The sequence below is a fragment of the Triticum urartu genome, chromosome 5A (genome assembly GCF_056163025.1).
Source record: "Triticum urartu cultivar PI428250 chromosome 5A, HENAU_Tu73, whole genome shotgun sequence".
In the NCBI taxonomy this organism is placed as follows: domain Eukaryota; kingdom Viridiplantae; phylum Streptophyta; class Magnoliopsida; order Poales; family Poaceae; genus Triticum; species Triticum urartu.
Genome location: NC_141877.1, coordinates 329,515,916 through 329,660,094, shown reverse-complemented (window position 1 = coordinate 329,660,094; position 144,179 = coordinate 329,515,916).

Sequence of the window (144,179 nt, the reverse complement as noted above, 5' to 3'; positions counted from 1 at the left end):
GTGTATATCCATTAGAGGAAGGAAAATGTCCCATATAGTCAAAGCCCCAAACATCAAATGGTTCAATAACAAGTGAATAGTTCATAGGCATTTCTTGACGTCTACTAATATTACCAATTCTTTGACATTCATCACAAGATAAGACAAACTTACGGGCATCCTTGAAGAGAGTAGGCCAATAAAAACCAGATTGCAATACCTTATGTGCAGTTCTATCTCCAGCATGGTGTCCTCCATAAGCTTCGGAGTGACACTTGCGTAGGATCTGTTCCTGTTCATGCTCAAGTACACAATGTCTAATAACACCATCTACTCATTCTTTATAAAGATGTGGGTCATCCCAAAAGTAATGCCTCAAATCATAGAAGAACTTTTTCTTTTGCTGGTATGTGAAACTAGGTGGTATAAACTTAGCAACAATGTAATTAGCATAATCAGCATACCATGGAGCAGTATGAGAAGCGTTTATGACATTTAATTGCTCATCAGGGAAGCTATCATCAATAGGAAGTGGGTCATCAAGCACATTTTCTAACCTAGACAAGTTGTCTGCAACAGGGTTCTCAGCTCCCTTTCTATCAACAATATGTAAGTCAAATTCTTGTAGCAGGAGAACCCATCTAATAAGTCTAGGTTTAGCATCTTTCTTTTCCATGAGATATTTAATAGCAGCATGATCAATGTGAATAGTTACTTTAGAATCAACAATATAAGGTTTGAACTTATCACAAGCAAATACAACTGCTAAGAATTCTTTTTCAGTGGTAGCATAATTTCTTTGAGCATTGTCTAGGGTTTTGCTAGCATATTGAATAACATTTAATTTCTTATCAACTCTTTGCCCTAGAACAACACCTACAGCATAATCACTAGCATCACACATAATTTCAAAGGGTAAATTCCAATCAGGTGGCTGAACAATAGGTGCAGAGATCAATGCTTTCTTAAGAATTTCAAACGCTTCTACACAATCATAATTAAAAACAAATGGTATATATTTTTGTAATAAATTAGTCAGAGGCCGAGAAATTTTTGAGAAGTCCTTAATGAACCTCCTATAAAATCCGGCATGGCCAAGGAAACTTCTTATACCTTTGATGTCCTTGGGACATGGCATCTTCTCAATAGCATCAACTTTGGCTTTATCAACCTCAATACCTCTTTCAGAAACTTTGTGACCCAAGACAATACCTTCATTAACCATAAAGTGGCACTTTTCCCAATTCAAGACAATTTTAGTTTCTTCACATCTCTGCAAAACTCGATCAAGGTTGCTCAAGCAATCATCAAAATAAGATCCATAGATGGAGAAATCGTCCATGAAAACCTCACAAATCTTTTCACAAAAGTCAGAGAATATAGCCATCATGCATCTTTGAAAGGTAGCAGGTGCATTACATAGACCAAAAGGCATACGTCTATAAGCAAAAGTACCAAAAGGGCAAGTAAAAGTAGTCTTTGATTGATCTTTGGCTGACACATGTATTTGAGAGAAACCAGAATAACCATCTAGAAAGCAAAAATGTGTATGCTTGGATAATGTTTCTAGCATTTGATCGATAAAAGGTAAGGGGTAATGATCCTTTTAGTTGCCTTATTTAATTTGCGGAAATCAATTACCATCCTATAACCTGTAATAATTCTTTGAGGAATCAATTCATCTTTATCATTAGGAACGACAGTAATACCTCCCTTCTTAGGGACACAATGGATAGGACTTACCCACTGACTATCAGCAACGGGATAAATTATACCTGCCTCAAGGAGCTTTAGTATTTCCTTTCTTACCACTTCTTTCATTTTAGGATTCAACCTTCGTTGATGATCACGAACTGGTTTAGCATCTTCTTCCAAATTAATTTTATGTTGACATAGAGTGAGACTAATGCCCTTAAGATCATCAAGAGTATACCCAATAGCAGCATGGTGCTTCTTCAGAGTTTTCGATAATCTCTCCTCCTCATGCTCTGAAAGGTTAGCACTAATAATAATAGGATATATCTTTTTCTCATCAAGATAAGCATATTTAAGAGTGTCAAGTAGCGGTTTAAGCTCAAACACGGGATCACCCTTGGGTGGAGGAGGATCCCCTAAGATTTTAATAGGTAATTTGTGTTCCAGAATAGGTTCCTGTTTAAAGAATACTTCATCTATTTCCCTTCTTTCATTCATAAACATGTCATTTTCATGGTCTAGCAAATATTGTTATAAAGGATCACTAGGAGGTACAACAATAGAAGCAAGACCAATAATTTCATACTTACTAGGTAATTCTTCTTCACGGTGTTGTCTACTAAATTTGGAGAAATTAAATTCATGAGTCATATCATCTAAACCGATAGTAACAACATCCCTTTTGCAATCTATGGTAGCATTAACAGTGTTTAAGAAGGGTCTACCAAATATAATGGGACAAAAGCTATCTTGTGGGGAACCAAGAATAAGAAAATCAGTAGGATATTTAGTTTTCCCACACAAGACTTCAACATCTCTAACAATTCCCATTGGTGAAATAGTATCTCTATTGGCAAGTTTAATCGCTACATCAATATCTTCTAACTCAACAAGTGCAATATCATGCATAATTTCTCTATAAATGCTAATAGGTATTGCACTAGCACTGGCACCCATATCACATAAACCATGATAACAATGATCTCCTATTTTAACAGAAATAACAGGCATGCCTACCATAGGTCTAGGTTTATCTTTAGTACAAGGTTTAGCAATTCTAGCAGTTTCATCACAGAAATAAATAACATGCCCATCAATATTATCAGACAAGCGATCTTTAACAATAGCAATATCAGGTTCAACTTTAATTTGCTCATGAGGTGTATAAGTTTTAATATTGCTTTTACGAACAACAGTTGAAGCTTTAGCATGATCCTTTATCCTAACAGGAAAAGGTGGTTTCTCAACATAAGAAGTAGGAATAATAGGATCATTATAGGTGACAATATTTTCTTCAACTTTAATAGGTGTAGCTAATTTTGCTTCTATGGGAGGATGATATTTAAACCACTTCTCCTTGGGGAGATCAACATAAGTAGCAAAAGATTCACAGAAAGAAGCTACTATCTCAGAGTCAAGTCCATATTTAGTGCTAAATTTACGAAAAACATCGGTATCCATAAAAGATTTAACACAATCAAAACTAGGTGTCATACCTGACTCCTTACCTTTGTCGAGGTCCCAATCTTCAGAGTTGCGTTTAATTCTTTCCAATAAATCCCATTTGAATTCAATAGTCTTCATCATAAAAGAGCCAGCACAAGAAGTATCAAGCATGGTGCGATTGCTATTAGAAAGCCGAGCATAAAAAATTTGAATAATCATTTCTCTTGAGAGATCATGATTGGGGCATGAATATAACATTGATTTAAGCCTCCCCCAAGCTTGAGTGATGATTTCTCCTTCACGAGGCCAAAAATTGTATATATAATTGCGATCACGATGAACAAGATGCATAGGATAAAACTTCTGATGAAATTTCAATTTCAATCATTTGTAATTCCAAGACCCCATATCATCACATAGCCTATATCATGTCGATGCATCTCCCTTCAAAGATAAAGGGAAGACCTTCTTCTTAACAACATCTCCGGGTACACCTGCAAGCTTAAATAATCCACAAACTTCATCCACATATATTAGATGCTCATCAGGATGTTTTGTTCCATCTCCTAAAAAGGGATTAGCTAGCAGTTTTTCTATCATACCCGAAGGAATTTCCAAGCAGACATTTTCATTTTCAGTAGGTTCAGTAGGTTGAGGAGCAACTCTTTGCTCTACTAGTCGGGGTGAAGATACCCCGAACAAGCCCCTTAGAGGATTACTTTCCATAGTAACAAGTGACAGTAAATTTCAGCACACTATATAAATTTTTCCTTACCAAATTCCACCTACCAAAGGCGCTTCACTCTCCGGCAACGGCACCAGAAAAGAGTCTTGATGACCCACAAGTATAGGGGATCTATCGTAGTCCTTTCGATAAGTAAGAGTGTCGAACCCAACGAGGAGCAGAAGGAAATGATAAGCGGTTTCCAGCAAGGTATTCTCTGCAAGTACTGAAACAAGTGGTAACAGATAGTTTTGTGATAGGATAATTTGTAACGAGCAACAAGTAACAAAAGTAAATAAAGTGCAGCAAGGTGGCCCAATACTTTTTGTAGCAAAGGACAAGCCTGGAAAAACTCTTATACAGAGAAAAGCGCTCCCGAGGACACATGGGAATATCATCAAGCTAGTTTTCATCACGCTCATATGATTCGCGTTCGGTACTTTGATAATTTGGTATGTTGGTGGACCGGTGCTTGGGTACTGTCCTTACTTGGACAAGCATCCCACTTATGATTAACCTCTATTGAAAGCATCTGCAACTACAACAAAAGTATTAAGGTAAACCTAACCATAGCATGAAACATATGGATCCAAATCAGCCCCTTACGAAGCAACGCATAAACTAGGGTTTAAGCTTCTGTCACTCTAGCAACCCATCATCTACTTATTACTTCCCAATGCCTTCCTCTAGGCCCAAATAATGGTGAAGTGTCATGTAGTCGACGTTCACATAACACCACTAGAGGAGAGACAACATACATCTCATCAAAATATCGAATGAATACCAAATTCACATGACTACTAATAGCAAGACTTCTCCCATGTCCTCAGGAACAAACGTAACTACTGACAAAGCATAAACATGTTCATAATTAGAGGGGTATTAATATGCATATAGGATCTGAACATATGATCTTCCACCAAATAAACCAACTAGCATCAACTACAAGGAGTAATTAACACTACTAGCGACCTACTAGCACCAATCCCAGACTTGGAGACAAGAATTGGATACAAGAGATGAACTAGGGTTTTGAGAGGAGATGGTGCTGATGAAGATGTTGATGGAGATTGCCCTCTCCCAATGAGAGGAGCATTGGTGATGACGATGGCAATGATTTCCCCCTCCCGGAGGGAAGTTTCCCCGGCAGAACAGCTCTGCCAGAGCCCTAGATTGGTTCCGCCTCGTGGCGGCGGAGTTTCGTCCAAGAAGATTGCTTCTTATTTTTGTCCCATCGAAAGACTTCATATAGCAGAAGATGGCCACCAGAGGGCCACCAGGGGGCCCACGAGGTAGGGGGGCGCGCCCAGGGGGTAGGGCGTGCCCCCACCCTCGTGGGCAGGGTGTGCCCACCCTGGTGAATCTCTTCTGCTGAGTATTTTTTATATATTCTGAAAACGTCTTCCGTGAAGTTTCAGGACTTTTGGAGCTGTGCAGAATAGGTCTATAATATTTTCTCCTTTTCCAGCCCAGAATCCCAGCTGCCGGCATTCTCCCTCTTTATGTAAACCTTGTAAAATAAGAGAGAATAGGCATAAGTATTGTGACATAATGTGTAATAACAGCCCATAATGCAATAAATATCAATATAAAAGCATGATTGAAAATGGACGTATCAGTGTGCTATCAAATAGAAAAACACTCCAGCCGAGCAGATATTTTTGAGATTGCGAGGGATGGAGGCGGGAGTAAAATGCCAGGGTTACTGAAAATTTGTATCTAGTAATTGAAGTAGAGCGGGAGTAACAGACATCACACATGGTCCAGACATACTAACTGTGTGCTATCAAACAGAATAACCATCTACGCGGGTAGATATTTTCGAGAGTGCGAGGGAGTAGATATTTTCGAGAAGGGTAGGGAAGCCTCGTACGTGGAGCCCAATCTACTGTGATCATGTGGGTGACAGGGGCAGGGGCGCGGCACATGGGTAGTCCTAGGGAATTGTGTCTATTTCGTACCCGATCGCAAACTGTTGCTGCGTCTGAGTCATTTGTTGTTTATAAATTTGGCCAAAAAATGTGGGAAAGGGTTAGAACACGAACACACTTGCATGTGGACCAAATATATGTATGAAAAGGGTGGTTTGATGTTCAAATACCCAATGCACAACTTTGATGTGGCACCTGTCACACAAAACGCACGTTATTATTGCTAGCCCCCCTCCCCAACACACACACACACACACACACTTCGTGTTGCAGGGAGGGGAATCCTAGCTATGAATGCATGCCCCCAAATAGCTAGGTCTGACATCTTACAATACCGTAACACAAAACCGAAAGGAGTACATCAACCTCCCTCCCCCCTTTGCTTCTGATCAAATGTGGACCGTGTGCGGGCCCACATATGTGTTCTTCTAGCATTACCAAATCACAAATTTGATGTGGCACATGTGCATCGCAAATTAAGCGGGCATCCCCGACCCCATGGAGGTTCATCTAGTACGAAGTAAGTACTGTGCCCCCACACATTTTGAGTCGGTGGGAGGGGGCATCTCTCACCAAGGCGTATTATATTGTAAGACTGACCAAGAAGAATCACCACCTTGATCATATAACCTCTCTTGTTTGTTGGGTCAAAGTCATGCATTGGCATTCCACACGCGGCTCCACAAAATAGGCTAGCTCTTCGCCAATAACCACACGAGGGAGTGCCTGAAGACAACCACTCATAAACTCAGAGTTTATCAGATCCCAACAAACACACCACAAAAAGAGTTACATCATATGGATCTCCAAGAGATCATTGTATTGAGAATCAAGAGAGAGAGAGAGATGAAGCCATCTAGCTACTAACAACGGACTCGAAGGTCTACAAAGAACTACTCACGCATCATCGGAGAGGCACCAATGGAGGTGGTGAACCCCATCCGAGATGGTGTCTAGATTGGATCTGGTGGTTCTGGACTCTGCGGCAGCTGGATGAATATTTCGTCGACTCCCCTAGGGTTTTGGGAATATTTGGGTATTTATAGAGCAAAGAGGCAGTCTGGGGGCACCTGAGGTGGGTACAACCCACCAGGGCGCGCCCTGGTGTGTTGTGCCCCCCTCGGGGCAACCGCCAGGCGCAGCCAGGGCCCGTTGTGTTCCTTCTAGCCCATCAAAAATCTCCATAAAGTTTCGTGGCATTTGGACTCCGTCTGATATTGATTTTCTGCGATGTAAAAACACGGGAAAACCGGAACTGGCACTTGGAACCATGTCAATACGTTAGTACCAAAAAATGATATAAAATGATTATAAAACATCCAGGATTGATAATATAACAACATGGAACCATAAAAAATTATAGATACGTTGGAGACGTATCAGCATCCCCAAGCTTAACTCCTACTCGTCCTCGAGTAGGTAAGTGATAAAAACAGAATTTTTGATGTGGAGTGATGTTTAACATGTCATATCATATTCTTTTCTTTTATACCATGGACAATTGGACTTTTTATGTGATTCAAAGCAATAGTCTAGTGTTGACATAATAATTTAGATACTCAAGAAAATCAACAAGCAACCATGTCTTTCAAAATATCAATGCTAAAATAAGTTATCCCTACAAAATCATATAGTCTTGCCATGCTCCGTTTTCTTAACACAAAGTATTTATCATGCACAACCCCGATGACAAGCCGAGCAATTGGTTCGTACTTTTTAACGTGCTTTAGCATTTTCAACTCTTACACAATACATGAGCGCAAGCCATGGATATAACACTATGGGTGGAATAGAGTATGATGATAGGGGTAAATATAGAGAAGACGAAAAAGTAAGAAAGTCTCACATCGATGCGGCTAACCAACGGGCTATGGAGATGCCCATCAATCGATATCAACATGAGGAGTAGGGATTGCCATGCAACGAATGCACTAAGAGCTATAAGTGTATGAAATCTCAATATGAAAACTAAGTGGGTGTGCATCCTATAATGAAAAATTCCCACTAGTATATGAAAGTGACAACATAGGAGACTCTCCATATGAAAAACATGGTGCTACTTTGAAGCACAAGTTTGGTAAAGGATACTAGCAATGCCCCTTCTCTTTTTTTCTTCTCTTTTTTCTTTTATCCCATTGTCCGGAGTCTCATCTCGACTTGTGGGGGAATCATAGTCTCCATCATCCTTTCCTCACTGGGGCACTGCTCTAAAAATGAATAATGATGATCATCACACTTCTTTTTTACTTATAACTCAGAAGAAATAAGAATTACAACTCGATACCTATGACAAAATATTACTCTATATAAATGCTTCTGGCATGTACCAGGATGTGCAATGATCTAGCGTAACATGCATGAAAAATGATGAATGGTGGCTGATCCACAAACACTATGTTAGCTATATGATCATGCAAAGCAATATGACAATAAATGCTCAAGTCATCAAACGGAAGTGGTGGAAGTTGCACGGCAATATTTCTCGGAATGGCCATGGAAAAGCCATAATAGGTAGGTATGGTGGCTGTTTTGAGGAAGATATAATGAGGCTTATGTGTGATAGAGTGTATCATATCACGTGGTTTGGATGCACCTGCGAAGTTTGCACCACGTCTCAATGTGAGAAAGGGCAATGCACGATACTGTAGAGGGTAGCAAATTGCAAAAAGGTAAGAGTGTGAATAATCCATGGACTCACATTAGTCATAAAGAACTCATATACTTATTGCAAAAGTTTATTAGCCCTTGAAGCAAAGTACTACTATGCATGCCCCTAGGGGGATAGATTGGTAGGAAAAGACCATCGCTCGTCCCCGACCGCCACTCATAAGGAAGACAATCAAAATAAATCATGCTCCAACATCATAGCATAACGAGAGACTATACGTGCATGCTTCGGGAATCACAAACCTTAACACCAATATTCCTACTAGAGCATAATTACTCATCAACATAACTCACATATCACATAATCATATCTCAAAACTATTACTAAGAATCAAGTTTATTTTGTCCAGTGATCTTCATGACATTTTTATTTTCTTTATCCTTCTTGGATATCTATCACTTTGGGACTAATTTTCATGTATTGCTTTTCATAAGCTCAAACAAATATAAGTGAAGATCATGAGCATAATATTTCTTTCTCTCAAAATAATTTAAGTGAAGCAAGAGAGAATTTCTTCAAATTTTTACTAACTCTCAAATAAATCTAAGTGAAGCAATAGAGAATTTCTTTAAAAATACTAAGCACACCGTGCTCAAAAAGATATAAGTGAAGCACTAGAGCAAGTCCTAGCTCATAAAAGATTTAAGTGAAGCATAGAGAGCAATTCTAACAAGTCATGACATAATTTTGGCTTTCTCAAATAGGTGTGTCCAGCAAGTATTGATGACTTAAAACACAAAATAAAACAAGCAAATACTCATATCATACAAGATGCTCCAAGCGAAACACATATCATGTGACGAATTAAAATATAGTCTCTAGTAAAATACCAATAGTTGTTGGAAGAAAGCGGGGATGCCACTCGGGGGCATCCCCAAGCTTAGTTGGTTTCTCATTTTTGGATAATATCTTGGGATGCCGGGGCATCCCCAAGCTTATGCTCTTCCATCCTTCCTTCATCCATCGCAAGATAACCCAAAACTTGAAAATTTCAATCACACAAAACTCAACAGAACCTTCGTGAGATCCGTTAGTATAAGAATAATAAACCACTACTATAAGTGATGTATCAAACCAACTCATATTTTGTTTTTGTATTATATATACTATATTCCAACTTTTCCATGGCAAGAACTCATCAAAGAAAACCATAGAGCCATCAGAATAAGCACACAACACAAAGAAAGCAGAATCTGTCAAAACAGAACAGTTTGTAGCAATCTGACTATTTCGAATACTTCTATAACACCAAAAATTCTGAAAAATTAGGACGACCTGAGAAATTCGTATATTGATCTACTTCAAGTGGAATGGGTATTTTATTTATCTCTGGTAAAAAATGAAAATTAATTCCGTGAGCGTAAAAGTTTCTGTGCAAGATCAAACAACTATCACCCAAGAAGATCCTAAAGGCTTTACTTGGCACAAACACTAACTAAAACATAAAAAACACAATCATAACAGTAGCATAATTGTGCTAACACACAATAACAGGAAGGAAAAAGCAAACATAAATTTATTCATTGAGTTGCCTCCCAACAAGCGCTTTAGTTTTACGCCCGTAGCAAGGAATAAAGCAAGGATCTAAGTTTTGTCATCTTTGGTTCGAGATCCATAAGATGCCCTCATGATTGATCCATAAGGTGGCTTAATTCTAGTTCTAGGAAAGTGTTCCATACCCTTCCTCAAGGGAAATTTGAACTTAATATTGCCTTCTTTCATATCAATCACGACACCGATAGTGCGTAAAAACGGTCTAGCAAGAATATTGGACAAGACGGATTGCAATCAATATGAAGAACAATAAATCTACGGGCACATAATTCCTATTTGCAAGAATTATAACATCATTAATCTTCCCATAGGCTTTTTAATAGTAGAATCCGCCAAGTGCAAATTTAAAGAGCATGATTCAAGATCGGTAAGACCAAGCACATCACATAAAGATTTCAGAATTGTAGCAACACTAGCAACCAAGTCACACAAAGCAAAACACTCATAATTTTTAATCTTGACTTTGATAGTAGGTTCCCATTGATCATGCAATTTTCTAGGAATTGAACTTCTAATTCCAATTTTTCTTCAAGACCTTTCATCATAGCATCAACAATATGTTTAGCAAAAGCTTTATTTTGTTCATAGGCATGGGGTGAATTTACCATGGATTGCATCAAAGAAATACAATCAATTAGAGAGCAACTATTATAATTAAAGTCTTTGTAATCCAAAAGAGTGGGCACATAACTAGCTAAAGTTTTAACCTCTTCAAACCCACTTTCATCAATTTTTTCAACAAGATTTTCACCCTTTGAAATATTGGGACGGCTTCTACCTAAAGTTGACTCTTCTCCAGTCCCTTTTTCATCAATATTAACTTTACTAAACAAGGAATCAATAGAAGAAACACCAATCATTTTAAGATCTTCATCACTTTTGCGAAAGAAATCACTAGTAAACACTTTTTCTAAGAATTCTCTTTTAGCTCTAAGCATAGCGGTTCTTTTCTTACTTTAATCCATAGAAACATAAAGAGCTTTAATTGATTCATCTACTTTAGGCACAAAAAATTTCATCTTGAGATTTTCCACATCATGAGCAATTCTATCAACACTTCTAGACAAATCATCAATTGTATTCAACTTTTCTTCTATGGAAGTGTTGAAAACTTTTTGCGTGTTGATAAATTATTTAATATTATTCTCAAGATCAGAGGTGTTCCTATTATTATTATAAGATTTATTTCGATAGGAATTATCATAATTTTTAGAGGTATTACTAGGAAAAGGCCTAGGATTAAAATTACCTCTATAAGCGTTGTTGTTGAAATTATTTCGAGAAATAAAATTCACATCTATGGCATCACTATTTTGCTCAATCAAAGTAGGCAAAGGCATATCATTAAGATCAATAGGAGCACTTCTACTAGCAACCAATTTCACAAGAGCATCACCTTTTCACTCAAATGAGAATTTTCTTCAACCGAATTAATTTTTTTACTAGTAGGAGCCCTTTCGGTATGCCATTGCGAATAATTTTCCATGATATTGTCAAGCAATTTGGTGGCCTCGCCCAAAGTAATTTCCATAAAAGTATCACCCGCAGCGGAATCTAAAAGATTACAAGAAACGAAATTCAACCCCGCATAAAATTTTTGTATGATCATCCAAAGATTTAACCCATGAGTTGGGCAATTCTTTAGCATCATTTCCATCCTTTCCCAAGTTTTTGCAACATGCTCATGTTCAAGTTGCTTGAAATTCATGATCTGGGTTCTAAAGAAAATAATTTTTGCGGGCAGAAAATACTTAGTGATAAAAGCATCTTTGCACTTATTCTAAGAATCGATACTATTGCGAGGCAAAGAAGAGAACCAATTTTTTGCAGAATCACGCAAAGAATACGGAAATAATTTCATCTTGACCACATCATTGTCCACATCTTTTTTCTTTTGCATATCGCATAATTCCATGAAGGTATTAAGATGGGACGCGGCATCCTCATTAGGAGTACCGGAAAATTGGTCTTTCATAACAAGATTCAGCAAAGCAGTATTAATATCACAAGTCTCTGCACTAGTGGCGGGAGGAGCAAGCGGAGTGCCAATAAAATCATTGTTGTGGGTATTTGAGAAATCACATAACTTGGTGTTCTCTTGAGTCATGATTACCACACAACAAGATTGCACTCAAAAACAGATCCGACAAGAACACGACGAACGAGAAAGAGAGGCGAATAAAACGACATTTTTTGTGTAGTGGGGGAGAGGAAAATGAGAGGCAAATGGCAAATAATGTAAATTGCGAGGAGATGAGATTTGTGATTAGGAACCTGGTTATGAAGAAGATCCTCCCCGGCAACGGCGCCAGAAATTCCTTTTGATTGCTCTTTGACTATAGCGCCAGAAAAGCTCCTGTCTGCTAGGACTACGTCAGTATGTCCCCAAAGAGGAAGGGATGATGTAGCACATCGACGGTAGGTATTTCCCTAAGTGAAGAAACCAAGGTTATCGAACCAGTAGGAGAACCAAGCAACACAACGTAAACAACACCCGCATACAAATAACAACACACCGCAACCTGACGTGTTAAAGGGGTTGTCAATCCATTTCGGGTAACGACGCTAGAAATTTGTACTAGATTGAAATAATAGATCACAAATAAAATAAAGTGCAACAAGGTATTTTTGTATTTTTGGCTTAATAGATCTGAATAAAAATGCAAAGGAAAATTAGATCGCGAGCAAATATATGAGAAAGAAGACCCGGGGGCCGTAGGTTTCACTAGTGGCTTCTCTCGAGAAAGATAGCAAACGGTGGGTGAACAAATTACTGTTGGGTAATTGACAGAACCTCAAATAATTATGACGATATCCAGGCAATGATCATTACATAGGCATCATGTCCAAGATTAGTAGACCGACTCCTGCCTGCATCTACTACTATTACTCCACACATCGACCGCTATCCAGCATGCATCTAGTGTATTAAGTTCATGGAAAAAGGAGTAATGCAGTAAGAACGATGACATGATGTAGACAAGATCCGTTTATCTATTGCATAGATATAGATCCCGTCTTTTTATCCTTAGTAGCAACGATACATACGTGTCGGTTCCCTTTCTGTCACTAGGATTGAGCACTGTAAGATCGAACCCACTACCGGGCACCTCTTCCCATTGAAAGATAAATAGATCAAGTTGGCCAAACAAAACCCAAATATCGGAGAATAAATACGAGTCTATAAGAGATCATGCATATAAGAGATCAAAGAAATTCAAATAACTTTCATGGATATAAAAAGATATGAATGATCATGAATTCAGAGTTCATCAGATCCCAACAAACACATCACAAAAGGAGTTACATCATATGGATCTCCAAGAGACCCTTGTATTGAGAATCAAGAGAGAGAGAGAGAGATGAAGCCATCTAGCTACTAACTATGGACCCGAAGGTCTACAAAGAACTACTCACGCATCATCGGAGAGGCACCAATGGAGGTGGTGAACCCCAACCGAGATGGTGTCTAGATTGGATCTGGTGGTTCTGGACTCTACGGCCGCTGGATGAATATTTTGTCGACTCCCCTAGGGTTTTGGGAATATTTTGGTATTTATAGAGCAAAGAGGCGGTCTGGGGGCACCTGAGGTGGGTACAACCCACCAGGGCGTCCCTGGGCCTCCTGGCACGCCCTGGTGGGTTGTGCCCCCCCTCGGGGCACCCCCTAAGCGCAGCCTGGGCCCGTTGTGTTCCTTCTGGCCCATAAAAAATCTCTGTAAAGTTTCATGGCATTTGTACTCCGTCTGATATTGATTTTCTGCGATGTAAAAAACATGGAAAAAATAGGAACTGGCACATGGCACTATGTCAATAGGTCAGTACCAAAAAATGATATGAAATGACTATAAAATGATTATAAAACATCCAAGATTGATAATATATCAACATGGAATAATAAAAAATTATAGATACGCTGGAGACTTATCAGTTCCCCAAACATATGTATGGACATGCGTGATGCATGCATATATGTTTGAATACCAAAAGCACAACATTTTGATGTGGTGCATGCATGCGTTGAAAAACGCACAGTCCCCACACAAATCTGGTTCATGATGTGTCGCGTGCTCCCTGCCCCACCACCACTTCGACCTGGTGGGAGGGATTCATGCGTACACATGTGTGCGAAGTATAGTTGCATGTACCAAATCGTATAAGACGAACCAAAATTTAATCCCCTCCTAATTATAAGTCAAATTAACCTCTATCGTTGTCGGTTGAAGTGATTGACCAAGCGGGCACACATAGATGGACGAAGCATCTCGCCGATAACCCTGTGAGTGAGTGCTAGAGGACAACCGCCATCGCTTGCTTGTGGGCAAAACACATGTATGGAGATGTGTGGTTGTGATGTTTGAATACCTAATATATATGCTGAACTTTGATGTGGCACCTGCCTCACAAACCTTTAAGTCGTCCCCCCACATGAACCAAGGTTCATGACACGTAGTATATATATGTTCCCCCTCCCCTCTTCGACGCATAATATATACTCCTATGTACGTACCGTAACACAAACCGAAAATAATCCTCCTTGTTCGTCAAATTACCTTTCTCGTATTGTCATATATTAGATGGATGACAACCTCACTGGCCCATGGAGGGAAGAGTCGCAGGCGAATGAGTGACAACCATCATCTACACATGGCCCAATGCGTTGGTGATGTTTTTAATACTCAATATGCACAACTTATTCGCGGCATCTGTGTCGGTGTCAAAACAGGCGGATCTGGGGTAGGGGCTCCCGAACTGTGCGTCTAAGGCGGATTGTAACAGGAGGCAGGGGACACGATGTTTTACCCAGGTTCGTGCCCTCTTGATGGAGGTAAAACCCTATGTCCTGCTTGATTATTCTTGATAATATGAGTTGTACAAGAGTTGATCTACCACGAGATCGGAGAGGCTAAACCCTAGAAGCTAGTCTATGGTATGATAGTATGTTGTCCCACGGACTAAAATCCTCCAATTTATATAGACACCGGAGGGTGCTAGGGTTACACAAGGTCGGTTACAAAGGAGGAGATATACATATCCGTATTGCCTAGCTTGCCTTCCACGCCAAGTAGAGTCCCATCCGGACACGGGACGAAGTCTTCAATCTTGTATCTTCATAGTCCAACAGTCCGGCCAAAGGATATAGTCCGGCTGTCCGGAGACCCCCTAATCCAGGACTCCCTCAGTAGCCCCTGAACCAGGCTTCAATGACGATGAGTCCGGCGCGCAGTATTGTCTTCGGCATTGCAAGGCGGGTTCCTCCTCCGAATACACCACATAAGAGATTGAATACAAGGATAGTGTCCGACCCTGCAAAATAAGTTCCACATACCACCGTAGAGAGAATAATATTCCCACAAATCTAATCTGCTGACACGCTTTGGCAGCATGACATCACGCCACGGCCCGGTAATTATTTGAATCGTTTTTCTTTAACCAGCCCCACACATAACGCGAGGCGGTTTCTTGACACGTCTTGCCAAAGCAGAGATCGTGTTCCCCTTATTACGGGATTCTCATCAATACAGACGTGGGTAACCCAACCGCGTCATCAATTACGGCGCTTGGTGGACAAGCGAGTTTTACTAGGCTAGTGGAGGCGCATAGTTTAGTCTGCCCTTATAAAGGGATAAGATTTCACCTTTTTCTACCCACGCCTTCTTCCTCCTTGCTCATCCATTCTCACGCACTCAAGCTCCAGCGCCCAAGTTCGCATCCTCCTCCTCAACTCTCTCCAAACATGTCCGGAGCAGGAGGCAAGTGGATGGCCTCCTCTGTCATGGAGGGGCACATCAAAAAGTTACGCGGAGCCGGATACTTAGCAGCGGATATCGCGCACCGGCTGCCAGCCGCGGGGCAGGTCATCCCTACCCCAGAACCCCACGAGATGGCGGTCTTCCTCCACCACTTCGTCCGCGGACTGGGGTTTCCCCTCCATCCATTTGTCCGCGGCCTCATGTTCTACTATGGGCTGGACTTTCATGATCTGGCCCCGAACTTCATCCTCAACATCTCGGCGTTCATCATCGTGTGCGAGGCCTTCCTCCGCATCCGTCCCCACTTCGGCCTGTGGCTGAAGACCTTCAATATCAAGCCGAAGGTGGTGGGTGGCCAACAGGCGGAATGCGGCGGAGCCATGGTGGGCAAGATGCCCAACGTTACATGGCTCGAGGGCTCCTTCATGGCGACCATAAAGGGGTGGCAGTTGGGGTGGTTCTACATCACCGAGCCACGCGACACCAACTGGGCGGTGGCCCCCGAGTTTCGATCTGGAATCCCCACGCGGCTCACTTCCTGGAAGGAGAAGGGCCTGTCCTGGGGTTCATCGCTGGAGCTGGACGGACTCCAGAAATGTATGCGGAACATGACAAGCAAGAAACTTAAGCTTGTCAACATAGTCCAAGTCATGCTCTTCCGCCGGATCCTCCCGTGTCAGCAACGGGATTTCAACTTATGGGAGTTCGACCCTGTCAGGACCCCGATTCCAAGTCACATCGATCTAGCCGGTAACACCTCATATCACTTTGCGGCCTCAGGCACGGTATTCCCACATGTGTCGCCTTACCATGGCCCGGGACCGTTTGCGCCTTTTGGCTCACGTATATGATAGTGTCGCTAGCATCCATAAGACAGAGAACCCGGGCCGACATGACTAGTCGTGAACCCAAAGTGGCACTAACTTACGGGGACAGGCATACATGAATCAACATCGAGCATGTCGGTCAGCAGCATGCGAATTCGGGCTGTAGCACTGGGCTAACAGGACTCCGGGAACCCGGGCTGTAGCAGGCTAGGCAGGACTCCGGATGTCACCGCATGACATTTCCCCGAAGGGACAGACACAGGAACGAAGTGAAACACATGCCGGCCAGTCAAGTGTTCCGGAGCAGTAGTGCGGGGCTAGCAGGACTCCGGTGAACCGGGCTGTAGTGGTCTACTATGGCTCATGGAAGCACAAGACTACATTTCCCCATAAGAGGGGCTACCAAGGATAAACAACTAGGTTGCCGGATCCCACACATACCAAGCATTTCAATCATACACACAATATGCTCGATATGTGTAAATACAACATGGCATCACAACAAAACTCTACGACTCAAAGTAAGCGAGATATTACAAACATGGGTCTCATGACCCAACATACAGAGCATACAAGCAACAAGCACATGCGGAAGCTTAACTTGTCTGAGTACAGATAACTACAAATGAAGAAGGCTCACAAGCCTGACTATCTACAAGACCCTCCCAAGGGTACAAGATTGTACCTGAGGTAACAAGCTAAACGTCGAAGACCAAGCGGAACTACTAGCGAGACTGAAGTCTCTCTGCAAAACATAAAATAAGCAAATGTGAGTACAAATGTACCCAGCAAGACTTACATCAGAACTATCTACATATGCATCGGTATCAACAAAGGGGTGGTGGAGTTAACTGCAGCAAGCTAGCTTTGACTCGGTGGCTAACCTGAACTACGACTGCAAGTAACTCTTTTGAGGTGGCGCACATGAGTCCACAAATTCACCATACCAATACACCACTATGGATCCGCTCCCGTCTCCCCGCGAGAACGCCATCCATAGCACTCACACTTATCTTGCGCATTTTAGAGTATCCACTTTCACTTGTCTATGAACTATGCAAGGGGTCCAAGTTTCCATATCCGAGGAATCCGGCTATTCGAATAGATAATGATAACCATGCAGGGGTGTACTTCTTCACACACGCTCTTGCCACTTACCACCACGTACACATCGTGTATCTCGGCAACCTTCAAGAGGAAGCCTGGCCAGGGAGTCGGCCATGACCTGACTAACCAACAAGTCTCTAGTCCAGGTTTATCGCCTATTCGTGTTCCATCCACAAGGAGATCCGGCCGGGGTGTCGCTCACGGCCCCAAACGATGCGAGCAGGGTTCCCAAGCCCACAATCCGAGTGCCACTTGGTACACCGTGCCACTGTGCCTAGTCTGTCCCAAGCCCACCTGTACCGGGTGCCACTTGGTAGACTACTAACACTACCTACAAACACCAGAAACTAGTTGCAACTCCTGGACAGAGATCGAGTTGATTAATAAGTCGAGAGAGCTTGGAGCGCCTGGAGCCCAATGTGTGGTAGTAACTGTTCATGGATCACAAACACAGAACTCAGTTTCTAAGGACGGCTGCAATGAGACAACCCACCATGTACTCCTACAAGGCCTCTCACCACTACCTTTACCAAATCGTGTTCACACGCTTAGCTCTCAACAGTAGGACATGTTCACCACATCCCAATTCATCGCCGATGAATCGGACCTGACTCAACTCCAAGCAGTAGCAGGCATGACAAACAAGCATGAATGAGTAGGCACATCAGGGCTCAAACAACTCCTACTCATGCTAGTGGGTTTCATCTATTTACTGTGGCAATGACAGGTCATGCAGAGGAAAGGGGTTCAACTATCGCAGCATGTAACAGTTGAATCGGTGTTGTCCTAATGCAGTAAAAGAGAGCAGGAGAGAGAGAGTGGGATTGTATCAGAATGAACAAGGGGTTTTTGCTTGCCTGGCACTTCTGAAGATAGTATATCTCTTCATCGGTGTCATCGATCACGTCGTCGGAAACATCGTCTACCAAGAGGGAACAACCACTGGCAACAGAGAGGAAACACAATCAATGCACTGCACAATATGATGCATGATCATGACATGACAATATGCTGTGATTTGGGCTAATGCAACAGGAAGTCATTTTGGTTGAAGTGGAATTCAAAGCTAGATCAAATTCCAACTCCAAATCTATTATCAAATTTGTCCTAATCATGTTTCATCCTAAACAGTGATGATAACTTACTCAAACATGCATGAAAATAGTACAGATGGATAGATTGGATTTTTCTAATCATTTTTCATATATAATTTATTTCATTTGGAGCTATAGATTAATTTCTATGATTTTTCAAAGTTTTGGATATTTTCTGGAATTTACTGATTATTAATAAATCTAGAAAATGTATTACTGCGTCAGCATTGGGTCATGCTGACGTCAGCAGGTCAACAGGAGCCGTCCAGGTCAAACCTGACTAGTGGGGCCCACTGGTCAGTGACTAACTAAGTAACCTAAGTTAATTAGAGCCTGGGCCCGCATGTGAGTGTCTAATCTACTTAACTAAGTTAATTAGTGCTAACTAAATCTAACACTAATTAAAAAAGGGCCTGGCCCACACGTCAGTCAGCCAGGGGAGGTCAAACCCCTGGTCAGCGGGTTCAAACCCGCCAGACTTGGTCCACGGCTCGACGCCGGCGACGACAGACGCGGCAGAGGGCGTCGGGTTTTGTCGTCCGGTGACCAAACAAGCGGCGGAAAGGCTCTACGCGTAGCCGGCGTTCTTCCGCATCCAATGGGGCTGAAGTCAGCGGCTGGGGTGGCCGAAAACAGCGGCGGCGACCTCAACGGCGGCGGCCGGAGCTTGGGCAACGACAGCTGTGGCGCTACGATGCACGGCAAGCCATCTAGTGGCCGCGTTCGTCTCCTGGGAGCAACCCGAGCACGATGACGAGCTCAGGTGCAAGCCACAGTGTCCCTAGCCACGACGGCGATGAATCATAGCGCCGGCGAGCTTCGGAGCTCATGGGGGCGACGTCTACGGCGAGGGATAGACCACGGGGTCAGGGGGAAATGGTGGCAGAGCTCACCACGGTTCATACGAGCAGACCGGCGAGGTCGGGGAAGCACGGACGGCGGCGAATCGACGATGAAGTTGTCGGCGGCTGAAGATTGAGGATGAGCTCGGGGACGATGCTACAGGGCTCCCGCGGTCGAGTGGGTTGGTGTAGACGACGCAGAAGGCGATGGTGCTTCCTCTAGACGCGTCGGCAAGGCGAGGGGGAGGCAGTGGATGCGGTGATGCTTGTCGGCGGCGACGGCGGCGCTCGGACCATGCGAGAGAGAGAACAGAGGAGGTGGTGAGCTCGAGGGAGTGAGAGAGAGGGACCAGGGGGCTGCGCGGCGCCTCCAGGCGCTCGGTCGAGGGCGGGGGGAGGAAGCAGGAGGTGGCGTCCGGTGCGCGCGCGGGAGACACGCCTCTGCCTTCTGGCAGAGGTGGGAGACGACTGGCAATTGCCAGTGGGCTGGGCCGGCTGGAGGAGCTGGGCCAGGTACTAACTCTCTCTCTCTCTTTTCCATTTCCGTTTCAGTTTTTCTATTACTTTTATTCTATTTTTAATTAGTAAAAATACCAATTCATTTTGAAAAAATCTTGAAAATGATTGTGGCATATGTTTGGATTATTTCTAACAACCTTAAAATACTTTCAAGATTATCTGGACATTTAAAATTATTTATAGGATTTAAATGTCCAAATGCAAATACTTATGATTTAATTCAAAAATCCATAAATGACCTAGAAAGGTGTGCACCATTTTTGTCAGAGGTTCTAGACCAATTCAAAAATGATGAACTTTTCTAAAGAGCATTCTGGGTTCTTGAAAATGTTTTTAAGTTGAACCTATTTGACTTAATTTTGGTGCTAGGGTTTGTCATCCCCATTTCAACTTTAATTGAAAAATAAACATGATGCATGGATGCTTTAAGGCAACTAATGGCAAGCAAAATCTAGGGCTGTGACAGACCCGGCCCGTGATACGTCTCCAACATATCTATAATTTTTGATTGCTCCATGCTATATTATCTACTGTTTTGGACTATATTGGGCTTTATTTTCCACTTTTATATTATTTTTGGGACTAACCTATTAACCGGAGGCCCAACCCAGAATTGCTGTTTTTTTTGCCTATTTCAGTGTTTCGAAGAAACGGAATATCAAACGGAATAAAATCCTCAGGAACGTGATTTTCTCACCGAACGTGATCCAGGAGACTTGGACTCTGCTCCAAGGAACAAAAGAGGCGGTCACGAGGGTGGGGGGCGCGCCCCCCTAGGGCGCGCCCCCTTGTCTCGTGGGCCCCTTGTTGCTCCTCCGGCGTACTTCTTCCTCCTATATATACACACGTACCCCCAAACGATCAGAACAGGAGCCAAAAACCTAATTTCACCGCCGCAACTTCTGTATCCATGAGATCCCATCTTGGGGCCTATTCCAGAGCTCCGCCAGAAGAGGGCCATCATCACGGAGGGCTTCTACATCATCCTAGCCCCTCCGATGAAGTGTGAGTAGTTTACCTCAGACCTTTGGGTCCATAGTTAGTAGCTAGATGGCTTCTTCTCTCTCTTTGAATCTCAATACAAAGTTCTCCCCCTCTCTTGTGGAGATCTATTCGATGTAATCTTCTTTTTGCGGTGTGTTTGTTGAGACCGATGAATTGTGGGTTTATGATCAAGTCTATCTATGAAAAATATTTGAATCTTCTCTGAATTATTTTATGTATGATTGGTTATCTTTGCAAGTCTCTTCGAATTATCCGTTTGGTTTGGCCTACTAGATTGGTAGTTCATGCCATGGGAGAAGTGCTTAGCTTTGGGTTCGATCTTGCGGTGTCCTTACCCAGTGACAGAAGGGGCAGCAAGGCACGTATTGCATCGTTGCCATCGAGGATAACAAGATGGGGTTTATTACATATTGCATGAATTTATCTCTCTACATCATGTCATCTTGCTTAAGGAGTTACTCTGTTTTTAACTTAATACTCTAGATGCATGCTGGATAGTGGTCGATGAGTGGAGTAATAGTAGTAGATGCAGAATCGTTTCGATCTACTTGTCACGGACATGATGCCTATATACATGATCATGCCTAGATATTGTCATAACTATGCTCAATTCTGTCAATTGCTCAACAGTAATTTGTTCACCCACCATAGAATACTTATGCTCTTGAGAGAAGCCACTAGTGAAACCTATGGCCCCCAGGTCTATTCTCATCATATCAATCTCCATCACTTTAATCTTGCTTTCCTTTTTTACTTTGCTTTTACTTTTTACTTTGCATCTTTATACCAAAAATACCAAAAATATTATATCTATCAGATCTCACTCTCGTAAGTGACCGTGAAGGGATTGACAACCCCTAATCGCGTTGGTTGCGAGTAGCTATCGCTTTGTGCAGGTTCGAGGGACTTGAGCATGGCCTCCTACTGGATTGATACCTTGGTTCTCAAAAACTGAGGGAAATACTTATGCTACTCTGCTACATCATCCCTTCCTCTTCGGGGAAAACCAACGCAAGCTCAAGACGTAGCAAGAAGGATTTCTGGCGCCGTTGCCGGGGAGTCTACGCAAAAAGTCAACATACCAAGTACCCATCACAATCCCTATCTCTCGCATTACATTATTTGCCATTTGCCTCTCGTTTTCCTCTCCCCCAATTCACCCTTGCCATTTTATTCGCCCTCCCTCTCTCTCCCAATCCTCCCTCTCTATTTGCCTCTTTTTGCCCGCTTGCCTTTTTGTTTGCTCATGTGTTAGATTGCTTGTTTGTCGCGATGGCTCAAGATACTACCAAATTGTGTGACTTCACCAATACCAATAATAATGATTTCCTTAGCACTCCTATTGCTCCTCTTACCGATGCTGAATCTTGTGAAATTAATACTGCTTTGTTGAATCTTGTTATGAAAGATCAATTCGCCGGCCTTCCTAGTGAAGATGCCGCTACTCATCTGAATAGCTTCATTGATTTATGTGATATGCAAAAGAAAAAAAGATGTCAATAATGATGTCGTTAAATTGAAGCTATTTCCTTTTTCGCCTAGAGATCGTGCTAAAGCTTAGTTTCTGTCTTTGCCTAAGAATAGTATTGATTCATGGAACAAGTGCAAAGATGCTTTTATCTCTAAGTATTTTCCTCCCGCTAAGATCATCTCTCTTAGAAACGATATTATGAACTTTAAACAACTTGATCATGAACATGTTGCACAAGCTTGGGAGAGAATGAAATTAATGATACCTAATTTCCCTACTCATGGTTTGAATTTGTGGATGATTATACAAAAAATTTATGCCGGATTGAATTTTGCTTCTAGAAATCTCTTAGATTCGGCCGCGGGAGGCACTTTTATGGAAATCACTTTAGGAGATGCAACTAAAATACTAGATAATATTATGGTTAATTATTCTCAATGGCATACTGAAAGATCTTCTAATAAAAAGGTGCATGCGATAGAAGAAATTAATGTGTTGAGTGGAAAGATGGATGAACTTATGAAATTATTTGCTACTAAGAGTGTTTCTTCTGATGCTAATGATATGCCTTTGTCTACTTTGATTGAGAATAACAATGAATCTATGGATGTGAATTTTGTTGGTAGGAATAATTTTGGTAACAACGCTTATAGAGGGAATTTTAATCCTAGGCCATATCCTAGTAATCCTTCTAATAATTATGGGAATTCCTACAACAAATCTTATGGAAATTATAATAAGATGCCCTCTGAATTTGAGAATAGTGCTAAAGAGTTTATGAATTCACAAAAGAATTTTAATGCTTTGCTTGAGGAGAAATTGCTTAAAGTTGATGATTTGTCTAGAAACGTTGATAGAATTTCTCTTGAGGTTGATTCTTTAAAGCTTGGATATATTCCTCCTAAGCATGATATCAATGAGTCTCTCAAAGCCATGAGAATTTCCATTGATGAGTGCAAGGAAAGAACCGCTAGGATGCGTGCTTCCAAAGATGCCTTTATTAAAGCATGTTGTACCAATACCTATGAAAATCAAGATGAAGATCTAAAAGTTATTGATGTGTCCCCTATTAAATCTTTATTTTGCAATATGAATCTTGATGAAACTAAATATGATCTTCCTTTACCTAGAAGGCGTTCTAAAAATTCGGAGTATTTAGATCTTAATGATGAAATTGATGAAAGTGGGATTGAAAGAAATAAAAATCTAGATGTTGCTAAACCCACTATATTGGATTTCAAGGAATTTAATTATGAAAGTTGCTCTTTAATTGATTTTATTTCCTTGTTGCAATCCGTGCTAAATTCTCCACATGCTTATAGTCAAAATAAAGCCTTCACCGAACATAGTGTTGATGCTGATGCAATCTTATGAAGAAAAACTTGAGTTGAAAGTTTCTATCCCTAGAAAACTCTATGATGAGTGGGAACCAACTATTAAAATTAAAATTAAAGATTATGAGTTTTATGCTTTGTGTGATTTGGGTGCTAGTGTCTCTACTATTCCCAAGACTTTGTGTGATTTGCTAGATTTCCGTAATTTTGATGATTGCTCTCTAAACTTGCATCTTGTGGATTCCACTATTAAGAAACCTATGGGAAGGATTAATGATGTTCTTATTGTTTCAAATAGGAATTATGTGCCCGTAGATTTCATTGTTCTTGATATAGATTGCAATCCTTCTTGCCCTATTATTCGTGGTAGACCTTTCCTTAGAACGGTTGGTGCGATTATTGATATGAAGGAAGGGAATATTAGATTTCAATTTCCATTAAAAAGGTCATGGAACACTTTCCAAGAAATAAAATAAAATTACCATATGAAACTATCATGAGAGCCACTTATGGATTGCCTACCAAAGATGGCAATACCTAGATCTATCCACGCTTTTATGCCTAGCTAGGGGCGTTAAACGATAGCGCTTGTTGGGGGGCAACCCAATTTTATTTTTATTACTTGCTTTTTTTCTCCTGCTTAGTAATAAATAAATTATTTAGCCTATGTTTTGGTTTTGTTTTTGTGTTTAATTAGTGTTTGTGCCAAGTAGAACCGTTGGGAAGACTTGGGGAAAGTCTTGTTGAACTTGCTGTAAAAAACAGAAACTTTAGCGCTCACGAGAACTGCTGTCATTTTTATTTGAAGAGTGATATTTAGTTAATTATTTTTGCAGATGATTAATAGATAAATTACTCACTTCCAGCAATTTATTTTAGAATATTTGGGGTTCCATATCTTGCGCTAGCTACAGATTACTACAGACTGTTCTGTTTTTGACAGATTCTGTTTTTCGTGTGTTGTTTGCTTATTTTGATGAATCTATGGCTAGTAAAATAGTTTATAATCCATAGAGAAGTTGTAATACAGTAAGTTTAACACCAATATAAATAAATAATGAGTTCATTACATTACCTTGAAGTGGTCTTTTGTTTTCTTTCGCTAACGGAGCTCACGAGTTTTCTATGTTGAGTTTTGTGTTGTGAAGTTTTCAAGTTTTGGGTGAATTCTTTTGATGGATCATGGAACAAGGAGTGGCAAGATCCTAAGCTTGGGGATTCCTATGGCACCCCCAAGATAATCCAAGTACACCAAAAAGTCAAAGCTTGGGGATGCCCCGGAAGGCATCCCCTCTTTCGTCCACTTCCATCGGTAATTTACTTGGAGCTATATTTTTATTCACCAACATGATATGTGTTTTGCTTGGAGCATCTTGTATTTTTGTGTCTTTGTGTCTTAGTATGCCACAATCATCCTTGTTATACACACCTTTTGAGAGAGACATACATGAATTAAAATTTGATAGAATACTCTATGTGCTTCACTTGTATCTTTTGAGCTATGTAGTTTTGCTCTATGTGCTTCACTTATATCTTTTGAGCTATGTAGTTTTGCTCTATGTGCTTCACTTATATCTTTTGAGCTAGATAATTTTGCTCTATGTGCTTCACTTATATCTTTTGAGCTAGATAATTTTTCTCTATGTGCTTCACTTATATCTTTTGAGCGTTATAATTTTGCTCTATGTGCTTCACTTAGATCTTTTAGAGCACAGTGGTGGATTTGTTTTAAAGAAACTATTGATCTCTCATGCTTCATTTAAATTATTTTTAGAGTCTCTTAATAGCATGGTAATTTGCTTAATAATAATATGCTTGGTATTCAAGATTTGTGAAACTTTCTTTTGAGTGTGTTGAATACTAAGAAAAGATTGAAGCATGATAATTGTTTTGAGATATGGAGGTGATAGTATTAAAGTCATGCTAGTTGAGTAGTTGTGAATTTAAAGAATACTTGTGCTAAAGTTTGTGATTCCCGTAGCATGTACGTATGGTGAACCGTTATGTGACGAAGTCGGAGCATGATTTATTTATTGATTGTCTTCCTTATGAGTGGCGGTCGGGGACGAGCGATGGTCTTTTCCTACCAATCTATCCCCCTAGGAGCATGCGCGTAATACTTTGCTTTGATAACCTCTAGATTTTTGCAATAAGTATATGAGTTCTTTATGACTAATGTTGAGTCCATGGATTATACGCACTCTCACCCTTCCACCTTTGCTAGCCTCTCTAATACCGCGCACCTTTCGCCGGTATCATACACCTACCATATACCTTCCTCAAAACAGCCACCATACCTACCTATTATGGCATTTCCATAGCCATTCCGAGATATATTGCCATGCAACTTTCCACCATCTAGTTTATCATGACACATTCATCATTGTCATATTGCTTAGCATGATCATGTAGTTGACATAGTATTTGTGGCAAAGCCACCGTTCATAATTTCTTCATACTTGTCACTCTTGATTCATTGCATATCCCGGTACACCGCCGAAGGCATCCATATAGAGTCATACTTTGTTTTAGAATCGAGTTGTAATCATCGAGTTGTAAATAAATAAAAGTGTGATGATCATCATTCAATAGAGCATTGTCCCAATAAAAAAAGAGAAAGGCCAAAGAAAAAAAAGAAGGCCCAAAAAAAAGAAAATAAGTAAAAAGGGGCAATGCTACTATCCTTTTTTTCCACACTTGTGCTTCAATGTAGCACCATGATATAGCGAGTCTCATATATTGTGCTTCAAAGTAGCACCATGTTCTTCATATAGAGAGTCTCATATGTTGTCACTTTCATATACTAGTGGGAATTTTACATTATAGAACTTGGCTTGTATATTCCAATGATGGGCTTCCTCAAATTTCCCTAGGTCTTCGTGAGCAAGGAAGTTGGATGCACACCCACTAGTTTCTTTTGTTGAGCTTTCATACATTTATAGCTCTAGTGCATCTGTTGCATGGCAATCCCTACTCACTCACATTGATATCTATTGATGGGCATCTCCATAGCCCGTTGATACGCCTAGTTGATGTGAGACTATCTTCCCCTCCTTTTTGTCTTCTCCACAACCACCCTTCTATTCCACCTATAGTGCTATATCCATGGCTCACGCTCATGTATTGCGTGAAGATTGAAAAAGTTAGAGTATGAAATAATTGCTTGGCTTGTCATCGGGGTTGTGCATGATTTAAATACTTTGTGTGGTGAAGATGGAGCATAGCCAGACTATATGATTTTGTAGGCATAACTTTCTTTGGCCATGTTATTTTGAGAAGACATAATTGCTTTGTTAGTTTGCTTGAAGTATTATTATTTTTATGTCAATATAAACTTTTGTCTTGAATCTTTCTAATCTGAATATTCATACCACAATTAAGAAGATTTGCATTGAAATTATGCCAAGTAGCACTCCGCATCAAAACTTCTTTTTTATTATTTACCTACTCGAGGACAAGCAGGAATTAAGCTTGGGGATGCCTGATACGTCTCCAACGTATTTATAATTTTTGATTGCTCCATGCTATATTATCTACTGTTTTGGACTATATTGGGCTTTATTTTCCACTTTTATATTATTTTTGGGACTAACCTATTAACCGGAGGCCCAGCCCAGAATTGATGTTTTTTTGCCTATTTCAGTGTTTCGAAGAGGAATATCAAACGGAGTCCAAACGGAATAAAATCTTCGGGAACGTGATTTTCTCACCGAACGTGATCCAGGAGACTTGGACCCTGCTGCAAGGAACAAAAGAGGCGGTCACGAGGGTGGGGGGCGCCCCCCCCCTAGGGCGCGCCCCCTGCCTCGTGGGCCCCTCGTTGCTCCTTTGGCGTACTTCTTCCTCCTATATATACACACGTACCCCCAAACGATCAGAACTGGAGCCAAAAACCTAATTTCACCACCGCAACTTTCTGTATCCACAAGATCCCATCTTGGGGCCTGTTCCGGAGCTCCGCCGGAAGAGGGCCGTCATCACGGAGGGCTTCTACATCATCCTAGCCCCTCCGATGAAGTGTGAGTAGTTTACCTCAGACCTTCGGGTCCATAGTTAGTAGCTAGATGGCTTCTTCTCTCTCTTTGAATCTCAATACAAAGTTCTCCCCCTCTCTTGTGGAGATCTATTCGATGTAATCTTCTTTTGCGGTGTGTTTGTTGAGACCGATGAATTGTGGGTTTATGATCAAGTCTATCTATGAATAATATTTGAATCTTCTCTGAATTCTTTTATGTATGATTGGTTATCTTTGCAAGTCTCTTCGAATTATCCGTTTGGTTTGGCCAACTAGATTGGTAGTTCTTGCCATGGGAGAAGTGCTTAGCTTTGGGTTCGATCTTGTGGTGTCCTTACCCAGCGACAGAAGGGGCAGCAAGGCACGTATTGCATCGTTGCCATCGAGGATAACAAGATGGGGTTTATTTCATATTGCATGAATTTATCTCTCTACATCATGTCATCTTGCTTAAGGCGTTACTCTGTTTTTAACTTAATACTCTAGATGCATGCTGGATAGTGGTCGATGAGTGGAGTAATAGTAGTAGATGCAGAATTGTTTCGATCTACTTGTCACGGGCGTGATGCCTATATACATGACCATGCCTAGATATTCTCATAACTATGCTCAATTTTGTCAATTGCTCAACAGTAATTTGTTCACCCACAGTAGAATACTTATGCTCTTGAGAGAAGCCACTAGTGAAACCTATGGCCCCCGGGTCTATTCTCATCATATTAATCTCCATCACTTTAATCTTGCTTTGCTTTTTTACTTTGCATCTTTATACCAAAAATATTATATCTATCAGATCTCACTCTCGTAAGTGACCGTGAAGGGATTGACAACCCCTAATCACGTTGGTTGCGAGTAGCTATCGCTATGTGCAGGTACGAGGGACTTGAGCATGGCCTCCTACTGGATTGATACGTTTGTTCTCAAAAACTGAGGGAAATACTTATGCTACTCTGCTGCATCATCCCTTCCTCTTCGGGGAAAACCAACGCAAGCTCAAGACATAGCAGCCCGGCACCAGAATCTAAGCAAGCTCTTCGACACGACGCACAAAGACGTCTAGAGGGTGCTGTTCAAGGGCGCCGAGGTCCCTCCCTCTCTCACCGAGGACCGCGGGCTAAGCACGAAGCGCCCTGCGAATCTGGTAAGTTTTGTACATTTGGCAGGATATTTATTTCCCATAGCTTAACCCTGTGCGGGGTCTGAGCTCTCATGCCTTTAACAGGACTGGGTGGAGGCATCGGAGCAGATCGATTGTCCAGCCCCTCTGCCCGAAGACACTGTGGGCGCTCTCCTGACGGAGATGCTGACTCCGGCTCCTTATAAGGTGCCGGAGAAGACCAAGAAGAAGGCCAAGGGAACCCGAAAGAGTTCCCGGCGCTAGGTGGTATCGGACTCATCGTCCGATAACTCCGCGGCGCACTCCTCCCATGAAGATGAGGAGGACGAAGATGAAGATGCTCCCCCTCCAGCCGGGGGAGACAAGAAAAGGAAGGCCGCCCCAACCGGGGAGGCCGAAGGGTCCAAGAAAGGAAGGACTCTCCTTCCGGACTGCTCCACCACCGCCGCCGAAGGCGAAGATGAGTGGTTGCTCAGGGCCAAGCCCCTGGCGAAGTCGTAAGTATTCGGATACCAGAGTAACTCATAGCATTCCTTTGTCGCACTGCCTCTTCTAACGCCGAATATGATTATGCAGACCGCTCCAAGCCCGTATCAACGTATCCTCGTCGGACGGCTCCTTGGATTCGTCGGATATGGATAGCGATCCACTTCTGACCGCCTCCTCCCCTTGCCCTACAGACAATGCCGAGGTGTTGTCTCAAGGGGCACCGAGCCGGGGGGAGACAGTCCCGGAGGCGCCTCAGGGCGACCTTCCGGATTCCAGGAGCAAAGGGAGCAAGGCTCCCGGGGGCTCCAAGCTCGGCTCTCAGCCGAACACCGCGCCGGAACCTCGAGTGGTTCCGGACTCGGGTAGGCGGCCCCCTTACAGAAGGGGTAAGACGCCCGTGCCGATGAACTCTGTCCATCCAGAGGCATCGGACAACCTGCTGGGGGCGCTTCGCGGCACTTCCATCGACGAAGAGCACCTCACTATTGTGAGTGCGGTGATCAAGAAGGTTCAGTCCGCCAAGAGCGGACTGACTGAAGCCTGTGCCAGCCTTCTAACAGGCTTTGAGGTAAGTATTTGAAATATAGGAAAACTATTACCGCATAGACAGTAGCCCCTGATGCTCTGTTTGGTGTTCACAAAGAAAAGCCGAATAGAGGATCAAATAATATCTGTAGGAGTCTAACATAAGTATGTCTATATGCGTATGCAGGCTTCGCTACTGACCTCTGCCGCACTCACTGTGGAGGTCGCCGCACTGAAGCAGGACCTCAAGGGGTCCGAGAAAGAGCTCGACCTTGCTAAGAGGCAGCTCGAGGAGAACAAAGGTAAGTAATACCTAGTCCTCTTCTGTACTCCTGGGAGTATGTACTCTCATCCTCAATATACCTCATATACGCATTAATTATACCACTTTATTATTCTCAATATACTTCATTAAATATTCTAAGATACCCCAATACGAGTTTTGTTGAAAAAATAGCATTTGCGACGTATTTTTTGTAATATACCTTTTTCACGTACAAACACATCAGTATATACGTAAACATTTAAAAATATATAGACTCACTTGAATTTTTTCATGAAACTCATTTTGGGGTATCTAATAATTACTAATGAAGTATGTTAAAAATAATAAAAAGATATAAAAGATTCATCTATGTGGTATATGAGGAGCGGGAGTACGTACTCCCAGGAGTACACAACCATTTTCCTATATATATATGCGATTGCAAAATGACAAGATCATCATGAATTTGCCAAGGGCCACGACCGAAGTGGCGACCCTGAAGCAAGCGCTATCCGAGGCCGAAAACAAAGCGTCCCAGGAGCGCACCGAGTGGGAAAAGCAAGAGGCATGGTGGGCGAGGTGCAGCAAGAGCTCCAAGCTCTCGTGACGAAGCACGAGGCATTGGAGCTTGACTCGAAGACGCGAGAGTCTGAGCTTGCCGCGGCCCTTGAGAGCGCAAAGAATGCCAAGGCTGAAGCCCACAAGGCCCTTCAGGAGATTGAGGCGGTGAGGAAGATAGCGGCGGGTAAGGCATTCAATATGCAAAGCAAGCATGTGAAAGTAAATTACTTGTTACTTACCCGAGTCCGGAGCTCTCCAGGAGCATTCGCAGATTTGCCCCGCAGCGTGTCGGATGCCGCAAAGTACTACCGGGCCGAGGAGGGAAGCTTGATGGAGAAGTTGTTCTAGTCTCAGTATACTGGACCGAACACCCGATGCCTATGAGCGACCAGCTGAAGCAACTGGTCCAGCTGCACAAGGCGGCCGAACAGGCCATGAAGGGCTTTATATTCCGGATGTGGTCTAGCGACTCCCTTCCCAATAGCTACTTTGGCCTGGTGAGGCGGCTTGTGGATGCCTGCCCACAGCTGGAAGTCATAAAGCGGTCCGTCTACATCGAAGGTGCACGCCGGGCTTTTGCCCATGCGAAGGTGCAGTGGGCCAAGATGGACGTCGAGAAGCTAGTGAAGGAGGGGCCGCCGCAGGGCAAGGAGCATCGCCACCCCGAAATGTGTTATGTGGGTGTCCTGAAGGGTGCCCGTCTTGTGGCGGACGAGTGTGCGAAGGATGTAATTTTTGAATGAACTTGCTCGTGTGATCCTGTATTATGAAAACTTGGTTCATATGCACTATGCAACGCTTGTTTGAATTTAAAATATTACCTTGTGTGCGGCTGTTTATTAAATCTGAGAGATGGCCAGTCGTCGACTTCTGCCCCCATGCCACGAGTGCTGGGGTGTTCGGGATAAATCTGAGCACTCTTTTTCCCATTGTTGGGTCCTTCGAGGGAGGTGCTCAGCACAACGAACAAGGCAATCGGACTATAATGCTTTATCACTCTCACTTAGCCATAGAAGTCTACAATTTTAAATTTTGGCGAAGCCCCTAGTATTCGGAAGGCCGAATTCGGGGCGCTACACACGCCTTATGCCGGACAAAGCCGACTCCTCGCTCCAAGCGGCATAAGTCTTTAGGGACTCGAGACCTCTCGAACAGCGACCAGCTCTCGCCTTATCATGACAGTCAGTTTTAGCTTTCTCTACTGAGGTGCTTGCCCAGATGAACCGGGGCACAATCGCAGTAGTTCTCCTAGTGCTACCTTAGCCGATATAGCGGAACGTAAGGTACCAAAACATGGGAGCCGGGCAAACCCAACTATTAACCCAAGACATGATTCAGAGCTGATGCATATAATGCTATAAGTTCGGGGTGCCGCACTGTCGAAAGTGTTCAGACTTCTCACGCTGTATTATTGGGTACGCTTAAGCCCCTGGCGTATTGGCCGTACCAGAGTGTACGGGTGCTGGATGTCATGAATGAACATATATATATATGTATATATATATATAAAGAAGAATGCAATAATAGTCTTAGTGCTATGCATTGTTTATTCAAAAAGGTGCGTTAAAGCTGAATGATACAAGTAGTGTGATAAGCAAAAAGTAGGACTATTTAACATGTCTCTTCCAAGGTCAAGCTGAGGAATGGTATTAAAGCAAGTATTTCACTCATTATCGTAATCCACCTGGGAGTTCCGCGGTGCGACGTAGCTTTCTGCCTCCTTGGTTGCTGCATCATGTGTCCGACAATCATACTGCTGGACAGGATTTCCAGAGATTAAAGTCCTGAAAGAGAAAAATAACAGAGCGGGAAGCCCCTAGTGCGGTTGAGCCGGGTCTTGGGGCATGCCATAGTCGTGCCCCCCTCCCACCTGTGCCCATGGTATTTTTAATGCATAATTATGTACGTATGGCACGGATTTCGCCATTTGGCTGGGACCGGGGTGGGGGCCGCATTGCTATGCAAGCTCGGAACGTGCCAGGCGGTCTTGTTGCCGATTACTCTGGGCGCCCTTGAAGGTGTCCAGGTCCTTAATCGCCAAACTAGTGGATTGCCTTAAGAGGCTGATTTGCGCTTCTACTGCGAGGGCCGCAGTGTGCTCCTCCGTGCGGAGGGAGCGCTATGTGTTTCCATTAACTGTGATGACCCCCCGAGGTCCTGGCATCTTGAGCTTGAGGTATGCATAATGTGGTACCGCATTGAATCTCGCGAATGCGGTTCGCCTGAGCAGTGCATGCTAGCCACTGCGGAACGGGACTATATCGAAGATTAACTCTTTGCTTCGGAAGTTATCCGGGGATCCGAAGACCACTTCCAGTGTGACTGAGCCTGTGCAATGGGCCTCTACACCTGGTATGACGCCTTTGAAGGTCGTCTTTGTGGGTTTGATCCTTGAGGGGTCTATACCCATTTTGCGCACTGTGTCCTGGTAAAGCAGGTTCAGGCTGCTGCCGCCGTCCATAAGGACTCGAGTGAGGTGAAATCCATCAATGATTGGGTCTAGAACCAGTGCGGCGAATCAGCCATGACGGATACTAGTGGGGTGGTCCCTGCGATCGAAGGTGATCGGGCAAGAGGACCATGGGTTGAACTTTGGGGCGACTGGCTCCAAAGCATATACGTCCCTTAGCGCACGCTTTCGCTCCCTCTTGGGGATGTGGGTTGCGTATATCATGTTTACCGTCCGCACTTGTGGGGGGAACCTCTTTTGTCCTCCGGTGTTTGGCTGCAGGGGCTCCTCCTCCTCATCGCTATGCAACCCCTTATCTTTATTTTCGGCATTTAAGTTGTCGGCCTGCTTGAACACCCAACAATCCCTGTTGGTGTGGTTGGCTGGCTTGTCGGGGGTGCCGTGTATTTGACACGAGCGATCGAGTATACGGTCCAGACTGGACGGGCCCGAAGTGCTTCTTTTAGATGGATTTTTCTACTGACCGGGTTTAGAGCCTTTGAATCTGGCATTGACTGCCGTGTCCTCGGTATTGTCGCTGTTAATGCGGCGCTTGTGTTTGTTGCGATGTGACCTGCCATTGCCATCCTTGGTATCCGAAGTACCATGGTTCTTTGATATGTTATTGCTACGAGCCAGCCAGCTGTCTTCTCCCGCATAAAAGCGGGTCATGAGTGTCGTGAGGGATGCCATAGATTTCGGCTTTTCCTGGCCAAGGTGCCGGGCGAGCCACTCGTCGCGGATGTTATGCTTAAAAGCTGCTAGGGCCTCTGCATCCAGTCAGTCGACGATTTGATTCTTCTTTGTTAGGAACCGTGTCCAGAATTTCCTGACCGATTCCTCTGGCTGCTGAATTATGTGGCTCAAGTCATCGGCATCTGGCGGTCGCACATAAGTGCCCTAGAAGTTGTCGAGGAATGCGGCTTCCAGATCTTTCCAACAGCCAATGGACTCTCCTGGCAAGCTGTTGAGCCAATGCCGAGCTGGTCCTTTGAGCTTGAGTGGGAGGTATTTGATGGCGTGTAGGTCATCACCGCGGGCCATGTGGATGTGCAGGAGTAAATCGTCGATCCATACCGCAGGATCTATTGTGCCGTCATAGGATTCGATATTTACGGGTTTGAAACCCTCTGGGATTGGGTGATCCATTACTTCGTCTGTGAAGCATAGGGGGTGTGCGGCGCCTCTGTACTGGGCTATATCGCGACGCAGCTCAAATGAGTCCTGCCCGCTGTGTTCGGCCTGGCTGGATTTACTGTATCCGGCATGACGGTTATCGTCTCGCGTAGTGGCACTCCCTCGTGATCCGTAGATCGATCTTGCATGTTTTGCCTTGTCCTCCAATACGTCTCGCAAGTCAAGCATGTTTCCCCGTGCTTTGTCATTTTTATTTGAGTGGCAGCGAGGTGCGGGCTGAGCTTTTGGCTGAAATGCCTCTCTATCGCGGCCACGAGGTGGCCAGTCAGCCGCATCATATGCTGGAGATGTAGGTTTGAGTGCTTCCTCCTCCAATTGGGGTAGCAACCTACGCTTTGGGTAACTCTTGGAGGGGCGTTCGAGTTTATATTCCTCGGCCACAAGGACTTCAGTCCATCTGTCAGCTAGCAAATCTTGATCAGCTTGAAGCTGCTGTTGCTTTTTCTTAAGGCTATTTGCCGTGGCTATAAGCCGGCGCTTGAAGCGCTCTTGTTCGACGGGATCCTCAGGCACGACGAATTCGTCATCGTCGAGGCTTGCCTCGTCTTCGGAGGGAGGCATGTAATTATCATCCTCCGCCTCTCTGTCTGCCGCTCTCTCTGGAGGGCTGGCTTCTCCATCCTCCTGCCCTAGATCTTTGCTGGAGGGGATTGTTGTCGTCTTCGGCACTGTCCAGAGTGCTATTATCTCCTGTGCCCGGGTCACCGCTTTTGCTTTCGCGAGACTTAGAGCGGCGCCGCTGACGCCGGCGCTTGGGTTGCTTATTGGAGGGGTCATCCTCCGCTGTCTCATTGCCATTGCTTTCTTTGGGTGTGTCCACCATGTATATATCATATGATGAGGTGGCTGTCCAGTGCCCGGTGGGTAGTGGTTCCTCTTCGCCTCCCGCATCGTCGTCCATGCCGTCGATGTCTTCGGAGTCGAAGTCGAGCATGTCGGTTAAGTCGTCGACAATGGCTACTAAGTGGGTGGTGGGTGGGCGGTGAATTTCTTCGTCATCCGCATCCCAATCCTGCTGAACATAGTTCGGCCAGGACTCTCCTCACAAGGAGAGAGACCTTAATGAGTTCAGTATGTCGCCGAAGGGCGAGTGCTGAAAGATATTCGCGGAGGTAAACTCCATGATCGGCGCCCAACCAGATTCGATAGGCACGGGCGCAGGCGGTTCGGAGTCCGTGGCCGGGGAAGGATCCGGCATAGTGGTATCACGGCTCTCGTGAAGGGTAAGGTCGATATTCAGCTCGATCACCGATGAGAGTGCAGCCTCCGTGACGGGGTCTATCCACCCGCTCATGGAAGGCGCAACTGGCTCCGAATTGAGGGTCGGAGCGGTTGCCGGCGCGATCTCCTGGACACCGTCCGATGGCAGAGCTAAATCATGCTCATCATGGCCGTGTGGCGCATTAGGCAGGGGCTCGAATCCGTCGAAGATCAAGTCTCCGCGGATATCGGCTGTGTAGTTTAAGCTTCCAAACCTGACCTGATGGCCAGGGGCGTAACTCTCGATCTGCTCCATATGGCCAAGCGAGTTGGCCTGCAGTGCGAAGCCGCCGAATACAAAGATCTGTCCGGGGAGAAAAGTCTCACCCTGGACTACATCGCTACCGATGATCGAAGGAGCCATCAAGCCTAACGGCGACGACACAGAGGAACTCTCAATGAAAGCACCAATGCCGGTGTCAAAACCGACGGATCTCGGGTAGGGGGTCCTGAACTGTGCGTCTAAGGTGGATGGTAACAGGAGGCAGGGGACACGATGTTTTACCCAGGTTCGGGCCCTCTTGATGGAGGTAAAACCCTACACCCTGCTTGATTATTCTTGATAATATGAGTAGTACAAGAGTTAATCTACCACGAGATCGGAGAGGCTAAACCCTAGAAGCTAGCCTATGGTATGATTGTAGGTTGTCCTACGGACTAAAACCCTTCAGTTTATATAGACACCGGAGGGGGCTAGGGTTACACAAGGTCGGTTACAAAGGAGGAGATATACATAGCCGTATTGCCTAGCTTGCCTTCCATGCCAAGTAGAGTCCCATCCGGACACGGGACGAAGTCTTTAATCTTGTATCTTCATAGTCCAACAGTCCGGCCAAAGGATATAGTACGGCTGTCTGGAGACCCCCTAATCCAGGACTCCCTCAATCTGCCTCGGAAAAGTCCCCACACGGAGCGAGATCAATAAATGACGTGTGTGTAGTATATATCTGCTGCCCCGGCCCCTCCTCCCCTCTTCGACGCGTACTATATACTACTATCACAACACAACCCAAAAAGAAACCTCCTTGCTAGGTCAAAGTGATGGAGGACAACCTCCCGGGACCACGGATGGAAGCATCGCATGGGAGTGAGTGTCCTATATGACACGTAGTATTGCCCCTGGCCACTGTCTTCAACGCGTACTATATATATACTCCTATCGTACATATAAGAAAAACAAAAAAAGACCATGCTTGTTGGTCAAATTAACCTCCCTCATCGCATGTCATAGTGCTAGATGGCGACCTCGCGAGCCCGTGCGAGTGAGTACGATAGTGCACGAAATTTGAGCTACATGAGACCCATGATAGTGCACGAAAATGGATTGCAAAATCATATGTGTATGTGTCCATGGGTGCATGTTTAGTCCCCATGCAAGAAATTTCTAACATCTAGAATCTTGATTTTAAAATCCAATAAATCCAAAACTAAGTTGAAGTTCATGAAACTTATCATGGTGTCATATGGACACCAATAGACTATGATTTTTTTTCAAATTTGAGTCAAGTTTTGATATAATCTTCTTACATACAGGAAATTATAAATAATTATAAACCAATATCGCGAACAACCTCTTTATTCAAACCGTGTGCGTTAGACCAACAATGTAAGTGTCGTGCTTCGGTTAAGCAATAAAGCGGCCGAATTAACCATCAAAAAGGAAAAATAAATATAATATGTGCCGCGCACGCGTCACATGTGCCGTACGAGCATGCGTGAGTTGACGAGACACATGCTAGCAGGCAGACCGTGAGGCCGAGGTGAAGGAAATATGCCCTAGAGGCAATAATAAAGTTGTTATTTATATTTCCTTATATCATGATAACTGTCTATTATTCTTGCTAGAATTGTATTAACTGGAAACTTAGTACATGTGTGAATATATAGCCAAACAGAGTGTCCCTAGTATGCCTCTACTTGACTAGCTCGTTAATCAAAGATGGTTATGTTTCCTGGCAATAGACATGTATTGTCATTTGATGAACAAGATCACATGATGTGATGGACAAGACCCATCCATTAGCTTAGCATAATGATCGTTCAGTTTTATTGCTATTGCTTTCTTCATGACTTATACATGTTCCTCTGACTATGAGATTATGCAACTCCCGAATACAGGAGGAACACCTTGTGTGCTATCAAACTTCACAACATAACTGGGTGATTATAAAGATGCTCTACAGGTGTCTCCATGGTGTTTGTTGAGTTGGCATAGATCGAGATTAGGATTTGTCACTCTATGTATCGGAGAGGTATCTCTGGGCCCTCTCGGTAATGCACATCACTATGAGCCTTGCAAGCAATGTGTCTAATGAGTTAGCCATGGGATGATGCATTACAGAACGAGTAAAGAGACTTAACGAGATTGCACTAGGTATGATGATACCGACGATCGAATTTCGGGCAAGTAACATATCGATGACAAAGGGAACAACGTATGTTGTTATGTGATTTTGACCGATAAAGATCTTCGTAGAATATGTAGGAGCCAATATGAGTATCCAGGTTCCCTATTGGTTACTGACCGGCGATGTGTCTCGTTCATGTCAATATAGTTCTCGAACCCGTAGGGTCTGCACGCTTAACGTTCGATGACAATTTGTAGTATGAGTTATGTGATTTGATGACCGAAGTTTGTTCAGAGTCCCAGATGAGATCACGGACATGACAAGGAGTCTTGAAATGGTCGAGAGGTAAAGATTCATATATTGGAAGGTTACATTCGGACACCGGAATTGTTCGGGTCGTTTCGGATAAGTTTCGGACTACCGAGGGTAACCGGAACCCCCCTGGGAAGTTCATGGGCCTTAGTGGAAAGGCGAGAAGGGCCACAAGGGAGGACCCCCATGGACAATCCGAATTGGACTAGGGAGGGGGGCGGCACCCCCTGTTTCTTTGTCCCCTCTTGTTGGGGATATTATTACTAGACATAAACCGGCCTGGAGTGGCCGGGTTAACTTTATGATGATTATTATTTGAAGCCCAGGAAGACAAAGGATGGTGGCGCTTCATGAAGGCCCAAGGACCAAAGGCGGGTTAAGGCCTGTAGACATAAACCGGCATTATCATGTAACTTGTATTGTAAGATAGAAGGAATAGAGACCGAGTTGGACACGTTGATGATCCGACCTTGGGACTCTGTAAGCCGGCGGGCGTCGACCTATGTATATAAAGGGGCGACCCGACAGTGGTTTAAGGACAACACACAACAACTCGAGAGCCAGGCAAAGCGGATTCGCTCCCTGGTTATCGAAACCCTAGCAATTCCATCACAACTGGAGTAGGCTTTTACCTTCATCGTAAGGGGCTGAACCAGTATAAACTCTTGCGTCCTTTGTCCGCTTTAACCCCTTTAAGCTAACCCGTAGCGATGGCTCCACGACTAAGTCCTTTCACGCAGACATCTGCCGTGACAAAACCACGATAGTTGGCGCCCACCGTGGGGCCATCGCACGATGGTTTCGAGTTCTTGAAGGGCAGCTTCGAAGGACTCAAGGGATACGCTGTGGGCCGGATGACTAAAAGTCATCGCGGCAAGCTCTACATCGACGATGCAGGATGGAGTCCCGAGGCCGGCTCAATTGAGTACAGGTACCGGATCCCCTTTGGTGGAATTCACATCTTCATCGGCAAGATCGGCGAACCGGGCCCTGAGCCGGACATCTGCACCAACATCATCGAGACGGCTCAGCGTGCAAGCTCTGCCCAAGTTCAGCCCGCCGTAAAGCATGTCTTCGTGGGTGTTATCCATGGAGCGGAATATGAGGATAGATCGGCATCTGGTGGTGAAACCGTTGTCTGCTCCGATGACGAGTCTTCAACCGGAGAGACCGAGTCACTGTATCAGTTGCAGGATGGCCGGATTAGTGGTGGTTCTGATGGCGACAGTATTCCGGACCCCTTTGATCTGCCGAGTCGGGTCGCGGTCTTTATGGCCGGTACACAAGAAGTGCAGCACTCTTCCACCGCCGCGGCAATGATCTCCGGTTCAGCAACAACAACACCAGCAGGAGCAGGGGGCCCTGCACCACCGCCGGCTCAGGTTTTGTCTGACTTGTTCGACGCTTTGGCAACGTTGCTGGCAGCAGAGGTAGACGCGGCAAACCAGGATCAGGACAATGCAGAGATTGCAAAGGTAAAGGATTAGATAACTCAAGCTAAAGCGGACCTGGCAGCAGAGAACACTAGGTTAGCTATGGAGCGGGCCGAGTTAAAGGCTCAGGCTTACCGGCTTAGGATGGATCAGAGTGCGTCAGATGATGTCATGAGGAGAAGATAACGGTCGCACCTTCCGCCGGTCTTTGAGGCAAGGAATCTCTTTAACACGCCGGGAGAAGGTACCAGCAACCAGCCAGTAGTAAACCGGGCAGAGGCACCTAGGACCGGGGCGCCGGTTCAGCCACGTGGGATAGATCGGCCGCTTCAGCCTCGTCAGAACAATGTCCCGTCACGACACGTCTCAACACCTTCGGGTCATTACTCTAACCCGTTGGACAACGTCGTTGCCGCCGCTTCACGATTAGCAGCTCTCCCGATTGATGGCGAGTCCCCAGTGGCAGTTGAAACACGACGTGCTAGGGAGCTCCTTCAGACGGCTTTGACTCAGCAGCAGGCTTATTCATATAGCCGCGAAAGGGTTCATTCTACTCCCCGCCCGAGTCGGAGCTACAGTAGGCATATCGATGAACCGGCCGTATCAAGCAGTGTGCGGAATCATAATCCGCCCCGTGGCAATAACCCGACGGGGGGCGGTGGCAATGCTCAGGATGAAGTGGATCATGCTAGGGCATGTCGAGAAGATGAGTTAGCGGCACATCACGAAGCTCTAGTTCGTCAACTCACTCCGGTTCGTCAGTTCACTCTGGTTCATCCGACAGCGTCGGTAGAGCCAGGGGTTACCTCTAGTTCTTTAGGAGTGCCATGTCTTGTCCCCGCATTACGCAATGTATGGCTGCCCAAGGATTTCAAAGGCCCGCGGAAAGTGCCAAATTACACCGCCGATTTATCCCCCGAGTCATGGGTGGAAAGCTATCAGATGGCAATGGAGATGCTGGATGTGGACGAAGCGGCGTGTGCCAAATACTTTACCATGATGTTGGAGGGAACAACTCGCACATGGTTGAAAAATCTACCAACCAACTCTGTTGGATCATGGGCCGAGTTAAGGGCCCGGTTTATCCAGAATTTTAAGGATACATGCAAGCAGCCCATGTCAATCGTAGATTTAGCCGCCTGTGTCCAGGAGGAAGGAGAATCAACAACCCACTGGGTGCACCGGGTTTCGGAGATTTTGCATTCATCAGACCGCATCAACGCTGACACAGCCATTTTAACATTGGAAGGCAATTGCCGGTTTGCACCTTTGAAGCTGAAATTGGGACGGCTCAAATGCCATTGTAATGACATGGGAACACTTATGGCGGCTCTGGTGAAATATGCCAACTCTGATAGTACCAAGGACCCCGAGTCTGACGATGACAAGACGGGGAAGGGAAAGAAGAACGGCAACACCAAGGGGCAGCAGCATAACCCGGCGGGTCATGGGAACAATGGTAAACACAAGGCAGATAATAGCTTGGACTTTGTGGCTAACACCAACACCCAGGATAACAGTCACCGGCGTAAGGGTAAACCGCCCCAGCAGGGTGGAGGTTCATGCCCCAATCTGGAGCACCTGCTAAACTAGCCTTGCCCAAAGCACGAGTTAAAGGAGAGGCCAGCTATGCATCTTTGGAAGGATTGTTTCATCATGCGGGAGTTCAAAAATTCAAATCTTTTTCAATATGACAATGGACCGCCAGGCGGTTCAGGAGGCGGTTTCCATGGGCCGGGTTATGGTGGTGGTAGCTCCGGTTCAGGATTCTAGGGCAACGAAACCGGACATGGCAATCAGAGCAGCCAGAGCAACCAGGGAGGTTACAACCATTAGGGGAATCAACAACAGCATCAATCGGGTTATTGGAGCAATCCAAAGCAGTTGAATAGTGGGCAGTATCATGTCTTCACCACTAGTTTATGTAAGCGCGATTAGAAGCTTCACAAAAGAGCCGTGAACTTTGTTGAACCGGCGGTACCTCGTTATCTGTGCTGGTCTGAACAGCCCATCCTGTGGAATCGAGAGGATCATGCACCCCGGGTTGACAATCCGGGTCATCTGGCTTTTGTGGTGGCACCTCAGGTTGGGGGGTATAAATTTACCGAGGTGCTTATGGATGGAGGAAGCAGTATCAATATCCTTTACTATGAAACCTTTCATCACATGGGGTTAACAGATAAGAATCTTAAACCGTCGAACACTGTGTTTCATGGGGTAGTGCCTGGTAAATCGGCATACCCAGTTGACAAGATAGCTCTGGAAGTTGCTTTTGGAGATGATCATGATTCAAGATCAGAGGGTTGACTTTTGAAGTGGTGAAAATCAAGAGTCCATATCATGCCCTGTTGGACGGCTGTCTTATGCTAAGTTCATGGCAAGGCCCTGTTATGTTTATCTGCAGCTTAAGATGTCGGGTCATAAGGGGACCATCATGGTGCATGGGAGCCAGAAGATTGCCTTGGAATGTGAAGAAGGTGATGCGGCTTATGCTGAGTCGGTTTGCGCCACAAAGGAGTTGAAATTTTATAAGGACAATGTTGATCCAGCAGATATGACTTCTCAGAAAAATCCAACTACTGAGCATGATCCGGCGCTGAAATTTAAATCGGCTGAGGAGACTAAGCTGGTTGACTTTGTTCCTGGCAATTCATCCAAGCAGTTCAGCATCAGCGCTAACCTGGATCCAAAATAGGAAAGCGAGCTCATCGAGTTCATCTGTGAGAACCGGGACATCTTTGCATGGAAGCCTTATGACATGCCAGGTGTACCGAGGGAACTCGCTGAGCACACTCTTAATATAGATCCTAAGTTTAAACCGGTCAGACAGTTTCTCCGCCGCTTCAATGAAGAGAGGCGTAAAGCTATTGGTGAGGAGGTAGCCCGGCTTTTGGCAGCAGGGTTTATTGTGGAGGTCTTTCAACCTGAGTGGCTAGCTAATCCGGTGCTAGTACTTAAGAAAAACGGCACTTGGCGTATGTGTGTAGATTACACAGACTTAAACAAAGCCTGTCCAGCCGACCCCTTTGCTCTCCCTCGTATCGATCAAATTATTGATGCTACAGCAGGATGTGACCGTTTGAGTTTTCTGGATGCTTATTCTAGTTATCATCAGATCAAAATGGCAGTTAAGGACCAGGAGAAGACATCCTTCATAACTCCCTTTGGAGCCTTCTGCCATGTATCTATGCCTTTTGGGCTCAAGAGTGCACAGGCAACTTATCAGCGCTGCGTCCAGAATTGCCTGGACAAACAGATTGGGCGCAATGTTCATGCATATGTGGATGATATTGTGGTGAAGTCCCGAAAGGAGGAAACATTGATAGGGGACTTGAAGGAAACTTTTGATGATCTCCGGGTTTATAAGATGATGCTTAATACGGTCAAATGTGTCTTTGGTGTACCGTTAGGCAAGCTCTTGGGGTTTCTGGTGTCTAACAGGGGCATTGAAGCTAATCCGGAGAAGATCACATCTATCACATCCCTGGCTAAACCGGCGTGTATCAACGATGTGTAGCGTTTGGCAGGTCGGATTGCATCCCTCAGCAGGTTTATCAGTCGCCTTGGGGAGAAGGCTATCCCTTTTTATCAAATGCTAAAAAAGACAGATGACTTCATTTGGAGCGATGCTGCTGATAAAGCATTTGAGGATTTAAAGAGACAGTTAGCCAGACCACCTGTACTTGCGGCTTCGGTCGATAAAGAGCCCTTACTACTGTATGTGGCTGCTAATGCCCGGGCTGTTAGTGTGGCTATCGTTGTGGAGCGCAAGGAGGCTGGAAAAGAGTATCCGGTTCAACGGCCGGTTTATTATATCAGCGAGGTGCTTATTGAGTCCAAACAGAGATACCCAGATTGGCAGAAACTGGTGTATGGGGTTTTTATGGCAAGGCGGAAGCTCAAGCATTATTTTCAGGGTCATCCTATTACAGTAGTCATTTCAGCCCCCTTGGGAGATATCATCCAAAACAGAGAAGCAACTGGCCGGATTGCTAAATGGGCTATTGAGCTTGGACCTCACGGGTTAAAATATACGCCCCGCACAACAATCCAATCCCAAGCACTTGTGGACTTCATTATTGATTGGACAGAGTTGCAAGCACCGAAGGAAAAGCCAGACAAGACTTATTGGACTATTCATTTTGATGGGTGCAAGCAATTGGAGGGCTCGAGGGCTGGAGTCATATTAACTTCCCCACGAGGTGATAAGTTTTGTTATGTTCTCCGCTTATTGTTCCCTTGTACTAACAATGCAGCTGAGTATGAGGCCTTGCTCCATGGCCTTCGGATGGCTAAGGAAATGAATTTGAGCCGGGTTAAGTGCTTTGGTGACTCGGACCTGGTGGCTCAACAGATGTCTGGCACTTGGGATTCCAAGGATCCACTCATGGCGGCATATAGACGGGAGGTGGATGTAGTGGCTGGTCATTTCAAGGGTTATCAGGTTGACCATATAGACCGGCGCAAGAATGAAGCGGCAGACGCTTTAAGTCGCTTAGGCTCTCAACGTAAACCGGTGCCACCCAATACCTTTCTAGACGTGTTGCACAATCTGTCAGTCAAGATACCTATGGAGGAGGATTTGGCTATCCCTGACCCCGAGGGTCAATTGGTGGCAGCTCTTCATGTTATTCCAGATTGGACGGTCCCATACCTGGTGTACATGAACCGGGGTGAGTTACCAGACAATGAAACCTTGGCCCGGCAGATAATCCGGCGGTCCAAGTCTATGACCATTGTCAATGGGGAGCTACATTATTGCAGCGTCACAGGAGCATTTCAGCGTTGTGTCTCTCCTCAAGAAGGTTGTGAGATTTTGCATGAGATCGACGAAGGAGATTGTGGTCACCACACCGGTTCAAAATCCTTGGTGGCTAAAGCCTTTCGTCACGGCTTCTATTGGTTGACGGCTCATGCTGATGCTGAGGATTTGGTAAAGAGGTGTGACGGTTGTCAGAAGTTTGCACAACGCGCTCATGTTCCGGCTCAAGAATTAACAATGATTCCAATCACTTGGCCGTTTGCAACTTGGGGGCTTGATATGGTTGGACCTTTTAAGAGGTCCAAGGACAAGAAGACCCACATGCTGGTGGCGGTTGATAAGTTTACCAAGTGGGTAGAGGCGGAGCCAGTCAGTAAGTGTGACGCGGCCACGACGGTTAAATTCATCAAAAAGGTGATATTCTGGTTTGGTTTTCCACACAGCATTATCACTGATAATGGTACTAATCTGTCCAAGGGTGCTATGGAAGAATTTTGTCAACGTGAGCACATCCGGCTTGACGTGTCATCAGTGGCTCACTCCCAATCTAATGGTCAAGCAGAAAGGGCCAATCAAGAAATTTTGAGAGGTATCAAACCCCGGCTTATGGTTCCTTTAAAGCGGACGCCGGGTTGTTGGGTGGAGGAGTTACCTTCTGTGTTATGGAGTATCAACACCACACCAAACAGATCTACGGGTTACATGCCTTTCTTCATGATTTACGGAGCAGAGGCAGTTCTCCCTAGTGACATACGTCATGATTTAGCCCGAGTGACGGCTTATGTTGAAGCTAATAATGAAAAAGCACGCCAGGACTCATTGGACCTGTTAGATGAGGAGCGTGATCTTGCGGCAGCACGTTCGGCGATTTATCAGCAAGATCTACGACGTTATCACAGCCGCCGGGTTAAAACCAGAACTTTTCAAGAAGGCGATCTGGTGCTCCGGCTCATCCAGGATCAGAGTGATATGCACAAGTTATCCCCACCTTGGGAAGGGCCTTTTGTGGTCAACAAAAATTTGCACAATGGATCATACTACCTTATCGATGTTTGAGAGCACAAAGACTCACATAAATCGGAGGAGGAAACCAAGCGGTCATGGAATATAGCTCATGTTCGGCTTTACTATACTTAAGCCATAGGCTCTTTTTTATGTACATAATAATGACAATGTATATATTATGATCAATATAATAAACCGGAGCCTCGACTAAAGCGGGGTCTCTGTTGTCTTTACACCAAGTATGTTTACATAAGGGCTCCTGTTCATAAAGCGGAGTTCTGCTGATCCGGCTTATACAGTCACACATATAAAATCACTAGGGGGCTTGGTCGTATCCGAACCTTAGCTACACCTCTTGACCGGCTTAAGGCCAAAGGGAAATCAGTAGGGGCTTGGTTGTATTCACACCATAGCTACACCTCTTGATAGGCTTCAGGCCAAAAGGAAATTATGTGGAGCCAAAGAGAGTGTTGCGCTAACACAACTCAAACATAGGCACCCACTGAGCACAACTCAAATGTTGCTTGGGGGCTCTTTGCTTCTAAAAAGAACAAAGAGTCTGCACCCTTGCAATAGGCTATCAAGCCATGCTTGGAAGCCAGGTGTATTCACCTAAAACCCCGGGTTATCCTACCTCTTTCAGTAAGCCACTCCGTCCAGGTAAACCTGGTATGACCCGTCGAACATTTGACAAGTCAATCTCATAGACCCCGAACTTGTCAAAGTTAAAACGATGATTGGTTAAAGATTGAGGTCCATCTTAAAAGGCTTTGAAAAATGGTTTAACTCAGTGGCCTGGCAGCCCATGAAAAGCCTCGATTTAGGGCCTAGCAGCCCATGAAAAGCCTTGCATATTCTTCTTGTATTTTTTGCAAAGTTTTTTCTCTTTTTATTCATAAGTATTTTCTGATAAACCGGCGTTTAATACAACTCGGCGTGGCTTACAATGCTCATTTGTTCGTACACGATCAGTTATAATCCGGCTTTTATTGTTACGGTCTGGTTTTGACCACAAGTCACCAGTATTATATGGATAAAACTGGTGTTTATCATAACCCGATACGGTTTTATCGTAAAACAGGCAACCGGGAAGGAGTCATCTATACTCCAGCTTGGTATTGCCACCCTTTTATAATAAGCCATGGGTCTAACAACGAGGTAACATGTATTCTTTATTTTATATCTGGTTGTTTTTAAACAGCTTTGGCTTTACACCTAGGCTATATATTTGGGCATCGTGACCCGTCCAGCGGTAAACCGTTAGGACCCCTTCAATCTCTTGTATGCAGGAACGAGTTAAAATACAGCCACTATGGATTATGCATATAATAAAGATCGCAAAAGCATGGCGAGTTATCAGTATCAAGCAAAGTAAGTATGCTCGATGGCATAACAAAAAAGTGTTTGAACTAGCCTATTACAAGGCGTTTTAATTCCCACACTGGATAATTGTTTCAGTAAGAATGGTAGGCTGCGACAGACTAAACCGGCCTCCGGTTCAGGATTCATCACCAGGACAGCTTGAAGATTGAGGGTCATATTGAGTCGGTGCATCCTCCTCCTCTCTACCCAGTGGCTGGAAATCAATCGTTGTCCAATCAATTCCAGTTAAAGCTTGGAACACAGCTTCTTCACTTATAAGGGTGGAAGGATCAATGTCAGGGGCATAAGTGTGCTTAGGAATTGGTGGAACAAGATCATCTACATCATGTATTGGCGCAGGATATATTTTCTGATCAGCATCATAAACCGGCTGGTAATGAGACAGATCTCATCCGCCAATTTGCTCGCTATGGGTCGCAGTTCCCTTGTGATCCTTCAAAGATCATGATTGTTGAATTCTGAACCGTCTTCCTTTACGCCAGGATAGCCTTGGCCAATATCTGCCGGTTCAAGATCTGGAATCCATGCCTTTGCCCGGATTAGCGCGGTCAGTGCGCCTGACCTTGCAGCTGATCTTTTAAGTTCATCCAACCGGGCAGGCAACATTGACAGCTTCTTGATGGTTTCTTTTATCAGCGTTGGTGGAGGCATGTCATAAGCAGCAGCGCAAATAACCCGTTGGGATCCGGAATACAGCTGCTCTATCAAAGTATAGGCAGCCTTCAGTTTCATCCGCATATCGGAGCCCAGATGGGTAATGCGGGTCCCTGTGACATTGCAAGCATCAGTAAATCAGTAACTGATAAGGTAAAGGTGACTTGAAAAACATCAGATGAGGACACTTACCAAATACAACAGAGGTCATGGCGTTTATTTGCCGCTTTAAACCGGTTAGTTCCTGAACCACCGGTTTAAGGGCTGCTTCTGCGTCTTCGGCCTTCTCTGTGTCCCAATCTGCACGTTCCTTCTTAAAGGTTTCCTTCAGCTTCTCCATGGCTGCTAAGACATTAGTCAGTTCTTTCTTGGCTTTAGAAGCCTCCGCTTGCTGAGATTTAATGTTCTCCTGAAGATCAGCGGTTTGGGCGTCCTTTTTACTCAGCTCAGCCTATCAAGAAAAGACATATCATCAATGGGCTGTATATATTTGAAGTACCAAGCGTATATCAAGTTATGCACTTTGCACTTGGGGGCTAATGCCTACTCGCTTTGTTCTAGAAAATTATTTCAAAGTCCCAAGTGTAATGCAAGCATTATTCTTGGCACCTGGGGGCTAATGTACATCTGCTCAATATAACAATGGTTAAAGTCCCGGTTCACCTTGGAAAGATAAACCGACCCTTGGGGACTACACAGGTGAAAGTTACAAGATCACAATACTAAAGTACCGGTTCACTTTTAAAGGATCAACCGACCCGTAAAGGATAAGTAAGCAGAGGTGCCGTATTATGAAGTCCCAGTTTTTGATTACTATTGTAAATCGGCCCTTAGGAGCTACTGGAATTAATACTTAAGAGGGAAAAGGATTTGTAATTACCTCATAACGTTCCTTCATCAAGTTCACTAAACCGGCCTCGTAGTCCCGGTTTGTGTAGAGGCGGTTAAAAAACCCAGAATGGAGCTCCTGGGCGTTAAAGTGGGCATAGCTCGATAAAATCGGTACTCCATTTGCCTTTCTCCATGACAGCACATTCTTCTTTGGCGTTGTGTTTCGCTAATGCAACAGGATGGCTGAGGAGGTGTGGCCAACACCAGTAATGATAACATCAGCTTCCTTGTCACGAGCAGCCTTTACTAGAGTTGGTGGAATATCAGTAGCTTTAGCCGGACTAGAAGGTGCATCATCAGTACGGATTGGACTTGCCGGTTTATCAGCTTGCACAATGGTATAAACTTCTGCTTGTTCAATAAAGACATGATCTGGGGGTGGCAGGTCATCAAGCGTGGCGTCGGCATTTGCTCTTTCCGGTTCTGATATTGTCTCCGGTTCAACTGTCACATGGTCCTCGGACGGTTTATCTACACGACCCTTCTTACTGGGTCTGGCCTTGGCTCTGAAAGAGAAAGATATACATATCAATATAGCATATAAGTATAAAGCGGCAAAAAGAGAAAGTTTAAAGCATTTACCCAGGGACGGTCTTGAGGGGTGGAAGCTGTGTGGCAGTTGACTCATCGGATGATGAAGGTGGCGTTCCCTGATAATTCGAATCGGACGGATTAAAAGGATGTCGGAAATAACCCGCCTTGGGGTAAGAAGTATTGGAAGTATTTGAGACCTCAGATTAGCACTTCCGAACCGGGGTGTTTGGCAGACCGGTTGAGGTGATTACTTGGCCGCTATGTCGGGTTGTACGGCGAGCTTCGTGTTGCTGCGTCTTCAAAAGAAAGTTTGGATCCAAGTGAGCTAGGGGGTGAGAAAATCTTACTTTCCGGACTGCTTGACGGATTTTTTGTGTTGGCAGAGAGTCTGAACCGGAGGAAAGGATAATTACCTCTGCATCGTCAGCTTGGCTCCCCTCAGCGTCCTCCTGATAAATATCATTGTCAATGAGGTGCATGAAAAGTGAACCAAGAGAATCAAGTTCTACCTCTACTTCCGGTTCATCAGCGTCGTCATCAAGAACTAAACCGATGGGTTCAGTTGCCTTCGTCTTGGCAGGTCTTTTGACAACCTTCGTCTTAGGACGAGGAGCCTTCGCCATTTTCTCCCGCGGTTTCCTTTTCCAGAACGCGTCATCACCCTGTTTAAAAGATGGGTAGAGGGTATTAAGGGTTGCACAGTTCAAGAATATCAGATATAAAGCGGAAGCAAAGCAATTCTTACAGCGGGTGGTTTGTTCCGTATGTAAAAGGGACTTAACCCGGTTTTACTACAGACAGCTTCCGGTTCATTCAGCATTTTCTTAACATACTGAGTGACTTCATCATCTGTTAGCTGAATGTTAATATGACGCTGAGAGTCCTTTAAGTCACCAGTATACTCGCACATTAAACCGGAGCGGCGACCTAACAGCAAGATACTCCAGGTTAGCTAGCAACGAACAAAGTCCACGCCTGTCAAACCGTTTGCCATGAAAGCTCTAAGCTTGGCGAGTTGTGGTGCATACGAGGCCCGTTCCCTGGCAGTTAGCCGTTGTGGAAGTGGATGTGTGTTGGTAAGCTGGTGAGCACGGTAACCCGGCAGAGGGTTGTCATCTTCAGGAGAAGTATCTTTACAATAGAACCACGTCTGATTCCAATCCTTTGGGTGACTGTGATGTTTGGCGTGAGGAAAGCTAACATCCTTCCTTTTCTGAATAGAGACGCCACCAAGTTTAGTGTTGGGTCCGTCTATGAATTCAGTGCGGCGGTTTAAGTGGAAGAAATCCTGGAACAACTCGACAGTTGGTTCTTCTTGTAGATAGGCTTCACAAAACACCTGAAAGTTGCAGATATTGGATACAGAGTTGGGTCCAATATCTTGAGGGTGGATCTGAAAGCTGGCAAGTACATCACGGAAAAACTTGGATCCAGGCGGTTTAAAACCACGGCCCATGTGATCAGCAAACACTACTACTTCGCCGTCTTTGGGGGTAGGAGGGCATTCAGGGCCAGGAATTCGCCAATGGATTTCATCCTTCTTCAGCAAGGTGCCAATTTTGACACATCCATCCAGTTGCTCCTCAGTAACCCGGGAAGGGACCCAGTTACAGGAATATAATTGTTTGGCCATTGCAAGTGAAGAATTGGAAAGGAATAATGCCGGTTTGTGATTCATGAATGACAAATGCATAAGGCGCAACCGGTTAAGAAAAAAGGAATTCAAGCATATAATATTGTTAAACCGGACGTTGATGCAGTTATAAATGGTAAAGCGACGAGTAGTTTACAAGGGGACTAATGGCATATGACAGGTTATTTTCTACAAAGATAAACTGCCTACGCAGATAAAGAAGGTACGGATCTGAAGCAAAAAATGGCTAAGTGAAGAAAATAGGTTTCACAAGATCATATTCGCATTTTGGATCTACTGAAAGTCAGGAAAGGAAAAAGATTTCGACCTAAAACAGTTTGGTATTGAGGCAATTCGCAAAAGGTCCAGATCAAGTTCTTATCTGTATAAAGCTTCGTTTAATGGTTGAGGTAAGGACTACCATAGCTACTGCACGAAACGCATCAAGTTTAGGTCTGCTGTCTATGGACTGGCGAAGAACAGGAAGAGAGCGCCATGAAATCGTATGAACCCTAAGTGGATCTACAGAGAAAAGGGGGAAGACTTACAACAGCTATTGGAGTAGCGGAGGTGCGCCGCGTCTCTGTGGTATGATCAGGTCGATGCAACGGCCGACGATGAGGCAGAGGCGAAGCTCGACGACGGCGGCAGTGCTCAGGTGCAGGGGTGTCGCAAGGAGGAAGAAGAGAGAAAAGGGCAACGGAAAGAAAAGGAAGGGGTCCTCCGCCCTATTTATAAGGACAAAGAGATAAGCGACAGGCGCGGGAATTGAGGAGCCCAAAAAATGGATAGATAATGAGATTGTTACCTCGATTGTTGGATGCTCATTAATAAAAGTTATCTACGGATTTAATGAACAGATGACGTCACAACGATTTATTATAAATCTGAAGGATGATGTCACGACGGTTTACAAGATCCATGCGAAGGTGCAAGGAGAGGAATTTTTCTAAGTGTTGAAGATTGACATGAACAAGTTCAAATCAATCTAGGGCCTAATGTTGGGGATATTATTACTGGACATAAACCGGCCTGGAGTGGCCGGGTTAACTTTATGATGATTATTATTTGAAGCCCAGGAAGACAAAGGATGGTGGCGCTTCATGAAGGCCCAAGGCCCAAAGGCGGGTTAAGGTTGTAGACATAAACCGTCATTATCATGTAACTTGTATTGTAAGATAGAAGGAATAGAGACCGAGTTGGACACGTTGATGATCCGACCTCGGGACTCTGTAAGCCGGTGGGCGTCGACCTATGTATATAAAGGGGCGACCCGGTGGTGGTTTAAGGACAACACACAAAAACTCGAGAGCCAGGCAAAGCGGATTCACTCCCTTGTTATCGAAACCCTGGCAATTCCATCACAACTGGAGTAGGCTTTTACCTTCATCGCAAGGGACCGAACCAGTATAAACTCTTGTGTCCTTTGCCCTCTTCAACCCCTTTAAGCTAACTTGTAGCGATGGCTCCACGACTAAGTCCTTTCACGAGGACATCTGCCGTGATGAAACCACAACACCTCTCCTCCTTCCCCCCTCCCCCCTCTCTTGGAAAGGAAGGGGACTCCAACTAGATTGGGAATCCTACTTGGACTCCCCATGGCGCGCGCCCCCTTGGGCCGGCCACCTCTCCTCCCCCCTTTATATACATGGGAGGGGGGCACCCCAAAGGCACACCAAGTCTTCTCTTAGCCGTGTGCGGTTCCCCCCTCCATAGTTACACACCTCGGTCATATCTTCATAGTGCTTGGGCGAAGCCCTACGCCGGTAACTTCATCATCACTGTTGCTACGCCGTCGTGCTGACGGAACTCCCCCTCGTCCTCAACTAGATCAAGAGATCGAGGGATGTCATCGAGCTGAATGTGTGCTAAACGCGGATGTAGCGACCCGACCTCAGACGGTCAAGTCTCTGTGCTTAAGTGTCATCGCTGGATCGGTATTGCTGACACACACAGTACTTGAGGTTTTATAACAGAGTTCAATCACACACTTATTACATCGAATGTCTCAAAAGAGAACTTATTACAATAATATGGCTAAAGGCCATCTAAATAAGATAACAATGGAAGCTTCGAAGGTAGAAGAGTCCATCCAACTCCATGGAAAAAGTGAGTGCACGACAACGACCTATCGCACCTTACTCTTCGTCTAAATTTTTTGCAACATAATACGTTGTAGCCTATGTAGGTTAGCACATGGAATATGCTGGCAAGATAGCACTATAGAGCAATGAACAGAATAACAACTATCACTACATGCATATATCACTACTACAGGATGCTGCTAACGCGACACTATGATCAGAGACCCTTTGAGAAACTGTGTGCGATGCAATAATCGCAAATGGTGCTGTTTGAAAACCGTCAGAAATGTATAAAACGTTTGCGATGATGGATGCATCAAACATAGTTCAGGTTTTATTTGCGTGTGTGATGAAGGGCATACGGTTCTGTTCAATGAACTGTTTGCAATGAGGAGGAACAAAAGAAATGGACAGCCAGATGAAGGCGTGTGCGATACACATCATACGCTTCACTCAGATGAACTCTTTGTGATTAGGCAACACAAAAGAAACGGTCAGCCAGATCAAAGGTGTGTGTGATATACAACATGTGGTTCACTTGGATGAACTGTTTGCTTTGAGATATGAGAACAGAAATGGTTCAAATGAATAAGATGTGTGTGATACGAGGCAAACAGGTCTGTAATCGGAGACGTGTGCGAAGACCGATAACAACACATACGATTACTGCTAACAAGCCGTGTGTGTTGTGAGCAAACAATTGCTGGTATACAATTGTGAGTGATTGATGAAAACATCACCGACGGGTTCCATTGTTTAGTCCATGTGCAATGTGATTTTCTTTGTCCGCACAACATCTACACTCTGTCTACAACATCCACATATATACTTAAAAAGACAGCATTGCATAACCAAATTAAGCATACAATTACACAAGTGACTACACACATAACATTTCCACACACCAAAGAAAGCAATTACATGGATACTAAAGTTGGAGAAACGAGGATCTAATCATCTACTTATTGTTGCGACGACGCTTGCCATTACTCTGCTTCCGGCTGGATCCCTGGCTGTTTTGGGGAAGGAGGGACTTCCTCATGTCAATGATCCGCCTGTACATGTCGTAGCTCGTGTATGCCTCCTTGGCCGCGTACATGACGTGAGCTTTGTCGAGTTTCTCCATCCAGGCCGAGTGCCAGGCACGCGTGTCCTTGTTGCATGAATCCTTCATGTCTCTGTAGTAGGGTTCGATGATGGCCTCGACGAGGTGAACCAGTGAGTCCTTCTCATGCTCCTTGCTGGCCCTGATCTTGTATTGGCCCTGGATGTCGACAAGATTCTGGCAGGCGATGCCCGAATTATCGAGCACCTTTACATCGTTGGTGATGTCCACCATAGCGAACATGTAGTGGGGGCTGTTGACAAACCTGGCGAAACGCTCACAAGGCCTTGTGGCCAGGCAGTAGTGGTAGACGAGGATGGGGTGGCGCACGCACATCTGGGCGACGGCGACCTTGGGACGAGACCCGGCACGAGCGCGGGTGTACTCCAAGTCGAACCAGACCACCTTGTACTTCTCCTCGGCAAGCAACAACTCCATGATGTGGATGGAGTGCTCCGCCCAGACCGGGTCGTTGGTGTACACCATTGAGAGGTCCATGAACCTTCTGTGGGTGTCCACCATGGCACGCATGGTGAACTGCTGCTCGTCGTCGGTAGCCGCTCGGAGCGCCATTGGAGCCACGCAGGATACCCTCTAAGAATTTCTCATGGTGGGTGTGCTTCTTGCAATGGTGGGGCGCGATCGAAAGGTTGAAGAGACACAAGGGTAGGTTATGTCAGATTTCGGGTTCCGGCAGACCCTTGAGGTTCGAACACTGGGGTGCGCACGGAGATTTTGCTTCCTACCTACCTGCACCCCTCCGTCTCGCTAAGATCTAAGCTATGGAAAGAACAACATGAGAGACACAGGGTTTATACTGGTTCGGGCCACCGTTGTGGTGTAATACCCTACTCCAGTGTGTGGCGTGGTGGATTGCCTCTTGGGCTGATGATGATGATGATGATGAACAATACAAGGAAGAAAAGCCTCGCGAGGGTCTGTTCTTGGCTGGGGGGATGAACTGCTGGGAGGAGTTCAGTCACCCTTCTCTCTCTTTCTCTCTCTGATTGTTGATGCCCTGATTCTACCTCTTTATCCTCTGATCCTACGATTCTCTGATCCTCATTCCCCCTTCTCCCTCCTGTGGGGGGCTGGTCCTATTTATAGAGGCCCTGGTCCTCTTCCCAAATATCGAGCAGGAAGGGAGCCAACATTGGCGGGCTAATTTGAAGGGGGACAGTTAGTACCAGCTATGCTGACAAAAGTAGTCTTCGCCTGCACAAAGCTCTGGTGGTGACGCCGTCTTGGGCTCCACGATGACCTCCGTCTTGCAGTCCTCCTGGTCCTGGTCTTGTTGCACCGAAATGGCAACCTTTGCCTGATGCCTCGGTACTCCGCGGCTGCGCTTGCTCCCTTTGCACCAAAGAGGAAAGGAGGACACTGCGTGGGCTGGCGCCCGCCTGGCGCCCTTGGTCGTCATGGCTTGCGTCACGGGCACCTCATGAGGTACCCCACCTTGATCTCTCCGCCTCCTTGCGAGCCAGCCTGGTGAGGCCGTGCCTGAGGAAGCTCTGCGTCGTCCGCCCCGCGAGGCTTGGCCCCTCGCGAGGGTCTTGGGTCTGTGTTGGTGAAGATGGGCCGTACTGGCCCCCCCCCTTTGAGCCACGCCGCAAGCCGCAGGCAGGCAAGTCTGGGGACCCTCGTTCCCAGAACGCCGACAGTAGCCCTCGGGCCCAAGGCGCGCCCGGACTTGGCCGTGCAGGAAGGTGGAAGGGCAAGAGCGAAGCGCCGCGGGCCCTAACAGCCTGTGGCCTTGGGCGCCGCATGGTGGTTGATTGGACGTGGGCGTCTCCACTTCCCCATGGTGCCTCGGCAACTGCACGGATTGGACAAGTCCCTGCATGCAAAGTGGGTCATGATTACCTGCGATCGTGGAGATCGGCGGTTGGCGTTCGCCGGCTATAAGTACGGAACGGTTCGCGCCCTTCTAGTCCGTCCCTTCTTGCTTCTCCTTCTTCCCGATCCTTGCTCCATCTTGCTGCGATGGCTCCGATCCGCCGGTTCTCGACGGCAGAGAAGGGAAAGGCTCCCTGAGAGGAACCAGACTCGCTCCCGCCGAAGAAACGGCTCGTCCTCCATGGCCCGGACGAGGGGGCCCATCAGGTGGTGTCGAGGCCTTGGTGCGAGCGGGCACCGCCGGGGTTCCCGCTTCCCTTGTACGCCCACAACGAGGGCCCTGAAGGAGCTGATGCTGATCACCACGGGCGGCGCCGCCGTCGGCGCCAACGGGTCACGAAGGTGTGGGTCGTCCCCCCTGGGGTCCACACCGAGGGCTCCTCCCGAGAGTTCGTGTTCCACGCCGCCATGCCTCCCCAGTCTTGGATTCGCCTTCCTCCCTTCTTCGCCTCCATCATCCTGCAGGGAGAGCCCCTGGAGCTTTGGCTGCAGCACGCCGGCTGCAGCACCCTTGCGACCGAGGCAGAGGTCGCGGTTGTTGCCCCGGGCGAGGTCTTCATGACTCGAGGCTGGAGCAAAATCGCTCGGGTTTGCAGGACAGGAGGCGCCTTCGCGATCCACTTGGAGTACGACGGTGCTTCGGTGATGTTCTTCAAGGTCTTCGATGCGAACGGGCGCCGGCTGGAGTGCTACCCCGGGAGAGGTGGCCGGGCCCTGCTGCGGCGAGGACTGGGCCCGCCGACCGCTCCCTTGGCGGCTCCTCAGGCGGTGGAGGCGTCGGAGGTTCCAGCGACTCCGGCGTGCTCTTCGCGACTCCGGAGACGAGCGACGACAGCTACGAGCCCCCGAGCCGGCGCCGCTCCTGGAGTAGGGCGGGCTCGTCAGGCCGCCGCCGACTCTGATCTGGATGGGGTTGGCGCCGATGCTTGACGGCCCACTGTTGATGATGGCGTCTTCTGCAGGGGCACGCATAGTTAGTGTCCCTTTAGGATCTGTTCCCTACGAGGAATCAAAGACGCGTCCCGTGGGGGCTTGTGAGGTGCCTGTGATCCTGTTTTGTTAATATAACCCTTGTCGTAGAATTGTGCGAGTTGCTTATTTCGTCTTAACTCAGTTCTCCCTTTCGAACCTCACGAGGGCTTGGTGCTCTGCGCCGACAGGTCCCAGTCCCAAGGCGGCTTCAGTCGTCGCTGGTATGCCAGGTCGCGATGCCGTGGCCAAGTCCAGGAGGGGAGCGACCCGGAGTCCGGTAAGAGCCCCTGAGTCGCGATGCTTAGGAGGTCCCCTTTGGCGCTCAAGCAGCCGTTGTTCGGTGAGAAAGGAGAGCGGCGTCGCTAACACGGGATTGCATTAGGTGCGGGGGTGGTGCCACGGTAGCTGGCGCTTCCGGGTGGTGACTTATCTCAAGAATCAGGGGCCGCTCTCTGGTGTATCGCCGGGTCCGTGCATCGGCAGGAGTGAGGTTGCTCGGCGAGGTCCTCGCGTGTCCCTCCCCTCTCGCCTTTGCTCCCCTTTCTGCTCTACGTCCTCGGGTCCCGGCCCTCGAGCGAGTCTCAGCCGTCGCTGGTATGCCAGGTCGTGATGCCGTGGACAAGGCCAGAGGGTGAGGGCTGGAGAGCCAGTAGGAGCCCTGAGTCGCGATGCTCAGGCACCCCCTTTAACGTGCAAGCGGTTCACGCGGATGAGAGTGAAGGAGACACTGCAAGGGCCTCTCCTGATGCAGCTCCTTTAAGAGATCCTGTAGACCCATCAGAGAAAGAACGAGGGGTTGCCACGACAATTGACAGTCAGCCGTTGGTTGCTTCCGAGGGGTAATGTGGCACTGAAGGCTTGACGAGGTGGCGCCATGCGGGGTTGCCGCGGCCAGAGCTCAGCCATCCAGGTTTGTCGGCGTTGCAGGGACGGACCCATGCGCAAGCGTCGTGCCGTTTGGGAGCAGTTCCGTCAGTTGGCATCAGTTGAGCGGGCAGCTAGGTCAAACACATTAGCCGCGAAGGAGTGGATTTATCCAAATAGATGCTGGGAAGGCGGACATCACTGGGTCAGGCCCGAGCGACTTGGTTATGATGCAGCCCAAGGGGCGCCCCCAACAAGGTAAGCTAACAACATGAAATAAAAGGGATACATGCCGCAGGGACGGACCCATGCGGCCTGGGAATAATGCAACCCTGGGGGGCGCTCCCAGCTGGATGTGAAACTTGAAAGATGTCACCTGATGACGTTGAGGACGAAGGGGTGTTGGTGTAGCAGACTCGGTGGGCTGTGGAAGCCGATCCTCACGAGCCCCCAGGCCCGGGGGCCTCGGGAGGCTCCGGAGGTGCTGGCGGCTCCCCGCGGACCATCTCCATCTCCGCCAGGGCTGCGGAACGCCTGGCCTCTTGTGCCTCCATGATGCCCCTCATGAGGCGCTGGTACGTGGCAGCCGCGTTCGGCAAGCCGTAAGGCATGTGAACGTAGCTGTGGGGTGGACCTTCGCAGTGCCCCACTCGCGAGGGCCAGAGGCGCTCCAGAGAGGCGACTCAGTTGAGCCCTGGTATGTCGATGCAGACGCGCTGCCACCATCGTTGCCTGGATGGGGTGCCACTGCTGGTAGACGGCGGCCGCCTTTCATGACCCTTGACTCCTGTAGCTCCTGAATGGCCTTGCTGACGAACTCCTGAGGGTCTGGCTCTCCTTGCCTTACTCCTTCTTGAGGGAAACGTGCTTCGAAACACGCCTCCATGTGGTGCCCAAGCGCCTCCCTCGTGACCCTAGCCAGATCGGTGGCCCTCCAGGGGAGAGCCCCCGAGCCCTGCCTGAGGAGGGCGCCGGGCGCGCTTTCCTATGCGATGGAAGGATGTTCCCCCTGGGTAGGCACGGGCCCAGAGGGGCCTGCCTCCTGAGGGGCCGGGCCGGACAATGTCTTCTTCTTCTTGGGGGCGGCCTCGGGAAGCCTCCTGCTTCCGCGATCCGGGTCTTCCAGTGATGCGGCCTGAAAAGCTCGTTCCAGGGAACACACCGCATCCTTCTCTTCACAGGGCACCGTGATGACTCCGCCACTTCCTGGCATCTTGAGGACGTTGTAGCCGTGGTGAGTTACGGCCATGAACTTGGCCAGCGCTGGGTACCCAAGGATGGCGTTGTACGACAGGCGAATGTGAGCGACGTCGAAGTCGATGAGCTCAGTGCGGTAGTTTTCACGTGCCCCGAAGGTGACAGGGAGGCGGACCTGCCCAATCGGGACCGTGGAGCCGTCGGTGATTCCGGAGAAAGGCTTGGTTGGCTGAAGCTGGCTGTAGGGCACTTGGAGATTGTTGAATGTTTCCGCGGACAGGACGTTGAGCCCTGCCCCGCAATCGATGAGGGTCCTGGTTACCACCACGTTGCTGATGATTGGGGAACAAAGCATTGGGAGGACTCCGGCTGTAGCCGCACAGTTGTGCTGATCTGCTGAGTTGAACGTGATGGCGCACGCCGACCACCTGAGAGGGCGCGTGGCTTCAAGCCTGGGGAGGACTGCATTCACTTCACGGGCGAACTGCTTGAAGATGCGTTGAGAGGCAGGGGCCTGAGCCCCGCCCAGGATGCAGGCGATCACGCGCAGCTCCTGGAAGCCCCTAGCCCCCTCGTCTTGGTGGCGGTCCTCGTTTCTCCTTGGCTGCGGCGGCAGCGGAGGGAGGCCTGCGTTGCCTTGCGGGCGATCCTCGCGAGGCTGATCCCTCTAGTCTCCCTCGCAAGGCGGGCCTTGCTAGCGATCCTCGTGAGGTTGATTGCGCCACCCTTGGCGCGGGCCACGGTCTTCCCAGCGTCCTGTGTTCCTTCCTCCTCCTCGACCGTAGCCCCGGTCACCACGGTTGGGGCGACGGCCGATCCTTCCTTCCCGCACGGCTCGGAGCTCTTGACATTCGTTGGTGTTGTGGGTGTGGAGGTCGTGGTACACACAGTACCGGCTGCCCTTGGAAGGTTCGGGTTGATCTCTGCCCCGCTTGGTGTCTGGTTCTGCCGCGAGCACGGCAGCCCCCTTGCACTTCACATCTTTGGCCTTGGGCTTCTTCTCTTCTGGGTCTGTGGCAGGCAGCTCGAGGAGGGAGAGACGCCCTTCCTCAGCCCTGGCGCACTTGGTTGCCAACTTGAACAGCTCCAAGGAAGTGCACAGGTCTTCATGCATCGCCAGCTCCTCCTTCATCTTGACATCGTGCACGCCGTCGGAGAAGGCTGAGATGATGGCCTCCTCAGTCACCTTGGGAATCTTGAGGCGTGCGTTGTTGAAGCGCTGGATGTACTTCTGCAGGGTCTCCCCGGGTTGTTGCTTGATGCGGCGCATGTCGCTCACGGCGGGTGGCCGGTCGCGAGTACCTTGGAAGTTGGCGATGAAGCGGGTGCGCATCTCGTCCCACGAGGAGATCATGCCTGGAGCCAGGTTAAGGAGCCAGGTGCGGGCCCCGTCCTTGAGTGCCATGGGAAACTAGTTCGCCATGACCTTCTCGTCTCTGTTGGCAGCTTCAATGCCCAGCTCGTAGAGCTGGAGGAACTCCGCAGGGTCAGCCATGCCGTCGTAACAAGGAGGCAGGTCTCGCTTGAACTTGCCGGGCCACGCGATGCTGCGTAGCTCGGTGGTGAAGGCACGGCAGCCTGCTGTGGCCACGGGAGGCCTTGGGCGACGGAGAGCTTGGTCTTGCATGTCCCCACGCGCTACAGCTGGGTCTTGACGTGCGGGAGCAGGAGCATGGTCGCGACGTGCTGGAGCAGGGAGTGCCCGAACAGCTTCTTGCGGGCGAGGGACTTCCTGGCAGCTCTGCTCTTGCTGCGCTGGCACCTGAGGGAGCGGGTTCCGCCCAGGGGCCACGCGCCTTGGAGTCATGGCGCCTTCTTGAGGAGGAGGTGGCCGGGGTGCCGCCGGAGCTTCGTCGCCCGCGCGGGGTGGGGTGCGGTGCAGGGGAACAGACGGCGCAGGAGAGCCCCCTGCGACGCGGACGAGCTTGGCGACACGGTCGAGCCATTCTTCATAGACGTCGTCGACGGTACGGTAGCGCAGGAGCTCGTTTGCCGCGATGAGCGCAGCTCGAGCCTCCATGGGTACGCGGAGCACGCGGGACGAAGAACCAGCTGGGGTGAGCGAGGGAGTAGCAGTGCGGCCATCTTGCGGCACGGACGGATGCTGAGACGCTGCTTGCTGCTCGTCCCCCGCCGGGCTGGTGGCGGCATTGACGGCAGGTGTTGGGGAACGGCGAGGACGCCCGCCGACAGGAGCTGTCTGGGCGACGCGGGAAGCGAGAGCGGCCCGGCGCTCGGCGCGGGCCCGACGAGCGTCAGACATGGGCGCGATGGTCGGAGGAGAACGGGGCGGTGGAAGATGAATTCCGGCGCACCCCTACCCGGCGCTCCAAATGTCAGATTTCGGGTTCCGGCAGACCCTTGAAGTTCGAACACTTGGGTGCGCGCGGAGATTTCGCTTCCTGCCTACCTTCACCCCTCCGCCTCGCTAAGATCTAAGCTATGGAAAGAACAACACGAGAGACACAGGGTTTATACTGGTTCGGGCCACCGTTGTGGTGTAATACCCTACTCCAGTGTGTGGCGTGGTGGATTGCCTCTTGGGCTGATGATGATGAACAATACAAGGAAGAACAGCCTCGCGAGGGTCTGTTCTTGGCTGGGGGGATGAACTGCTGGGAGGAGTTCAGTCACCCTTCTCTCTCTCTCCGATTGTTGATGCCCTGATTCTACCTCTTTATCCTCTGATCCTACGATTCTCTGATCCTCATTCCCCCTTCTCCCTCCTGTGGGGGGCTGGTCCTATTTATAGAGGCCCTGGTCCTCTTCCCAAATATCGAGCGGGAAGGGAGCCAACATTGGCAGGCTAATTTGAAGGGGGACAGCTAGTACCAGCTATCCTGACAAAGTAGTCTTCGCCTGCACAAAGCTCTGGTGGTGACGCCGTCTTGGGCTCCACGATGACCTCCGTCTTGCAGTCCTCCTGGTCCTGGTATTGTTGCACCGAAATGGAAACCTTTGCCTGATGCCTCGGTACTCCACGGCTGCGCTTGCTCCCTTTGCACCAAAGAGGAAAGGAGGACACTACGCGGGCTGGCGCCCGCCTGGCGCCCTTGGTCATCATGGCTTGCGTCACGGGCACCTCATGAGGTACCCCGCCTTGATCTCTCCGCCTCCTCGTGAGCCAGCCTGGTGAGGCCGTGCCTGAGGAAGCTCTGCGTCGTCCGCCCCGCAAGGCTTGGCCCCTCGCGAGGGTCTTGGGTCTGTGTTGGTGAAGATGGGCCATACTGGCCCCCCCTTGGAGCCACGCCGCAGGCCGTAGGCAGGCAAGTCTGAGGACCCCCGTTCCCAGAACGCCGACAGGTTAAATGGCCGCTGTAATAAATGGGGGCCGGCCGGCCTGTAATCGTCACGTCTTGCCATGACATTCATAGCGGAGGATTCCAGAATCCAGTGCACGCTTGACAACACCGCACCCCAGGCGTGGGCTTGAAGAGCCTGTTCCCGCGCTACCGTGCTGTTTACCGCGCAAGCTTCCCGCCCGGCTAGTTTGGCCACGCGTAGGCTAGAAGAGGGACAGATCGTGGGCGTTTATTGGCAAAAAGCTTTGTAAAAATGAAGTGTGTGGAATGAATTCAGTCATAAGTTTACCCTTGGGTGATGAGGTGAAAGTTACACAGAAGGGTGATGATGGACACTCGAGTGCGATAATTAATTATGCGCTCTACAGTGCACACGGTGGAAGAAACCAATTGTGTGCAATATTGTAGAAGATCGCAGTCGTGTTAGCTATACAGATCGTGTGCTGTGAGATCGACAAGGTAAACTGATTCGAGAATGGTTAATAAAATCTAAGACCATTGCATATTAAGGTCAAAATAGTGCTAGCAATATACGAGTCTCATACGATGCCATTTCAACGATTGTACCACAAAAGCTCGAAATGTTACAAGGTTCAAATTCCAGAGTTATATGGCTCAAATTCGAAGATTACAAGGTTCAAACTGATATTAGAAATGAAATTCAGCTCATCAGCTATAAACGCTCGAGCTGATGCACTGAACATGGATATCAGAGAGGTTAAACTAATATCACCGCTTCTAAGTCTGGCTTCGAAACCTCACAATTTTTTCAAAGGGGTCAGCCACTGAGATGTCATTTATGGGGTTGACCCGATGACTTCCGATTACTCTGTCATCTGAAGTTCCAAAATGAAATTCAACATTTTTGGAGCCTACTCCATTCTACCGCAGGCGCCGGCGCTGATCAACATACCATTCATTTTTGCGAAATAAATGTAGGGAAAACCTCATTTCCTTCAGCACCCTTGCTCTGAGAACAAAGAACCTGGCGAATATAATCTCCAGTAAGGTCCCTTGGTAGGAGTTCAAAGTAATTTTTGAGAGATGCAGATCTAGGCATTCGACATGATTGTTATATTGCATCACATTATCCACCACTGGGCCTAATCTTGTCTGCAAAAGAAGAAAATGTGTTAGTGCCTACATGCAGTTTTGAACATTACTACAGGACTAGCTATTTGGTTTGCAGGATTTGTAAAATGCACTAACATGCCATCTACGATCTGACATGATTAACATGGGCATTTGATTACATTCTAGAAAAATGTAGCCTTCTTCGCAAGAGGTTGGAGTGGATGAAAAGTTCCCTAAGAAAACTAGTACAGATGAATCCAAAGGAGAAATGCTTATTGAATGTAACCATATGGATAAAGCAACCAATATGGGGGGGGGGCATATATGTACTGAAATACTCCAAAAGAACTTTGAGAAATTGTAGTACATTGTCATTGCAAACTTGGAAAAAAGGTTTCACAAATTGAACTCCCTTATGGTTAACATTTAACAGGAAAGGAACATCACCTCGATATATAGCTTCTCTAGGCATGGAAAGCATCTCAGGAAACTGACAACTTGCTCCAGGTCGGGCCCGATAGATTCTAGTGCCAAGACCTTCATTGTGCGCAGTTTCGGGGTCAAGCTTGCCGGAATCATTTTCTAAATGACAGACGAACATACATCTTCAAAATTAGAAATAATTTTAATTTGTAGAAGGAGAGGAAGAAGGCGGCTGTTGTACCTGAACAGGTGTGGATCCAATAACAAGTTCGGAGTATTTGTCAGATGAGTAGCCCACCAATGTCAATTTCGGCGCAGAAATGACATTGATTCTTGTTGGACCTTCTTGATCAACTACAAGTAATCTCTCAAGTGCAGGTGTGTCCTGGATGACCATACCATGGTCCACCTTTTGTGATGTCTTCCTGCCGCACCAGCAACACACATAAATATTTCGGAGAGTCATGGAGGTGACGTGGAAGGTACTCAACCCATTGATCGCCTGAAGACGAAGGTACTCGAGTGCAGTACAGCCACGAAGCAGGCGCTCCATGTCACCCTTTGAGAGGCAGATGACGACGAGCTCGAGGTGCTTTAGTCCTGGTAGAATAAGAGCGGGCACGTCATTAAGGGGCGGGAAATGGCAGTTCCTGAACTTGGAGACGCGCAGCGTGGGAACGAGGCAGAGTGCAGACGTTGGCAACGACCGCATATGCCCATCATCAAAAGTGAGCTCCTCGAGCTGATCTAGGACGGGGGATCGGAACCAGTCGTCAAGCTTGGCTTGGTCCTTACCGTTGTAATGGAACTTGCCCAATCTAAGGCCTTTGGTTGGGCCAAGGTGACTGCCAAGGATCTTGGAGAACGCATCCAAGCTTTTGCCATAGCCATGGCAGAGCTCGTGGGTGTCGTTGAGGTCGAGAGGACTGTAGTTCCATAGGGGGCGCCACCGCTGGGAAAGGAGGGTTGTCCGTGCCCATATTTGATTGGGAGGAGGGTGATGATGAATCTCAACATATCATCGGGGAGGCTGCTGATTAAGTCTAGGACTGCTGGAGTCGCTTGCGGTTCTAGCTCGCCCCGCCCCCGCTTGTTGGCAACCCCGTTCTCCACCTCCGGAGTCTCCTTGTCAGCGGCACCTTTGATAAAAATGGGAGTACATGGAATATTTAGTTAAAACAGGGCAATAGAAAAGTGTATTGGTAACTAGAAGTTATTAGGTAGGGATATAGCAAGAAAAGGGAATAACAATTGGTTGCTTAAATACTACACAATTCATTTGACATTGCTGGGTAAGTCAACATATGCAGATAGTTGAAAAGAAAACTTACTTCGAACAAAGTCTAGATGGATGATTTTGTCTGGGAAGTTAGCATATATCTCATGACCAGGCCCTTCTATGTGCAGTGCAATTTTAGTGCCAGCTTTCAGTACATAAAACTTTGCAATTTCATTCCAAAAGCCAGTGCCAAAATAGGAGTCACCAGGTTCATCAAGTCTTACAATAGCAAGGATTGTAAATCCATGGGTTGTGTGCAGTATGACATTCGTGGAGCCTTGATGTATGTAAAGGAAAAAAATGTGCACTACATAATCTGTTGCATAGCGAGGGATGTCCTTCAGAAAATGGTAGGATTGTTAAAGAAAATATGGTAACATGCAAATATGGGCCCAAATTTAAAGAACTGTACAACAGTTGAAATCAAAGGACAAAAGTCTATAATTAAACAGATAGGGTAAACATGATGTCATGGAAATATGAGAGTAATCGAAAGAACAATACACCATTAATTTGCCTAATATAGAAAGAAGAGGGGGAAAATCCCCTTTGACATATATGGTGCATGTGGCACCCTTTATCCAAATGTAGCAATATTTAGAATATGTTCAGGAAAGTAGGCCATGCCAACCGATTTAGGGTGAGATTGACCATACCACGCGCGAGCTCAAGTTATCTGGTATGACGAGATGGAATCTCTGGCAGCGGTCGCCAAGTCCTGAAGTGTTGGCGCACTTTACATTCTATGAATGAAAGAAAACCCTCAAATCAGCTCGAATAAAAATGAATTCACGGTGATTTCTGCCGGGTGATTAAAGGAGGCAGATGAACTGGGATAAGAGACGAGATAATATCTCGTTAAATTAGTTACCTTGTCGTCCATGAGAAAGAACCCTCAGTACGGAAGATTCCCCAACCGAGTGGAGCTGGGTCGACCGCGAGCAGCATCGAGAAAGTAGATGGCGATAGGCGGCGGCAAGTGGAAGTGGCGAAATGCGGTGGGCTTTGCCAGCAGCCTGGCGGCGGCATGCATCGAGCTAAGTGTTTACCACCGCGATAGGTGGTGCCATGGCATAGACACGGAGGAGCTTGTGCAGGTGTGAATGGGGAACATACCAGAGGGAGCGAGGGGGTGGCGGGCGGGGTGAGGGTTTTTGTGACGTGGGGATGGTGAGGGTTTTCTTTTTTCTTTTTTGAATTGGGTGGTGAGGGTTTTCTGTCCCACAAAGAATTTTTGGGGGCGACGGTTTGCTAGAGCGAACCGTGTGTGATTGACGTAGCAGGCAAAATGAAAGTCATTGCACACGGTTCCAATTTTGGGAACCATGTGTGATTGACGTGCTACCTCCGTCCTTGTTTATTGGTCCCCCATTGTAATTTTTACCAAACTTTGGTAAAATATTTAACATACTCAAACATAGATAATAAGAGTACACGTACATAAGCATAGTTCCACCATAAGCACATAGTTCAACCGTCATTAAGCATACTCAAGCGTACATAGTTCGATCCATCCCACATCTCATCTCACATGTGGGCGGTACGATCCTGAAGCTTCTCCAGGTACTTGGTGTACGCGCCGTGCGCCACCCTGCGAGAATACTTCTGCTTGAAGGAGCCAACGGCCCGTCCTCTTGCATGCGCCAGAACACTTAGATACGCGTCATGAATCTTGTGGTGGCAAAATGGGCATCCATAGCCGTCGTTCCAGGTCCTAATACGCCTGTTATGCATTCCCGCATAAAGCCCCCTCAGGATTCGCCTCTTGTACCTCCTCTGGGCATCTTCATCCTCGCTGTCCACATCGTTAGTCAACACCTATACAAATAGTAAAACAAATTTGGCATCAAATCACTGATTACATGCCGTGAAGTAGGATTTGGAATTTATGGCTATTTATTTATTTATACATATCTAGAGATTATGGTTCGATTTTTAAGCACAGTCGTCTATGTACAGACCAATCTTGAAGAAAATAATGGCACAAACATAGGTATGTCATTCAAAATCAATTGTCAAGTCCTTGCTAGGAATTATTAGCACAAACACTAACCCTAGTCGGATTACTAGCAGAAATCATTTGCACAGATGAAGCAACTAATCACTTATCACCTGTACCATTCAAACAATCAATACACTACACGGATCTAACAAAACTTACTCAGATTTCATGGATTGGGAGAACATAACCACATGATTTCTATTCCAAAAATGGGGAGGCAGGAGTAACCAGAGAAACCCTATGATCTATTTGACACATAAATGGGTATAGATGACTAACCAGCTATCCGTCGTCATCGAAGTTGTCGCCGGAGTGGTCGTCGGAGTCGGTGTGGAACTCTGCCTCCGGCTGTGAAAGGTTGACGATGTCAGGGTGCAGCAATAACTCGCCGGCGGTGACGGCAACCTCTGTCTCCATCTCCAAGCCGTGCTCCGATGCTTTAGCAGCCCCGATGTCGCCACTCCCTCCGATGGGGCGCTTCGGCGGCATCCTCATACACTAACGGCTTTGAGGACTGGGAGCGGCGTCGAGGATGCAAGCGGAGAGAGATGATTGTGTGTGCGTAGCGAGGATGGGGGGAATGCGCACCATTAATATGGAGTACTGGGAGTTGTGGGAGAGAGGCGGGCGACGGTCAAACTGATGGCTCGCCTCCCGGTGAGCCTGCACCCCAGACTGCTGGCATGCTTACCAAAGTTTCACACAGCTACTCGCACACCTTTCGATGACACTGCGTAGCGAGCATGCCTCCGTCAATTCACACACATGCACGCACGCCTCCCCGTCTGCCTGCGCGGCGGACTGCTCGCATGCGTCCCGTCAACTCACGCCTGCTCGCACGCCACACGGGTCATGCGGCGGCACGTATATTGTTTTTCTATTTGGATGATTAATGCTGCCGCTTTATTGCTTAACCGAAGCATGGCACGTAACCATTGTTGGTCTAACGCTCACGGTTCGAATAAATAATCCGTTTCGGATATTGGTTCTGAATTATTAATAATCACCCGTCAGTAATTAGACAAAGATTACATCAAAACTGGTCTCAAATTTGACAAAAAAGTACAATGCCACTTTGTATTGGTGTCCATATGACAACACGATAAGTTTCATGAACTTCAAATAAGTTTTGGATGTACTAGAATTAAAAAAAATCAAGATTCTCAATGTTTGAAATTTTTTGCACGGGGAGTAAAGATGCACCCAGTGAGACACGTGTGCTTTTGTAATCCATTTAGGTGCACTGTCACGTGTGCATGTAGCTCAAATTTGATTTTTGCACATTATACCCATAGAAAATCAATCAATCAATGTACAAAAACGTCTTAATGATCTCTGTGATTTTTCTAAAATTAAAACGTCCCTCCTTTGGTAACATGTATGTTCACCGCGGGATACTTAATTTAACATGCATCGCAGTTGCGGTGGATTCGCGGTGTGTGTGTGTGTGTGGGGGGGGGGTGCGTCTGGGGGTGGCGTGTGGCTCGTAGTACACTATGAGTTGTGAGCCACTGTGTGGGTTGGTCGTTTTGTTAGGCAGTCTGGTGCCACATCAGAGTTGTGAAATCGTTATTTAAAACATTACACAACCCTTTCATAAATAAATGTTTTGCCACATGCAGTCGATGGTTGTCCTACACGACACTCGATACTCGTGTGTGACGCTTGCTGTGGGCCCGCGAGGTCGTCATCCATCACTTTGACGAACAGCCGGCAGTGAGGTTAATTTGGCCAGCAAGGTAGAATCTTTTTTGTTTGTGTTATGGTGGTATATAGTACGCGTCAAAGAGGTGGGAGGGGACTAGCATATATACTATACGTATGCGTCCGTGAACAAGTACACCTCACTCAGTGTCGGGACTTTTTGGTTACCGAGGCACGTGCCACATCAAAATTGTGAAATTGGTTATTCAAACATCACACAACACCTTTTTGGGCCACATGCATATATATCCTAGCTAGGACACTCACGTGTGACGCTTCCATCTGTGGGCCCACGAGGCCATCGTTGATCCATGCATGCATGCATCACTTTGACCTCCATCGGGAGAGGTTAATTAATTTCACCATCGATGAGTATTCTTTTGGGTTGTACATATATTACGGCAGGAGCATATAATATGCGGTGAAGAGGGGGGAAGGGTACCATCATATGCAGTACGCTTGATATGAACCTCGCTCTGTGTGGGTGCATGGTTTACGGTTTTTGAGGCATGTGGCACATCAAAGTTGTGCATTTTGGGTATTCAACATATATATGTTTGGCCCACATGTAAAGCGGTGGTGGTTGTCCTCTCGCACCCACTTATGCGGTTATCAGCGATATCGATGCTTTCCATCTGTGGGCCTGCTTGGTCCATCACTTCTTTTTGCCTGACAACAAGAGAGGTTAATCTGACTTAGGAGGGGATTATTATTTTTGCTCTAGGATGACATGCATGATACACTTTGAGAACACACACATGCATGTGTACACATGAATCCTCCCATCGAGTCAAAGTGGCTAGTACAACGACACCATCATGAACCAATCTCGCTCTGTGTGGGAAGCTAGTGTACGATTTTGACACACACGCCAGATTAATGTTGTGTATTCAAACATGCATGCACGCATGACCTCCATACATATGCATGTAGTGGTTGCCTTCGAAAGATACACTCCCTCGCGTGGTTATCGACGACAAGCCTATATATTCGTGGGCCCGCATGGACATCCATGATCACCTTGACCAACAACAAGATAGGTTACCATGGCAGATTCTTCATTTGGTTCATGTTATCATAGTATAGGTCACGGTGAGATTCAGACCTAATTAAGTTTGAGCGCATATACTATGCACGCATGCATGCATATATGAATCCCCGTCGTTGGCTTGAAGTGTGGTGTAACATACATATGCATCGTCAACCTAACCCTCACTCAGTGTGGGGATTTCTAGTTTGAAATCACGGTGCCACATCAAAGTTATTCCATTGTTACTCAAAAACACACCTCTCCATACATATGTTTGGGCCACACGCATGCAGTAGTTGTCTTCGGGGACTAGCTACTTGCGTGATTATTGGCGAGCTAGCCCATCTCTGTGGTCGCATGGACGGCCATCACTTTGACCAACAACAAGAGAGAGGTTGTACGACCAAGGTCGGTTATTCTTGGTCCGTTTTATGATCCATCTTGGTGAGATATATGCCTCTCTGTCCCGCCAACTGAAAGTGTGTGTGTGTGTGGGGGGGTGCTACATCGCACTTTGCTAGGTGAACCTCGGTTGGGGGGGCATGCATTCATAGCTTAATTAGGATTCCCTTCGTGGCGACACGAGGGGGGGTGGGGGGCTGCTAGCTACTTCACACTTTGCTAGGTGAACCTTGGTTGGGGGGAGGGGGGCATGCTCATAGCTTAGGATTCCCTTCGTGCTGACACGAGGGGGTGGGGGGGGGGCTGCTAGCTACTTCGCACTTTGCTAGGTGAACCTCGGTTGGGGGGCATGCATTCATAGCTTAGGAATCCCTACGTGCCGACACGAGGGAGGGGGGCTGCTAGCTCTACTTCAGACTTTGCTAGGTTTACCTCCGTTGGGGGGCATGCATTCATAGCTTAGGATTCCCTTCATGCCGACATGAGGGAGGGAGGCTGCTAGCTACTTCGCACTTCGCTATGGTGAACCTCGGTTGGGGGGGGGCATGCATTCATAGCTTAGGATTCCCATCGTGCCGACACGAGGGAGGAGGGGGGCTGCTAGCTACTTCGCACTTTGATAGTTGAACCTCGGTTGAGGGGGAGGGGGCATGCATTCATAGCTTAGGATTCCCTTCGTGCCGACATGAGGGGGGGGGAGGTGGGAACAAGAAATACCGTGCGCTTTGCGAGAGAGGTGCCACATCGAAGTTGCATTTGGTATTGGAAAATCAAACCACCCTTTTGATACATAAATTTGGTCCACATGCAAGTGTGTTCATGTTCTGACCCTCTCCCGCGTCATTTTTCGCCAAATTTATGAACGTTAGACAAGTCGGATGACACAACAGACACGGTTCACTCAAACTAACCATGTGCCACGCCGGTGCACTTGTCACGCACACATCCGCACAGTACATTGGGCTCCACGAGGCCCTCCTCTAGAAAATATTTGCCCGCCTCGAGGGGTTTTCTATTTCATAACACACGGTTGTTATCTCCGGACCGTGTGCGATGTTTCTTGTTCCCAATGCCGCCTGCATCCCTAGAAAATATCTGCCCGCCTAGAGTGTTTTTCTATTTCATAACATACGGTTGTTATCTCCGGACCATGTGCGATGCACTATCATCAAAATTTTCAATAGCCCGGCATTTCACTCGCGCCTTTGACTCCCGCGTAGTAAAATTTTCAGTACCTGCGTCATTTCCTCAAACACCCTGCGCCCCCCTCCACACACACACATACACACACACACACACCAAAACCTCCTCAGGCATGCACACGCACACACACCCACCCCCTCCCTCCCTCAAAACCCTAGCAAAGTCCCCGCCGCCGCTGCCGCCGCTGCCGTAAGGCCTCCATTGTCAACTTCTGCCGGTTTGCCCGTGCAGCTTACCCACCGATCTCAATACCCAGGCCACTCTGAATTTCTTAGATGACGCCTGCCACACGCCCCCTTTCCCACAGATCCCCATCCCCCACTCCAGAGCGTCACAGCCTAAGCCCATCTACGCTTCCCGTGGAGCTTGAGGAGTGACTGGCCCAAAAGAGGTGTATAGCCGTCTCTTCGCCCGACGTCACCGAGGAAGCTGACGACCATTACTGGCGGTAGGCACTCAAGCAGCAGGCTAGAGTATGCGGGCATGTCTTGTCCGCCGGCTACGACATCGAGGTCATTGACAGTGACGCCTTGAGGCTGGCTGTGTCACAGGTTAAGTGGCCCACCCCCAACCCCTCGGGTTCAACCGCCGTCGATCTCATCCAGGGCCCCGCCGCTGATCTCCTCTAGCTCGCTGTCAACAATTTTCCATTCTACATCACCATCGAGCCCCTTTTGTCATTTCTGAAGGACACGTTCTGTGATGCTGGCTTGGGATCCACAGCTTCCAAGTCAGACCTCATCAACGGCGACCATGAGGAGGGAACCCTCTCCGGCTCTTCCAAGGGGAAAGAGCCCATCTACTCTTCCAAGGGGAAAGCGCCCGTCTGCAACTTCAGGGAGGGCACCCTACAGCCGTGCTGTTCCAAGGGGAAGGAGCCCATCTGCGACAACATGGAGCGCATCCAGGGTCCATGCTCTTCCCACGGGAACGAGCCCATCCGTGACAAGTGAGGAAACCCGTGATTTGTTTTGCCGTGCCTCTTCACAGGGGGAAACCCATGATTTGTTTTGTCGAGTCCCTTTTGTAGTGTAGTGAGAATATGTCCAGTTTTAATTGCTATATCTGGTTGTTTGCAGTATGTCTTGTTTATTTCAGTTGTTCATAATGTGATGCTCTATATGTGCAATTATTTACTGTGCAGTACATTTCATCAATCTAGTTTTAAACATACCGATAGGAATGCATATATTTGCTTGCTGTTAAGCCTGTTATAGCTAGCATATGCCTCTTTTAAAGTTTTTTGATTGTTCGGTTGTTTGTAGTTAGCATATGTTCAGTTTCAAATGCTATCTTTGGTTGTTCGTAATATGCCTTGTTTATTCCAGTTATTCACAACGTGATGTTCTATATGTGCAAGTATGAACTGTGCAGTTCAATTTCATCAGTACCAGTTTCAACAATACCACTATGAATGACTACATTTGGTTGCTGCATCTTGTAGTTAACACGCCTTTCCATTTTTATTTAACCATAACCAGTGTACTTAGACCGGCACAATACCAGTTTGAATGACCATGTTTTCTTGTTGTTAAATGTTAGGCCTGTTGTAGTTAGCACACCTTTCCACTTGTTTTGCTTTACTAGCGTGCTTAAACCTGCACACTGAAGCTATCTTTTGGAGATTATTTTGTCTACCATGTGTAATTTTGGTTGATTTTTAGCCTGTTGTGCTTAACATGCTTCTTGATGTACCTACATAGGACAATTTTGGGAACGACTGCTATTTTCCATTGAGGTTAGTTTCATCCCATGGCTCTGCTCACTGTTCAGGATATCGGTAGCTGGTACCATATAGGCCGGAGGCTGATAAGGGACTAATCGGTGAATCGGACTTTTAACTGAATATATCTGCAACCCATTTTTCCTTAGGTTAACTAGGGCCATATGTAATATATCTGAGGCTACATAGCAACATGCACTGTACTTAATGTCTAAATATGCAATCCTAGGCTACATAGTGACAAGGAAGAGTGTTACATTAATGTTCTAATGATGTCTAGATATATGTAGAAGAGCAGCAGCAGGAACAACAACAACACAACCCTGTTTGGATACTCAACTTAGCTAGAGGTTAGTTAGTTTCTAGCTCATTACTAACCCTGAACTAACTCCATCCAAAGAGTTGTTTGGATGACAGGGTTAGATTGACAATAAATGCACCAGGAGAACTAGCTCCAATTAGCACCTCTTGGGTTGGATACTAGTTTTTTTGGTGGGTTATAGATGCAACTAGCTCAAACTAGCCCTCTTGTTTAGATGTACTTTAGGGCTATTTGAGCCCAAACTAGCTCAAACTAACTCACTACAGGAATCAGCTACTTTGCCGTCTGCCACGGCGGACGGCAAAGGCATGAACGGCGGACGGCAAAGGCCTTTGCCGTCAGCCGCGGACGGCAAAAGGCTCCGGCAAAGTAGGCTTCGGTAAACAGCTACTTTGCCGTCTGCTACTGATGGCAAAGTCTTTGCCGTCCGCCGCAGACGGCAAAGAGAGCGCGGCAGACGGCAAGGAAGGCGGATGGCACTAATTGCGCTGTCAGTCCGTTAAGTGGCTAACGGCAGGCCTTTGCCGTCCGCCGCTAGCGGCAAACTTTCTAGTGTCTTTGCCGTCCGCCGTATGATGTCATCTACACGTCACTACATGGCAGCTTCTTTGCCGTCTGCCACTGATGGCAAAGTCTTTGCCGTCTGCCACTGTAGGCAAACTGACCAAATGGGTCAGCTCCCAGGAAGCACAGCTGGATGCCACATGTCTTCTTTGCCGTCCGCGGCAGATGGCAAAGAGCCCGTTGCCGTCGGTGGCAGACGGCAAAGAGCCTGCATATTGGCTCTTTTATCTATTTTTTATTAAATCCAACAATTTTCATCACAAATATAGATGACATATATAGATATATTTCAAAAGGCCATTACAGAGCAAACATATAAGATATCCAACACATAACTTCATCATCCAACCATATATATTACATGCATAATTCCATCATACATAACAAGTTCAACATAGAGGCATCCAACCATATATATTACAATAGTTTCATCCAACGATACATGCATAGTTCAACGATACAAAAGAAACAGAGAAAGGGATAAGGAGCACTCCATCTATGCAAGCTTTCGTCAAGTGAATGAACTCTGCAAAATGAAAAATAAGAAAGTTAGAACAAGAAGAGTAGAACAAGAAGAAGAGTAGAACAAGAAGAAGACTAGAACAAGAAGAGTATGTCATTTATGAGCTAACTTACGTGAAATGGATCATATATGAGCTAACTAAGTTGAAATGGGTCGTTTATGAGCTAACTAAGTTGAAATGGGTCGTTTATGAGCTAGCTAAGGTGAAATGGATCATTTATGAGCTAACTTAGTTGAAATGGGTCGTTTATGAGCTAACTAAGGTCAAATGGATCGTTTTTCAGGTAAGTAAGGTGAAATGGATCTTTTTTACCTAACTTAGATGAAATGGATCATTTATGAGCTAACTTAGTTGAAATGGATCGTTTTTTAGCTAACTTAGGTGAAATGGATCATTTATGAGCTAATCTAGTTGAAATGGATCTTTTTGAGCTAACTTAGGTGAAATGGATCATATATGAGCTAACTAAGTTGAAATGGGTCGTTTATGAGCTAGCTAAGGTCAAATGGATCATTTATGAGCTAACTTAGTTGAAATGGGTCGTTTATGAGCTAACTAAGGTCAAATGGATCGTTTTTCAGGTAACTCAGGTGAAATGGATCTTTTTTAGCTAACTTAGATGAAATGGATCATTTATGAGCTAACTTAGTTGAAATGGATCGTTTTTGAGCTAACTTAGGTGAAATGGATCATTTATGAGCTAATCTAGTTGAAATGGATCTTTTTGAGCTAACTTAGGTAAAATGGATCATTTATAAGCTAATTTAGGTGAAATGGATCGGTTTTTAGGTAACCTAGGTGAAATGGATCGTTTATGAGCTGAATTAGTTGAAATGGATCGTTTATGAGATAACCTAGGTAAGATTGGTCATTTTGGAGTTAACCTAGGTGAAATGGGTCATTTTAAAGCTAACGTAGGTAAAATGGATCATTTAGGAGCTAATCTAGGTAAAATGGGTCATTTTTGAGCTAACTTGGATGAACTGGATCATTTATAAGCTAACCTAGGTAAAATGGGTCATTTTAGAGCTAACTTAGGTAAAATGGATCGTCTATAAGCTAACTAAGCTAGTTATGCAATTTTTGACGTAAGTAAGCTAAGTACAGATCATTTTAGAGCTAACTTAGGTAAAATGGATGGTTTTGGAGGTCAGTAAGCTTATTAAGTCATTTTGGAGGTGAAGAAGCTAAGTCTAGGTCATTATGGTAAGCATTGGAGGAAATAAAGCTAAGTCTAGGTCTTTATGCATGTGTTAAGCAAAACACTAGATAAACTTACCAAGATGTAGGAGGTGTAGGAGCGGGGTGGCTCGTGTCGGTAGCTGGAGAAGGATCGTGCGATGCTTGTCTGGAGTTACGCTGCACCAAAGATCATTTCCAATGTCTTGTTAGCATGATGACACTCAAATGTTAAGACTAGCAAGTAATGTCCATTCAATAAAACTCACCGTGGTCCCAGGAGCAATCACTGGCATCGGCGGAGCGGTCTGACCTGTCTTCTCGCACACAGACTGCACATTTGGTTTTGACGACTCAGTCATACTAGTTAGTAATGAGACAAACACTACATGAATGTTTTGGCTAATCTGCAGAAGAAACTTACCACAAGGAGCTCGTACATGGCCCTTGCCTGCATGTCATTCCGTGCCCTCTCCTCCTCCATCATCTTTGTCGTCCTCTCCTCCAACTCCCGCTGCCTCTCCGCCGCCTCCGCCAGAAGTTTCTCCGTTCTATCTCTCTCACTCTGTATAGCAGCCTGCAACACCACTCACATGACCATTTGTAATCATTGATGGAAGCGCACACAATGTAATGGAGAAAGATAACTGAGTACGTATCACTAACCTTGATGGCGAGTTGCACTGGCCGTTCACGAGGCCTTATCTCAGGAGCGGAGCTCGACTGGCGCGCCTTGATCTCCGGGAGAGTGCTAGGACAACGGATAAGTCCATCTCCAATGGCTATGGAGCCATGGGACCTCCCGCCACCAGATATCATCAACAACTCTGGATCAATGGGACCCTGGCTCGGGTTAAAGTCCTCCCCTTTCCTCGCCTTCCCCTCATCTCTATATCTCACGAGCTTGTTGTGGGAGGAGATGTTGGTGAAGTTGTTTGCATCATCGAGGTCAGACTGAGAGAAAGCCTTGACTTTCTTGAAAGAGGCAGTGTGGGCCATGGCATACAGGTCGTACACCTCTGGCACCTTATCCGCCTTATTGTAGCGTGCCTGAAAGAGAGAAACAATGAAAATTAGTAATTAAAGGGCTCAAGCTAGCATGATGAATGAATTGCATGAATCATGAAGCAAACCACATACCCAGTTGCGCCCGAACTGATATAAGTTGGAGCTGCCTTGATGGTGTGGCACACCTTCCATTTGGGCACGTTTGTCCTTGGCCTCGTTGTGGAGGGCTAGCCATCGTTGTGAGCACCACTCATCGACCAACACCTCCCAACAATCCATCCGATCCGCACACCATCTCGGAGGCGCCTAAGTTAGCAAATAGAAACTTGAGCGCTACGGCTAAGAATTACTAAATGAAGGAACTTAAGTCGAGAAGGCCTTAAGAATTACCTTCATGTACTGCTCCTTACTCAGGAACTTATCGCAGCACGCCGGCTTGGTCTTCTTGATACCACGCAAGGCGTAGTAGTCTCGAACAGCCTGCACCCGAGCCTCGTGCCGTAAGTTCTGGAGTAGGCGCTTGCAGACGTTCTCGATAACATGTGCCACGTCCTCCTCGTATCCCTCCTCACACCTGTAGAATGTCTGCAATCAAATGAGACAATATTGATTAGTACAATTAATAACTAGCTAGTTGAAGATTTTTAAATGTGTAAAGGAGAAATTACCCAGAACTTTCTGATCACCATGTCTGCCCTCGTGTTGCACACGACACCGTCGATAATCTCATCCGGCGGGGCCGGGGCAGCCATGTAGTGCTCCCAGCTCAATCCAAGCTCTGGAAGCTGACCCTCACCAGGCAACATGACAAACCCCGGGAAGTTTTGCCGGCAAAGAACTCCAAGGACGGAGTTGGGCCGGCGGACACTATGATGGTGGTCCCAACCCCTGCAGCATGACAAGGCCAACGCATTAGTTATTTGAAAAAACGTGAATGCACAAGGTACAAAAATATTAAATGCACTTATGTACCTCTCCCCATCAGGGAAAATCAACCACCTCTGCTCGCGGGTCACCGGCACGGACGGGAGCCGTGTAGCACCACGCTGGTAGACGGTGCCCCCTCCTCCTCAAGATCAGTCGGCTCCCCACCATCATCAGCATGGCCACTCGGCTCCTCGGGCTGATCCGGCCAGGTACCCCATCCGGACGTGTGCTCCTCCGGGGTCACGTGGGCCGAACTCTCGTGGGCCGAAGGCCAGTCGACCCGAGGCTCGTGGGCCCAAGACCCGTGGACCGGAGGCTCGTGGACCGGAGTCCGTGTAGCCTCCTCCTCGGACGAGTCCACCCTAGCAGTCACGTGCTCGGGTGAAACGGCTGGGGGTGGCAGCGAGGAAGGCGCCGTAGCAGTCACCCTACCTCCTCTCCCACGACCACGTGCCCCACCTCCTCTCTTCCTACCTCGTCCCCTGCTGGGCACCGTAGTTCCGTTTGCTAAAGGCGTCGTATGTCTTGAACCCATTATCCCAGGCTTCTTGCAATTCGTCCTTAAGCGGCTGCATGTACACATTCATATTTTTGCCCGGATAGTTGGGTCCTGGAATTATCAACGTCAGGAAAATGTTCTTTCTTTGCATAATCTGTCCGGGGGGGGAGATTGAGTGGAAAGACAAATACGGGCCAACAACTGTATTGGGCTGCCGTCATACCAAACACACTGAACCCATCCGTGTTGATGCCGACTCGAGGATGCCTCGGATCTGCCGCTTTGTCAGCATGTAATTCATCAAACCTTTTCCACGCAACACCATCCGATGTGTGTACCATCATCAGATTCCCATCTGCATCTAGTTCGGTTCTTTTGCCTGTTTTGTGCCATGTCATCTGTCTGGCCGTCTCTTCGACCATGAAAAGACGTTGAAGTCTTGGTACGATTGGCATATACCGAAGAACACTAACGGGGATTTTGGTCTGTGTCTTCTCACCCATACCGTTGTCTACCACAATATACCTGGAAGACTTGCAAATGGGACAATAGTTCAAGTCCGCATAGTCAAGCCTAAATAAGGCACATCCTTTCTCACACGCATGTATCTTCTCATAGGGCATCTTCAGTGCACGGAGGATTTTGTCCGACTGGTACAGGTTTGCAGGCATTACATGGCCTTTGGGTAGAAAGCGTCCAAATACTGTCATAATTGCGTCATAGCATTCTCTGCCCAAGTTGAACTGAGCCTTCAGAGCCATTACTTGTGAGATGGCATCCAACTGACAAAGCTCAGTGTGCTCGTGGAGCGGACGTTTCGAAGACTCCAACATTTCATTGAAGGCCTTTGCAGATTCCTCCATCTCCTCGTCCGAATCCCGAGCATCATCATAGCCTTGCACCATGTTTTCCATCCCGGTACCATGCTCGTCGGTGCAACGACGATCCACCTCAGCTCGGTCACGTTGGGCAGACTCACCATGAAATGTCCACACCGTATAATCGGGCGTAAAACCACTCTTCTGCAGGTGTTTGCCCATTTCAGCCTCTGTCTTCTTTTCCCAATTGCCGCACCGGAAACAGGGGCACCAGGTTTTCTTTTGGCCATTTGCAAATGCGGCTTGCACAAACCCCTTAGTTTTTGTGAACCATTCAGCGCTCCATTTGTTCTCACCAGTGTGACCGGTATACATCCAAGCACGGTCACTCATCTTGACTTTCAGAGCTACTGGACACACAACAATTATATATGTAATTCACCATGTATATATTCATCAGTTGATCTACTTTGTCAATTTTATTACGTCCATGCAACCTACACTCTAATAGGTAATGATAGGTCCTAATCCCACCCGTGTATGTGTAGATTGGGTTTATTTTCCCATGCTATGCTCCAGATCCGACGCAAAATTTCGGCAGCACCTCCCCGTTGTTCTCCTGATACACGTCTCTGCAATAAACAGAGAGGATGTGTACCCGGAGAACAACAGGGGAGGCACTGACGAAATATATGCGTCGGATCCGGAGCAAAGCATATGGAAAAACGAACCCAATCTACACATACTCGGGCTGTCCATGGATAGCGTTGGACAATTCGAAAGAATCAAGGTTATAAATATGCAAATGCATGCATATTTATAACTATGACGCTTTCGAACGGGAGACACATATTGGTTACGCATACTGATGATTCAAGACACATATATAGCTAGCTATCAAGTTTCATCGGAATAGATCAAATAATTAATGGGGGAGGAGGACTTGTCATTTGTGTTCACCCACGAACGAAGGGGCAGAGCTCGTCAAACGCACGGCGAGGTCATCGAACACCAAACCTCGCAGCGATGAAACAACTGCACATTTAAAACTACACGATCAACACAATTATATATGATGTTTTTCATAACAAAATCGAAAAATATATGACCTAACTAATAATTCACAAATATATGACCCCGTCGGCCTCTGGAAGGCCAAAGAACACCTTTTCGGGAGGTGTCGGTGGTCGGGGTGTCCTGTCGGTGTCGGGGTGCCGTGTCAGGGTCTCGGGGTCGGGGTGTCGGGTCGGGGTCGGGGTGCCGTGTCGGTGTCGGGGTCGGGGTGTCGGGTCCGGCTCGGGGTCGGGGTGTCGGGGTCGGGGTCGGGGTCTCGGGGTCGGGGTGCCGTGTCAGTGTCGGGGTCGGGGTGTCGGGTCAGGCCCGGGGTCGGGGTCTCGGGGTCGGGGTGTCGGGTTGGGTGCCGGGTCGGGGTCTCGGGGTCGGGGTGTCGGGTCAGGCTTGGGGTCGGGGTCTCAGGGTCGGGGTGTCTGGTCGGGGTGCCGGGTCGGGGTCGGGGTGCCGTGTCGGTGTCGGGGTAAGGGTGGGTGTGGTGTCAGGGTGTCGGTGTCGGGGTGTCGTGTCGGTGTCGGGGTCGGGGTCTCGGGGTCGGGGTGTCAGGTCGGGGTGCCGGGTCGGGGTCGGGGTGCCGTGTCGGTGTCGGGGTCGGGGTGTCGGGTCAGGCTCGGGGTCGGGGTGTCGGGGTCGGGGTCGGGGTCGGGGTGTCGGGGTCGGGGTCTAGGGGTCGGGGTGTCGTGTCGGGGTGCCGGGTCGGGGTCGGGGTGCCGTGTCGGGTCGGGGTTTTTTCCTCTTTTTTCCTTTTCTTCTTCTTCCTATTCTTCCTTTTCTTCCTTTTCTTCCTTCTTCTTCTTCTTCTTCTTCTTCTTCTTCTTCTTTCCTTTTTCCTTTTCTTCTTCTCCTCCTCTCCTCTTTTTTCTTCTTCTTCTTCCTCTTCTTCTTTTTTCTTCTCCTCCTCCTCCTCCTCTTCTTCTTCCTTTCCTTTTTCCTCTTCTTCTTCTCCTCCTCTCCTCTTTTTCTCTTCTTCTTCTTCTTTCCTCAAACTAAACTAAACCTAAAACTAAAACTAAAACTAAATCTAAACTAAACATAAACCTAAAACTAATAAAACAGAAAAAAAGGAAAAAACTAAATCTAAACCTAAAACTAAACTAAAACTAAACCTAAAACTAAATCTAAACTAAAACTAAAAAAGAAAAAAACAGAAAAAAAACAGAAAAAGGAGGGGGGCTCACCTGGGGCAGGGCCGGTGGAGGAGGGGGGCGGGGCGGTGGAGGAGCTGGCCGGGGCACCGGGGCGGCCTGGGGCGGCGGGGGGCCGGGCCCGGGGCGGTGGAGGAGCTGGCCGGGGCGGCCTGGGGCGGCGGGGGGCCGGGCCCGGGGCGGTAGGGCGCGGGGCGGCGGGGGGCCGGGGCGGCGCGGGGCCGGGGCAGGGGGGGGGGGGCGACGGGGCGGCGGGGGGCCGGGGCGGCGGCGGCGGGGGCGAGAGGCGGCGGCGGTGGGGTGGGAAGTGGGGCGAGGAGAGAACAAAGAGGGGCGGGGGGTATACGGGCCGTTAGATACTGCCTCTTTGCCGTCTGCTCCTCTTTGCCGTCCGCCTTTTGCCTCTTTGCCGTCTGCTGGCATACGGCAAAGAGGTGGGCCGTTAAGTTTTTCCCAAACGGGCGGGGGGTGGGGGCCACCTCTCTCTTTGCCGTCTGCCAGCTGACGGCAAAGATGCTTTGCCGTCAGCTGGCGGACGGCAAAGATCTGGAGGACGGCAAAGAAGCTCTTTGCCGTCCGCCAGATCTTTGCCGTCTGCTTTTTGGTAGCTGATGGCAAAGAGCTTCTTTGCCGTCAGCTAGCGGACGACAAAGAGCTGGCAGATGGCAAATTAGCTGATTCCAGTAGTGACTGTAGCCCGTGGATAAAGCAGCAGATAATTTGTAAGAATGAACTAAACTCCTTCCGGCCCGTAATATAAGATGTTAATTCATCTAATATGTGAGTATACTGGATGTTATAAGATATTCCCTCCATTCCTGAATATTTGTCTTGTTAGAGATTTCAAATGGACTACCACATACGGATGTATGTAGACATATTATAAAAGAGTGTTGTACTACACCATTGTGCAATTGCTATTTAGCTTCTAATATTAACTTTGTGCTTTTAGGTACATATGTCATTGGTAAAGATCCACGTTTAGACCCTTTCTGCATATGGGGCAATGAGATATCAATGAACCAGCATCAAGTGAGGAAGCTGATAAAGATTGTTCGTAAAATGGGTCCAAAGATGGCAATTAAACTATTTGTTTACAGTTTATCCAAGACAACAACGAACTGCAGAATGGTAAGTAAGAACTCTGCAGCCTTCTTTTTACTACCCATAATGAGTTCTGTTAGATGACAATGTCTGAATATTTTTCCTTTCCAGTGGTTGCCAAAGCAGTTTACTCAAGATTACCTCTCAAACTACATGATTGGTGGGCATGCAAAGGTTAAAGTATTTCTACTAGAACACGATGATTATCTAGATGTTTTCATGAAGACCGTGAAGGATGGGCGGTCGGCCATCACAAGGGGTTGGACTAGAGTCGTGTGTGCCTTCTGCATGGAGGAGGGCACAATATGGGCATTCCGCTTCACCTTGTTCAGCAACCAGAATATATTTTGCCTCTTTCTTTACCATCTTTAATAGTACAAGTATACAACTGTGGTTCATCATTCTTTATTTGGTTCTTATGTAATTCTTGAACATATGTACATATGAATCAAATAATGCATTGGTTGTTTGAACCTGATGGATATGAATAAAGCTGTAGCATACATTCAAATTCAAATCCAAATCCGGTACAATTTGGAAAAGCAGCAATTAAATTACGGTGAAATTACGCTCTCTAGGTTGTTATGGCACACACGGTTGGTAAAACACAAACATTTGCGATATGCACCATAATCAGAGACGGTTCATAGAGAGGAAACGTGTGCAAGCATGCACATAGTTGCCGTTTGCAAAGCATGTGCAATGTCAGACAATATCACAAACGGTGCGGGCAAACTAAATGTTTGTGTTAGTTGCCTTATCGTACATGATTCACAACCATGAACTGTTTCTGATGAAGTATGCATCATAAACGTTGCATAGAATAGCGTGTGCGATAGTTGTCGTGTACGACGATGTTACGACGGGCCGACGTTTTGTAATCCTATCTGACACTCGTATGACGATTAGCTAATCTTCTTAATGGTGAACCATTTGTGATGGGTCGCGCATCATACACATTCTATAATAGTGAGTCATTTGTGATGGGCCGCGCATCGTAAACGTAGCACCACGGAATACCGACTGCGATGGCAATGCGAGTAGAAACGAGTAGGAGTACTGTAGGGGCCCTATCCCCGACGGTTTCTGGGTCGTGTGGGAAGGACCCCTCTATCGCCCACACTCACTTGGCGATGGTTCCAAATGCCGTCGCGGAAAGGGGTTTTAAACCGTTTGTTTAGGACCGACGTGCACCAGTGTATGGCTGGTGGAGGCTATATGGTTATCATTTGCGTAAAGCTAATTTTTCCCTACAACAAAGGAATATACTTTATTTAACTCCAAAGTTGGTTGAAAACATTGAGAAAGTAACCCCAACTCAATCCCAAAATTAAAAGTTATAACCAGACAAATTAATTAAGCAAAGTGATGAGATCAACATAATAATTCACACACCAGATACTCAAGATGTCCATAACCGGGGACACGTCTAATCATGATTAGTTTGTACACTCTGTAGAGGTTTGCACACTTTTCCCCACAAGACTCGATCTCCTCCGTTGAATTTCTCGCACTACATGATGTTTGAGAAATGGATGACCGAGACACAGTCTTTTAGAAGCATTAACTCTTTACGATGGGTAGATCGTACCACCTACATCCCCTACATCTGCTAGTCTACCACTGAAAGAGGTCACACAACATACTTAACTATGCCAGAGCCCATAATGGCTTGTGGCTGCACATGGAAGTTTTCAGCATGAATAACAATATGATCCCTTTGAGCCCGGGTGGCAAACCATAGGATGATCACACGGATTCCCCGGGATCTCCTTGGACAATACTGGATTCCCCAGGTGCCCACAACCAATCCACCCAGATGTGTATTAAAGTAGCCACCTTAAGTTAAATCTTAGTTAACAATAACTCTCACAACTTTCATGAATTCTCTCAAACCAAACCACGTCTACGAGCATAGCATATCAGTATAAGCATAACGTAGAAAATACCCAGGGTTTGATAAAAGACATTAGGTGCTACCTCATCAACTACTTCCCAATACCCACATGTTTAAACAAATCCTACTCGTGCAATGTTTGAGGGTTGAAACTAATGCATAAAAACTAGGTAATAAAGGGGTATGATCAAAGTGTTACTTGCCTTGCTGACGATCGGAAAACCCTAGTGATTCGTAGTAGCAAGCCTCGCACTCCGGAAACTCTATCGTAAACAAACAATAGCATACATAAGCACTCAAGCATAAGATGCAAAAGTAAATCCAAAAGAAAAGATCAAAATTGAAAGTCCAAGTGAAGAGCTTCGATTTGCAAAAAGAATCAATCGAATCGGAGCTCGAAGCTCAAACAACGATCAAAATAAGTTTGAATTCAAATCTTCTTGAAACCAAATTTTAAGTTTTCAAAATCATGTTTAAGTTGATTATCTGGAAAGAGGGGAACAAGACGAAGATTTTGGTGTTGGTTTCACTGGATTTGGACAAACGAGCAAAAAGTAACGAGGTTTGAAGTTCAGGGACTAATCTGTAAGAAAAGTATTCGCGGATAGGTCCCTGGCTGAAAATAAAATTAAAAAGAAAAATCTATCGGACGAACGTCCGCTAACAGAGACTAACGAACGAAAACCGTTCGTTAAAATGATCTCACTAGCGAACGTTTACTAAATAGACTAAAACAAAAACGAAAAACCAATCTAAAAACAAAACCGAAAGAACTGACCGGTTCTTACCAGTCAACGGCGTCGACGGCGGGATCAGATCGGCGGCGTGCGATGGCGGGCGGCGGCGGCGACTCTAGCAGGCGGCAGCGGCGGTGGTTGCTACCGGCAGCGGGGGGGCGTGATGAGGAGGAGAGGGAGGGGCCATGGCGGCTTATAAAGAGGCCCCCGGGGCTCTCCGACTTGCGGGAGGGGTCGGCGGGGTTGGGGCGGCCTCGGACTCCAGCGGAGTCCGGCTCCCGCATGCGAGGAAGGCGGCGGTGGCTCGGTTGGGCCGGTTGGGCTTTGGCCCAGTTCGGTCCGGAGATTTTTTTTAAAATAATTTCGCCGGATGTAAAAATCTAAAAATAAAATAATTAAAAACCCTAAAATTTCTAGAAATAATTTTCACGGCCCTCTCCTAATATTTAGGACAACATGAACATTTTTTTGGGCAAAATATGTAATTTTGAAAAATTCAATTTTTCCCTAATTCAATCAAAAATATCTCAATAAAATTTCAAATAAAATAAATATTTTATTTAAACTAAATTTCCATTATTTCCTTTGTTTTGAAGAAGTCATATTATCTTCTCTCATTATTTATTTATTTGGAAATAATTTTTGAAAAATAATTTCAAATAAAATTCACTTTGATCCAAATTTACCAATTTTGAAAAAAATTCAAAAGTGGAATTTTTATAAAACTTCGACTCTCTCAAATGGTCCTTGAGTTGATTAATGTCTTTAGGACCAAAATGTTCAAATAGAAATGCAAAGAGCATGGATGCATATGATGACCTAATGATTAACATCCAAATTGAAAATTGGGATGTTATAGCGGAGGTGCCATACGTTCGGTGCTAGGATCGGTTGGATCACGAAGACGTTCGACTACATCAACCACGTTACTAAACGCTTCCGCTTTCGGTATAGAGGGTACATGGACACACTCTCCCCTCTCGCTGCTATGCATCACCTAGATAGATCATGCGTGATCGTAGGTAATTTTTTTGAAATACTGCGTTCCCCAACAGTGGCATCCGAGCCAGGTCTATGTGTAGATGTTATATGCACGAGTAGAACACAAAGAGTTGTGGGCGATAATAGTCATACTGCTTACCAGGAATGTTTTACTTTGATTCGGTGGTATTGTTGGATGAAGCGTCCTGGACCGACATTACATGACGCGTTCATGAGACTGGTTCTACTGACGTGCTTCGCACACAAGTGGCTAGCGGGTGTCTGTTTCTCCAACTTTAGTTGAATCGAGTTTGACTACACTCGGTCCTTGTTGAAGGTTAAAACATCACACTTGATGAAAAATCGTTGTGGTTTTGATGCGTAGGTAAGAACGGTTCTTGCTAGAAGCCCGTAGCAGCCACGTAAAACTTGCAACAACAAAGTAGAGGATGTCTAACTTGTTTTTGCAGGGCATGTTGTGATGTGATATGGTCAAGACATGATGATATATAAATTGTTGTATGAGATGATCATGTTTTGTAACAGTTATCGGCAACTGGCAGGAGCCATATGGTTGTCGCTTTATTGTATGAAATGCAATCGCCATGTAATTGCTTTCCTTTATCACTAAGTGGTAGCGATAGTCGTAGAAGCAATAGTTGGCGAGACAACAACGATGCTACGATGGAGATCAAGGTGTCAAGCTGGTGACGATGGTGATCATGACTGTGCTTCGGAGATGGTGATCAAAGGCACACGATGATGATGGCCATATCATATCACTTATTTTGATTGCATGTGATGTTTATCCTTTATGCATCTTATTTTGCTTAGTACGATGGTAGCATTATAAGATGATCTCTCACTAAATTTCAAGGTAGAAGTGTTCTCCCTGAGGATGCACCATTGCTACAGTTCGTCGTGCCGAGACACCACATGATGATCGGGTGTGATAAGCTCTACATTCACATACAATGGGTGCAAGCTAGTTTTGCACAAGCAGAATACTCAGGTTAAACTTGACGAGCCTAGCATATGTAGATATGGCCTCGGAACGCTGAGACCGAAAGGTTGAGCGTGAATCATATAGTAGATATGATCAACATAGTGATGTTCACCATTGAAAACTTCTTCATCTCACGTGATGATCAAACATGGTTTAGTTGATATGGATCACGTGATCATTTAGATGACTAGAGGGATGTCTATCTAAGTGGGAGTTCTTAAGTAATATGATTAATTGAACTTTAATTTATCATGAACTTAGTACCTGATAGTATTTTGCTTGTCTATGTTGTTGTAGATCAATGGCCTGTGCTACCGTTCCTTTGAATTTTAATGCGTTCCTAGAGAAAGCTAAGTTGAAAGATGATGGTAGCAATTACACGGACTGGGTCCGTAACTTCAGGATTATCCTCATCACTGCACAGAAGAATTACGTCTTGGAAGCACCGCTAGGTGCAAAACCCGCTGCAGGAGCCACTCCAGATGTTATGAATGTCTGGCAGAGCAAAGCTGATGACTACTCTATAGTTCAGTGTGCCATGCTTTACGGCATAGAATCGGGACTTCAACGACGTTTTGAACATCTTGAAATTAATATTTCAAGAAAATGCCCGGATTGAGAGATATGAAGTCTCCAGTAAGTTCTACCGCTGCAAGATGGAGGAGAATAGTTCTGTCAGTGAACATATACTCAGAATGTCTGGGTACCACAACCACTTGACTCAACTGGGAGTTAATCTTCTTGATGATAGTGTCATTGACAGAGTTCTTCAATCACTGCCACCAAGCTATGAATGCTTCATGATGAACTATAATATGCAAGGGATGGATAAGACAATTCCCGAGCTCTTCGCAATGCTAAAGGTTGCGGAGGTAGGAATCAAGAAGGAGAATCAAGTGTTCATGGTTAACAAGACCACTAGTTTCAAGAAGAAGGGCAAATGGAAGAAGGGGAACTTCAAGAAGAACGGCTAACAAGTTACTGCTCAAGTGAAGAAGCCCAAGTATGGACCCAAGCCTGAGACTGAGTGCTTCTACTGCAAAGGGACTGGTCACTGGAAGCGGAACTGCCCCAAGTATTTGGCGGATAAGAAGGATGGCAAAGTGAAAGGTATATTTGATATACATGTTATTGATGTGTACCTTACTAATGCTTGTAGTAGCGCATGGGTATTTGATATTGGTTCTGTTGCTCTTATTTGCAACTCGAAACAGGGGCTATGGATTAAATGAAGATTGGCTAAGGACGAGGTGACGATGCGCATGGGAAATGGTTCCAAAGTCGATGTGATCACCGTTGGCACGCTACCTCTACATCTACCTTCGGGATTAGTTTTAGACCTGAATAATTGTTATTTGGTGCCAGCGTTAAGCATGAACATTATATCATGATCTTGTTTGATGCGAGACGGTTATTCATTTAAATCAGAGAATAATAGTTGTTCTATTTATGTGAGTAATATCTTTTACGATCATGCACCCTTGATGAGTGGTCTATTTTTGTTGAATCTCGATAGTAGTGATACACATATTCATAGTATTGAAGCCAAAAGATACAAGTTTAATAATGATAGTGCAACTTATTTGTGGCACTGCCGTTTAGGTCATATTGGTATAATGCGCATGAAGAAACTCCATGCTGATGGACTTTTGGAATAACTTGATTATGAATCACTTGATGCTTGTGAACCATGCCTCATGGGAAAGATGACTAAGACTCCGTTCTTCGGAGCAATGGAGCGAGCAACATATTTATTGGAAATAATACATACTGATGTATGCGGTCCGATGAGTGTTGAGGCTTGCGGCGGGTATTGTTATTTTCTGACCTTCACAGATGATTTAAGCAGATATGGGTATATCTACTTGATGAAACATAAGTCTGAAACATTTGAAAAGTACAAAGAATTTTAGGGTGAAGTGGAAATCATCGTAACAAGAAAATAAAATTTCTACGATCTAGTCATGGAGGTGAATATTTGAGTTATGAGTTTGGTCTTCATTTGAAACAATGCAGAATAGTTTCGCAACTCACGCCACCTGGAACACCACGGCGTAATGGTGTGTACGAATGTCGTAACAGCACTTTATTAGACATGGTGCGATCTATGATGTCTCTTACTGATTTACCACTATCGTTTTGGGTTATGCTTTAGAGACGGCTACATTCACGTTAAATAGGGCACCATCTAAATCCGTTGAGACGACACCATATGAACTGTGGTTTGTCAAGAAACCCAAGTTGTCGTTTCTTAAAGTTTGGGGCTGCGATGCTTATGTGAAAAGGCTTCCACCTGATAAGCTCGAACCCAAATCGGAGAAATGTGTCTTCATAGGATACGCAACGGAGACTGTTGGGTACACCTTCTATCACAGATCCGAAGGCAAGATATTCGTTGCTAAGAATGGATCCTTTCTAGAGAAGGAGTTTCTCTCGAAAGAAGTGAGTGGGAGGACAGTAGAACTTGATGAGGTAATTGTACCTTCTCCCGAATTGGAAAGTAGTTCATCATAGAAATCAGTTCCAGTGATTCCTACACCAATTAGTGAGGAAGCTAATGATGATAATCATGAAACTTCTGATCAAGTTACAACCGAACCTCGTAGGTCAACCAGATAAGATCCGCACCAGAGTGGTATGGTAATCCTGTTCTGGAGGTCATGTTACTTGACCTTGACCAACCAACGAACTATGAGTAAGCGATGATGAGCCCAGATTCCGTGAAATGGCTTGAGTCCATGAAATCTGAGATGGGATCCATGTATGAGAACAAAGTGTGGACTTTGGTTTACTTGCCCTATGATCGGCACGCAATAGAGAATAAATGGATCTTCAAGAAGAAGACTGACGCTGATGGTAATGTTACTGTCTACAAAGCTCGACTTGTTGCGAAAGGTTTTCGACAAGTTCAAGGAGTTGACTACAATGAGACCTTCTCACCCGTAGCGATGCTTAAGTCTGTCCGAATCATGTTAGCAATTGCCGCATTTTTTGATTATAAAATTTGGCAAATGGATGTCAAAACTGCATTCCTTAATGGATATCTTAAAGAAGAGTTGTATATGATGCAATCAGAAGGTTTTGTCGATCCAAAAGGTGCTAACAAAGTGTGTAAGATCTAGCGAACCATTTATGGACTGGTGCAAGCCTCTCGGAGTTGGAATATACGCTTTGATAATGTGATCAAAGCATATGGTTTTATACAGACTTTTGGAGAAGCCTGTATTTACAAGAAAGTGAGTGGGAGCTATGTAGCATTTCTAATATTATATGTGGATGACATATTGTTGTTTGGAAATAATACATAATTTCTGGATAGCATAAAAGGATACTTGAATATGAATTTTTCAGTGAAATACCTTGGTGAAGCTGCTTATATATTAGGCATCAAGATCTATAGAGATAGATCAAGACGCTTAATTGGACTTTCACAAAGCACATACCTTGATAAAGTTTTGAAGAAGTTCAAAATGGATAAGTCATAGAAAGGGTTCTTGCCAATGTTACAAGGTGTGAAGTTGAGCCAGACTCAATGCCCGACCACTGCAGAAGATAGAGAGAAAATGGAAGTCATTCCCTATGCCTCAGCCATAGGTTCTATCATGTATGCAATGCTGTGTACCAGACCTGATGTGTGCCTTGCTATTAGTTTAGCTGGGAGGTACCAAAGTAATCCAGGAGTCGATCACTAGATAGCGGTCAGGAACATCCTAAGATACCTGAAAAGGACTAATGATATGTTTCTCGTTTATGGAGGTGACAAAGAGCTCGGCGTAAACGGTTACGTCGATGCAAGCTTTGACACTGATCCGGATGACTCTAAGTCACGAACCGGATACATATTTATATTGAATGGTGGAGCTGTCAGTTGGTGCAGTCCAAGCAGAGCATCATGGCGGGATCTACGTGTGAAGTAGAGTACATAGCTGCTTCAGAAACAACAAATGAAGGAGTCTGGATGAAGGAGTTCATATCCGATCTAGGTGTCATACCTAGTGCATCGGGTCCAATGAAAATATTTTGTGACAATAATGGTGCAATTGCCTTGGCAATGGAATCCAGATTTCACAAGCGAACCAAGCACATCAAGAGATGCTTCAATTCCATCCGCGAGCAAGTCAAGGAGGGAGACATAGATATTTGCAAGATACACATGAATCTGAATGTTGCAGACCCGTTGACTAAGCCTCTCTCACAAGCAAAACATGATCAGCACCAAGACTCCTTGGGTGTTAGAATCATTACTATGTAATCTAGATTATTGACTCTAGTGCAAGTGGGACTAAAGGAAATATGCCCTAGAGGCAATAATAAAGTTGTTATTTATATTTCCTTATATCATGATAAAGGTTTATTATTCATGCTAGACTTGTATTAACCGGAAACTTAGTACATGTGTGAATACATAGACAAACAGAGTGTCCCTAGTATGCCTCTACTTGACTAGCTCGTTAATCAAAGATGTTTATGTTTCCTGGCCATAGACGTGTGTTGTCATTTGATGAACGAGATCACATGATGTGATGGACAAGACCCATCCATTAGCTTAGCATAATGATCGTTTAGTTTTATTGCTATTGCTTTCTTCATGACTTATACATGTTCCTCTGACTATGAGATTATGCAACTCCCTAATACCAGAGGAACACCTTGTGTGCTATCAAACGTCACAACGTAACTGAGTGATTATAAAGATGCTCTATAGGTGTCTCCGATGGTGTTTGTTGAGTTGGCATAGATCGAGATTAGGATTTGTCACTCCGTGTATCGGAGAGGTATCTCTGGGCCCTCTCGGTAATGCACATAACTATGAGCCTTGCAAGCAATGTGTCTAATGAGTTAGCCACAGGATGATGCATTACGGAACGAGTAAAGAGACTTGCCGGTAACGAGATTGAACAAGGTATGATGATATCGATGATCGAATCTCGGGTAAGTAACATACCGATGACAAAGGGAACAACATATGTTGTTATGCAGTTTGACCGATAAAGGTCTTCGTAGAATAAGTAGGAGCCAATATGAGCATCTAGGTTCCGCTATTGGTTATTGACCGGAGATGTGTCTCGGTCATGTCTACATAGTTCTTGAACCCGTAGGGTCCGCACGCTTAACGTTCGATGACGACTTGTATTATGAGTTATGTGATTTGATGACTGAAGTTTGTTCGGAGTCCCGGATGAGATCACGGACATGACGAGGAGTCTCAAAATGGTCGAGAGGTACAGATTCATATATTGGAAGGTTACATTCGGACACCAGAATGGTTCGGGTCATTTCGGATAAGTTTCGGACTACTGGGGTTACCGGAACCCCCCCGGGAAGTTCATGGGCCCCATTTTTGAAATATTGCGTTCCCCAACATGAGGCATGTGTGTGTTCGCTACGAACTCACCGTGGGGCATGCTAGTAGTTGTGTGAAATGACATTAGGGGTGCCAGTAGTCCGTCGCGCAGGCTCACCGGGAGGCGAGCCAACCCTTTGACCACTGCCCATCTCGCTCCCACTACTCCATATTAGTGGCGCGCCCACCTTGCTCTGTGAAATGATGGTATAGGAATGCCAGAGTCCGATGCACAGGCTCATCGGGAAGAGAGATAGCCTTTGATTGCGGCCTGCCTCGCTCCTGCTCGTCCGTATTAATGGCGCGCCCGAGCGGCCGCAAACCTCCCATCCTCGCCACACACACAATCCTCTCTCTCCGCCTGGATCCTCGACGTCACTCTCAGTCCTCAAATATGGCACCTCCATTCCCGCCACACACACAATCCTCTCTCTCCGTCCGCATCCTTGATGACCCTCTCAGTCCTCAAAGCCGTCAGTGTATGAAAATGACGCCGAAACGCCCCATCGGAGGGAGTGGCGACGTCGGGGCTGCTGAAGCTCCAGAGCACAACGTGAATATGGAGACAGAGGTTTTCATCGCTGCCGACGAGGTGGAGAACGAGGCTGCCAACAAGCAGAGGCGGGTCGAGAAAGAACCGCAAGCGACTCCAATAGGCCTAGACTTCATCAGCAGCCTCCCCGATGATATGTTGACAGTCATCATATCCCTCCTCCCAATCAAATATGGGGCGAGAACAACCGTCCTTTTACAGCGATGGTACCCCCTATGGCTCTCCACCCATCTTGACCTCCTCGATGCCCACGAGCTCTGCCATGGTTATCGCAAAAGCTTGGATGCGTTCTCCCAGATCCTCGGCAGTCACCATGGCCTTATCACGGGCAAGTTATGTTGCAATGGCAAGGACCGAGCCAAGCTTGATGAGTGGTTCCGATCCCCCGCCCTAGATCAGCTCGAGGAGCTCAATTTTAATGATGGGCATGTGCGCTCGCTGCCAAAGTCCGCGCTCCGCTTCGCGCCCACGCTGTGCCTCGCCAAGTTCATGAACTGCCATTCGCCCCTTAATGACGCGCCCACTCTTTTTCTGCCACAACTAAAGCACCTCGATCTAGTCACCGTCTGCATCCCAAAGGATGACATCGAGCGCCTCCTCCATGGCTGTACTGCACTCGAGTTCCTTCGTCTTTAGGCGATGAATTGGTCGAGTAGCTTCCACATCACCTCCAGGACTCTCCAGACTATTTATGTGTGTTGCTGGTGCTGCAATGAGAGAGCACAAAAGGTGGACCACAATATGGTCATTGAGGACACACCTTCACTTGAGAGATTATGTGTAGTTGATGAACAAGGTCCAACAAGAATCAATGTCATTTCTGACCAAAATTGACAGTGGTGGGCTACTCGTCTGTCAAATACTACTATTTTCAGGTACAACAGTCGCCTTATATCTCTCCTTCTTGATATCAACATTATTTATAGTTTTGAAGATGTATGTTCGTCTATCATCCATCAAAGCTTCACCCAGATTCTACGCATAGTGAAGGTCTTGGCACTAGATCTATCGGCCCCAACCTGGACCAAGATGTCAGTTTCTTGAGATGCTTTCCGTGCCTGAAGAAGCTGTATATCAAGGTGATGTTCCTTTCCTGTTAAATGTTAACCATAAGGGAGTTCAATTTTTTGCACCTTTTCCCAAGTTTACAATGACAATGTACTACGATTTCTGAAGGAATTTTGGAGGATGTCAGGACATACACCCCCACCCCATATTGGTTACTTGATTCACATGGTTACAATCCATAAGCATTTCTCCTTTGGATTCATATCTACTAGTTTTCTTAGGGAATTTTTCATCCACTCCAACCTCTTGTGAAGAAGGATACATTTTTCTAGATTGTAATCAAATGCCCATGTTAATCATGTCAGATCAAAGATGGCACGTTGGTGCATTTTACAAATCCTGCAAACCAAATAGGCGTGTAGTAGTGTTCAAAACTACATGTAAGCACTAACATGTTCTCTTATTTTGCAGATAATAACAGGCCCAGAGGTGGATAATGTTTATAATGACAATCACATCGAATACCTGGATCTGCATCTCTCAAAAATTACTTTGAACTCCTACTGAGGGACCATACCGGAGATTACATTCGTCAGGTTCTTTCTTACCAGAGCAAGGATGCTGAAGGTACTGGGTTGAACACACATTTAATTAGGAAAGATGAATTGTTTGTTGATCAGAGCCGGCAGCTATTGCAGAATGGAAGAGGCTCCAAAAAAGCTAAACTTCGTATTGGAAGAGCATATGACATAGTAATTGGAAGTCATTGTGTCAAACCCATACATGACTTGTCAGCGGCTGATCCCTTTGTAGAAATGACGAGGTTTGGAAAGCGGCCTTACTATTTTAATTTTTAGTTTGAACCTCTCTTATATCCATGTTCAGCTGATCAGCACGGGCGCTTGCAGCTGAATGAGCTGAATTTCATTTCTAATATCAGTTTGAACCTTGTAATCTTTGAATTTGAGCCATGTAACTCCGGAATTTGATCCTTGTAATATTTGGGGCTTTTGTGATACAATCTTTGAAATGGAATCGTATGAGACTTGTAGATTGGTAGTACTATTTTGACCTTAATATGCAATAGACTTAGATTTTATTAACCATTCACGACCAGGTATCCAACCGGAAGCAGAACAATGTCAAACATCGTCGCAACAAGATGTAGATGATTAGATGCTCGTTTCTCCTAGTTTAGTATGCATGCAATTGCTTACTTTGGTGTGTGGAAATGTTATGTGTGTAGTCACTTATTTCATTTTATGCTTAATTTGGTCATGCAATGTTGTTCTTATAAGTATATATGTTGATGTTCTGTAGACAGAGCATATCACATCGCACACGACCCACACTAGGGAACCCGTCGGTCATGAATTCATCAATCGCAGATGGTTATATACCAGCAAGCGTCTGCCCACAACACACATGGTGACCCGTCGGTCATGAATTCATCAATCGCAGACGGTTGAGGCGATCGCGGAGCGCTCTGCTTGCGTCCCTGCATGGACGCTCTGCCAGCGGTTGGGTCCTGCGCACGATCATGTTGGGCACCCATATGCATGCGGTTGCACCGTGCACGTCGCCATGATGCAGTTACGTGCGGCATGATGGAGTTACGCGCCGCAAATTAGAACTGCCATCACGGCGTGCGGATATTCCAGGACGTCTAGCTTCCCCTTTAATTCCCGCGGCCATTATAACCTTAGTCTCTTCAACCTTTCGATCGCGACCCACAACACAACAAGCACACCCACGATAACACATAGAGAGGGGATGTCTAGAGCCACTCCAATGGAGTTTGGCGAGCATAAAATGGAGACCGACGTGAGGGAGACGGATCTCTCGGTGGTGTACACCATCGACCCGGCCATGGTGGACGACTACATCAACACCGTTGAGCAGTTGCTTGCTCGAGACAAGTACATGGTGGTCGACATCGACCTCCAGTACACCAGCGGTCGTCCCAACATAGATCAGAAGGTTGTCATCGCCCAATTGTGCATGTACAATCATGTCCTAATCTACCACTACTGCATGGCCACATAGCCTTGCGACCGTTTCGCCAGGTTTGTCAACATCACCCACTACAAGTTCGCTACGGTGGATACCACCGACGATGTAAAATCACTCAAGGTTACGGGCTTGGCCTGCAAGAACCTTGTTAAAATCTGTGGCCACTACAAGGTCTGGGGCAGCGCGAAGAAGGACTCCCTTGTTGAACTCGCCTCAGCCATCATCGACCCCTACTATGAAAAGATGAAGCAGGATGCCAGCAGAACACGTCCCGTATCCTGGCACGAGGCTTGGGTGCGGCAACTGGATGAACCTCACCTCAGGTTCGCGGCCAAGAGTGCGTACACATGCTACAAGATGCACAGGCGAATCGTTGACATGAGGAAGTGCCTCCTCCCAAAATTGACGAGGTCGGATCGAGCCACCAGGAGAGCAGTGGCAGCAAGCGTCACAAGAAGTAGATGATGATCAGATGATCATTTATCCTAGTTAATCATGCATGTAATATATAGTTTACTTTGGTGTGTGGAAATGTCATGTGTGTAGTAGCCACCTATGTAATTATGCATGTAATAATTTACTTTGGTGTGTGCAAATGCCATGTGTGTAGTAGCCACCTATGTAATTGGATATTTAATTTGGTTATGCAACCATGTCCTTATAAGTGCGTATATATATGTTGCTGTTCTGTATGCAATCCCATCGCACAACACACACGTCTTATTAACAGCAATCGTCTGTGCTATTATCCGTCTTCGCACACATTTCTGATTACAGACCTGTTTGCCGCGTATCACACCCATCTTGTTGAACTGAACCATTTCTATTCTCTTGGCTCAACGCAAACAACTCATCCGAGTGAACCGTATGCCGTATATCACACACACCTTGATCCGGCTGACCGTTTCTTTTGTGTTGACTAATCACAAATAGTTCATCCGAGTGAACCGTATGTTGTATATCACACACACCTTCATCTGGCTGCCCGTTTCTGTTCTTCTGCCTCATCGCAAACAGTTCATTGAACTGAACCGTATGCCCCTCATCGCACACACAACTAAATTTCGAACCGTGCTTGGTGCATCCATCATTGCAAATGTTTTGCATCCTTTTTTGATGTTTTTTACATCACCGTTTGCAATTATTGCATTGCACACAGTTTCATCGAAGGGTCTCTGATCGTAGTGTCGCATTAGCAGCATCCTGCAGTAGTGTCATGCTGACGTTGAGCTTCACAAGCAAAGTCAATGACAGTTTGTTGGTCTCACTCTTCCTCTTGAAGTATAGCCATGTGTATCTTGAGTAATCATCCACAATCACCAAGCAATACTTTCTTCCCCCAAGACTATCAAAGGATGAAGGACCAAACAGATCCATGTGAAGTAGCTCCAAGGGCCTCTTTGAGTAGATGATAGTTGTGGGTCAATGAGCCGTCTCATGTAACTTTCCTTCAGTACAAGCACTACAAGCACGATCTTTGGCAAAGCTCACATTTGTTAGTCGTCGTACGTGATCCCCTTTGAGGAGACTATGCAAAGATCTCATATTGACATGGGCTAGTCGGCGATGCCAAAGCCATCCCTAATCAACTTTAGCCATTAAGCACACCACGGTCTTAGTGGGTCACTCCAAAAAGTTAACCACATAGAGACCGTTCTCGACATGCCCAACAAAGGCTACTTTAAGAGTCTTGCTCCACGAAAGGTCCACGGTATCAAGATCGAAGAACGTTGCAAAGCCCATGAGTGCTAGTTGACGAATGGAAAGTAAATTGTATGCAAGGGACTCAACGGGCATAACCTTCTCAATAGATACATATTCAGAGATGACCACCTTGCCAAGACCCAATACCTTAGATGTTGAAGCATCACCAAATTGGACATGAGTGGGAATGGATGGAATAGGATGAACGTCCACCACCAAGTCCTTGCTCCCGATCATATGATTTGTTGCTCCACTATCAAGTAACCATGACACCCCACCGGAAGCAAACTCCTACAAGAAATCAATGCTTGGATTTAGGTACCCATTTCTTAATTGATCCTTTGAGGTTAGCAACAAGGGTCTTAGGAACCCAAATAGACCATTCAATGTACTCATAAGAAGAACCAACAAATTTGGCATAGACATGCCCATCACTAGCATGGCACAACACATATGAGGGGTTAAAGTCGTCGGCTTTGTTGGTAGAGGCGGTTTTGCCCTTCTTTGCATTACAACCCACTTCCTTGTTCTTCTTCTTCTCCTGAGTACCCTCACCCACCTTGACAAAGGCTTCCTTAAGCGGGATAGGTTGCTTGGTCTTGGTATTGTTCTTGTTCTTCTTCTTCTCAGACTTGGGTACAAACTCAAGTCCTTCCTTTCCCACAACTTCCTTCTGATTACTCAAAAGTTCATTTAGGTTCTTCTCGCCTTGTATACATGTCACAAGGCCCTTCTCAAGTTGCTCTTTCAACTTGGCATTTTCCTCCACAATATGCATGATACGTCTCTGTCGTATCTATAATTTTTTATTGTTTCATGGCAATATTATACAACTTTCACATACTTTTGGCAACATTTTATTTGATTTATTGGACTAACCTATTGATCCAGTTCCCAGTGCTAGTTCCTATTTGTTGCATGTTTTTTGTTTCACAGAATAGCCATATCAAACAAAGTCTAAACACGATAAAAATTTGTGGATAATTATTTTGGAATATATGTGATTTTTGGGAGGTGGGATCAACGCAAACAGATGTCCATGGCCTTCACAACCCATCAAGGCACGCCTAGGTGTCTTGTACCCTCCCCGTAAGTCGGTTGGGGCCCTTCTTCAGGCACAAGAAAGATAATTTATGAAAAAAATCATGTAAAAATTTCAGCGCAATCGAAGTTACGGATCTCCAGGGATTTAAGAAATGGTGAAGGGCCAGAAAACAGGAACGCGAAACAGAAAAGAATAGAGAGGGAGATCCAATCTTGGAGGGGCTCTCGCCCCTCCGCCGCCATGGCAACCATGGACTAGAGGGGTAACTCTCCTCCCATCTAGGGGGTAGGCCAAGGAAGAAGAAGAAGGAGGGGGGTTCTCTCCCCCTCTCTCCCGATGGCATCAGAATGCCGCCGGGGAAATCATCGTGTGACGGCGATCTACTCCAACAACTCTGTCATCTTCACCAACATTTTCATCACCTTCCCCCATCTATATTCAACGCTCAACTCTCCCGCAACCCGATGTACCCTCTACTGGAACATGGTGCTTTATGCTTCGTACTATTATCCTATGATATGTTGCCATCCTATGATGTCTGAGTAGATTTTTATTGTCATATTCGGTAATTGATGAATTGCTATGGTTGGCTTAATTTTCTTGTGGTTATGTTGCTGTCCTTTGGTGCCCATCATATGAGCGCGCATGTGGATCACACCATAGGGTTAGTTGTATGTTGATAGGACTATGCATTGGGGGGCAAGGGTGATAGTAGCTTCAGGGATTGAAGGGGGACCAATATATATCTTAATGCCGTGGTTGGGTTTTACCTTAATCAACGTTAGTAGTTGCGTATGCTTGCTAATAGTTCCAATCATAAGTGCAAAGAATTCCAAGTAAGGGACGACATGCTAGCAGTGGCCTCTCCCACACAAAAACTTGCTATCAGTCTAGTAACGTAGTCAATTGCTAAGGGACAATTCCGCAAATCCTACCACCATTAATCCACACTCGTTTTTACTAAACTTAATTGTTTCTTTATTTAAACATCAAATAACTTTTATTTTCACGTTCTTTATTATCTTGCAAACCCATCCACACCTACAAAGTACTTCTAGTTTTATTCTTGTTCTAGGTAAAGCAAACTTTAAGTGTGCCTAGAGTTGTATCGGTGGTCGATAGAACTTGAGGGAATATTTGTTTTGACTTTAGGTCCTTGTTGGGTTCGACACTCTTATTTATCAAAAAAGGCTACAAATGATCCCCTATACTTTTGGGTTATCAAGACCTTTTTCTGGCGTCGTTGCCGGGGAGCATTAGCGTGGGGTGAATATTCACGTGTGTGCTTGTTTTCTTTATCACTAAGTTGTTTTTATTTTCTTTTCTAAGTTGTTCTCTATGTTTAGTTAGGGATATGGAACTAGAAATACCAAAAAATTAGTTGTACCTACTAAACCAATGGGTGAAGAACCACCAAAATCTATCATACTACTGAAGCTTTCTACTTGGATCATCTTCGATCCCTATTTGCTCATGTGCTGAAATCCCAACTAGCTTAGTTGAGGGAAAATCATTAAATGAGCATGCTTATGAAATTGCTTCCTTGATTGAAAAGTATGATCCTACTCTTTACAAATCTGAAAATTTTTCCATACTTAAATATTTCTATGAAAACTATGCTTCTAATGCTTATATTAAACCATATATTGAGGACTCCTCCGCTGTCCATGAAAGGACTAATATTTTGCAGGAATCTATGGAAGAACAAATTGATGACACTGTGAGCTCATTAGATGAAAAAGATGACGAGGAGAGCGTAGAACAAAAGGAGGAAGAGCGGATTAGCTACCCATGCCCACCTTCTGATGAGAGTAACTCTCCAACTCATACATTATTTAATGTCCCTTCGTTCTTACCGAAGGATGAATGCTATCATCCCTTGGATTCTTTTGAAATATCCTTTTTGATGAAATTGATGCTTGCTATGCTTGTGCCCAAGATGCCAATATGAGTTAGGATTATGGTGATGAACTTTCTATAGTTCGTTATATTAAGAATGAAATTGTTGCTATTGCACCCACACATGATAGTCCTATTATCTTTTTGAATTCTCCAAACTACACTATATCGGAGAAGTTTGCACTTATTAAGGACTACATTGATGGTTTGCCTTTTTCCGTTGCACATGATGATTTTGATGGATATAATATGCATGTGCTTGCTGCCCCTACTTGCAATTATTATGAGAGATGAACTATATCTCCACCTCTCTATGTTTCCAACACGAAAAAATGCAAGAAACTGCTTATGCTATGTATTGGCCTTTACTTGATGTGCATGAATTGTTCTTTTATGACATGACGATGAGTAGGAAGAGAGTTATACTTCGTCATTTGCATGATATATCTTGCTTTGTGCTCACTACTAAATGCCAAATCATTTTTAATTAAAATTGGCTTTGATATACCTTGGGATCCGGGTGGATCCATTACTTGAGCACTTTATGCCTAACTTAGTGGCTTTAAATAAGCGCTGCCAGGGAGACAACCTGGAAGTTTTATAGTCATTTTATTTTGTTGAGTCCTTTTATAAAGTTTTAAAACAAAAAGATATAGAGGGGAACTCAAAAAACTTTTTCAAAAAGAGAAGCGATTGGAAGGTTATGCATTGGAGAAGTGGGGTCGACCTTGAACACTTGTGTTCATGCTCATGGAAAAAATGTAGAATTTTTCATGGAAGTTTCTCACAAAATAATTATCCCCTTTTACAAATCCATTGTATTATAAAAATAATGTGCCAAGATTTTCCTTTAGGATGATTAGATTGCTTGTTGGTATGTGCGGTGCAAAAACAGAAACTTTGGCTGTAGTGCGTGATTTTACATTTTTTACTGGAACATCGAAAGTTTTTGAATTTTATACACAGTACTTCTACGATTTATTTTATTTTTTCCTAATTTTCATAATTTTTGGAGTTACAGAAGTATGGTCAAAGTTTATATTGTTACAGACTGTCCTATTTTTGACATATTTTGTTTTTGATGCATTGTTTTGCTTGTTTTGATGAAATTATCGATTCTATCGGTGGTATGAGCCATGGAGATGTTATAATACAGTAGATATAATACAAAAACAAAATATGAATTGGTTTGCAACAGTACTTAAAGTAGTGATTTGCTTTATTATGCTAATGGATCCTGCCAGTTCTCTGTTAAGTTTTGTGTGGATAAAATGTTCAAAGATCGAAGAGGTCTCGATATAACGAGAAGGAGGAAACACAAGATTTCAATCTTGGGGATGCCCAAGGCACCCCAAGTAAATATGTATGGATACTCAAGCGTCTAAGCTTGGGGGTTCCCCGGAAGGCATCCCATCCTTCTTCAATAAGTATCAGTATGTTTTCATTTTTGTTTCGTTCATGTGATATGTGTAAATCTTGGAGCGTCTTTTGTGTTTAGTTTTCATTTCTCTTTTATGCACCATGCTGGTATGAGATAGTACATGGTTGATTTATAGAATGCTCATTGCACTTCACTTATATCTTTTGAGTATGGCTTTATAGAATGCTTCATGTACTTCACTTATATCATTTGAAGTTTGGATTGCGTGTTTCTCTTCACATAGAAAATCGTTATTTGAAGAATGCTCTTCTGCTTCACTTATATTTGTTAGAGCATGGTATTTTCTAGAAAGAATTAAACTCTCTTGGTTCACTTATATCTATTTAGAGAGTCAACAGGAATTGTTCATTTGCATGGTTAGTCATAAAATCCTACATAAAACTTATGGATCACTGAATATGATATATTTGATTCCTTGCAATAGTTTTGCGGTATAGAGATGATAATATGTGGGAGGTACTAGTAAATGGTTGTGGTTAGTAAGAATATTGGTGTTAAGGTTGGTGATTCCCGAAGCATGCACATATAGATTGTCTTCCTTATGAGTGGCGGTCAGGGACGAGGGATGGTCTTTTCCTACCAATCTATCCTCCTAGGGGCATGCGTAGTAGTACTTTGCTTCGAGGGATAATAAACTTTTGCAATAAGTATATTAGTTCTTTATGACTAATGTGAGTCCATGGATTATATGCACTCTTACCTTTCTGCAATTTGCTAGCCTCTATGGTACCATGCATTGCCCTTTCTCACCTCGAGAGTCGGTGAAAACTTTCCTGGTGCATCCAAACCCCGTGATATGATACGCTCCACACACATAAGCCTTATTATATCTTCCTCAAAACAGCCACCATACCTACCTATTATGGCCTTTCCATAGCCATTCCAAGATATATTGCCATACAACTTCCACCGCTTCCGTTTTGATGACTTGAGCATTCATTGTCATATTGCTTTGCATGATCGTAAGATAGCTAGCATGACATTTCCATGGCTTGTCCATTTTTTATGTTATGCTAGATCATTGCACATCTTGGTACACTTCTAGAGGTATTCATATAGAGTCATATTTTTTTCTAGGTATCGAGTTGCAATTTTTATTTCTTTTTGGTTGTAAGTAAATAGAAGTGTGATGATCATCATTATTCATCATTAGAGCATGTCCCAGTGAGGAAAGGATGATGGAGACTATGATTCCCCCACAAGTCGGGATGAGGCTCCGGACAAATATAGTGCTATATCCATGGCTTGCGCTCATGTATTGCGTGAGGGTTGAAAAAGCTGAAGCGCGTTAAAAGTATGAACCAATTGCTCAGCTTGTCATTGGGGTTGTGCATGATAAATACTTTGTGTTAAGAAGACAGAGCATGACAAGACTATATGATTTTGTAGGGATAGATTTCTTTAACATTGATATTTTGAAAGACACGATTGTTTGTTGGGATGCCCAAGTGTTGATGTCTATTTGTCAAATTATAGACTATTGCTTTGAATCATTTGTGTCTTAATATTCATGCCATGATTAGATATATGATCAAGATTATGCTAGGTAGCATTCCGCATCAAAAATTATCTTTTCTATTATTTACCTACTTGAGGACGAGCAGGAACTAAGCTTGGGGATGCTGATACGTCCCCATCATATCTATAATTTTTGATTGTTTCATGCCAACATTATACAACTTTCACATACTTTTGGCAACATTTTATATGATTTATTGGAATAACCTTTTGATCCAGTGCCCAGTGCCAGTTCCTGTTTGGTGCATGTTTTTTGTTTCGCAGAATACCCGAAGTCCAAACACGATAAAAATTTACGGAGAATTATTTTGGAATATATGTGCTTTTAGGGAGCTGGAATCAACGCAAACGGAGGCCCATGGCCTCCACAACCCATCAGGGCGCGTCAGGCACCCCCTGGCGCGCCCAGGTGTCTTGTGCCCTCCCCGTATGTCGGTTGGGGCCCTTCTTCGGGTGCAAGAAAGATAATTTATGGGAAAAATCGTGTAAAAATTTCATTCCAATCGGAGTTACGGATCTTCGGGTATTTAAGAAACGGTGAAGGACCAGAAAACAGGAATACGAAATAGAAGAGAACACAGAGGGAGATCCAATCTTGGAGGAGCTCTCGCCCCTCTGCCAGCATGGCAACCATGGACCAGAGGGGAACTCTCTTCCCATCTAGGGGGAGAACAAGGAAGAAGGAGGGGTACTCTCTCCCTCTCTCTCCCGGTGGCGCCGGAACGCCGTCGGGGCAATCATCATGTGATGACGATCTACTCCAACAACTCCGTCATCTTCACCAACATCTTCATCACCTTCCCCCATCTATATTCAGTGGTCCACTCTCCCTCAACCCGATGTACCCTCTACTTGAACATGGTGCTTTATGCTTCATACTATTATCCAATGATATGTTGCCATCCTATGATGTCTGAGTAGATTTTTATTGTCCTATTCGATAATTAATGCATTGCTATGGTTGGTTTAATTTGCTTGTGGTTATGTTGTTGTCCTTTGGTGCCCATCATGTGAGCGCGCATGTGGATCACACCATAGGGTTAGTTGTATGTTGATTGGACTATGCATTAGAGGGAAAGGGTAGCAACAACTTCAGCCTACCTATCGTGGATGGACACGATCACCTATGGGGCCATCGACCCCTTGTGGTTCGGCAAGGTGGAAGATCACGTTGCACAAAGAGCGGAGACCATGAGACAGCACGATGGTGGTGACGCTGGTGGTTTTTACCCAGGTTCGGGCCGCTGGGAAGCATAAAACCCTAATCCTGCTTTGGTGGATTGGATGGAGGAACGTGATGAACATGTAGTGAAAAAGCCCAGCAAGGTGGCCTCGGGGGGAGCAACTATGTGCGTACAAGTGTGCAAGGATCCAAATCTATTGCTAGTTAGCCTTGGACCTCCTTTTATAGCTTAAGGGGTGACCACAGTGGAAAAGTAGTCTTTATCTGGTGATTAGATAGCTAACAGTGCTATCATACCTAACTCTGGCAGTTAGGACAAAGTGCATTAAATGCACTGCTAGGTGTCATGCTGAGGGCAAAACCCGCGAAGCCTGCCATGCCGCTAAATCATCTTTTGCTTATCTGTTTGACACGCCTCTGGACGGGTGTCACGCGAGGATAATCTGTCTTCCAATGGGCTGCCACGTGCCTAGTAGAAGCCACTTAATCACTTGGCGGCTCGACACTACATTGATGAGTGATTTGTGTGGTGGTGCGGTGGAGCGGTGGTGCCTTGGCGGGACTCCTCGTCCTTGGCGGACGTACCTGACAAGCTTGCCAGGAAATCTTGGATTTGTCCGTGGGACGGCCTCGACCCAGCCAGGCTCTCCTGCCCGACAAGTGAGGCCCTTCCCAAGGTGATGCCTTGTTGTCTTGCTTGTCTTGGTCTTCTTGATCCGTTCCTTGATCTCATGAAGAGCGGTTTCTATGGTTTGGTCTTGATTTTGTAGCTTGGTATAGGACATGAAATACCAGCACACCTGTGTATAAGTCCGGGCAACCAAACGCGAATGTTTGTTGCACCGACAGGAGCCCCCGTGCCTGGCCCATACCTGCCACCTAGCATCGTTGGGGTAGGCCCCAGCAAATACACAGGCGTACACTTTGGCCAAACTGCAATGGGACTTATGTCTTTCTTGATATCTTCATTGCTTCTTCATTAACATGTGATTGAATCCTTTTCCGGTTTTCCCATGAGCCATGCAGAACGGCGTGGGGTTACCCACGTAATGGCTCATGGGTTGCCCATGTTCATGGAGACGTAACTTCCATTTTACTCACCCACTACGCCTACTGTTTCCACCACGTATGCTGCATGCATTGTGCAGGGTTGGTGGTGGATGCGTAGGGCACGAGAATGAGTGCCATGACAGAAAGCTAGGAATCGTGGATAGGCGCATGAGGGCAGTCATTGATTCTGGGCACCGCCAGTGACGAAGAGGGGGAGGGTAGGTGGAGTAGGACAGTTGCCTTCTGGGTGGTGAGGAGCCATCCCCCGGCCATGCTCCTCTATAAAAGGGAAATGGAGAGAGGGGATCACACACACACACATCTCCTCCATCTTCTTCTGGTATCTTTATTCCACTATGGTGAGCGGAAGAGGACGTGGTCAACCTACAGCGGTGGCGACGAGGTTCTCTTCTTGGCAGCGCCCCCCTCCTCTTGCTGGGGATGCAAGGGTTGAGTCCAATGCACAAGGTGGTGCTGTCGGACGCGGGCGTGGCCGTCGTGGTGCTCGGGGCTGAGGAGGGCGCGGTGGTGCCCTGGTCGCTCGTCCCCCGGTCGCCCTGGAACCAATGGAAGTCCACGCTGGGGATCAACCATTGGACTTCATCGTCAAACAGCGTGGGCCACCGCCCAGCCGTCTTTGGCTTCCCACCCCATTCGCCAGGGTGATGGAGGTAGAACAGCTGCCAGGATTGTGGCTGCACATGAGGGGCTGCTGGAACGGCACCATGCAGGTGGACGTAGAGTTTCCCGCGCCTCATGTCCTGCTTCTCCGGCATGGCTGACCTTTGCTCGTGCCCATAGCTTGGCGGCGGGGCACGTTCTCCATTTCAAGTTAATGGAGGCCAATCTGCTCTCCATCAAGGTCTTCAGGCGTTCGGGTGCTCGCTTAGGGTGCTGCACAGAGAGCTCGACGGAAGATGAAAGCTCCTCATCGAGCGACGGCGACGAAGAGTACAGTGACAGCGATGATGACATCATCGAGCGGGGGGACGATGGCTAGGATTCTAGCTAAGCACCGGACGCATGTCACTGTCAACGAGAGGCCGGCGACACCATCATCTGCACCTGGTCTTCTCCCCGGCAGATCAATTTACCGGGGGGGGTTGGGTGTGGACATCTCCGCCTCCTCCAGCTAGACCCCGACAAGCTTCCCCGTGGACTCCAGCTTCATCTTCCCTGCCGGGGACCCTCCTACCACGTTCCGCTAGTCCTGGCAGTGGTGATCAAGGCATCGCCTATCCGCTGTCTCCGTCTGTCGTCTTCGCCCCCGTCCCTCTCGATCTTGTTAGACTGTGTGCCGTGGGCCCCGACGGGGTCAGGCTGGGCTTATGCCCAGGCACTCCTTTTTCCCTCTTCACCTCCCACTGTAGCTCCTAGGGAGAGGGACAAGAAAGGCATTATGGGGCACTTATCTTTTTTCAGTCTAAAATATGTAGGCACTTGCCAAACTTTATCTTAAATTATGTAATCTTCTCAACTATATTTGTACTCTATAAGGCTTGTACTTGCCTATCGTGTATTAATGAAAAAAGACATGCTTGCTGGGCACTTATGCATGTATTCATGCATAGGAGTGACTCCTTTATACTTTCAAGTAAACAAGGTTTTCTGGCAAGATATCTTACCGGACCCTTCCATTGCTGCTGCGAGGCTCGGCCCGACGAGCCTGGGAGTGCAGAAGAGAACCAACCCCTTGACAACCCTTTTCACAAATGCCACTACAACCAATTTGACTGAAGTAACCCTCAAATCAAAAGATGGGAGCACAAATGTTTGAGGGTGACAAGGTTTTTCTACGCACAAGTTTTCCTCACAAAGGTACACTATGGATGTCCAAAAGGGAACTTATTTGCTTTGGGTTGGCAGGGGCTGATATGCGAACTTGTTCTTTCTTCTCCTCCTTGGAAATTTATCCACAACAGGGGCCCTGTGGTTAGCACAGGAGGGAAAACAAGAGTATATGACCCTCCCTTAAACAACCATGGCAGGATCATGCTAAAATAAACATGCATGCAAGTTTTAGGCGCCATCGCTTCATTTTACTATCTTTGCACATGGTCTTCGCCTGGCTTTGTACAAAGGGTTACATGCACATCGACAAGGCTTGTAAAAGTGTGGTTGCCGGGGCTGAGCCCGACAGCCATGCCTTATGGGTAGAACTTGCGAAGATGCTCAATATTCCATGAGTTTTGCACCTTAATGCCATCTTCGGTCTCCAGACGGACTACGCCAGGTCTAGTGACTTGTACTACCCGGTAATGGCCTTCCCACTTCAGCGTCAACTTGTTGGAACCCTTTGCGAATTGAACACACCTAAGGACAAGGTCGCCTTCCTCAAGGCTCTGGGCACGAATCCTGCGGCTATGATAGCGGTGCAAGGCTTGCTGGTAGCGTGCAGCACGCATAACGGCCCGGAGACAATCTTCCTCGAGGATCATGACATTGTCATGGCAGAGCTGCTCTTTCTCTACTTCATCGTAGGCAAGTACTCGAGGTGACCCATATATGAGTTCCGTGGGGAGCACTGCTTATGCCCCATAGAATAGAGAGAAGGGAGTCTGTCCGGTGGCTCGATTCAGTGTCGTACGGAGGGACCAAAGAACCACCGGCAGCTCGTCGATCTAACGTCTACCGCACTGTCACAACTTGTCAAAAGTTCTTGTCTTGAGGCCACACATCACTTCAGCATTCATCCTTTCAGCTTGTCCATTGCTCTGGGGATGAGCAATGGAGGCAAAAGAGACCTTGCCCCCAAGGATTTGTATGTACTGCATGAAGGCGTGGCTCGTGAATTGGGTGCCATTACCGATGATCACTCTGGTGGGTACTAAAAACGGCACACCAATCATTTCAAGAACATGATAGCTGACTGCGCGTTCACCTTTCTCACTGGCTCCACTTCCAGCCACTTTGTAAACTTTTCGATTGCAACATACAAGAATTCAAAGCCCCCGGTAGCATGGGGGAAGGGGCCCAGGATGTCGAGCCCCCAGACCAAAAATGGCCAGGATAAAGGGATCGTCTGGAGAGCTTGAGGTGGTTGATGGATGTTCTTGGAGTGGAACTGGCAGGCTTCACATTTGGTGACTAGCTCAGTTGCATCCTGGAGGGCTGTGGGCTAGTAGAGACCCTGCCGGAAAGCTTTTCTAGCTAGGGCTCTTGATCCAATGTGAGAATCACACATACCCACATGTATCTCTGCCAACAGCTTCTACCCATCTTCCCGACAAACACACTTCAATTTCATACCGTTCGGTCTTTTTATGTTCAGTGCATCATCGATAAACTGGTACAAATCGGACCTTCGAGCTACTCTTTCAGCTTCTTGCTCTTCGTGAAGTTCTCCTGTTTGAAGAAAATGGACTATGTGTCACGCCCAAGTTGGAGCCCGAGGCTTAACAATAAGGGCTAATGGCGTCTCCTTGTTCGTGGGAGCGCTTACCTCGACCGCAAGAACTTGTGGTTCCGCAGGAGGGTGCTGCTCACCAACCGAAGCAGATTTGTTCTCAGCAACCTCTCTACCAGCGGCTTTGGGAAGCCCTGTCGGGATATACTTGTCGGAGTCCAACTTCCTCCTTTTTCTGGCCATCATTGAAGGAGACACTGTTGGTTGAGTTAGGTGGAGGACAAAGGTTCCTAGTTCCACAGGGAGCTTTTGGGTCACGCAGTTTGATAAATGATCAACAATGTTGTTTTCCGCATGTGGCACGTGCTCTGTTTGTAATCCATCAAAGTGCTCCTCCAACTTGCTCACTTCCTCTACATATGCCTCCATCAACGGCCACTGGTAATCCTTGTTAACTTGTCTCACCACAAGCCGCAAGTCACCATGGACGATCAACTTCTTGACTGAGTTTGGCAAGGAGCCCCTCATACTCAGCAGTGTTGTTGGTGGCCTTCCCCAGGGAAAGTGCATTTGAACCAAATATTTGAGGTGCTCTCCGGTGGGTGCAACAAGAAGCATGCCAGCTCCAGCGCCCTGCAACGAGAAAGCACCATCAAAGTACATGGTCCACTCCTGAGTAGGGCTGCAAGTAAAGCTCGAGGCTCGTGAACCGCTCGAGATCGACTAGTTTTTTGGCTCCACTCAAAATCAACTCAAAAAGAAATGATTTGAGTATGAACACTTTCCATAGCTCGGCCGAGGAATGGGCCGATCTTGAGCCAATATAGGCTCGCTCGACTTTGGTTCGATAGCTCGGCATAGTATCTTCATGTTAAATGAGCATGCCATATATTAAATGGAAATAGGATAATATATTATCATATATGTCATCTAGGATTTTTCTTCATTTTATTTACAAGAAAATATGGTACGTCGATCATGTGTTAAATATTTTGTTGTTTCTGGAAAAATTCCCAGCATATGCACCTTCATTTTTCTTTTCTTTCATCCATGAAGACCACAGTCTAGAGTTCGTCCAAGAGAAGATGAGCCATCCTGAGCGTGAAGAGATGGTCGTACCTTCAATTAGAGTAAGCTTTTTTCCGTTTCACGCCAGCTAGTTGGAATAATAGTCCAACAATTTATAATTTTATTGCCTCATTTAGCTCGAAACTAGCTCGAGTTCGACTCAAGATCATTATAAGCTGAGCATGAGTCATGTTCTATAGCTCGACCTTGAGCTTCACTCAGTTTGAGCTCGCTCAAATTTTAATATGAGTTGAGTTGAGCCAAGTCCAACTCGCTCAAAGCTTTATAGCTCTAGTGCCCATACAACTATCGTGCCAGTAGCTTCAGGGTTCCTCGGTATGCGCTAGAGTGGGAAACGGGTGAGAACCGTGATCTCGGGGGCTTGGAAGTAGTGGTGCAGTTTCCTTGAGGCCGAAGATCAATTTTTGCACCCCAGAGTACCTTGACAAGACGTGATGAGAATCCCGCGATAAGGGGACACAATCTCTGCTTTTGACAAGACGTGCCAATGGAAATCGCATCTCGATGTGCGGAACGACAGACAAAAACAGTTCGATATAATGGCCGGACAGACGTGATGTCATCTTGTAAAAATTTGTCAATAGATGGGACTTGTGAAATATTATATTCTCTGCAGACATGTGTGGTACTTGTGTTGCAGATCCGGGCACCTTCGTTTTATCCGAAGACTATCTTGGAGTATTCGGGAAGTGGAACCCGCCTTGCAATGCCGAATACAATCTTCGTTTCGGACACATCGTCATTGAAGCCTGGTCCAGGGGCTACTGAGGGAGTCCTGGACTCAGGTTTCCTCGGGTGTCCGATCTATTCGATATGGGCTGGACTGATGGGCCGTACAGATACGAAGGCCAAAGACTCTACCCATGTCCGGATAGGACTCTCCTTGGCGTGGAAGGCAATCTTGGCGATCAACTATGAAAACTCCTTTCTTTGTAACCAACCTTGTGTAACCCTAGATCCCTCCTATGTCTATATAAACCAGAGGGCTAGGTCCGTAGATAGGGCCAAATAATCATAGCTAGGCTAGACTTTTAGGGTTTAGCCATTACGATATCGTGGTAGATCAACTCTTGTAATACTCATATTCATCAAGATCAATCAAGCGGGAAGTAGGGTATTACCTCCATAGAGAGGGCCCGAACCTGGGTAAACATTGTGTCCCCCGTCTCCTGTTACCATCAATCCTAGACGCACAGTTCGGGACCCCCTACCCGAGATCCGCCGGTTTTGACACCGACACCCCCCTCTCCAGAGCCCCAAACAGACTCCAGATCTGGCTTCCCGATAAAAAACAGGAGGCGGCGGCGGCTCCATCTCATTAAACACGATAATTATTTCTCCTTGAATTTTTTCTCTGAAAATGTGAATTTATAGTGCTGGAATCAGGGTCTGCTGGGCCACCAGGTAGGGACAAACCACCTAGGCGCGCCAGGAGGGGGGTGCGCCCTGGTGGGTTGTGCTCACCTTGGGGCCCCCTCCGGTGGTTCTTGGCTCCAGTATTCTTATTTTATTCCATAAAAGATCTCTAAAAAGTTTTGTGCCATTCCGAGAACTTTTATTTCTGCGCAAAAACAACACCATGGTAGTTCTGCTGAAAACAACGTCAGTCCGGGTTAGTTTCATTCAAATCATGCAAATTAGAGCCCAAAACAAGAGGAAAAGTGTTAGGAAAAGTAGATATGATGGAGACATATCAAATCCCCCAAGCTTAAACATTTTCTCGTCCTCCAACAATTCAGTTGATAAATTGAAAGTGAAAAAGGAAAACTTTTAAGAACTCTTTTTCTGTTATTTACATAAATAAGCTTAAATAGCACCCAGGTTTTCAGCCTGGATCATGGCTGACCATGTCGACAATAACTCTTAAAATTATATTAACTCATATCAATGGCATAATCAACTAGCGAGAAATAATAAGATATCTCAAATGGCAACACTTTGTCAAAACAACCATGATATAATATGACAATAGTTTTATCTCGCTAGCCCTTTCTGAGACCACAAAACATAAATGTAGAGCACCTCCAAAGTTCAAGCAGCGACTAAATATTGTAATTCATGGTAGAAAAGATCCAGTCATGATGCACCCAACATTAGCTACACACAATGCATGAGGATGACAATAGTGCCCTCAGGATCTGGCGCTTATTTGAGAAGGTGATGACACAACATAAAAGTAAATAGATAGTCCCTTCGCAGAGGGAAGCAGTGATTTGCAATGGTGCCAAAGCTCATTTTTTTAAAACAGAGGTAAATGAAATTTTGAGAAATGCACCCTTCTTATTTACTTCGCGACCATTAGTTATCGGTATATTCCACGCTAAACACATTAGTGGCGGTTCCCAAGCGATGAAAACTAAAGGTTTACTCCCCCTCCACCAACAGGCACAGTCCACGGCTAACTGAATCCTTGGGTACCATCCATACCAACATCAGTCCTGGGGGAGTTTGTTTAATTATTTGCAACTTCTGAATTCGGGATTGGCAATCCCTATTACCGCCCCTCTTGTGCAAGGACGAGTGAATAAACACTCTTCATGAGAATAACCCTCTTAGCCTGGAAGATACCGACTACCTCTTGTCACTCTATGAACAATCCGGGCACACAAAAAGGATGTTTATTTGAAGTTTTTAGAGGTGGCACATGCAAATTTACTTCGAAAGGCAGGGTAATACCGCATATAGGTGGGTATGGTGGACTCATCTGGAATAACTTGGGTTTCAGGATTTTGATGCACAAGTAGTATTCCCGCTTAGTACAGGCGAAGGCTAGCAATTAGGTTGAGAAGCGGCCAGCTAGAGAGCAAAAACGGTCATGAACATGCATTATGCATAAGTAACATTGGATACTAGCATGAGTAGGATATGAACACCTTGAACATAAATATCATAGAGGCTATATTGGTTTTGGTTCAAGTACATGCATGAACATGTGCCAAGTCAAGCCACTCGAACATTCAGAGGAGGATACCATATCATCATACGACATCACAATCATTTTAACGCAATGTTGACACCCAAGATAAATCATTATCCACTTCTAGCTACTTCAGCATGGCATGAGAAACTATAATCTCTAATTGTCATTGCAAACATGTTTGATCATAATAGGCTGAATCATGGATACTAGGTTAAACATATTTACAAAAACAGAACAAGTTGAGTTCATACCCGTTTCTCTCTACCACCGCTAGTTCATCAAATATAGTCATTATTGCCTTTCACTTGCATGACTGAACAATTTGAAAAGAATAATAGTGCAAGAGTGTCGTGGACTAAGCTGGAATCTACAAATATTTTATTCAAATGAGAAGACAATGTATTGGGCTATTTGTTAAATCAACAATAATGCATATGACAGCCTCTCAAGATTTTCATCGCGGTCTTCTCCTTGGTATGACTCAATAAACGAAAAAGAAATTTAGAGAAACACACTGAAATATTTTTAGAGTTTTTAGTTTTTTAGAAGAAAGCAAATTAAAGAAGGAAAAACAAAAACGAGATAAACTATTTACACGGGAAAGCTCCCAACAAGCAAGAAGAAGAATCAAGAAATCTTTTTGGGTTTTCTTTTAATACTACAACTAATTTAACTAGAAAGAAAAACCGAAAAGAAGCTGGAAATATTTTGTATTTTCTCAAAGTTTTTTAAACGCACAAGAAGAAGGCGAGAAAATAAATCTAGCATGGATGATACAATGAAAAAGTGTGGACACCGACAACTGGAATGAAATGTGTGAAGCTGAATGTAATGTCGGTGGAAATATGTACTCCCCCAAGCTTAAGCTTTTGGCCTAATTTGGTAATCACCGTCAGTAGCCTGCGTAGTGGTTGGAGTGATAGCTCACGGAGGCTCTAGGTGCAGCCACCTCAGTCCGCCGAGAAGCTACAACCTCCGCATTATGCGCGCGGGCCTCGCTCTCAAGAACATAATACCTTCCCTTGCTGTGAATATCAAAGAGAGCAGGCAAAGTCAAAAAGGTGTCCACAACAGACTTTTTATTAAATAGCAGGTTATATCTATAATTATGGTCTTCACCACTTAGGAACTTATGGCATTTCATGGTGTTAAAGTCTAAGTACTGCATGGGTAGGATAGAGTCATAGGGTCAAGGTGAAACACCCAGCTCCCTTTCTAAACATGTGGCATAAATTCCACCATAAAAATATCCACTACCAGTGTTGTATTGCAACCTGCATGCAACAATCGCTCCAAGGTTATAACATTTGACACTGGTGAGAGCAGTGCGTATGTAAAAGTGCAACTAATCCCTGGGTGGTTTTGGTAATTGATAACAACATATAGCTCATTGAACTAATATCCTTTCAAGATGATCATTTCAGAAAGTTCAATGATTGGCATGGCATGGACCAGAGATGTGGACCCCTCAAAATGCTAAGGACAAATATTGGCAAAAGCACAAGACTCTCCATTTCTACTTTAGTAATCCAACATCACATTGAGTCCATAGGAAAGTCAATACTATTAAAAGGGGTGAGGTGTTGCTTAATGGTCTACTTGCCCAAAATGCTTAGTGACATGCTCCAAAGCCCTCAACCATCTTCTCAAATACAAATATGTCCAAAACCTAAAGTCAAACTCGGCCCCACTTACTTGATTCATCCGGCGCCACCGAGTTGACTTGACATAGCCATAAGCCAGAAACCCTAATCAGTTCGGTCTCACCGATAGGGATCTCGATCTCACTGAGATGGGATTGCGAACTCTCTATTTCCCTTCTTAACATTTCGGTCTCACCGAAATGAGCGATCAGTCCCACTGAGTTCACAATGAAAACTCTCTGTTTCCCTTTCGTAACGTTTTAGTATCACCGAAATAGCGATCGGTCCCACCAAGTTTGCCTGACCAACTCTCTGTTTGCTTGTTACAAAAATCGGACTCACCGAGTTGAAGTAACCGGTCAAACTGAGATCAAGTTTTGCCCTAACCCTAGCTCATCGGTCCCACCGAGTTGATCATGTCGGTCCGACCGAAAATCCTAACATTCACATTTTGAACTAAATCGGTCTCAGCGAGTTCATATATTCGGTCTGACCGAGTTGGCTCTTTTGTGTGTAATGGTTAGCTTTTGTGTGGAGGCTATATATACCCCGCCATCCTCCTCTCCATAAGTGAGAGAGCCACCAGAACATGCCTAAACTTCCAGCATTCACTTTCCGAGGGAGAACCACCTACTCATGTGTTGAGACCAGGACATTCCAATCCAACCACAAGAATATTGATCTCTAGCCTTCCCCAAGTTGCTTTCCACTGAAATCATCTTTCCACCATAGCAAAATCTGTGTGAGAGAGTTGAGTGTCGGGGAGACTATCATTTGAAGCACAAGAGTAAGGAGTTCATCATCAACACACCATTTATTACCTGTTGGAGAGTTGTGTCTCCTAGATTGGTTAGGTGTCACTTGGGAGCCTCCATCAAGATTGTGGAGTTGAACCATGGAGTTTGTAAGGGCAAGGAGATCGCCTACTTCGTGAAGATCTACCCAAGTGAGGGAAGTCCTTCGTATGAAATGGCCATGGTGGGATAGACAAGGTTGCTTCTTCATGGACCCTTCGTGGGTGGAGCGGTTCGTGGACTCCCGCAACTGTTACCCTTGGTGGGTTGAAGTCTCCATCAATGTGGATGTACGATAGCACCAACTATTAGAACCACGCCAAAAATCTCTGTGTCTACATTACATTTGCCCTTCCAAACCACTCCCTTTACCTTCATACACAATGTTTTACTTTCCACTGCTATACTCTTAGAATTGCATGTGTAGGTTGTTTGCTTGACTTGTGTTAAGTTGCTAAAATCTGCCAAGACTTAAAATTGGGAAAAGGCTAGATTTTTATTTGGTCAAGTAGTCTAATCACCCCCTCTAGACGTACTTTTGATCCTACAAGTGGTATCAGAGCATTGGGCTCCATTTGCCTTGATTTCTATAGCTTTGGTGATCATAGCCTTGGTTTCCAAACCTAGGAGAGTATGGCGTCTAGTGAGGGAAATTACCACCGTACATAGAGGTCCTTACTTTGATGGTACTAATTTTGATAGTTGGAAGCATAAGATGAAAATGCATATTCTTGGACATAACACCGCCGTTTGGGCAATTGTGTGTATTATCTTGCAAGGTGAATTCTTCTATGGAAGGGAACCGAATCGTGAAGCTACCACGGAAGAATTGAATATGTTGCAATACAATGCCCAAGCTTGCGATGTCCTCTTCAACGGATTATGCCCCCAAAGAGTTCAACAAAATTAGTCGTCTTGAGAATGCAAAGGAAATTTGGGTTACTTTGATTGATATGCATGAAGTTACCGACTCCGTCAAGGAATCCAAATTGGATGTGCTTCAAAGTCAACTTGACAAGTTCAAAATGAAGGATGGTGAAGGTGTCACTAAAATTTACTCTAGGCTTGCTCTTATCACAAATGAGATTGCCGGCTTAGGAACTGAAGAGATGACCGACAGATTCATCATCAAGATGACCCTAAGAGCCTTGGATGGAAAATATGATACTATGTGCACAGTGATCCAAATGATGCCTAATTACAAAGATCTCAAGCCAACGGAAGTCATTGGTAGAATTGTTGCTCATGAGATGTCACTCGAGGAAAAGAAGAGCTTCACAACAAGTCTAGTGGTGCTTACAGAGCTTCATGTGATGCTCCTACATCATCAAGTGATAAACAAGTATTCAATGAAGAATTGAGCCTAATGGTGAAGAACTTTAACAAATTCTACAAGAGTAGAAGCAAAGAAAGAAGTTCCAAGTCACGGTCCTAGAATGACAAACGATCTTTTAGTCGTGATCGCAATTGCTACAATTGTGGAAGACACGGACACTACTCAAGTAAGTGTACAGCTGATACGTCTCCTATGTATCTATAATTTTTGATTGTTCCATGCTGTTATATTATCAATCTTGGATGTTTTATAACCATTTTATAGTCATTTTATATCATTTTGGTACTAACCTATTGACATAGTGCCAAGTGCCAGTTCCTGTTTTTTCGTGTTTTTTACATCGCAGAAAATCAATATCAGACGGAGTCCAAATGCCATGAAACTTTACGGAGAATTTTTATGGGACAGAAGGAGCACAATGGGCCCTAGCTGCACCTTGGGGGTGCCCCGAGGGGGGGTACAACCCACCATGGCGCGCCAGGAGGCGCATGCGCGCCCTGGTGGGTTGTGCCCACCTTGGGTGCCCCCAGACCGCCTCTTTGCTCTATAAATACCCCCAAAATCCAGAACCCTAGGGGAGTCGACGAAATATTCATCCAGCCGCCACAGAGTCCAGAACCACCAGATCTAATCTAGACACCATCTCGGATTGGGTTCACCACCTCCATTGGTGCCTCTCCGATGATGCGTGAGTAGTTCTTTGTAGACCTTCGGGTTCGTAGTTAGTAGCTAGATGGCTTCCTCTCTCTCGCTTGATTCTCAATACAATGGTCTCTTGGAGATCCATGTGATGTAACTCTTTTTGCGGTGTGTTTGTTGGGATCTGATGAACTTTGAGTTTATGATCAGTTCTATCTTTTTATATCCATGAAAGTTATTTGAGTTTCTTTGATCTCTTTTATGCATGATTGATTATAGCCTCTTATTTCTTCTCCGATATTTGGGTTTTGTTTGGCCAACTTGATCTATTTATCTTGCAATGGGAAGAGGTGCTTTGTAGTGGGTTCGATCTTACGGTGCTTGATCCCAGTGATAGAAAGGGAAACAACACGTATGTATCGTTGCTACTAAGGATAAAGCGATGGGGGTCTATCTCTACATAGATAGATCTTGTCTACATCATGTCATCATTCTTATTGCATTACTCCATTTCTCCATGAACTTAATACACTAGGTGCATGCTGGATAGCGGTCGATGTGTGGAGTAATAGTAGTAGATGCATGCAGGAGTCGGTCTACTAATCTTCGATGTGATGCCTATATAATGATCATTGCTTGGATATCGTCATAATTGTTTAAAGTTCTATCAATTGCCCAACATTAATTTGTTCACCCACCGCTTTGCTATTTTTCTTGAGAGAAGCCACTAGTGAAACCTACGGCCCCGGGGTCTCTTTCTCATATTATTTGCCTTTGTGATCTACTTTTATTTTTGTTTATTTTCAGATCTATTGAACCAAAAATACAAAAATACCTTGCTGCAATTTTTTTTATTTATTTTATTTAGCATCTGATCTATCAATCTACTACAAATTTATCTCACGTCCATTTGCCACTTGAGGTGCCGTACCCCGAAAGGGATTGACAACCCCTTTAACACGTCGGTTTGCGAGGATTTGTTATCTGTGTGCAGGGGCTGTTTACATTGTGTTGTTTGCTTCTCCTACTGGTTCGGTAACCTTGGTTTCATATATGAGGGAAATACCTACTGCTGTTGTGCTGCATCATCCCTTCCTCTTTGGGGAAATACCGATGTAGCTTCAAGCAACATCAACGGCTCCCTACAAAAGAAGAGAAGACTCACCTAAAAGGAGATGCAGAAGAGAAGAATCACCACCAAGAGAAAGAAGGAGTAGAGACGATCATTATGAACAAAAATCCTCTCGCGGAAGCAAGGATTCGGAAAAGAAGGACAAGTCGTCAAAGAGCTACACAAGACGAAGAAATCAAGCTCATATTGGTGAATGGGTATCCAGTTCCGACTCCGACAATCACTTCGAGAGAAGCTATCACTCCGACTCTGAATATACTCAAGATAAAGGTGTTGCCGGTCTTGAACTTGTGTCATCCAACTCCTATGAGATATTTGATTCACCAAATGAAGGGATTGGAAGATGCTTCATGGCTAAAGGCCCAAAGGTATGACACCCATGTTGATTTCAATAGTGATGAAGATGATTTGCTAGGTGATGATGATTTACTTGTTGACAACTCTAGTGATGAAAACTATGATAAAATTGCTATTAATCATGCTAATCAAGATAAAACGAATGACGATGATAAGAAGGAGATTGAGTGTCTAACTAAAGAACTAAACACTCTTAAGTTAGCTCATGAAAATACTTCAGAACATCATCGAGAGCTTTTAAAGAATCATCAGAAGCTACGCTTTGAAAAGCTCATTCTAGAGAAAGAGCATGGGTTCTTAAAGGCAATCAATGATGATCTCCGTAAGAAAAGTTCTTCTTACATTGCCAAGCGTTTACTCTTGTCTACTTACATGCCACAAGTAAAATCTAGCAACAAGAGTAAGAAAGATTCTTCTTCTAGTAGTAACAATAATCATGATAAAACCAATGTTGTTGCTTCTAGTAGTTCTATTGATTCCACTAATGATTCTCTTAGCCAAGTTACACTTGATCAAGAAAATATCTTATTGAAGGGAATTATAGAGAAAGGTGTTTACAAGAGCCTTGCCAGGAGTTAGAAATTTGAGGAAATTGTACGCAAGCAAGGAAGGCACCGCAAGAATCAAGGTGTTGGTTTTGAACACAAGTTCAATGCCAATGGAGTTGAGTGGGAAGAAGATCAATACCCCAAGACAAAGTTTGTTCCTCAACAAGATAAGTATGATCCCACTTCTTTCAAAGGAACACAAGCTCAAGATGATCTTCCACCACAAGACCACAAGCTAAAGGGCAAGGACAAGCTTCAAGAGGAGATTGATGCATTTTAAGAAGCTCCTAAGGCTTTGGTTAAGTGGGTTCCCAAGACTACATTAAGTTCTACTTCATCAAGTACGACTACAACTCCAAGGATTCCCATCAATTTGATGTGTATCCCGAAGAAAAAGAACTAGAAAGTTCTTGAGGGTGACTCCGCCAACATACTTCACTCATATTCATTTGGCAAGGACAAGTGCAATCAACTTTCACATCTGGCACAAGTTGAAGGAGTCACAAACCCTCTTGTTGGTAAAACAAGAGACAAGGTAACCTAATGCTTTCATGGACAACATCATGTGTGAATTTCACTCTATGTCTATGGATATCCTTGCATGTTCCTTGTGGGACTAACCCATGTGGGTATTAAAAGTGCAGCTCACTCCAATTGAGTGCTCCAAATGATCTACATCAACATTGAACATATACATCTTGAACATCAACATGAAGTCATCATCGACAAAACCCAAGGTTAGTTCATCCCTCTTAGGGGGGATATCACATCTAGGGGGAGCTTTGCTCTAAGAATTGAGCTAAAGCAACTCTAATGGTGTGAACACAACAATGATGTATGTAAAAGTGGTAACCGCACTTGTGCTTAAATGATGAGTATGACCTATGATCAAATGTTCTCATTTGACTCCTCAGTCAATATACTCACATATGGATGACCTAGTCATAGCCAATTGCTTGATAGATGCTAGAGTGTTTGTGCATGCTTTGTCACATATTCTATTTGCTATCTTATTGTGTGAGCATGTTGGTTGCATATTTTTCTCATTCGTGGACATCCATTTGTTGCTTTTCTTGTTTGGCCTTTTTTTATTTTTGCCAAATGGATGGACAAGAATGCCTAAGTACTCCCTCTAGCTATCTATGGTCTTCTCATCTCAAACTCTATTCATGGTACAGCACAAAGTTTGAACAAGTCGAATTTGGACCCTCCGGGCGAGGAGCACTCGGAGTCACTGATCCGTCAAGGGCTTAACTTCCAAAACCTCTTAGTGCATTTCGGTCTGACCGATCCATTCCATTCGGTCATACCGATTTCATTAAGTTGATCTAGTTTTTAATCTTAGTGCAACTGATTTGAACCATTCGGTCTCACTGAGTTGCAGCAACCTCTTGGGATTCTACATCTCGGTGCCACCGAGTAGTTCCACTCGGTCACACCGACAGTGTCTGGATATATATACCCGGGTCGAAAATTTGGAAATTTCTCCAAACCCTTCGCCCGCGCCTGTCCAGCTCTGCTGACTCGAGGTCTCTGGATCGTCTGCTCATCGCTCGTGACCTCCTGCCGCTGGTGTCCTCTGTCGTCAACGGGAATCTTTGCCGCCATTGTCGACATACCGGGTTCATCACCAAGCTAGGGTATGAACTCGACCCTTTGTGCTCTCTCCACTCTGATTCTTAGCACAAAGTTCAATGCCATGATTCTTGACATGGTTGAAATAGTTCTATCCAATCAAAACATCCTCTAGATTAGTTTTGATTCGAAAACTTAGGGTTAGGTTTCCACTGAACTCATCTCGGACTGACCGATTTGAAAGATTCGGTCTCACCAATTTGGCCTAGGACATTGCACATGTACTACTCGGTCTGACCGAAGTGTACGAATCAGTGTGACCGAGTTTACTTTCTAAGTGAAACCCTAGCATCTCGGAGTCACCAAACCGTGTCTCGGTCTGACCGATTTCACCAGTTTAGACTCTAAAGTTGCTTCGGTGTCACCAAGTTTGTCATATCGGTAGCTCCGAAATGCTTTCAATGGAAAACTAAAACTAAGTTTTTGACTGATTTGTTTTGCAAAATGGCTGTGCTTTGTGATACTCATCCACTCCATCTCAACCTATCTATTCACAAGGTCAGCTTTCAGTGTCAGAGATGTCAGACCAGAGTGACAACCAGAACAAGTCTGAGGAGCACCAAAATCCCAGTGAGGGCACTAGTCCCTCAAATAGTAGTTATGATGAGGGTAGCAGAAGCACCCCAAGCAACCTGCCCAAGGCAGCAACAAGGACAAGGAAGAAGAGAAATTCAGATTCTGAGGATGAAGACTTTGTAGTTGATGAAGAGGTCACTTCCAAGAAGAAGATGATCAAGAAAGAGCAAACTGTTGCTATTGCTGGCATTAAGCCAGGCATGAAGAAGAAGGCTCCTTCTCAGAGGAAGCACATGTCCAAAGCCAGAGCCTCCACACTTGAGATCACCAAGTCAACAGAAGAAGAGGCAGCTGGGGGCAGAAAGAGAAAGGAAAGGGTCAAGAAGACCATGGCTAGAGTTATTGGAAAGCCATCTATGATGATGCAGTCTGATGAAGATGATGAAGAAGATGCTGCACGTGCTCCCAAAGCTCAAAAGCTCATGGGAGATGCAATCAAGTCAGGGGCTGCCCCATCCAAGCCCAAAACAGCTCCCAAGCAATCTGCACCAAAGAGAAGTACAAGGAACATCCCTGCTGCTGAGAAGAACAAGGCCCCAATGCCTAAAGTTGAAGAAGATGAAGAGGCCCAAGTGCTTTGAAAGCTCAAGCCCAAGATTCCAGACCATGATGACAATCACCCAGTGGCTGAAAATATGAAAGAGAGAAAAGATGTAGGTCTCAAACTTTGGAGGCAGATAGATCCATATGCTACAAGGAGAAGGACTACGGTAGACTACAGGTGCCACGCTAAGGAACAACATGACTTCTATGAGACTATCCTCCTGGACAATAAGCCCATTGTTGGTGACATGAGATGGGTTGATTGGAAGTTCATTGACAACAATGAAGACCACTTTCCTGGAGTTGAGAGAGCTTCAGAATGAATGGAGTTGATACTTTTGTGGGTCAGAAATTGACAAACTGGAATGATGAGATGGTGATGCAGTTCTACTCAACAACTCACTTCTACCCAGATGGCAAGATTATCTGGATGACGGAAGGTACTAGGTACCAATCTACTGTTGTTGAGTGGGCTGAGCTGATCCATGCTCCTGCAGAGGCTGATGATGACACTAATGTGTATGCCAAGCCCAGGAAAGGCCACAACTCCATGGCACACATGTACAAAGAAATTCCGGATGATGCCTTGGAAACTCATAAGTTTGGCTCTGTTTATTATCTGCTGTTAGGATTGCCAACAATCAACACTATCCTCATGCACACTTTGTTGCCCAAGTCTGGAGATCACAGTATGATCAGAGGGTACTCCATCAACTTTGCTTCACATGTTTGATGTGCCAGAGAAATTCAAGGTGATGTCCTTGATAGTTGAGACAGTTAAGAGGACTTCAGCTGACCAAAAGAGATCTTGTGACTCCACATATTCAGATGCTCATAAATTCCAAGATGGGCACATGCACATACTTGTTGGACAAAGAGCACCTTCCCCTGAGGCCATATTTTGAGGATAACACAATTGTTATGGATGCTTCACATCCTACTTTAGTTGAGGCTCAAGAGAAGAGAGAGAAGGCTAAGGCTAAAAAAGCTTCAAAGACTACAAATCCCTCAGTAGTCAATCTCAAGACCAAGAAGGAACAACTCAGCTATCTGCTTAAGGCCACAATGAGAATAGAGAAAGGACTAGCTACCCTGACTCGAAATCAAGAGAGCCTTGAGAGGATCTTTGAGACAAAGCTGCACGACTTGGATATCAAGGTCCCTAAGATTCAGGCTTCAGTTGAGAAGATACAGGAAGACCTTGAGGACAGGAGTAACAGGACAATCATAGATGCTTATCAGAGGGTGCCTAGAGCACAACGGTCTGTAGCAGTGCCAGTTAGTGACACTAGAGCCACCACTTCAGCTCCTGCAGCCACAGTCTTAGTTGCCCCTCCAGTTCCTTAGACGTCAGCCGAAGTCTTTGCAGATGTTGTTCTATCCACACCATCTTCGCACTTCGGAGCTCCCGGAGATCGTTCTTAGAGTGTCGTATAGCACTATGCATTTTCAAGCTTTTTGGTAACTTGTTGCCAAAGGGGGAGAAAGTATATAGATCATAGGCTGAGAGAGAGAGAGTGTTTTGCTTCTTATTGGTCTCTCTTGCTACTTATTTGTGCTTGTGTGTGAGATACTTCTATGATCATGTGGTTGATCATACTTTGCTCTATTATGCTATGCTTGAATGATGCTATCCTATTACTTCTGTATGGTCAATCATATTTGTCTTGGTGATGATTGCATGTTATGTATGATCTATCATTTTGAGCACTCCACCAAGATGTATTTGACATGTAAGAGTAACCCATGAACCTAATCGATTGTGCATTTGCATTCAAAAGCAAATCATAAATAATGCACAAATTTAGGGGGAGCTCTTTCTTATCACATACTTCTCAAAGCAATGATATATTTCATTCTTATTATCATTTGTCGAAGCTTTGATCTATATGTTGATCCATTACCAAAAAGGGGGAGATTGAAAGTGCAATGAGTCCCTGGTGTTTTTGGTAATTCATAACAACATATAGCTCATCGAACTAATATCCTTTCAAGATGATCATTTCAGAAAGTTCAATGATTGGCATGGCATGGACTAGAGATGTGGACCCCTCAAAATGCTACGGACAAATATTGGCAAAAGCTCAAGACTCTTCATTTCTATTTTAGTGATCCAAGATCACATTGTGTCCATAGGAAAGCCAATACTATTAAAAGGGGATGAGGTGTTGCTTAATGGTCTACTTGCTCAAAATGCTTAGTGACATGATCCAAAGCCCTCAACGATCTTCTCAAATACAAATATGTCCAAAACCTAAAGTTAAACTCGGCCCCACCGATTTGATTCATCCGACGCCACCGAGTTCACTTGACATAGCCATAAGCCAGAAACCCTAATCAATTCGGTCTCACCGATAGGGATCTCGGTCTCACCGAGATGGGATTGCAAACTCTCTGTTTCCCTTCGTAATGTTTCGGTCTCACCGATATGAGCGATCGGTCCCACCGAGTTCGCAATGCAAACTATCTGTTTCCCTTTCGTAACGTTTTGGTATCACCCAAAAAGCTATCGGTCCCACCAAGTTTGCCTGACCAACTCTCTGTTTACTTGTTACTAAAATCGGTCTCACCAAGTTGAAGTAATCGCTCAGACAGAGATCAAGTTTCGCCCTAACTGTAGCTCATCGGTCCCACCGAGTTGATCATGTCGGTCACACCGAAAATCCTAACGTTCACATTTTGAACTGAATCGGTCTCACCGAGTTCATATCTTCGGTCTGACCGAGTTATCTCTTATGTGTGTAATGGTTAGATTTTCTGTGAAGGCTATATATACCCCTCCACCCTCCTCTCCGTAAGTGAGAGAGCCATCAGAACGTGCCTACACTTCCAACATTCATTTTTGAGAGAGAACCACCTACTCATGTGTTGAGACCAAGACATTCCAATCCAACCACAAGAATCTTGATCTCTAGCCTTCCCCAAGTTGCTTTCCAATCATCCTTCCACCATAGCCAAGTCTGTGTGTGAGAGAGTTGAGAGATGGGGAGACTATCATTTGAAGCACAAGAGCAAGGAGTTCATCATCAACACACCATCTATTACCTTTTGGAGAGTGGTGTCTCCTAGATTGGTTAGGTGTCACTTGGGAGCCTCCGTCAAGATTGTGGAGTTGAACCAATGAGTTTGTAAGGGCAAGGAGATCGCCTACTTCGTGAAGATCTACCCAAGTGAGGCAAGTCCTTTGTGGGTGATGGCCATGGTGGGATAGACAAGGTTGCTTCTTCGTGGACCCTTCATGGATGGAGCCCTCCATGGACTCGCGCAACTGTTACCCTTTGTGGTTTGAAGTCTCCATGAATGTGGATGTATGATAGCACCACCTATTGGAACCACGCCAAAAATCTCCGTGTCTACATTGCATTTGCCCTTCCAAACCCCTCCCTTTACCTTCATATGCAATGTTTTACTTTCCGCTGCTATACTCTTAGAGTTGCATGTGTAGGTTGATTGCTTGACTTGTGTTAAGTTGCTAAAATCTGCCAAGATTTAAAATTGGGAAAAGGCTAGATTTTTATTTGGTCAAGTAGTCTAATCACCCCCTCTAGACCTACTTTCGATCCTACAGTGTGAGGCTTAAGTCAGGAGCACAAAGTGTACTACAATCTTGTTTGCCTACGATGCATTTTCCATTTAATAGTGCAAAGTATTGAATTGAGGGGAAATGAATGCTCTTTATTCTACCTTGCGTCACTCCTCTAGTCTCATCATAGCAAAGGCTAGTCAAGAATATCTCATACTCAGTTCTTGGTGGTTCGTCCAACGAACCCCAAAATGGGATTTTGCAGTAATTAGAAAATGTCTCTAGGGGTAAAGTGAATGGATGGTCATACAGTTTAAACGACACTCTAGTCTCACGAGGATGAAATTTAAATTCTTTAGTAAACGACTCTGTGAGGCTGCGATGTTGGTTGCACTTATCTTCAATGTAGCGACCGAGCTCGACGTTGTGAACATATTGCTCAAATTCTTCTTTAAAACATGCACACACAATAAAATCATTGCATGGCCATAGACATGATTTGGTAGCGACATCTCGTATGTAATTTTCACTTGGTTCAATATAAGACCGACGGACTAAGCCGCTACTACAAGATGCCTCTGAGGACCTCTGCCTCGAAGAACTCCTTCCAAAGAGGCTCATCATATTTGCGTACAATTTTTTGAAAAATTCGAGTCACAAAATTTTTGTCAACAAAACTTCACAAGGTTGATAGCAGCTACTCATAGGGATGCATAGAGACCATATGAAGCATTTAAACTACTTATAACTCTAAGAATTGAACATGCAAGCTCATATATAGCAGTACCAAGAGTAGCTAATTATTCAAAATATAAACCACTAAAGCAAAAACTAATTGGACCAAAGGAGGAGTTACATACCAAGTAGCAATCCCCCAAAATAGTTTTGGAAACGGAGCTTCGAGCAAAGAGATCGAAATCCGCGGGTTTGAGAGCAAGAACACGAAAGAGAGAGCAATTGTGATTTTTTCTGGAGGTAGGTGGTGACATGGGCTAAAGAGATAAGTGAGGGGGCCCACGTGGGGACCACAACCCACTAGGGCGCGCCTGGGGTTGCTAGCGCGCCCAGGTGGGTTGTGCCCACCTAGTGCACTGCCCTTTGATGTTATTTTCCTCAAAAATTCAGAAATATTCAGAATAATTCGTATCAAATTTTTAGGGCATTCTGAGAACTTTTATTTTTGGGTCATTTTTTTATTACACGGGAAATTCAGAAAACAGATAAAACATGGCATTTTATTTTTTAACTAAGAAAAATAGAAAATAAAAGTAAGGATAGCAGGTAGTGCCTACTAAATTCATCAACTTCATACCTCCCAAAAGTGATCCATTAATAAGGTTGATCAAGTCTTATTAACAACCACCTTCGATTAGCATGACACTGAAGAACTTTTGTAAAACAATAAGTTACCTCAACAGGGATATGCATGTCCCCAACAATAAGTATATCATATTTCCTTTTGGCAATAGGTATAGATATTTGAAAACTTCCAATAGTGAGTGTCGGAGATTTTTCAATGGCATTAATACCATTCACTTGGAATTGTTTCTTCGGAAAGTGTGCCTTATGCTCATTACCATTGATATGAAAAGTGACCTTGCTTTTATTGAAATCAATAACAGCCCCTGCAATATTCAAAAAGGGTCTGCCAAGGATAATCGACATGTTGTCATCCTTGGGCATCTCATGTATAATAAAGTCTGCTAAGATATTGGCACTTGCAACAACAACAGGCATATCATCACAACTACCGATATGTTTGGCAGTTGATTTGTTAGCCATTTGCAAATATATTTCAGTAGGTGTGAGTTTATTTAAATCAAGTCTTTTGTATAAAGAGAAGGGCATAACACTAACACCAACTCCTAAGTCACACAAAGCAGTTTTCACATAATTTCTTTTGATGGAGCAAGGTATAGTTGGTATTCCAAGATCTCCAAGTTGTTTAGGTACTCCATCCTTAAAAGAATAATTAGCAAGCATGGTGGAGATTTTAGCTTCCACTATTTTTCTCTTATTGGTGATGATGTCTTTCATGTACTTTGCATAAGGGGCCATTTTTAAGATATCAGTCAAGCGGGTACGCAAAAAGACTGGCCTAATCATTTTAGCAAAGCGTTCAAATTCTTCATCATCCTTCTTCTTAGTTGATTTAGGTGGAAGGGGCATAGGTTTTTGAATCCATGCATGGTTCTCTTTCCTTACCATGTTTTCTAGGAACAAAGTCTCTTTTATCATATCTTTTATTCTTGGGTTGTGGGTTATCAAGATCAACAACTGGTTCTATTTCAACATCATTATATGGTCCTTTATTATTTGATTGAGTGTCTTCATGAACCTCATCATTATCTTTTTCATTATCAGAAGGTGATTGTTCAGTAAAAGATTGAGTTTCAGCATCAGAAATGGAAACATCATTATTAGCTTCAGGAGGTTTTTCTACTTCAGGTTCGCTAGAGGTATGCAAAGTCCTACCATTTTTCTTTTTATTTTTTCCTTTTAGAGGGACTAGGTGCATTTGTGTCAAGTCTTTGAAAGTCTTGTTCAATTCTTTTTGGATGTCCCTTAGGGTAAAGTGGTTCCTGAGTCATTGTACCTCCCTCTAGTTGCTACTCTAACAACAAAGTCATTTATATCATTGTTCATTTCATCTAGCAACTAGTTGAGTTTGAACCATATAGGCATGTTTTCCTACACCTCCAACATCATTGGTTATTCTAAATAACAAGTCACTCAAGCGAGCCATCATATCAGAGTTGTATTTCAATTGTTTCATAACATTTGCATTGAAGTGATCTTGCTTTCTAATGTAATTATCAAACTCATAAAGGCATTGACTGGGATGCATATTATAAGGATTGTCCTTTTCATTAAATTTCATTAGTGAATTTACCTCTACCACCTTGGGTGGTGTTGTGTCAAGCCCATGTATTTCTTCAATAGGAGGTAAATTTTGGACATCCTTGGCTTTAATACCTTTTTCCTTCATAGATTTCTTTGCCTCTTGCATATCTTCGGGACCGAGATATAAGATGCCCCTATTCTTTAGAGTGGGTTTAGGTGGTGGTTCGGGAAGAGGCCAATCATCATAATTTTTCAATATGTTGTTCAATAATTCTTCAGCTTGTTCAACAGTTCATTCCCTGAAAACACAACCAGCACAACTATCTAGGAAATCCCTAGAAGCATCGGTTAGTCCATTATAGAAGATATGAAGTATTTCATTTTTCTTAAGAGGATGATCAGGCAAAGCATTAAGCAATTGGAGAAGCCTCCCCCAAGCTTGTGGGAGACTCTCTTGTTCAATTTGCACGAAGTTAAATATTTCCTGTAAGGCAGCTTGTTTCTTATGAGTAGGAAAATATTTTTCATAGAAGTAGTAAATCATATCCTGGGGACTACGCACACAACAGGAGCTAGAGTATTATACCAAGTCTTAGAATCACCCTTTAATGAGAAGGGAAATAACTTGAGGATATAATAATAGCGAATTTTCTCATCATGAGCAAAAAAGGGTGGCTATGTGATTCAACTTAGTAAGGTGTGCCACAACAGTTTCAGTTTCATAATCATGGAAAGGATCAGATTCAACCAAAATAATTAACTCTGGGTCGACAGAGAATTCATAATCCTTATCATCAACAAAGATAGGTGAAGTAGCAAACTTAGGATCACATTTCATTCTAGCAATCAAAGATTTTTCTTTCAGTTTGCATAATAATTTCTTAAGATCATCCCTATCATTGCAAGCAAGAAAGTCTCTAGTTGTCTCCTCATCCATAAAATAATCTTCTGGTATCTTAGGCAATTCATATCTAGGAGGACTAGGTCTAATATGTGTTTCAAGTTTTTCGGTTTCAAGTACTTCATCAATTTCAACAATTTCATTAGTTTCAGCATTCTCAAAAGCTTTAGTTCTAGCAAGTTGTTCATCAAGAAATTCACCTAGTGGCACATTATCATCAAGCAAGGTACTAGCATCATCTTGAGTATCATTCATAGTAGAAGTAGCATCAGCAATGATGAAAGTGCGTTATATCGACTAGGAGGGTGAATAGGCGATTTTTACAGATTCGCCACTGAGGAAATTCAACTTGAGGAATTTCGTAAGTCATGAACTACAAGCAGCGGAATAAGTACTCAGGTGCATGCATAACAGATCAGTAGCATAGTCATCATGATGAAATGAAATATACATAGAGCACATGTAGCGTGTAAACAGGATAAGCTGGCTGAAGACAAAGTGACTGAAGAATTAGTATTGAGGAAATTGAGAAAGTCTTCAGTCAAAGTCTTCAAAAAGTAACAGGCAGGTTCATCAACACATGAATGAGGAAATGAAGGGGTTGAGAAAATAGAACCAGTAGCTTGGTGAAGACGATGATTTGGTAGACCAGTTCCAACTGTTGTGAAAGTCGTACGTCTAGTTGGAGCGGCTATGTATTTAAACCTAAGGGCATACAATCCCGGACACAAAGTACTCACTGTATTCTCCTTGAACTAAGGTCACACAGACCTCGCTTAATCACTCGTGGTAAGTCTTCAGGTGACTTCCAAACCTTCACAGACTCGGTCACTTGGCGACCCACAATTTCCTCTTGGATGATCTAGACCATGACGCCTAACCGTTTGGAGGATGCACAGTCCTCAAAGGTAACAAGCATCAGTTCCACACAGGAACAATCTCTTCAGTGATGCTCAATCACTTGGGTTTGTAGGTGTTTGGGTTTGGGTTTTTGTCACTTGATGATTTTCGCTCAAAGTCCTCAAAGGATGGGATGCTCTCAATGACAAGTGTCAGTTTCTCTCAGAGCAGCCAACCAACTAGTGGTTGTAGGGGCGGCTATTTTTAACCTAGGGAGCAGCCCGACATGATAAGACATAAATGCCCTTTAATGATATGACCGTTAGGTGGGTAGATATTTTGGGATAGCTGGCGCATAGCACAGCAACGGTCGGAAATTTGAGTATCAAATTCCTCAGGGCTATCATGTTACTCACTTGTAGGAAATCCGCACTAGCGAACTCCTAACTCCTGAGTTAGAACAAATTCCTGAGAGACCAGAAGATCTTTGTCTATGTCAATGAAGAAATTAACTGAACTATATGAGATTTCCAATGGCTTCACTCGAAAGGATTGGGTAGGTGTAGGATTTTGAGATGAGCATCACTTGGAAAGTGTTTCCTTAGTTTTACTGTGACCCCCTTTAATAGTACGGTGTTTCCTATGACTCAAGAAAGAGAAAATGAAACTACGAAAACAAAAGTCTTCACGCTTCATAATCCTCGCATGAATATCAAGTCTTCAAGGTCACACCAATATCCTCACTATCAAATTCTTCAAGAAAACCAAAGTCTTCAACTGAAGACATTCATTTTTAGGGCCAACTTTCATCGTAAATATCAAACTCCTCAGAGACTTATAGAACCCGTGTACACTCACAAACACATTAGTCCCTTAACCTATAAGTCTTCAATACACCAAAATCACTAAGGGGCACTAGATGCACTTACAATCTCCCCCTTTTTGGTAATTGATGACAAATAGGCTATGTTTTCAACGGGGATAAACATATGAAGTGTAAATACTGATGTTGAGGAATTTGATTGCAAGATATAGAAGACCCCCCTGATGATGTGCATTTTTGAGGAATTTTCCTTGAGTAGCAAATGCACATTGTTGAGTAGAATCATGGAGAGCCCCCTATATCTTGTAATTCATACATGCATTCAACATATGATATGAAGAATTTGAAATGCATGATGAAATATTGTGTCTGATGAAATTCAGCATGCGTGCATTAAGGTACTTGAGGAAATAGCATGCAGAAAACTGATCAAAAGTATCAGACCACCATAGGACTTAAGTTTACAACTCATCAGAGCGAACACCTCAGAAGAGCAAGAATTGCAACTTAACAAAAAACGCCCATATAAGAGACCGTCTTGAAGACTAACTCAAATTTCTCCCACTTTGTGATCGAATGACCAAAAGGGACGAAAAAAGAGGACTAACGCCCCTGAAGAATATCATCATGATGTCGATGGAGGAGCGCCAGTGTTGTTGGGGTCGTCCATTAAAGTAGGGCCTGCCACAGTGTCGTTCAAGTCTTCAGCTTCATCCATCTCGCGCGATGAAGAGTATGACCTGGCGACCAGCTGAGGAACTTTGACCTTCTTGAATTTCTTCAAAGGTGGTTGTGCCCAGTCAAAGTCCTGTTGAAATTCCATATCCTTGAGATCTTCAACACTATAAATATTAGACAGAATAGCCCAAGTGCGGTTAAAGACTTCATGTAGATAGTAGTGATTTTTCTTCACAGTATTTTGTGTGACTGTCATGTTCTGAAGAATTGCAGCAAACTGACGCTTGACCCACTCGTGGTTGCGATCGACCTTCTGATGAAGACCGAGGAGATGTTCATGATTAGTCATCACACGTGGAGCTGTGGCTTGAGGATTTTTCTTAGAAGCTTTTGTGGAGGAATCCTGTGTTGCAGAGTCATCATTGGTGGAATAGGATGCAGCTTTCCAAAACTGTCCATCCAATGGACGAGTGCCTTCATCAATAAAAACTGCCTTGCCCTGCTCATTAGCTAAGGAAATAGTCCTTTTGAGGACTTCAATCGGTGGCAAATAGCTGAGATTATTTTGACAGTCAACCTGGTAATGAATTGAAGACCTTGATCTGATGAATTCCATGATCCAGGGAGCATAAGGCTTCAACTCAAAAGGTGACAGAACAACATTTTCCCAAGTCCTCATGAAGAAATCATGGTAGTTGATAGGAATACAATGTATGATATTGAACAACAAATTCTTCATGATGCCAACAACCTCTTCTTCATCATAGTTTTGGCCCTTGATTGGACTGAGGGTTTTGGTCAAAATGTGATACACTGTCCTTGGCACATATAGCAATTCCTTGACGAGGAATGTGGTCCTTGGAGCTTGGCCATGCTTCAATGGCTTCATTGGCACTTGCATCAAGTGATTTGTGAGTTCAGGTTCCTCATAGACAAGTCGTGCTCCTTCAACAGGAGGACTGACTGGGACGGAATGAAGCAATTCAGAGGCCCGTACTTTGTAATGTGTATTCTCAGTCATCTAGTCTAGCACCCATGAATTTACATCTTCAACATTTCTGGTGAGGTGCAATGTGGCGTAGAATTAAAGAATGAGTTCTTCATTCCAGTCGCAGATGTGAGCACAGAAGTTCAGCAGCCCAGCATCATGAAGAACAGTCAGGACAGGTTGGAAGCACAGGAGAGATTTCATATCCACGTGAGGAATTTGACGATGTTCAAAAACCTTGTCCTTATCAAATAATAGTGAGGAATAGAAGTCCATCTGGCTAGCTGTCCAGAAGCGCTTGCGTCAAAGTCTTGCAAAGTCATAGGGATTATAATTCTTGAAGAAATGATGCTCAGCAAAGAAATAATCAGCTTTGAATTTTCGCTTCCTGGTATGAGGATTTTGTGGCTTGGGATGAAGATTAACAATGGAAGGCTTCACAGCCTCTTGGCGCACAACCTCTGGAGCCACAGACTGAGGAATTTCAGTAGTAGTTTCATCATCAGCAGTCTTGCCCTCCATTTGTTCAGCACTAGTGGCTGGAACTTCTTCTGGAATAGACATAAGTGAAGCATGATGTCCATCAGAGCCCGTACGAATTTCTTTAGTTTGAACTAGGGGCTGAGGAATTTGATGCAGTAGAGTGGTCAAAGGTGAATTGGGGTGAAGCCTTTCCCAATAATCATCATTGAGCATTGGAGTGGTAGAACCAATATCCACATCCTCATCTTCTTCATCTATTTCTTTGATGCCGGCCTCTTCAGCTGTGAACTGAGGCATCAGCGATGATACCAGTGGAGTTGAAGGTATATCATACACTTTAATTTCTTCATCCAATTGCTCTGAAGAAGCAGTTGAATGATTTTCTTCAGTGTCATCTAGAATGACATATTTGTCACCAAAGGGAACAATCTCCTTTGGGGGCACGATGGAAATGGGAACAACATAAATTGGGTTGCTGTATGAACTCGACAAATTCATCACTTTCTTGGGAGCTGAAGACTCTGTAGTTGCTGATGCTTTCCTTTTCCTCACAGCTGCCTTCTCTGCAGCTTTAGTCTTCTTCACTTCTGATGCAGAAGGAAGGTTGTTACTCGACAAATTGGGTTGCTGTATGAACTCGACAAATTCATCACTTTCTTGGGAGCTGAAGACTCTGTAGTTGCTGATGCTTTCCTTTTCCTCACAGCTGCCTTCTCTGCAGCTTTAGTCTTCTTCGCTTCTGATGCAGAAGGAAGGTTGTTACTCTTCATTTGTGATGACTTTGCAAGAGGAGCAGATGAGATTGGTGCATTTTCATCAGGCACAACTGATGTAGTTGCCCTGGCTTGTTCAGTTTCCTCAGGCGCAGTAGCAGATGCTTCGGCTTGCCTGGTTTCGGGCGCAACATTGGAGTTTGCCCTGGTAGTTTCTTCAGGAGCTAGTATTCCTTCATCAGCCCTGGTACTTTCAGTTTCTTCAACAGCCTGATTTTCATTAGCTGTGCTAGCATATTCTTCAGTAGGCTGAGCAGATGTCTCAGCCTGAGGAATTTCTTGTTGTGATGTAGCTGCAACCTTTGGTTTGAAACCCTTAGCCAGTTTGACAAATCTGACTTTGGCAGCTAGCCAATCAGCATATAAGCATCAAATTCATCGCTGAGGTCTTTGATCTTCTTTTGCAGATTCACAAGTTCTTCAGGAGACATGTTTACAACATTCTTCTTCTTCTTCTTCTTCTTCTTCAGAAAATGCTCCTTCTTATACTAAGCTTTCTTAGCTTGTTTGCCTTCTCAAATTTCCATTTTTCTTCGCCTATGAAGGCTTTGAGAATGTGGCTTTGGCCAAGAGTGAGGTTCAGATCAGGCAGATGAGTGTTAGGGTCCTTGTGCCATAGATCAATGAAATCAAGGATCAACTTTGGATCCAGCATGAGTGGCACTTCACCGCCTTTGGCTCTAGCAGCCCTTTGTTGCCTGGCTCTGATGATCTCGACGAGTTCTTCATCATCAGCATCATCGTCACTTGACGAAACTTGAAAGCAACTTGCTTCTTGTGAGGACTTGGCCTCGAGCCGCATCTAGTAGCGGCCTTTTTCTTTAGCAAGGTTGGAAATGTTGAGGACTGTGGCAGAGCTGAGGAACTTGTAGAGGCTGCTAAACCAATTGAGATTCTAGCAGTCCGCTGGCATGTGGCAAGATGCACAGGTGCTAAGGACTTTGCAGCTACAGCTGAGGATTTTGTAGCAGAGGGAGTTGGAGCCGCCCTTGAAGTGATTTCTTGAGGAATAGGCCATGAGGACTTTGAAGAACTTGGCCGTGAGGGCATTGCACCTGAGGAACTGGGCTTGACAGCTGGTTTCTTCGGCATGGCCTTCCTGGGCTTGCTAGCAGAGGCCTCAGTGTAAACAACAACATAATCTTCATTGAATTTCTTCACTGGTTTTGTTGCCATTTTGGCCAACTTATCTTGGCGCTTGGCCCACTCCTTTGGAAATTCCTCATCTCTTATGATGCTTGAGGGATCAGCTTTTTGGCCTGGAGCCAATGGAGGTCTTGGTCATGGAGGGTGTACAACGAATTTCTTCATGTACTTTGGAGTCACATATGTATACTCCCTCCATTCTCTAGCCCATCTCATCTCATTCCGCTGAATGCGCACTTTGCGCTGATTTTTCTTCTCCTTGCCATGCTTGGCTTCATTAGGAGTGCAATTCATCATATATTTCTTCAGGGATTTCAAACGCTATGTTTGTCTTTGGCCTCTTTCCTCCCTTCTGAGGTCTTTTGCCATCACCCATTTTCTTCACTTGAGGATTTTGGACAACTGAAGTTTCTGAGGAAGTATGCAATTTATCTTTCAGGAACACTGCAAATGAGTTAAGTTGATGAGAACCTAGTGATTGAATAGTGGACATGTATACCTGTGAACAGAGTATAGGTGCTACAAATTTGGAGAGGTCATATGCGTTCTCAGAAATTTTTCAAAAGAATCAAGTTTGAGGAATTTGACCAGGGGTGTCTTGAGGAATTTCACTAAGTGTTCTTGACTTAGGTTCTAGAGTTTTATAGATTTGAAAATCCACACAATTGAGGAATCTTGAGGGAAAACGTAGCTTAGAGAAACAAATCAAGAACAGATGCAACAGGGTGTTTAAGGGTATGGAAGTTGAAGAATAAACACCTTTTGAAGATTTTGAGGAAATCATCAGATTCAATATAGGGCAGTAAAATCAGATTTTATTTACCTTGGACGAAGAACATGATGAACTGAGAGTAGTAGTGGAGAAGCTCGTCCGTTCAGATCTTCCACGCCCTAACTTGGCGGCGGAAGACAGCTACGGCAGGGGCGGAATGAAGATTTCCACGACCGGTGCGAGTACGACGGCGACGAGGTCGAGGCAGCGAAGCTCTTACTCACTGGCGACGATGGAGAGTAGCGGCAGCGCTAGGTCAGAGAGCTCGAGTGAGGGGAGTGAGATCGAGTGGAGTAAATGAGGTCTGAGGAGGGCGAGGGGTATTTATTGTCGAGGTGAAAAACCGCTCGTCCAAAGAAATTGGACGAACGTGCCCCTGACCCTTGCCATCCTAGCAACATGTGTCACTGATACGTCACCATCATATCTACTTTTCCAAACACTTTTGCCCTTGTTTTGGACTCTAACTTGTATGATTTGAATGGAACTAACTTGGACTGACGCTGTTTTCAGCAGAATTTCCATGGTGTTATTTTTGTGCAGAAATAAAAGTTCTCGGAATGACCTGAAAATCAACGGAGAATATTTTTGGAATATATAAAAAATGCTGGCAAAATAATCAACATCAGGGGGCCTACACCCTGTCCATGAGGGTGGGGGGCGCGCCTACCCCCTGGGTGCGCCCCCTGGCTCGTGGGCCCCCTGACGCTCCACCGACCTCAACTCCAACTCCATATATTCACGTTCGGGGAGAAAAAAAATCAGGGAGAAGGATTCATCACGTTTTACGATACGAAGCCGCCGCCAAGCCCTAATATCTCTCGGGAGGGCTGATCTGGAGTCCGTTCGGGGCTCCGGAGAGGGGAATCCGTCACCATCGCCATCATCAACCTTCTTCCATCACAAATTTCATGATGCTCACCGCCGTGCATGAGTAATTCCATCGTAGGCTTGCTGGACGGTGATGGGTTGGATTAGATTTATCATGTAATCGAGTTAGTTTTGTTAGGGTTGATCCCTACTATCCATTATGTTCTGATATTGATGTTGTTGTGACTTTGCTATGCTTAATGCTTGTCACTAGGGCTCGAGTGTCATGATTTTAGATCTGAACCTATGATGTTTTCATGAAAATATGTGAGTTCTTGATCCTATCTTGCAAGTCTATAGTCACCTATTATGTGTTATGTTCCGTTAACCCCGAAGTGACAATAATCGGGATACTTACCGGTGATGACCGTAGTTTGAGGAGTTGATGTATTCACTAAGTGTTAATGCTTTGGTCCGGTAATCTATTAAACGGAGGCCTTAATATCCCTTAGTTTTCAATAGGACCCCGCTGCCACGGGAGGGTAGGACAAAAGATGTCATGCAAGTTCTTTTCCATAAGCACATATGACTATATTTAGAATACATGCCTACATTACATTCATGAACTGGAGCTAGTTCTGTGTCACCCTATGTTATAACTATTGCATGAGGAATCGCATCCGACGTAATTATCCATCACTGATCCATTTCCTACGAGCTTTTCAAATATTGATCTTTGCTTAGTTACTTTTCCATTGCCACTGTTACAATCACTACAAAACCAAAACTATTACTTTTTCTACCGTTACCTCTACTATCATATTACTTTGCTACTAAATACTTTGCTACAGATATTAAGTCTTCCAGGTGCGGTTGAATTGACAAGTCAACTGTTAATACTTGAGAATATTCTTTGGCTCCCCTTGTGTCGAATCAATAAATTTGGATTGAATACTCTACCCTCGAAAACTGTTGCGATCCCCTATACTTGTGGGTTATCAAGACTATTTTCTAGCACCGTTGCCAGGGAGCATAGCTATATTCTTTGAGTCACTTGGGATTTATATCTGCTGATCACTATGAAGAACTTGAAAGATAAAAGAACCAAGATTTTTCCCTCAACTACGAGGGGAGGTAAGGAACTGCCATCTAGCTCTGCACTTGATTCACCTTCTGTTTTTTGTAAACTTGCGACACCTACTCCTGCTATTCATTCTGATATGTCACATGTTATTGATGATGCCACTTCTGCTCTGCATGATACTTATGATGAAACTACTTCTATGCTTGATAACAATGTGCCACTAGGTGAATTTCTTCATGAACAACTTGCTAGGGTTAGAGAGAATGAAATTATTGAAACTGATAATATTGATGAAAGTGATGATGAAGATTCTCCCCCTAGATATGAATTGCCTGTTGTCCCTGAGGGTTATGTTATGGATGAAGATACTGCTAGAGAATTCTTAGCTTGCAATGATAGATATGATTTTAAGAAATTATTAGTTAAGCTGAAAGAAAAATCTTTGAATGCTAGAATGAAACATGACCCCGCTTTTGCTACTTCACCTATCTTTATTACTGATAAGGATTATGATTTCTCTATCGATCCCGAGTTAATTACTTTGGTTGAACCTGATCCTTTTTATGGCTATGAATCTGAAACTGTTGTGGCACATCTTACTAAATTAAATGATATAGCCACCCTGTTCACTAATGATGAGAAAACTCGCTATTAGTTATTTTCGTTCTCATTAAAGGGTGATGCTAAAACATGGTTTAATTCTCTTGATCCTGGTTGTGTGCGTAGTCCCCAGGATATGATTTATTACTTCTCTGCTAAATGTTTCCCCGCTCATAAGAAACAAGCTGCCTTAAGAGAAATATATAATTTTGTGCAAATTGAAGAAGAGAGTCTCCCACAAGCTTGAGGGAGGCTTCTCCGATTACTTAATGCTTTTCCTGATAATCCTCGCAAGAAAAATGAAATACTTGATATCTTTGATAATGGACTAACCGATGCTTCCAGAGACTACCTGGATAGTTGTGCTGGTTGTGTTTTCAGGGAATGAACTGTTGATCATGCTGAATTGCTATTGAATAATATGTTGAAAAATTAAAATAATTGGACACTTCCTGAACCAACTCCTAAGCCAACTCCGAAGAAAAGGGGTATTCTATTTCTCAGTCCTGAAGATATGCAAGACGCAAAGAAATCTATGAAAGAAAAAGGTATTAAAGCTGAAGATGTTAAGAATTTACCACCTATTGAAGAAATACATGGTATTGATAACCCGACACAAGTAGTAAAGGTAAATTCTCTCTATAGATTTGATGAAGGTGATATTCCTCGTTATAAGTCTGCTAGCCAATGGTTAGATGAGTTTGATAATTTTATTGTTAAACAAGAAAACTTCAATGCTTTTGTTGGTAGACAATTGAAACGCAATGCTTATATGATTGAATACTTGAGTGATTATATGTATAGAGTTAAAGGTGAACTTAAACTTATTAGTAAACATGCTTCTATGGTTACCACTCAAGTAGAACAAGTACTTGAGGCTCAGAATGATTTGCTCAATGAATTAAATAATAAGAAAAATGATAATGTTGTTAGAGTTATGACTAGAGGGGGTAAAATGACTCAGGAACCTTTGTATCTTGAGGCCATCCTAAGAGAATTGAGTAATATTCTCAGAGAACTAATGTTGATGCACCTAGTTCTTCTAAGAAGAAGAAAAAGAAAAATGATAGGACTTTGCATGCTTCTAGTGAATCGGTTGTTGACACACCTGAGAATCCCAATGATATTTCTATTTCTGATGCTGAAACACAATCTGGTAATGAACATGAACCTAGTGATAATGTTAATGATGATGTTCATGTTGGTGCTCAACCTAGAAATAACAATGATGTAGAGATTGAACCTACTGTTGATCTTGATAACCCACAATCAAAGAATCAACGTTATGATAAGAGAGACGTCATTGCTAGGAAGCATGGTAAAGAAAGAGAACCATGGGTTTAGAAACCCATGCCTTTTCCTCCTAAACCATCCAAGAAAAAGGATGATGAGGATTTTGAGTGCTTTGCTGAAATGATTAGACCTATCTTTTTGCGTATGCGTTTGAATGATATGCTTAAAATGGATCCTTATGCTAAGTACATGAATGATATTGTTACTAATAAAAGAAAGATACCGGAAGCTGAAATTTCCACCATGCTTGCTAATTATACTTTTAAGGGTGGAATACCAAAGAGACTTGGAGATCCAGGAGTACGAACTATACAATGCTCCATTAAAAGAAACTATGTTAAAACTATTTTATGTGATCTTTGAGCTGGTGTTAGTGTTATGCCTCTCTCTTTATATCGTAGACTTGATTTGAATAAGTTGACACCTACTGAAATATCTTTGCAAATGGCTGATAAATCAACTGCTACACCTATCGGTATTTGTGAGGATGTGCCTGTTGTGGTTGCAAACGTTACTATTTTAACGGACTTTGTTATTCTTGATATTCCCGAGGACGATGGTATGTCGATTATCCTTGGTAGACCCTTTTTGAATACTGCAGGGGCTGTTATTGATTGCAACAAAGGCAATGTCACTTTTCATGTTAATGGTAATGAGCATACGGTACACTTTCCTGGGAAACAACCTCAAGTCCATAGTATCAATTCTATTAGAAAAATTTCGACGATTACTATTGGAGGTTTCAAATTTCCTCTTCCTACTGCCAAGAAGAAATAGGATATTCTTATTGTTAGGGATGTGCATATCCTAGTTGAGGTAACCTAGTGTTATTCGAAATTTCTCCGGTTTCATGCAATTCAGAATGAGTTTGTTAACAAGACTTGATCAACCTTGTTAGTGGATTCCTTTTGATGAGCATGAGATGGATGAAGTTAGAAAGCACAACTTTCTGTACCCTCTTTTTACTTTCTATTATTTATATTAAATAAAGTAAAAAAATAGTATTTTTTGTCTATTTTCTGAATTATCCTTGCAATAAAAAATACCCTGAAAATAAAAGTTCTCCACATGCCCTGAAAATTTAATATGTTTTTCTGGAATATTTAAGAATTATTGGCACTGAGAACACTAGGGGACCCACCATGTGCCCACGAGGGTGGAAGGTGCACCCACCACCTGGGTGCGCCCCTGCCTCGTGGACCCCATGTGGGTCCCCTCCACTTATTCTTGCACCCACACACTTCCTCTTCCTCCAGAAAAAATCATCCACCAGCTCAAACCCGTGTTCTAGCTCATCTTGCTGCCATTTTCGATCTCCTTGCTCAAAGCTCCCTTCACAAAACTGCTTTGGTGGATTGTTCTTCGGTATGTTACTCCTCCAGTGGTCCAATTAGTTTTTGTTCTAGTGCTTTATTTATTGCAATTTTTTGCTGCTTAGGTGACCCTGTTCTTGACCTTGCATGTCAAATTTATGTGGTCAAAAGTAGTTTTAATGCATGATATAGCCTATAGGCACTTGTAGGAGTAGTTGCTATCAATTTTGTTGATTTTGGTTCACTTTTATTTGAAGTTAGTAAAAATTTCAGAAATTTTTAGAAAAAAGATGAAGAGATTTTTGATGGGCTCATCAAGCCGAAGCTCGAAGGATAAGCAAAGTGAAGAGAATAAGAAGCCCAAGTATAATCTCCCTCGTACTACGGAGGTTCGGCCATGTGAATGGCCATGTGATGAGTTCTTGAGAGAAGCCGGGATTTATGAAGATTTTTATTATTTGGCTGAGAATGCAGGCCTCACCGACTTCCTCCATAACCAGCATGAATAGTATCTCTTACTCACCAATATTTTTGTGCAAAATTTTCATTTCCATGCTAGGAGATCACCACCTTCGGTGGAATTTTATTTATATGATGAGCATAAGGAGATGTCACTTTATGATTTTTGCCACGTTTGTAGGATACCCTTTGAGGGCAGCATAGAGGAACCACATCATAAGGATGTGGAGGGATTTATTGATATGATTGTTGTAGGGTAAACGAGGAAAGTTTTCGATGCAAGAATTACTAGCATACATTTTCCTGTCCTACGTTACTTCGCAATATTTGCTAGTAGATGCTTAATTGGTCACGAGAACTGTGGAAATCTTAGTGCCCCTGATATTGTTATTTTGCACCATGCTTTGTTTCGTGATACCACTTTTAGTTTAGGCGCCATTGTTGCTAAACGGTTAAATCTGAACCGTACAAAGGTCCTGTCTTGGGAGGCATCTTCGCCTCGCGTCTTGCTACACACTTTAACATATGTATTAGGCATTATGAGAAAGAGGAAAAGTTGCTGCCTCATGTTTTTCTAGATTATAAGAGCATGGTAGAACATGATTTTATTGTTAAGAATAAGAAGAAGATGCTTAACTATAGACTGATATTTGATAAGAACTACTTTGAGACTATTACCTTGCATGCTCCCTCTTTGTTCAACATATTTTCAGGCATGTACCTTCTTTTGTCGGAGGCCGTTTAGGCATACCAGAGCCTAACATCAGCTCCAGAGCCGGAACCACTAACTGATCCTCACCGTCAGTCTGTTTATCAGTGGGATTCGGAGGAGATCGCCAACCAGTGGCAACCCGAGGACCCTCCTCAGTACACCTAAGAAGGCAGCTTTGATCCATGGGCATAGACCAACTTAGGACAAAATACTAAGCTTGGGAGAGTACGTATTTCTCACCGACATTACATTCATGTTCACACACTCATGCCAGTTGTCGGTGCTCATACCTTTTCATTGTACCATCCATGCTAGTTTATTTTCTTTTCTGGCATTCTTCTTGTGTGTTTGAAAAACCTTAAGAAAATACAAAAAAATTAGTTGCAGCTTTTAGCTAGTTTACTTTCCATGCTTGTAGTAGTAGTAATTAAAAAAAGAAAACACAAAAAGATTTCTCGTTCTTCTTTTGCTTGTTGGGAGCTTTCCCGTGTAAATAGTTTTTTTTCTTTTCTTTTTCTATTGGGGGTCGAGAGGAGAAGACCATAATGAAAATGTTGAGTGGCTCTCATATGCATTATTGTTGATCTAACAAAGAGCCCATATTACCTTGTCTTCTCCTTAGAATTGAATGCTTGCAGATTCCAGCTTAGTCCAATGCACGTGCACTATTATTATCATCCACACTATTCGGCTGTGCAAGTGAAAGGCAATAATGATGATATATGATGAACTGATTGAGATGAGAAAAGCTGGTATGAACTCGACCTCTCTTGTTTTTGTAAATATGATTAGTTCATTGTTCCTGATTCAGCCTATTCTGAATGAAACATGTTTGCAATGACAATTAGAGATTATAGTTGCCCATGCCATGCTTAATTTGCTAGGAGTTTATAATGGTTTACCTTGCGTGCCAACATGCTATTAAAATGGTTGTGACGTGGTATGAGAGGGTGGTATCCTCCTTTGAACAATTCGAGTGGCTTGACTTGGCACATGTTCACGCATGTTGTTGAAACAAAATCAACATAGCCTCCACAATATTTATGTCCATGGTGGATTATATCCTACTCATGCTTGCATTTAGTGTTGATTAATTTTAATGCATGTTCATGACTGTTGTCACTCTCTAGCTGGTCGCTTCCCAGTCTCTTTCTAGACTTCACTTGTACTAAGCGGGAATACTGCTTGTGCATCCAACTCCATAAACCACAAAAGTTATTCCATATGAGTCCACAATACCTTCCTATATGCGGTATCTACCTGTCGTTCCAAGTAAATTTGTATGTGCCAAACTCTAAACCTTCAAATAAAAATTCTGTTTTGTATGCTTGAATAGCTCATGTATCAACTAGGGCTGTATGTATCTTCCATGCTAGGCAGGTTATTCTCAAGAGGAGTGGACTCCGCTCCTCACTCACGAGAAAATGGCTGGTCACAGGGATGCCCAGTCCCATGCTCAAACCAAATTAAAATAATTGCAAACAAAACTCCCACATGATTGTTGTTAGTTGGAGGCACCCGTTGTTTCGGGCAAGCCATGGATTGATGCTTGTTGGTGGTGGGGGAGTATAAACCATTCTTCTTGGGAACCGCCTATAATGTGTGTAGCATGGAAGATATCAAGATCTCTCGGTTGTTATGTTGACAATGAAAGTATACCGCTCAAAATATTATTCATCTCTATTTCAAAATTGAGCTCTGGCACCTCTACAAATCCATGCTTCCCTCTGCGAAGGGCTTATCCATTTACTTTTATGTTGAGTCATCATCCTCTTATTAAAAAGCACCAGTTGGAGAGCACCGCTGTTATTTGCATGTATTATTATGTGTGTAGCATGGAAGAGTATGACTGTGAATGGATCTCTTTTACCATGAATTACAATTTCCAGTCAGCCCTTGATCTTCAGGGGTGCTCTGCATTTATGTTTTGCGGTCTCAGGAAGGGCTAGCGAGATACCATCTTGTTATATCATATTATGATTGTTTTGAGAAAGTGT